The sequence below is a fragment of the Coturnix japonica genome, chromosome 3, assembly GCF_001577835.2.
Source record: "Coturnix japonica isolate 7356 chromosome 3, Coturnix japonica 2.1, whole genome shotgun sequence".
Taxonomy (NCBI): domain Eukaryota; kingdom Metazoa; phylum Chordata; class Aves; order Galliformes; family Phasianidae; genus Coturnix; species Coturnix japonica.
In genome coordinates, this window is record NC_029518.1 from 27,195,244 (window position 1) to 27,332,347 (window position 137,104).

The 137,104-nt window shown below is 55.0% G+C and overlaps 6 protein-coding genes across 17 annotated transcripts; 1 reads left to right on the plus strand and 5 right to left on the minus strand.

Moving 5' to 3' along the window:
• Positions 1-1,895: 1,895 nt before the first annotated feature.
• On the minus strand, positions 1,896-7,440 carry HSP90AB1 (heat shock protein 90 alpha family class B member 1). 3 transcript variants are annotated; one of them, XR_001553981.2, is made up of 13 exons: positions 7,308-7,440; positions 7,077-7,223; positions 6,730-6,936; positions 6,348-6,507; positions 6,064-6,197; positions 5,451-5,759; positions 5,168-5,333; positions 4,796-4,986; positions 4,399-4,546; positions 3,871-4,139; positions 3,633-3,744; positions 3,079-3,412; positions 1,896-2,426 (listed from the first exon to the last, which is right to left on the minus strand). XR_001553981.2 is itself a non-coding variant. In XM_015857715.2 (12 exons), exons 2-12 carry the CDS (start codon positions 7,221-7,223, stop codon positions 2,317-2,319), a joined length of 2,175 nt encoding a protein of 724 aa, XP_015713201.1. In that variant the 5' UTR covers positions 7,308-7,439; the 3' UTR covers positions 1,898-2,316.
• A 231-nt stretch (positions 7,441-7,671) lies between these two features.
• On the minus strand, positions 7,672-30,290 carry SLC29A1 (solute carrier family 29 member 1 (Augustine blood group)). 6 transcript variants are annotated; one of them, XM_015857718.1, is made up of 13 exons: positions 30,202-30,290; positions 14,111-14,191; positions 13,430-13,511; positions 13,046-13,221; positions 12,729-12,868; positions 12,447-12,581; positions 12,183-12,280; positions 11,722-11,812; positions 11,526-11,617; positions 11,294-11,402; positions 10,932-11,017; positions 8,545-8,744; positions 7,672-8,410 (listed from the first exon to the last, which is right to left on the minus strand). In XM_015857718.1, the coding sequence occupies exons 2-13, from the start codon at positions 14,137-14,139 to the stop codon at positions 8,299-8,301; spliced, it is 1,350 nt and encodes a 449-aa protein (XP_015713204.1). In that variant the 5' UTR covers positions 14,140-14,191; positions 30,202-30,290; the 3' UTR covers positions 7,672-8,298. The 6 variants fall into 6 exon arrangements, with proteins under 6 accessions (XP_015713204.1, XP_015713205.1, XP_015713207.1 ...); XM_015857719.2 differs by lacking the exon at positions 30,202-30,290 and adding an exon at positions 29,859-29,947; XM_015857721.2 differs by lacking the exon at positions 30,202-30,290 and adding an exon at positions 27,717-27,846.
• Positions 30,291-31,542: 1,252 nt separating this feature from the next.
• Positions 31,543-45,113, minus strand: LOC107311341. Its single transcript, XM_015857809.2, has 31 exons — positions 44,582-45,113; positions 43,783-43,890; positions 42,467-42,619; positions 41,932-42,063; positions 41,662-41,853; positions 41,501-41,584; positions 41,259-41,377; positions 41,037-41,151; positions 40,712-40,798; positions 40,405-40,520; positions 40,173-40,323; positions 39,870-39,961; positions 39,583-39,661; positions 39,352-39,474; positions 38,988-39,244; positions 38,743-38,866; positions 38,427-38,609; positions 38,065-38,220; positions 37,273-37,493; positions 36,798-36,975; positions 36,520-36,666; positions 36,003-36,353; positions 34,086-35,459; positions 33,929-34,009; positions 33,750-33,836; positions 33,559-33,650; positions 33,404-33,489; positions 33,197-33,263; positions 32,817-32,977; positions 32,228-32,377; positions 31,543-31,969 (listed from the first exon to the last, which is right to left on the minus strand). Exons 1-31 carry the CDS (start codon positions 44,993-44,995, stop codon positions 31,743-31,745), a joined length of 5,907 nt encoding a protein of 1,968 aa, XP_015713295.1. The 5' UTR covers positions 44,996-45,113; the 3' UTR covers positions 31,543-31,742.
• Positions 45,114-48,285: 3,172 nt separating this feature from the next.
• Positions 48,286-60,595, minus strand: CAPN11 (calpain 11). Of its 2 annotated transcripts, XM_015857688.2 has the most exons (22): positions 60,394-60,595; positions 58,221-58,503; positions 57,650-57,719; positions 56,362-56,480; positions 56,143-56,276; positions 55,869-56,037; positions 55,016-55,099; positions 54,845-54,930; positions 54,552-54,626; positions 53,457-53,617; positions 53,217-53,386; positions 53,008-53,019; positions 52,414-52,625; positions 52,217-52,256; positions 51,905-51,970; positions 51,587-51,644; positions 51,431-51,495; positions 50,622-50,690; positions 50,439-50,517; positions 49,879-49,995; positions 49,747-49,805; positions 48,901-49,536 (listed from the first exon to the last, which is right to left on the minus strand). In XM_015857688.2, exons 2-22 carry the CDS (start codon positions 58,464-58,466, stop codon positions 49,510-49,512), a joined length of 2,118 nt encoding a protein of 705 aa, XP_015713174.1. In that variant the 5' UTR covers positions 58,467-58,503; positions 60,394-60,595; the 3' UTR covers positions 48,901-49,509. The 2 variants fall into 2 exon arrangements, with proteins under 2 accessions (XP_015713175.1, XP_015713174.1); XM_015857689.1 differs by lacking the exon at positions 60,394-60,595 and having other exon boundaries at positions 48,286-49,536.
• A 600-nt stretch (positions 60,596-61,195) lies between these two features.
• On the minus strand, positions 61,196-97,267 carry TMEM63B (transmembrane protein 63B). Of its 3 annotated transcripts, none has more exons than XM_015857686.2 (24): positions 97,149-97,267; positions 77,958-78,156; positions 77,308-77,387; positions 75,678-75,716; positions 72,169-72,259; positions 71,372-71,409; positions 70,519-70,661; positions 70,239-70,290; positions 69,841-69,949; positions 69,540-69,610; positions 68,934-69,014; positions 68,663-68,786; positions 68,253-68,386; positions 67,964-68,101; positions 67,561-67,714; positions 67,127-67,233; positions 66,482-66,568; positions 65,283-65,348; positions 64,993-65,155; positions 64,744-64,849; positions 64,477-64,644; positions 64,244-64,359; positions 63,847-63,927; positions 61,196-63,321 (listed from the first exon to the last, which is right to left on the minus strand). In XM_015857686.2, the coding sequence occupies exons 2-24, from the start codon at positions 78,132-78,134 to the stop codon at positions 63,160-63,162; spliced, it is 2,487 nt and encodes an 828-aa protein (XP_015713172.1). In that variant the 5' UTR covers positions 78,135-78,156; positions 97,149-97,267; the 3' UTR covers positions 61,196-63,159. The 3 variants fall into 3 exon arrangements, with proteins under 3 accessions (XP_015713172.1, XP_015713171.1, XP_015713173.1); XM_015857685.2 differs by having other exon boundaries at positions 61,196-63,324; positions 97,149-97,266; XM_015857687.2 differs by lacking the exon at positions 75,678-75,716 and having other exon boundaries at positions 61,196-63,324; positions 97,149-97,266.
• MRPL14 (mitochondrial ribosomal protein L14) lies at positions 97,266-104,734 on the plus strand. Of its 2 annotated transcripts, none has more exons than XM_015857691.1 (3): positions 97,266-97,359; positions 102,263-102,356; positions 104,095-104,734. In XM_015857691.1, exons 2-3 carry the CDS (start codon positions 102,283-102,285, stop codon positions 104,459-104,461), a joined length of 441 nt encoding a protein of 146 aa, XP_015713177.1. In that variant the 5' UTR covers positions 97,266-97,359; positions 102,263-102,282; the 3' UTR covers positions 104,462-104,734. The 2 variants fall into 2 exon arrangements, with proteins under 2 accessions (XP_015713177.1, XP_015713176.1); XM_015857690.2 differs by lacking the exon at positions 97,266-97,359 and adding an exon at positions 99,566-99,743.
• Positions 104,735-137,104: the final 32,370 nt, after the last annotated feature.

Genomic DNA, 137,104 nt, shown 5'->3' on the forward strand with positions numbered 1-137,104 from the left:
TGCAAACTCCAGGAGGATGGAGCTGCAAACAGGGTAGGTGGATAGAGGTGATGCCATTGGTGGCCAGAGCCCCCACTGCTGTGGCAAGGCCTTGAAGGAGCCCAGCCATCATGGAGTGCATTTTGCACCAACACCAGCTCCACAAATCCTGTATAGGCCCCTGCTGCACAAGTGAGGTGTTGAAAAAAGCTTTCACCCTATACTTGTGCTCTCTGGGCCCAGCAAGATTTGGAGTCAACTGTAGAGCCTTGAGGTGAGGGTTACAGGAGAGGCTGATAAGGCACATTAACATTACCTCCTCTTAATTCTATTTCAGTGTCTTCTTCCCTTGCAGCAGCCTTCTGTTTCATTCTGCTCCTTCTTCCTCTTCCTGTTATAATTCTACCCCATCTTCCACCCTTGTAGCAGCTGCCTTCTGCCTTCCACTTCATTCCACTTCCACCTCTGCTTCTGTTTCCTTCCTCTTCTATTTTTGTTTCAGGTTCTACTTCTGGTTACACTTCTGCTTTGAGTTCCTCCTTGTTCCATTCCTTTCCATTTCTGCTTCCACTTAATACCACTTCGACTGCATTCTGCTTCCTCTGGCACCTCTATTTCATTCCACTTCTGCTTCCTTCCCTTTTGATCTCCCCTTCTGCTTCATTCTCTTTCCAGTTACACTTTAGTTTACTGTTTTGCTTTGTTCTGCTTCTCATTCCTTCTTAAACTTCTGGTTCCATTTCAACCTCTGATTCTTTCTGTCCTCATAGCCGCCATCTTCCACCCTTACAACAACATTCTGCCCTTCCATTTCTGATTCCTCCCACTGTCACTTCCATTTCTTTCCACTTCACTTTGCTTGTGCTTCCACTTCATCTTCCATTAACACTTCTGCATCTGGTTCCACTCCCCACCTGCTTGTCTCCTCCTGCTTCCGTTTCCACCATTGCAGTGCTGTGTCCTGCAATGCCTCAGTGTGCAGGCATGACTCCAGTTCCCACCAGAGCTGTGCTCTACACCCTTTTTCTCTTTTCAAGATAGATGCTGGCTGAAACATCCACTCCATTTTGTGCCTGTGGCTGCTGGCATGCCATTGAGTAGGACTTGATCTCCCTTTCCCCTGCCCAACCCGAGGCCAGCGTGGCAGAGGGTGACAAGCCTTACAGCTGAAGTTTGATGCAAAGAGCAGATGGCTCAGATGATGCCCCAAGCCTCTCAGTCATCCAAGAAACAGGTTAAAGCAAGGTGCTGCTAAGCCCAAAGGGCTGCAGAAGCTTTAAAACAGCAGGCTGGATGGCAGAGGAAAGGTGAAGTCTAGAGCAAAACCTGCAAAAGCAGTATGACATAAGAGCTAAACAGGCAGCTGAAGTCCCCAGCAGTTTCTCTCCCCCCACCCTCATCACAACTCTGCTGCAAGGGAACAAGCAGATGGCCCCTGCCGCTGCTCCTGCCCGGAGAGATGCTTTGATTAGACCAGCCAGCAGGAATACACACTCATATCCTGTTAGTTTACTCAGCTGTCAAGCACAGCTTGACAAGGTTTCTCTGCCAGCTGCAAGTCATGCAGCACTGCAGGCAGAGAGCTGGGGATCACCTCTCCTGCCCAGCAGGTCCTTTCTCACCTACCCTCTCTGTGCTGTCAAAGCAGGGAAGTAGCAAAGGTGAGCTAAAGCACAGCACCTCCTGCAAGTGATACTCCAGGTTCATATAACCCCCGCTTATACATGGCAGGAGATAACAGTCCCAAGCAGCTCACCAGTGCAATGAAGCGTGTCTGCAGGCAAAACAGGCCTGTCAGCCCTCTCAGCACTGCACAAGCTGGGCTCTGCATAACTCTACCTCTGGAACTGAGCATCCTCACCTTCCACTTTCTGAGCACCACCAGCCTCAAGCATGAAACACAACAGAACCATTGATGTAAACCTTGTTCTTTTGACACTTTTATTTCAGTAGAACAAAACATCAGGAAAATCAATGAAAAGTAACCAAGCCAAACAAAATACAGTCCTACTCTGGGGGGCTGGAGAGAGGAGGACTCACCTCAGCTGAGCACAGGAGATCCCATGGGGCGTGAGAAAGACTGACCCCTCCACAAATCCATTCCTCATTAGATGATGTTACACAAGTAGAAATGCACACAGTAGATGTGCCTAGGGCTGCCTGACTTGCTCATTACTGACAAACAGGGAGTCCTGTCTCCATTCCCCACTACAAAAAAGGAAAAATAAAAACAGAAGACACCACTAAGGAGCCAGCAGCAGCTGGTGGGACCAGAGACCCCTCTTCTAAACAGCCATGAGACTGGACAGAGGCAGGAGATGGAAGAGACTTCCTTCCTTAGTCCACCTCTTCCATGCGGGATGTGTCTTCATCTCCCTCCAGGGGTGGGATTTCATCAGAAGGAGCCGTGTTGGACTCTTCTGTGATCACCTCATCTTCATCAATACCTAGGAGAGAAAAGGGAAAGAAATGAAGCTTCCAAGAGACACCTGACTCCCACAGTCCCACAATAAAGGCTGGCTCCAGTCAGGACCCCAAGCAAGAGCACCCAGGAAACATGCCAAGCCACAGCACTCCCTGATTGACATTTCTGCCTAAAAACACAGTTTGAGACAAGCCTAAATGTAAGCAAGCTCTTATGAACAGATGGGCCCCTCTTTCCCGTGGTAGACTTCTGACATTTACTAATAGAACATCAGTGATGTCACCTGGGCAGCCTGGTGTTGACCATAAGGCCAGGACAACCTTGCTTAAGATTTCCACTTGCCCCCAGCCTCCTTACACACCCAGCTACTTCTGCATATCACAGCAGCACTGCTCATTTACTGGCCTTCCTCTCATGTCCCAGCTATACATCCTTTGCTGCACAGGCTACAGGAAACTATTCTGCCCGCTTCTGCCAAGGCACCTCACCCCTTCCTACTAACTTCTGTAGGAAGCTCCAGCTCAGACACCTTGGGCACCTATATGGTGTCGAGCCAGGAGCAAAGGTGAGAAGGGGCCATAGGTCTGCACCTCTGCAGATACTTGACAGGTGATTTCACAGCAGGTTAAGGAAATCTCGCCTCACCCAGGACCTTCTCCAGTAGCTTCACATACCAAGCCCCAATTTGATCATCCTGTAGATGCGGTTGGAGTGGGTCTGAGGATCTTCCAGGGAGAAGCCGGAGGACAGCAGAGCAGTCTCAAAGAGTAGAACCACCAGGTCTTTGACAGCTTTGTCATTCTTGTCAGCATCAGCCTTCTGACGGAGCGTTTCCACAATCGGGTGGTCAGGGTTGATTTCCAAGTGTTTCTTCGCCATCATGTAGCCCATGGTAGAGTTGTCACGCAGTGCCTGAGCCTTCATGATGCGCTCCATGTTTGCTGTCCAACCATACGTGCTGGTGACGATGCAGCAGGGAGATGAGACCAACCGGTTTGAGACAGTTACCTGACAAAGTAGCCAAGAGTTAGAAGAGCAAGGCTCCCAGTATACCCAAGAACAGACCCAGCCCCAACACACAACACCCCATCATGTAATCATCCCAGGTTCACCTGGGGACAGCCCAAAGCAAACAGGGATCCTTCAAAACAGCTCCAAAATTGCTTGACAGAACAGTTTGGAAAGCTCAGGCAGCACCTTCGGTACCCGCTACATTTCCCACACTTACCGTCTCCCATCAATGCACGTATTTGGGTCAGTGCCCCTCGCCTGCAGCCTGGCTGCTTAGAGCAAGATGGTGCAGTGCATGCTGGGACCTTCAGTCTCCTTTAGCGGCTCCTCTGCAGGAGATGAGGGAGATGAGAGGCATGCATTGAGCTGGGACCCCTGTCTGCATCGCGGAGGGGCCCAGCCCTCCTCCCACCAGCCCAGGACGCAGCCCTGGCTGAGCTCCTCAGCCATCTCACCTTCTCCACTTTCTTGTCCAAGATTTCCTTCATGAGTTTGCAAAGAGTCTCAAACTTGGCTTTGCTCTCCTCCATCTTCTTTTTCTCCTCCTCATCCTCAGGTAGCTCCAGTCCCTCCTTAGTAACTGACACAAGGGTCTTCCCATCAAACTCCTTGAGCTGCTGCACGCAGTATTCATCGATAGGCTCTGTCATGTACACCACCTCGAAGCCACGCTTCCGCACACGCTCCACAAAGGCTGAGTTGGCGACCTGTTCCTTGCTCTCCCCTGTGTTTATGGGTTTAGAAGCAAAATGTCATAAAGATTTAGGAGCTGCTTACAGCAAAGTAAAAAACACCAGTCTCTCAGAGCCCCTGATGTGAAGTTGGCTGCAGCTATGGCTCTGGGCCTGGTATCCCTCCCCCAGCACCTAGAAATGGTCTCTTTCAGTAGGGAGAGCCTGCTAAAGGCAGCAAGACTTGCCTGGAAGAATTTAAAGCTGGTAGACAGATCATGTACCTCATCAGCAGAGAGAGATCTGGCTCACCTGTGATGTAGTAGATACTCTTCTGCGACTCCTTCATACGGGACACATACTCTGCAAGTGAAGTCATCTCATCACCTGACTGAGATGTGTGGTAGCGCAGCAGCTCTGAAAGGCGCTTTCGGTTTGTTGAGTCCTCATGGATGCCCAGCTGGGGAGCAGAAAACACATGCATGTGGACTCCAGGATGGAACTTAAGTACACTTGGCTATCCCCAAGACACAACTAGCTCCTAACCACAAGAGTCCAACTGCCTACAGAGGCGCTCTAAGGCACTTTTGAAACCCACCTCAAGCCCAACACCCTCATAAAGAATATGTGGTGCTGGAACAAGCCTGTTCCTAAGGAGATGGATCACAGGTCCCTCCCTCCTCCAAGTGCAGTACGTCCAAGCCCTCACCTTCAGATTCTTGGAAAAGGCCTCATAGAACTTCTTGTAGTTCTCCTTGTCCTCTGCCAACTCACTGAAGAGCTCCAAGCACTTTTTGACAATGTTTTTGCGGATCACCTTGAGGATTTTGCTCTGCTGCAACATCTCACGAGATATGTTCAGAGGTAAATCTTCTGAGTCTACAACGCCTCGGATGAAGTCTAAATAAGGGAAATAGAAATGACATTAAGATCTCTGGACTTCATTACAGTAGAAAGGTTAAGACACAGACTGCTATCAGCCCACTGCAATTGGCAATTGCCAGCCACTGGGCACTGGGAGCAACGCACAGGCTGGGGGGTCCCAGCTCAGTCTGGGAGGCTGAGACAGGGGGGCTCTTACTCAGGTATTCAGGAATGAGCTCATCGCAGCTGTCCATAATGAAGACACGCCTCACATAAAGCTTAATATTGTTCTTCTTCTTCTTGTTCTCGAAAAGGTCAAAAGGAGCACGGCGTGGGATGAAGAGCAGGGCCCTGAACTCCAGCTGCCCTTCCACGGAGAAGTGCTGTAGGGCAAGGAATGAGAAAAGAGCTGCCATTGTCTGAACCTTATAAGCTTTCCTACAAGCACCTGCACTGGGCAGGCTGAACTGCTGCTCCTCAGCACTAGGGCTGAGACCCACCTTGACCGCCAGATGATCCTCCCAGTCATTGGTGAGGCTTTTGTAGAACTCGCCATACTCCTCTTGGGTGATGTCATCAGGGTTGCGGGTCCAAATAGGTTTGGTCTTGTTCAGCTCCTCCTGGTCAATGTATTTCTCCTTAATTTTCTTGGTCTTTTTCTTCTTGCCTTTGTCTCCCTCCTCCTCCTCATCAGAGCCCACATCCTCAATTTTTGGTTTCTCCTCATCCTTGGACTCTTCCTCTTCTTTCTCAGCTTTCTCCTCCTCTGCCTCATCATCACTGATCTCTTTCTCACGCTCCTTCTCCACCTGTGGATAAAGGGACAAGAATCAGGGCCATAAGCCTTGTTTTAGCCCCAAACAACCGCTACCAGAACATCTTTATTCTCTGGACAAGCAAAAAGGGCATCCTCCCTCTATAGCTAATTCAGATGGCATTCAGCAGCACAGATCAAAGACTGAACACATGTCTAAATATCAACTACATTTGCCTCTAATCAATTTCCTCTGGCCACAGAAGACAGTAGCCGTTCTTCTCTCATATCCTCCTCTCAATACTTCTCACCCCTCCCTCCAGCTTTCCCAAGGGTCCCCCCTCACTTCTCTCACATACATAAAGGGTGATGGGGTATCCAATGAACTGGGAGTGCTTCTTCACCACCTCCTTGACACGCCTCTCCTCCAAATACTCTGTCTGGTCCTCCTTCAAATACAGGATCACTTTGGTGCCCCGTCCAATGGGCTCACCTATAGCGTGAGATGACAAAGGTGTGGGTGTATAGAAGGGCAATGTACAAGGGGACCAGCTCTGGGAATATAACTAACTTGACAGCACAACGTTAAGAAGGATTTAAAGGATTGCAGAGATAGATACAGCTGGTTTTGTGCCATACGTACCACGGTCAGTCCGGACAGTGAAGGAGCCCCCAGCTGATGACTCCCAAGCATACTGCTCGTCATCGTTGTGCTTGGTAATGACAACTACCTTCTCAGCCACCAGGTAGGCAGAGTAGAAACCCACACCAAACTGCCCAATCATGGAGATGTCTGCACCTGCCTGTGAGGGTGGAAGGAAAGTAAGGACACAGGAAGCGTTTGTAATGGCTTCAATCAGCAGAGAGCTGGGTCAGCACACACAGATAAAGGCACAAGTGCCGACAAGCAGCCAGCCCTGCCCTCAGCACCTCCCTGCTGCGGAAACGTGTTGGGGTGGCCCAGCAGCTCCCACAGCAAAGAAGACAGCAGGGCTGGAGGCCCCAAAGCAGCCAAACCGACCCACCTGCAAAGCCTCCATGAAGGCTTTGGTGCCCGATTTGGCGATGGTGCCCAGGTTATTGATGAGATCAGCCTTGGTCATCCCGATCCCGGTGTCCAACAAGGTGAGCGTGCGTTCCCGCGGGTTGGGCACGATGTCTATCTTGAGGTCCTTGCCGCTGTCCAGCTTGGATGGCTCGGTCAGGCTCTCATAGCGGATCTTATCCAGCGCCTACAGGAGACAACGGGAGCCGCTCGCTGCCGCCCCCTGCCCGCCGGCCGCCGCCGAGCACCACGTGCCTCACCCCGCTGCTCCCAGGGCACCCCCAGGGCCGCCCCAGCCCCCTCGCCCCCCCCAGCGCTGGGGCTCACGTCGGAGGCGTTGGAGATGAGCTCCCGCAGGAAGATCTCCTTGTTGGAATAGAACGTGTTGATGATCAGCGACATGAGCTGAGCGATCTCCGCCTGGAAGGCGAACGTCTCCACCTCCTCCTCTCCATGCTGCACTTCCTCGGGCATCTGCAAGGCAAACCCACGCCGTGTGTAGCAGGGACACAGCGATAACAGCCCACAGCACCAGCCCCGACCCCCCGCCCGCCGTACCTCCGCGCCTGCAGCCGGGTGGTGCTAAAAAGAGCCCGCAACCCCCTTTCGGCTCCTTTATATAGGCACGCTGCGCCCCGCCCAACCCGCCGGCTCCTTCCGCCTTAAAGCGGCCCTGCAGACCGCCGCAACCCGCTGCGGTGATGTCTGCAGGCCGCGCGGTGGGCCCATCCCCGCCCCCCTTTAACGGCGGCGGCCCGCGGAGGAGCACAGCGTAGGCGGGGTGAGAGCGCTGCGTTCCAGAGAGTTCCACACGACCCCGGCGGTGGTCGCGTCAGGACGGACAGTTCTACCCTATGGCAGCAGGCGGCGCTGCGGGCATTACTGAGAACGGGCTCTTTGCACACAGTGATGGACACGGACACACGTTTCAATCTTTTTATAGAAAAAAAAAAAGGCAACTGTACAGATTTACACGGGGCGGGGGGCAAACAGGGGCAGGCCGGGCCTGCGAGCTGCCGCCCGCCTCCTGCAGGCCAAGGAGGGCAGCGAACAAAGGCAGAACGGGTTATGAGGGGGGGCAGGGGAAGCAAAGGGGGCAGAGCTCTGCTGAGCCACGGGGGGACATGGGCGTCTAATGCCCTTCAGACCCTGCGGCACAGGATGAAGGGCAGGTGGGGCAGTAACACTGGATACCAGCCTGCAGCTCTGCCTGGCGGAGAGGAGGAGGCTCGCGATGGCTTTTGGCCTTGAGCTGGGGAGCTTATGCATCACTGGAGGCAGGTGGACCTCAGTCAGGTGCCGGGAGTCTTACACACAGCGTGGGGAAAGCAAAGGCACGTAGGCCTGAAGGCATCACGCAGCCGGGCATGGCAGGAGTCACGCCGACCCTGGAAGAGTGGAACCGTCCCTGGATGGAACGTCTGCTGTGGCAGTGCGATTTGGCAGGGGCAGGAGTGAGGTGTTATCACCCCACAGCACGGAGGCGTCCAGGGTGTCGGAGGTGGATGCGGAGCCATCTCGGTGTTCCTGCACCCTCTGAGTGCCTCTGCTAGATGAGAATTTGGAACAGGAAGGAGATGGCAGCTCCCAGGGCCAAGCCCAGCGTCAGGAAAAAGGCCATGACTGCTCCAGCCGTCTCTGCTTCATGGGCAAGTACTTTCCTATGAGAGAAACAGGCATCAGACTTGTCCTCAGCAACCCCTCCCTGATCCCCATGCAGCCCACCCGGATGCCCACCCTGATGCCAGGGCTGGCCTTGGGCTGCCACCCATCCACATCCCCAGAGCTTACTCACTTGGGCCCGAAGCACATGCAAAGACTGGCCAGGTAGCCGTTGGAGATGGAGAAGAAGATCATGAAGATGATGTACCAGGCATCGTGAGAGAATATGACAGGCAGGTGGCTTCGGGGTTGCACATTGCACAGCATGAAAAGGGGGATGAAGATGACTCGTAAGACCACCATCACCGGCAAGAGGTAGCTGTCTTTCCCGGGCTAGGAGAGAAACACAGGGTATAAATGAGAAGTAGATGTTCCCCATCCTCTAGCATGCCAGCAAGGGCTACAAAGAGGCTGTCCCTTCTGCATTGCAGCCATAGGGGAGGCAGGAGGTAAAGATGATGAGAGACTTTTTCTGCTGCAACAAACTCCAACATCACCAAGTGATGCAAGGGGTGGATGAGGGCAGCTCCTGAGCCCCTCTGTGCAAGGCTCCCAGACCCAGAGCTCCTGCCTGCCATCCTCTGGCTCTCACTGTCCTGCTCCTGCAGGCTCCTGCACGCAGCCCCAAGGTTTCTCCTTACATCAGTAACAGCTACTTGAGGCTGAGAGTGCTCTTCCCACTGCTTTCCCAGTCCTGGTTGTACTCATTAGTCTGTCACTCTCTCCTCAAGCTAGATGTTCACCCAGAGGAGAACATGCAGTTATTGTGCTCTCATCCCCCTAAGTGAGAGGAAAACCAACAGGGACTGATAGATTTATTGGCATAGCTGTGAGTGGAAACACTCCCTCCCCAGGATGAAAAGATGGATAAGTTCAATACTGCTTGTTCTTTCCCTACCTCTCTGGGCTTCATCAGCCTGGAAAGCACCTGCTTTCCAGCTGCTGCTCTGCTGGGGCTGGGTGCAGGACTCGTGGTGAGGAGGTCAGCGTGCAGAGGAAATGGACGGACCACCAGTCCCACCACAGCTGGCCACTGCCCTGAAATCCCGTCCTTAGCTGTCTTGGAGAGCAGCAGTACCAGAGCCAAAATACAGAGCTGGGTCTGGGATCAACTGCTAAGCCCTTTCTCCAAACAACAGGGAGTGAGGACAGCCCCGTGCACACACACGCAACCTCTTCCTGCTGCAAACCATTGCACAGGCCAAGGCCAACTGAGGTAAATCCCCTCTGGCACCCCAAGGCCTGCAAACTGGGCTTAAAACAGCTCTCCAACCTCCCACGCCATCCCCCAGCCAAGTGGGGCGAGATCCAGCAATCTGGGAAAGGGATTGTGCTTGGACTCTTTTGGATGGTGCTGGGAAAGGCACGGATCAAATTATGGGCTCCCCAAATCCCAACACAGTTTTTGGATGCAGAAAGATGGGACAAAGCAAGAGGCACCATCCCCATGCTGTCATGTAGCTAGGATGAAGGCTGGTACAAGATGTGCCTGGCTCTCTCCTGAGTCCCCTCAGAGAGGAAACGATGACAAGACCCTGGGGTCTGGAGTCAGAGGAAGCCCCCAGCAGCCTCGGAGGTGGCAGCCCTCCCTTGGTTCATGAACACATGGCAAAGATGATGCCAGCTGTTGTGTCTCTGGGCAAACCAGTGAGAGCAGCAAGATGTTTTCCTTGCAGGGCCCCAACCAGGGAAATGAGGCACAAACCACACCACAGTCAGACTTTCCACCCAGTGCTGTTTTGGAAATGTCTCCTGCTGGGTCATCGCACCACTGGGGTTGTGGCCTGGACACCAGTCAAGGCAGCTTGCAGCCAAGGTTGGGGGAAGCCAGCAGCCATGGCCACGGGCGAAGCAGCTCTAGGCAGCAGGGCAGCCCAGCACAGCCGGGCCGGACAGACCCTGCATTGCATGCTGCTGTGAGAAGCTTCTCTAAACAAACAGCCTGAACAATACAGGGGAAACAGCACTTGGGGGGGTGGGCAAAGGGGCAGGAAGAGACACAGACAGACCCCTTCCTCACTTACTGCCATCATGACTCCCACCACTCAGCCCAGGGCACAGCGAGATGAGAGAAAGGGACCTGGGCATGGGAGGGGACAGTCATGACCTGCATGGTGTGGTTCTGCTCTGCTGCCAGGACAACGATTTTTAAAGCAGCTGTGTACTGTGCGGAGGCCAGAGGTTTTATTTCAAGCTGCCCTGTCTTTCACCCTCTTTCGCTGCCGCCATCCTGCCTGGCTGTTTGCATAGCTGGAGTGAAGGTTTGTTTACAGAGGCTGAAACAGAGGAGGCAGCTTCATCCAAGCCATGCTGAAAGAAGGCTGGGAGGAGAACAGGACGATACTGTGGCTTTCTGCTCTAACCCTTTTCATTAACCATCTAACTCTCTGCTTAGAACTTAAAGCCAGAGCTCGAGTCAGTTCTGCGCCCACTTCCTTCTTCAAGCCATGGATGGCAGCCCCAGTGAGAACAGTGGCCAAAGGGCATGGGAATGGAGAGTGCTCCCTGCCCCCAGCTTACCCATGTGAAGAGGGCAGTAAGACTCCGTCCCGTCCAGTCAAACACATTAAAGATCAGGAAGCAGGAGACAGGGATGAAGTAGAGATCTGCAGGAGGGGAAGAAGGTCAGTGACAAGCCCAGGGTGCCCTGGGCCATCCAACTGACTACACAGAGACTCTCCTTCAAGTCTAGGGTCCTCCTAGTTTCCCACTAAGAGCTGGAATGGTCTCCCAGCCAGACTGGTGTCTGCATCCAAACCTTCATGCATAACGATCTCCCCTTTCCCTCAGGCACCCCTATTACTTCAAGCCCCACCTTCTTTCCTCCCATTTAGCTTGTTTCCAGTTTCCTCCTAGCCCACCCCACACCTGGCCTCACTTACCCCATTTGCTTTCCTTTCCGAGGCTAGTAGACACCTTAGCTGTGATAGAAGGAAAGACTCCAATGGTGACGGTGAAGACCAAGCAGACAGACATAGCCATGACCCAGAGCTAGGGAGATAAAAGAAAGAGGCTGGTACCAAACACAGGGTAAGAGACCACTGGTCTCCTCTCCCCATGCCTTCCTGCACCTGGCAGAAGGAGAAGCACAGGGGGTGCTGCCAACTCACAGACCTTCTTAAAAATGGAGATGACCGAGGGCTTCTCATCCGGGTTGTGGACAGGGATGATCTTTGTGTTATTCTGCTCCACTCCATTGGGCTCATCTGCAGGGAAAGACAAACACAGGGCATAACAGAGCCCACAAAGCAGGGATCTAATTTAGTCCCATCTCATTCTTCCTCTCAGCACTTCTTCCTCAGCCCCTCACCTTTCTTAATCAGGTCTCTCTTGGTCTCCAGCTCTGCATTGTATACACTGTATTCTGTCTTGTCCTTCATGGAGTAGTACCGGAAGAAATCCTATAGAGACACAGGCACAGAGAACTCAGTCAAGTGTGAAGAAGGCTGCCTGGGATCTGGCACCTGAGACTGTGCTGATAATGGCATACGGTGCAAGATGGACCAAGTATTCCTTCCACTTGTGTCTGATATTGATGCTGCTTCTGCTCATTCAGGGGCCCATTTCCACATTATCCTAAGGATACCACAGGTATCTGAGGCGAGAAGTACCACAGAGAGCTCCTTTGGGACACTGGGTGTCCTACCCTGACCCAGGAGGTGGAGGCTGGCAGAAGCTATGGCTGGGGTGCTATCAGGCCAAGATTCTCATGCTGGGATGTGCAAAGGTCTCAGGTCCTCACTCTCCTCCCCACTAAAAGTAAGATCTTACCATGCGAGGTAGAAGGATGTAGGAGAAGATGGCCAGCACAATTGCCACACAAGCCGTAGTGAAGTAACCAATGTAGCTCTCTGGTTGCTGAGCACCAACTGGGAGCACAGGGAAAGAGGAGACAAAGAGGAAAAGGAGGAGAATGAAGAGGAGCAAGAGGAGTGAGGCTCTGCTGCCATCTCCCACACCAAGAGGGTCCAGCATGACACTGCTGTCCCTTGCTGACAGTGATGTACTGTCACCTGCGTGGTAGGTACTACTTACTGCTGATACTGATTATCATCGCCAAAGCAGCGAAGATGCCTGCCAAGCCCTGCCCACTCATGATGGGAGCTGTGTAGCTGGCAGGCAGGAGCCCTGCCAGTCCAAAGAGGCTGCCCTGCAACATGGCACCGAAGGCTGCAAAGGGAAAGATAAGCAGAGATGAGAAACCGAAGGTGAGGATGGGCTGCACCTCTGTGGGGAATCGGTGTTACAGCCCTGTAGGACCAGGGGGGGTCCCCCATCTCCTCTTTCCCTTGAGCTCTTCCCCAAAGCCTTACTCACAGTTGATGAAGACAATGCTGACCATGGTGAAGACAAAAAAGGGAAGAGGATCCATGGTGACCTTCACCATAATGGCAGTGATTAAGAATACCAGCCCAATGGCCACCAGGCTGCCCGAAATGCGGATCTGTTGGGGAATCCTGCAAGAGAAGGTGGTGTGGGTGAGGAAAGCCCAGCACCCAGAGGTCTGCAAAGTTCTCTCGCAGCAGTCGCAGCCAAACCACAGCACAGGAGAACCAAGTTTTGCCTTTGGACTGAATGGTTTGGCACAGTATTGAGTCAGGATGTGGTAAGGACAAGGATAGGGCAGGGCTCACCGCTGATGGATGAAGGAGTTGAGGCAGGTGAAGATGAGGAGGGGCACCATGGAGCAGAGAGTCATGAAGTTGTCAAACATGGACTGCAGGTAGGAGAGTTCTGAGACAGTGCCCACACTGGTCTGGTTTGAGAGGCGGCTTGTGTTCTGTGGGTCTGCCAGGCGGTCGATGAAATACTGCAAGGAAAGGAACCAGGTGGAGCTGAGGTGCTGCGAGGCCTCCTCCAAGACAGGTGACCTTTAACACCTCTCCAGCCCCACACCCAGCCCAGGACCCCTCCCGCCACCTCAGTACTACGTGTCCCACCCAAATCACCCACACTACTGCCTCCTGCCAGGTGCTCAGAGGTGGCACGGGATGATCAGTGCAAGGGCAAGCCCTCACCTGCCTGGCAGTCATGAAGAAATTCCATGGCAGCAGAGTTCCCAGGCCGAGGATGAAGAAGATCAACCAGACAGCCTTGTACCTGCAAAGGGGGCAGAGAAGTGTGAAGTAGGATGACAGGCAGGGCAAGGGACAGGCATCACTTCTGGCTGTTGCCAAGCCCACTGTGGAAGGCCCCAGCAAAGAAGGGAGGATGAAATTCACAATTTGGCATCATCTGTGGGTCCAGTGCTCTTAATAAACAGACGAGATTCTTGATAAAGGACGGCACAAAACATTTGTTCCCCTGTCTCTGGCCTGGGCTCCTTTGAGTGGACATGGCCAAGGGAGGGTTTCCAGGAAGCTGTGAAGGACATGCTCCCTGCATATGGCACCCAGCCACACAGCGACCCTTGCCAGAGCTGGGAGGGAGCCCCACCAGCCAGGAACAGCGGGGCCATGTCTCAACGTTGGGGACTGTTTACAGCCCATTTGCTTTGGAAAAATTGATAGAGCATCTTAGGGAATGGATTTCACAGGCAGAGATGGAGTAGCTGCTCCCTGCCCGGCCAGAGAGCACACATCCATAGGGCTGGCAGTGAGACTTGGGGCTCAATGCCCCCAGGTGCTGAGCCCCACGTTATCCCAGATCTCCCAGTATCTTGCATGTGTCCCCACGCCCACCCCACAGCCTGGCATTACCTATCCTGCGGTCCATCTCTTGTTGTCATCTTGTATGGCAAGGGTCAGCACGGGTCCCAGCAAGTCTCGTGGCAGCTCTGTCTGGAAAGCAAACAGGGCCTTATGAGGGAATGAGGCCAGGCAGGGGCAACACTGCTTTTAACCTGATGGCACGGTTGGCTCCATGGGACTACGCGGCGTCAGGAAACAGCAATAGCATTGCTCAGCAGCTTGGGAGACCTGTGGCTCAGAGCCTTTAGCTGAGGGGTTGTGACACAGAGCTTTACGCCGCTGCTCAGGGGATGCCAAGCCTGTCCTGCCAAAGGGAAACCTGCCCCCGTGACATGCCCGTGCTGCTGCACTCCAGCCACCTGCCACTCCACTGCAGGCTCTGAAGGGATTTGTGAGCCTGTGGCTCTGCCCTCAATCCTCAGGCTGTGAGCGAAGCATATACGCAATGGGCTGTGTCCTTCCCCCCTGCCCTCCCCATGTCCTTGGGGGGTACGGAGGAACAAAGGACACGTTTTATCCAGTGGTCTCTCAGGCCAGAACCACACAAACCCTTCTTTTCCACCGACTCCTTCCCTGGGGCTCTAGCAGCCCTTCCTAGGAAAGCCAAGGGCACCCCGGGCACTGCTCTCCCCCTCTCAGCACCCCCCTGCTCTAGGCCTGCTCCCTGCTGCCACTCAGCACTGCTTTCCCCATAGGTGGCCACCCTACAGACACAGCCCTGGGGCCCCTGAGCCAGACCCCATCCGTTGGCCCCCTCCCTACCCCTCAGGCATATCAGAATCAGCCCCCCCACACACACACAGAAGCCACAGGCCTGCCTTGTCGTTTTCCCTTCAGGATGGCGCAGCGTGGGGCATTCATCCACTTCTCCCAGCAATTGCAGCAGGGCTCCACGTGCTCAACCCCCCGTGTCCTGCCGGCCGTGCCCCCCCCCAGCTGCCTGCTCGGCCTCCCTCCTCTCCTGTGCGGCTGTGGGCTGCAGCATCCCTGCCTGCCAGCAGCTGCCTGCCTGCCAGGTAGTGCGGCCGTGGGGGCCGGCAGAAAGCAGCATGCTGGGATCTGTAGTTCAAGCAAGGCTCAGCCCACATTAAAGGCAACGGAGGAGCCACTGTGCTTCCAGCCACGGCTCACGTCCTTCACATCAACCGCCTTGCTGAGGAAGGTGGTGAGGGGTAGTGCAGTCCTGCAGGCTGTGCGTGGCAGCAGAGCCTGCCTGCAGCCCCAGTAGCCCGATGCAGCACGGCTCCCTGTCTTCCCATGTAGGGTAAGACAGCTCCCTTTTGCCCTCGTGAGCTACCGATGCTTACAGAGAAAATGCAGCAAAATCCCCTCCTGAAAATCCCCTCCTGGCCGCCTGCCAGCGTCCCTGCAGGCAGGAGGCAGCTCGCTCCCTGGCACTGGATTAGTAGGGGGGGCTGCGAGCATGGCTGTCATCCCCAAAGGAAGAAATACAAGGGTCACTTGTCCCTGAGAAACAGGTGGGGAGCCCCAGTGCACCCTGCGGCCTTCAGCAGGCTGCCCCTCACCCACACGAGGCCCCAGCCCTACTCCCAGAGCAGCTCTCAGCTTCCCTGGGGTCACAGTGATGTCCAGAGCCACGTGCCCTTGGCAGCATCTGCAGAGGAGGAGGCAGAGGAGAGGTGTCAGGTACCACAGCAGGCAGGCAGCCAGCAGCATGCATCCTGTGACAGTGCTGGAGCAGCAGGCAGGGGCCACAGGGACAGAACTAGGGTTTAAGGAGTGCTTCCCTGGTGCTGCCTTCCCCACTGCCTCCTGCTTCCGTCCTGCATCAGCAGCCCAGCCTCCTTGGCGGCAATGCCCGGCCGCAGCCTCCTGCCAGCTTTGTTTGTTTTCTGTCTCACTTTGCTAAGTGCCTTCTAATTTTTTTCCACAAAGAGACAATCCCTGCCAAGGGGCACGCGGGTCAGCGCTCATTACGGCAGGAAACACGTCCAGCTGCCAGCTCTTACAAACAACACTACAGTAAACATAAAAGGTCAAACAAACCAACACAAGCAACAGGTGGCAATGGTGCTCCAACCAGGTGAGAGCGGCTCTACGATCACAAACCCAGAGCAACCCTATGATAACAGACTAAGGATGGCGCTCAGTGCATCCCCAGCCCCTCCAAGGACCTCAGCCATCCGCCCTGCCCCGAGGGCATGGGAAAGGAGGAGCAGTTCAGGGCCTCCCCATGTGGACATCCGTTCACTCCCAGCACGGAGCAGTTCATCCCATCTCCTTGGAAGCGAGGTGTGAGCGGAAGGAGCAAGATAAAGAGTAGGAACTGCCAAGCAAACAGCAGCTGTCCCCTTTGACCACGTTCAAACAATGGAGGGCCTGACTGTAATTGCCCGTTTACTCAGCACAAAGGCACATGCTGGGTGACACCTACTGTTGGGCCAATGCCTGAGAACCCACGGCGGACAGACACGGTGCAAAACGCCCAACCTCTGCAGAAAAACTGGCACTGCAGGACAGCCACACCTGCAGGCAGCGGTTTGTCACACAGCTCTGGAGATTTCCCTTCTCACGCATTGCCCTTCCACAGCAAAGCAGTTCCATGGTGGTGGTAGGGATGCGACGCGTCTCCTCCAGCTTGTTAAAGCAAAGTCCTTCCTGCCACTTTTGCCATCCCTGGCAAAGGGGCTACAGGCAGGCGAGCTGCTGCTCGAGCCAGATGCCTCCCCAGCCTTACAGCCCATTCTGGGGCCAGCAGGGTTTACCTGCAGGCAGGGAGCAAGCCTGACACACATGCTCAAGTCGCATGAAACCCTGGTGGCTGGGACTCAGCTTTGAGATTCCACTTCCAGACAGATCCCCTCATACACCCATAATGAATGCCTGCTTTCTAACACACCAACTTGAGCCTTTGAGAGTTTCCTCATCGACCAATTAATGGTAACACCCAGGCTCCCCTACCTTGCTCTGGCCGTGCCAGTCTGGTCTCTTTATTTGTAGTCACCATCCCACACGCCTCCACCCCCGGCCGTGAGCACGCCTGCTGCCTTTCCCAACAGGCAGAGCTGCATGGCTGCATGTCTCAATGAGGCACCAGGACCAACTCAAGGTGGGGGCCATACCCTGCAGCAAACCAGAGCCCAATGGAGGGCTAAAGTCAGTGCTGACTATGTATGAGTGTGGCACAGGCACATGGATAACAACCCCCTGACTGCTCTCCATCTCCCAGCAGTTCCGCTCCTCAGCATGTTCTATGTTTTATAACCCACAGAAGGTTTCACTTCATGAGATTTTCTACTTCCTTTGCAATCTGGGAGCCCTATGGACAAAAAATCCCCCATGGCACAGCACCGCTACAGGCAGCTCGCTAGCTCCTGCTCTTCATTCAGATTGGACACGCATCGGACCCCTTTTCCATGCCAGCCATGACTCTCCAGGCGCGGATCCCAGCCACCCTACATCATGTTTTCCAAACAGAGAAATTCTAGCTCACTTAGTCATAGGGAAACAGCTCTGCGCCTTTGATCCTCCTTGCTGTTTTTCTCCAAATCTTTCCCCACGCTCCCAGACCCTTTTGGAGATGGTGGGGCTGCAATAGGAGCAGTGGACTGGGGCGATGGCACAAGGCTCTCCTGCTTTGTTTCTGCTTCGTCACTCACAAGGAGGGACAGAGGCTCCTTTTCAGGGAGTCGATGAGTTTTTCTGACCCTGGCTGCCCACAGAGCTATCTGAAATAACACCAGGTCTTGCTGCAAGTGGCCAGCTCAGGGCATAATCCTGTCTGCAGATTTGGGACGATTGCTTTCCCTCTCCTATCATTCGATATTTATCTAAACTGAATTTCATCCTCCTGCTGTCGTAACGCTTCTCTGTGCTCTCTGTAGCTGGCATTTGTCCCCATGAACCTGAGTAATTCGATAGCATCAGGCAAACTCTGTCAGCTCATTGCTCATTCCCTTTTCCAGGTCACTCATGACTGCTGAAAAAGCATGGGACTAAACGCAGCAATCTCCTTCCACCGCAGAAACTGACCACTTACTCCTACGCCCTGCTTCCTGTTTTTCACCAGCGTTCAAGCCATGCGAAGACCTTCCCTCCCTAAAACCTGGGCCAAAAGACCTGAACGCATTTTGCAAAGCCATGTGCCCAGGAGCTTGCTGAGCTGCTGCGGGCAGGCAACACAAACAGCACCACCAGCTTGTTTTTCCCTGAAGTTCTTACCAGCTTTTCTTAGAAACCAGCGTCACGTTCTCCCCCTCCTGTTCCCCTTTGCATCACAAGGCAGAAAGTACTTCTGCAGCCCCACCAAGGGCCGTGCATGGTGCGCAATGGTTACCCCTCAGCACCTCCCAGAGAAGCATCCCAGATCCAGACACCATGTCGGCCAGGAGCTCGCTTCACCCTGCCCCCTCCGCCTGCAGGGAGAAGGGAAGGCTGCTCTCCCTGTGCCTGCAGCCTGGGATCCCCACAGCCTCCCCACCAAGCAGGAGGTATGTTGGATGTCCCTGCTGCCAGCACACAGGGCCGTTATCTCTGCTGCCGGGTGCCACATGGAGATGGGGGGGCATCCAGCCCTGCAGTATGTTTTGAGCCACACGCAGCAACTGGCTGCAGTCCCTTATCAGGGCTGCCCAAGGAGCCCCAAGCTCCAAGTCCCAGGGGCCTCTGGCAGGTACAGCCACTCAGGCACGTGCGTAAACCAAGCCGGAAAGGAGGGCTCTTCTCACACCCTCCATTTATGTGTTTAATTTGACAGGCAAAGCACGCTCTGTCCTCAGCGTGGCAATTACACCCCTGTGACATGCCTGGCGTCAGGTCACTCACCTGGCATCAGCAGCACCTCGGTGACAGCATGCATGTTCACTGCTGCCCATAAATTCCTCCTCCCGGCAGCAGCTCCCCATGACCACAGAGTCCCCACCTCCCTGCTCTGGATGCCAAGCGCATTTCCAGCCCCGCCACAGAGCTGGCTGAATGCAGAGAGCGGCATGAGGCAAACAGGAGGAAGGAGGTCCCAGCGGCGCAGCCCTGCTGGAGAGCACACACCTGACCCTTTAGCACACCCCAATGCCTGCTCATCAGCCACTGAACCCCTCTAGCAGCCAAGCAACCCCACAACAGTGATGGGTGCTGCTGCTTATCATTCCAGCAAGAGCAGCTCCCCAAAGCCGGGTCAGCAACTGTCCCCCCATAGGCCAGGGTGGGAGCTTTAATGCCACAATAAGACACTTACCAGGAAGGCAGGGTGGGCCTTGCCCGTGGATTCTGCTAGTTCCAGGGCTCTGGTAAAGCCCCGCAGAGCTCTGAGAAGGCGTTGGCTCCAAGGGCAGCGCTTTGGAGATGGGAGTGGAGATAGAGGGCCTGGGGGGGAAGGAGTTGGAAGGCACCACGTCATTTCTGCGCAGGGAGAGGGAGCTCCCAGATAGAGCCGATGTCAGAGAGGCAGAGATAAGCCGCTCTCAGGAGAACATCTGCATGCAGGAACTGGTAGGTCCCTTCCAGACAGCACCCCCGCACATCAGGATGGGGCCAAGGCCTTGAAGGCTTTCTGCAGCTCTGCTCAGGGGGGGGACACAGAGAAGGCAGAGGCATAAAGCAGCACTGGTTTCTCAACGCCTTCCCTGGGGCACACTAGCGAGACAAGGGCTGGCACCAGCATCTCCCAGTGGAGAAGGCCACTCACTCCCCAACACGGCTCCACTGTGCCTTGTGGAAGGCTTGGGAAGAGGTCGTGGTTTTCCAGGGTTGGGTCAGAAAAATGAGATGAATAAAGCCCTTTTCTCCCCAGGGTGGAGAAAGGAATTTGCTCAGGGCTCCATTCAATGTATCTGCGGAAACCAGCACAGAAAGAGCATAGGCTATGGAGAACCATCTCTGGGGTTCCCAGGCAGCCCTCAGTTCTCAGAGAGGTTGCATGGGTGGGGAGGGAAGGGGAAATGGAGGCAAGGGCCCCACAGAGCTCCTGCCACACAACCACAGCATTAGGAAGAAGAGCTGGTGCAGTGGGCACATTGTCCCACATCATCTCCTGTCTCTTCTGCAGCCAACAACCCCATGGGCTCAGAGGGAATACTGGGGCAAAGGGGCCATCCCAGGGTCATGGCAGGAAAAGGCACAATGGGAGGAAGCTGGGTTTCCGCTCCCCAATCAAGAAAACCCAGTGGGACCCCTGGGGAGAAGGGCAGGACACCGTTAATGTAAAAATCAGCTGGGAGCAGAAGGTGCAGCCCCCAGGTAGGAGTGGGTCCTCCTTGCTGTGCTCAGTGCAGCAGTGACACAGACCATGACCACCAGGGCAGCCACCAAGGAGGGCAGAGCTGCCCTGGGTGCACCACTGTACAGCTACCTCCCTGTGGGTCATGCTTGGACCTGCTCCATGGGCATCCCTGGAGCAAAGGGGAGAGCCAGGGGAGGAAGCATGTGGCAACAGGGGGTGAGGCAAACACCTGTGGCCAGACAGGTCTGGAGATAAGGGCGAAGGCCAGGCACTAAACCCAGACAGGCTGGGTCAGGAGAGAGCCCCAGGGCTGGGGAATGAGGAGGGTGAGGTGAGCTCCTCCACACAGCTCCTCCTGGGGCTGGAGGGCTACGTCCACCAGCAAGACCACAAGCAGGGCTCAGGAGGCGGCCTGGCCTTGGGCAGCCTGCAGAGTGCTGGGACGGGAAGGAGATAGGCTCCCTTCCTTGCTGCAGGACAGAAATACACGTACTATTTTGGGTGCCCTGGAGCCAGCTCCAGGACACGTGCCCTGGCTGACCGCTGCGTTCAGCATCCGATGCCTGCAGCCCTGCTGGAAATGGGATGCCAGGCAGGAAAGCAGGTTTGGGCAGCCGCTGCGGCCCACGCAATGCTGCTGCCAGCTACCAGGGATTGGCTCAACTTCATAGGGCCTTGCACACCCTGAGCCATCCTCAGCTGCTCACTGCGGCCATTTTGTGATGGACGGGGACACGGCGGTGACACAGCCATCTTCATGAGAGCGAGGGCAATGTGCAGCCAGAGCATCGCTGGCTCAAGGCGGACACATCCTCTGGAGGAAATAAGTCAGAGAATTAACCTCCCACTCGGTTGTGGGACAGGAAAGCCTTTCATGCCAGTGGGGCAGGGCAGGATGGCAGGCAGCTCCCTCCCACCTCTGCCCAAATCCCAGAAAAGCAGCACCTCGGGCTCTCTCCCACGAGCAGCAGGAATAAACACGGCCACAAGACAGGGACGGGCAGGGCACAGCCCCTCTGGTTGCCACCACATCCCTGCAGGCAGCCACCACCCAGTACACCGCAGCCTGGCTGCACCACGAGCATCCTCGGGGGCACCATGCCCAGCCTGTGGCCAGCCCTGATGTTGCTCATGCAGGAACATTGCTTAGAGAGAAATACATTACCGCAGACAGAATGTTATGTCTGGTGCTGGCTCACAGGGCTGTGCCCGCCTCTGAGCCTCCCTGGTGCTAATGTGGGGAGCAGGAGAGGGAGGGTGAGGGCAGCTGTGAGACCCACTGCTGGGAAGGCCTGTGAGTGTGTATGAAGGTGGGAAGGAGCTGCATGGGAGGGTGGGTTGCTTCCTAACAGCTCAGCTGAGCTGCAGCTGGAGCACAGCCTCCCACAGCTGTGGGTAACGCTGCCCTTCTCGGAAGAATGGCGCAAGGAACCAACCAACGCAACATCTACAAGCACTGCACAACACCTGCAGGGCCCAACTGTCTCAGACTGCACAGCCCTCGGCACAGCGCAGCTCTGCACTCCCACAGCCCTGAGTTCCTAGCTGCAATCATCACCCGTTCCCCCCCAGAAACCCTCAGGCCAAGCTGCCCATCCCCAAAGCCCTCACTGCATTCATGCAATAGCAGAAGTTGTTTGCAGGGTACTGCAGCCCTGCCACACTGAGCGCTGTGTACCAGCTCCACCTCAGCCTACCTGCACCCACTGCCCCGCTCCTCGCCACGTGCCTCCCCTCGAGGTTCCAGGGGCAGCTTGCTGAGTGCATTTCCAGCTGTTGATGCCAGCACTGGAAACTTCACAGCAAGGCGCTTTCCCATCAGGCAAGTCTTAAAGGAAATGAACTACAACAAATCCCAGCGGCGGCACTGATGGAAAGGCAAAACTGCAGCAATCAGCCCGGCTTCCTGCTGGCTGCTTCGCCGTGACCCAGCGGGCAGTGAGATTGCCTGCTCAGCATTGAGCTAGCGGCTGCTCCCTGCCCTGCACAGCAGCAGCAGGGACAGCAACAGGCTGATACAGATGTCAGTGGGCACAGCTCGGTGCTGGGAGCGCTCAGGAAGATGTGCAGAGGTCGGTGGAGTTTGCACTTTGGGGTCAGATTGAATTAGCAACAAAAGCAAGCAAACACTGCTCTGCTGACAGTAAGAGCGGTTCCCCTAACAGTTCCCAAGGCCTCGGCTTTTATGCTGGATTAGAAATAACCGAGGTGACCATTCACCCCAGCAAAGCACCAGAGGGTGCTTGCCAGCCTCCCGTTGCCCTCTCACTGCATGGCCACTGTGAGCCCTGTCCCAGCCCAGGAACCCAGCAGAAGAGGGCAGTAAGGTTTGCAGCCATGGGTAAGCAGGTGCCCTGTGCTCAGCACCCTGGTTTCCTCCCAGCCCACAGGAAGGTCACAGAAGGGCAGAAACAAAACCTGTGGCTTAGCTTCAAAGAGGAGGAGGCCCATTAACAACATCTCACCCTGAGATAATGAGAGCGGGGATGCCACCATGGGGAAATGATGCCAGCGGTTAATCATGCAGTGCAGGGAGGAACAACGGCTGAAGGATGGAAGTGTCCTTCTACCCCACGAGCCAGGTCCATTTGCTGGGCCAGGATGCAGTAAGGTTTGTTCTCATCTCCCTCCCTCCTCGCTCTGGGTGCCCATCACAGCCCTCCAGCGTTATCTCAGTGAGCTGAGAGCAAGCCAACCTGGGAGCAAGAGGCAGCAGCGGTGCTCAGGAGAATGCAGATACAATGTGCGTGTTGCTGCTGTACCAGACTGCTCTCAGACAGCTGCACAACTGGAGAGAAAAGCACCCCGTGCCATCACAGCCTGGGTAAGCTCTGCAGACTGAAGCAGATCCAAAGGAGCACAAGGCAGGCCAGCAGCCTACAGGAGCTGAGAGCGGAAACTCTGCCGCCGGGCCGGGATGCTCCGCTGCAGAGGAGTGGGATTTCCCGTGGCGGCATCCACAGAAGTCCCCTCAATTGTGTCTAATCACCACAGGCAACTGCGGGGCACCCCAGCTGCTTCCTGCTTCACAGCAGCGAGGAAGCGCATCCAGCTGTGGCCAACAGCTGCACGAACCCCTCCTGCTGCCCCCAGCCCTGGGAATGCGCGGCGCTGAAGGATACAGGCTCGTTTGTGTGAGATCCCACAGCCTTCGGGCTCAGCCCCCGCCTCTTCCCACAGCACCGCAGCTCGGCAGCCCGTCTCCGAGACCGGGGAGTAGCCGCGGAGGTGGGAGGACAGGACAGCAGGGCAGGAGCACACGGGGCTCTCTGTGCTCCTGGACCAGCCGCGGTGAACACAGCCGGTTCGCTCAGGCACACGCACTCGCTGGCTCCTCCCGCTGCACTCAGCCAGCAGCGAGCATCGAGCATCGAGCATCTCCGCCGGCAGCACCTGGGCAACTCCGCTCGGGGCTGCCGGACCGGGAAGCAGCGTATGTGGGGGGGGAGGTGGAGGAGGAAGGATGTTAGCACGTGGAGCCCAGCGGCACGTGGCCCCGGACGCGGCTCCCGCAGCTCGGGGCTCCCCCCGACAGCCGTGCGGCCGGACGGGCTCGGCTCCGCAGCGCACCCGGGGCCCGGCCCGGCGGCGGAACGCGGGGCGCACCCACAGCACCCGCTGCGCGAACCGCGCTTTGCTCCGCGGAGAACCACGGAACTACGGCAGGGAACGCGGCGCGAACCTACGGCGCGAACCTACGGGTGGGCCGAAGTGCCGAGCATCCCTCGCGGCCGCTCTCCCCGTTCCCCCCCCTCCGCCTCTCAGGGCCGAGTCCCCGCCGCCCCGGCCCGCTGCAGCTCCCCGCCCGCTCGGAGCAGTCTCCTCCTCCCCGTTTTGCCGCCTTCCGCGCCGGGCGGGGGCCGGGCCGGGCGCCGCCGTCAGCGCCACGCGGTGCCCGCTCCGCCGGAGCTCCGTCGGCCCCGAGCGCGGACACGGGACGCGGTCAGCCCCGTCGTGCAGCCCGTCCCCCGGCACCCACCTGCAGCTGCAGCGCTCCGCTCGGTGCCGCCGTTCGGCCGAGCCGCTCCTCCGCGCCGCCCGGCCCTCCCCGTGGGCCCGCCCGCTGCCGGCCCTGCCCCTTCGCACCGCCCCCGGAGGCCCGCGGGACACCCCCCGGCTGGGGCCGACACGGCGAGCGGGGTGCGGCGGAGCCGTCGGGTTTTGCGCCGCCGGGCGGAGAGATGACGCCGAGCGGCTGCCCCGTGTCCGAAGCGGCGTCCGGCATCGGCTCCGGACCGCTTTACCCTACTTGCCCGCAGCCCATAGTAATCGATAGGTGTACGGACCTTCTTCGCCGTCGTTCGAAGCCTATCGTTTTGCTTAAGTGCCAAGGTACATCGTCACAGAGGGTACTTTGTACGAACACCTATCGACGTTACACGTCTCAGGTGCGGCGTTTCGGAGCACCGCCGCTCCCAGCGCTCCCATCTCCCGCCCCACCGCGCAGCCTCGGGCAGGGACCGCAGCTCGGGAGCTCGCTCCCAATGTTTGCTGCATTCACAAACAGCACGTTCCCTGCAGGCAGCCGTCGGCTCGGGTTAGAAATTAACATAGGAAATTAGCCGCCGCCGAGCGTTCCTGCGGATTCCCCACAAACTCTCGGCACGACGCATCTCCCCTCTGAACCGCAGCCAAACTCCGCGCTTTCATTTCAAACCAGCCCCGCAAAACACCCCCGTGTGAGCAGAAGTCCTCGCAGACAACAGGCAGCGGAGTCTCCCTCCGGAGGTGCCCGCACCCACCGCCCGGTGCCACACATCGGCCATCTGCCGCAGCTCTGTTCCTACACCACACCCCGAGCGGGATAACAGGGCAGGAGCTGCTGTGCACCGAGAGATCCCTATCAGACCAAATTAAATTTAAAAGCTCCCATCTGCAATTAAAGCTCCTGCGGCGACTCGCAGCCAATGACACGTCCCTGCCCGCGGCTGCCTTTCCCGGCCGGCTTTCCTCAGCAGCCCCGCTCAAGAAGGTGCTGCTCGGGGGCAGCTGCAGGCACAGTCCCACCCTCCTCTCCCTGCGCCCCCCACCAGCAAAGTCAAGGGAAAAACATGAGTGAGAGAAATGCATAGAGAAATGCATAGAAGGGGAAAATTGCATAGAATGCATAGAAGGGGAAAAAAGTGAAGCAGAAGCTGCAGTGGCACTGCTTTGGGATGCCCAGAGTCACCCCTCCAGCTCTGAGATCTGCTGCACTGCTGCCTATGGGGCTCTGTGGGATCTGGGGGGGCCTTCATGCCCGGCTCATGCTGGCAAAACAAGTGAACATCTAAGCATCAATAAGGCGTTATTTATAGACTCCTATCTGAGCTAAAAGCTATGGGAATCAATGCCCTGCAGCTGAGGGCTTCCAGGACCTGGTGGTGATAAAGTTCTCGGATGCTGTCAGGAGGAGATAGAATCACATTTTCTCTTAACCCGATTTTCCATTACATCTCTGCAGGAGGAGCAGTGGGTGCAGCTCACCCCAGGCCGCCAGCAGCAGCGTGCACAGCTCTTACCACCACCAACGTGATGGATCACATGTTGCCTAGTTCCCTGCTCTGCCCCTCACCACATTCCCAGGGCTTTGGCTCAGGGCTGCAGGAGAGCACCCATAACAGCCAGCCTTGGGCTCAGGGATGTCCCAGGACACAGCGCTGTCACCCGGCTTCTCATCTCAGAGGGAGGCTGCAGCCTCCAGGTGCGCAGACCCATCCGCAGCAGTGATGTGCCCCAACGTGTGGCCTTGGGGAAGAACAAGGGAGATGCCTCCTTCCATGAAGGGCTGTGCTGAACAAACCCGCTCGGACCAAAGCACACCCAGCTGCAGGGCTGCGCTGCCTTGCTCCATCCTGGCTGGGTGCGGTGCCTGTGCAGAGCGCTGCTCCCGAGCTACTCTGGCGTTGCCAAGCTCACACAATAACTCAGCTCCCAGGAGAAGCCAACAGCTGAGGAAAGCGTTCCTGCCCCAGGCCAGGCACAGCTGGTGCCTCACCCAGCAGCCAGTACCAGCACCACCTCAACTGCACCACATGGGAGCACAAAGCAATGCAGAGAGGGGTCAGGCTCACAGCACTCCCTTCTCCATGGAGCAGCGTGCTGCCAAAGCGCTGCTGCTGTTGGAGCAGAGGGAAGGCAGGCAGCAGAGCTTCTCCCTTAGAGAACATGGGATTACACCGGTGCTGCTCGTTTGGGGGAGTTTTCCTTCCCAAAGCTCAGCTGTGTACCACAAACAGACCAACACCGTCACCTGGAGCCCAGTTTGCATGCTGTGCCCACAACTGGTTTCCAACGGGAGAATAAACAGGAGAAGCGCTCCCCTTTGAGATGTGCCTGCTGCCAAGCATTGCACAAAGCTGCCTTTTTGTTTTTGGCTTGTAGCAACTCCCTCCTTCCACTGAAGTGACCAAATCCAAGCAGGGAGGCAAACAAACAAACAGCTGCTTTTGAAGGCGAGAGCGAAACGTGAGGTTTTTTCCAGGCTGTGGTAATGCATCACATGAGCTGGAGAAGTGTTCTTTGTGCCTCCTGGGTAAAATGTGTTTTAGAACCTGAGGAGCTGGTTACTATTTGTATGCACTCCACGTCCCAAGGAGCCTTTCCACTTGGCACCCACGCTGTGCGCTCCCCCAGAGCTGTGCAGGCACTCTGCAGCCATACGTTCCTTAACCCACCCCCTCCTCCTGCAGGATGCCATCTCCTTTCCCCTTCATTTGCCACAGACAAGAAGCTGAGGTAGTGCAAGGACACAGACTGTGGGTAGCAGGGAGTGGGGAGCTGCACACCATCCTGCACCCATCCCACATCCATGCTTCCATCCCAAATCCAGTGCCCAACACAGGGCCGTGCCACAGCCTCCCGGTGAGGACTGGATGACGGGCTGCTTTGGCTCTGGGCTGCCTGGCACAGCAGCTGTGGGCACAGAGCTTGTTGCAGAAGCGAGAGCAGCCCCAGCCACCTGTATTGCCTGCAGCCTGTTAGCAGGAGGCAGGGCCATCAAATGCAGCAGGCATGTCGGGGACACCTCCGGGCCCCCCGGGCACACATGGCTGGTTTGCTCTGCCCTCTGCTCAGCGGGGATGGGAGGAACCAGCTCCTATCCTGGGTCAGACCAGCTGGCAGCACTGCATGAGCTCGCAGCCAGCCGTGAGGCTGTACCCAGAGAGCAGAGAGGCAGCGGGATTAACAGGCAGAGCAGGAGCAGGGTGGAAGCAGATTAACGGCTATATCCGGTTCTGCACACGTGTGACAGGGCAGTAGAGCAGAGCGGCGAAGGGAGAAGGAGCGTGTTAATCGGTCACAAGGAGGAAAACCCCACAGGCGACTGGAAATCAGTTACACCACAACTGACCACAGCAGCCCTGGAGGTCCCCAGCCCACTGCTGAACTCAGTGCAGGCTGCCTTCACCAGTCCCTTAGGGACAGGGCACTCCTGTGGCTGCCTGGGATGCTCACCTGTGTGCCACGGTCCTGTCCTACACTGTGGACTCTGGCTGTGCTGTCAGCACTGGCAGGGGGCTGAGCTGTCTGTCCCACTGCATCTTCCCACCGCTGGACCTGTGGGATGTGCAGGCAGTGCTGCTGAAATGGGGCCGTGGGGGCCTTTCCACTCCAGCAAGCACAAACAAACCCCATTGTCTGCTGGCTCAGCAAGGGGCCTGGGCGCCTGTGGGGCTCCAGCCTCATCTGTCAGCCTGAGGGGAGGCCCAGGGTGCCCACAAGGCAGGGCAGCACTGCAGAAATGTGGCGATGCTCCCCATCAGTGCAGGCTGAGGGCACAAACCCTCTGCCAAAGCCATTGTCCAGGGTCTCCCTTGCTGCCGCCTCCTGGATGCAGCCCTTCCCTCAGCAGTTCCTCCATCTCCATTCCATTTCCACACCCCTGCTCCCCTCTACAGCTCTGCTGCCCCTTTGCTCCCTCTGACAAGCATTTACTGCCTAATGGCAGCTATTAAACAGAGCCACAGGGCAGCTGGTTACTGAGTGACAGGCCAGCAGTCACCACACTGCAGGAACGGCATTGTTTTCTTTTCCAATGCAGGCATCTTCCACCTGTGATGGGCTGGGGTGAGACCTTGGGAAATAGGGAACAACACACAGTGTGAGCTCCTGGTTACACAAGTTAACCCCCATGAGATGCTCCAAAGCATTGGGAAACCACAGCCCCGGGGCAGCAGAGCGCCCTGTCCCATGCGGCCATATCCCAAGTGTTCTTGGCAGCAGCGTGGCCATACAAACCCACAGTGGGTGGCCCATTGCTGTGGTGCCCAGCATCACATCCAACCCTTGGTGGCAGCGCCAACATGCCCTGAAGGAGCAGAGCTGCTCACCCACCATGGGGTTCTGGGGGGCAGCACCATGGGGATCACAGAGATGGCACCACAGGGACTGTGGCATGCAGTCACCTGCAGAGAAGCAGCTCTCGGGAGCTCTCGTAGCAGTGCCTGCCCCAGACTGAACCCAGGCTGCTGGCTGCTGGCTGCCGAGCAGGAATTCAGCTGTGTAAACGCCTGGCACGGCTGAGTGGATCCTGTTTGAAGAAGGAAGCCTGCCCTGTCATGCTTTCCCCTCCAGGCAGATCAGCGGTGGCTGAATGCTCCCAAACATCTCCTGGGGAGGTGTCCAGAGGGGCCCTTTCCCACAGCTCCAGCACACAGGCCATCCATTATTCCCCACACTGCCAGCAGAGCTCGCCTGCATTCCCAGGCCATAAGAAGGCCTCGGAGCCAACCAGCAGTGTGTTACAATGGGACATGAAAAGCAGTGTAAGCCATGGGCAGGCACAGGGCAAGCTGAGTGCCAAGGGAGGGGGGAAAGTCTACACTCCCAAACGCATATAAGAACGCATAGAGGAACGCGGCGCGGTGCTGCCGTCTGGTGGCCGCAGGCTCCAGCTCGGGGCCGGGAGCGGAGCGGCGGGGGCCGACTCGGCGCATCCGTCCTCGGCTGCTCGGGACTTGCGGGCGGTCTCCAGGGAAACAGGCTGCCCTTCCTACTAGAGTCCCAAACCCGGGCGATCCTTCTGACAGAACAGAAGGCGAGAGCGGCCCCCGCAACAGCACTGTCGGTTTGCCATGAAATCCTCCTTCCGAGGAGGAGCCGAGGGCACCGCCTGCCGCCTTTTCCAGTCCCTGCATCTCCAGGACCTCGCGTTTCGCTGCTGGTTTGCGGAGCCGCTGGGATGCGGCACCGGGGGCGATGGGATCCCCGCGGAAAGTCACGGCTCCCCCGAACGGCAGCTGCCCGCTGAGCCCTCGCACTCCGCCCTGCACGGGGTCGGGACACCGCGAGCTGCCGGCCCGCTGCCCCGGACATCGCACTCGGCACGGGGACAGCGCTCGGGGAGAACGGGAGAGGTGCCAGGGCTGCGGGAGGGCGCTGAGCGGTCAGCTCGCAAATGAAAGGGTCAGCGGTCGGGAGGACAAGGGGCAAAGGGAAGGGCTCCACGGTGCTCCCCGGGAGCGCACGGACACGCAGAACTGCCCCAGCGCAGCTCGAAGCACGCCGGGCCCCAGCACCCGTCGGGCAGCCCTTCACGCCGCAGCACCCCGACGCCTCGGTGCCACGGCACCCCGCCCCGGGGGCACGCGAGCTTACGTGGTCGTTCCGGGGCTGCAGGGCTGCGTCCCGCTGTTACCGGCCGACCCCGCGGTTATCGCCAGGTCCCGGCGCTGCCCCGCGCCAAGGACACGCGTTGCGGGCCGGCCCTCGGGTCGGCTGCGGCGTCCTTGCGGCAGCGGGGCCGCGGACCCGCCCGGCCCGGCTCGGGCCCGGAGCAGAGCGGCGCGGCGGGGCTCGCCGCGGGCCGGGAGCACCGTGACCTTGCGGCACAGCGCGGCTCCACGCGGGGTCTCACGGCCGGGTCCCTCCCCACTCCCCGGGGAACGCTGCGGGGCCGCCGCCCGCGCCCCTCCCCCCCGTCCCCCCGCCCCGGCGTTACCTCCGAGCTCAGGGATGATCCTCGTGCCGCGGCCCCCCCGCCGCTCTGTGCGCTCTGGCAGCGGGCAGCTCGGCGCGGCTCCCGGCGGCTCAGCAGGTGGAGGGTGGCTGCGAGCGGGCGCGGATTAGCGGGGGGAAGCGGCTTCTGCCATAGGAACGACGAGCGGCATTCGTCAGCGGGGCCCGGCGCCGGGGCGGGGGAGAGGGGAGAGCGGGCGGGGGGACGGCGCCCACTCCGCCATGTGCCGCGCGCCATGTGCCGCGGGGCCGGCTCTCCCCCTGCCAGCAGGTGCCACGGCCGGACCGGACCCGGCACATGGCGGCACTCGCTGCGGGCCGGCTGTGACACATGGACCGGGGGGGTAGGGGGGCTCCTCCGCCGGGACCCCCAGCAGCTCCGGACCGAGCCGGCACCTGGCGGGCTGCGCGCTGCGGCACCGCGCTGCATCGTGCCCAGTTCATCCTCGGCCCCGCGCCGCTCCTCTCTTCCCATTAAGGCAGCGCAGCGCGCACGGGCCGGGAGGAAAACAGGTGCCCGAGCCAAGAGCCGGAGCCAAGCGTGGGCCAAAGCCTCGGCGCCTCCCGCCTCCTCGCAGCCCCACGAAGCCCCCGCCGGGCCACGGCCGCCCCTCGCCGAGCCCGGCCCCAGCCGCGGGGACGGAGCGGGGCGCTGCGGTGGGGAAGCGGCTCCCCCCGCCGTGCGGAGCTGGGCGGCAGCCAGCACGGCTATTTTAAGCCCCGTCCTGCGCCTGCGGACGAGAGCCTGAGCCGCGGATCCCGCTCGGGCTCCCGGCCCCGGCAACTTCCCCTTTTTGGCCAGCGCTGGCGCACAGCAGTATCTGCACGAGCCGCTTCTTCCTCTTCCTCACAGCCAGGAACCGAAGGCTGGAGCCAGCACGGCCCAGGCAGCAGCTGCCCTGCCCAGCAGCTGCGGGAGCAGCCCGGGTGTCCGTGCGATGAGCCGAGCTGGGGCACACCACGGGACCCAGTTCCTCGGGGGGTGCCAGGCACCGAGCCCAGCCCTGACAGCCGCTTCACAGAATCAATCACAGAATGACCCGGGTTGGAAGGGACCTCAAGGATCATGTAGTTCCAACCCCCCTGCCTGGCAGGGCCACCAAACATACACCTTTACAAGATCAGGTTGCCCAGGGCCCCGTCCAACCTGGTCTTGAACACCTCCAAGGACGGGGCATCCACAGCCTCCCTGGGCAGCCTGTTCCAGGGCCTAACCACTCTCCTAGTAAAGAACATCCCTCTAACATTCCCCAGCAGGCACCGCCACCCTCCTTGGCGAGGCCCCAGAGCCCCGCTGCAGGCTGCATGAAGAAGCTCCCAGACCAAATGTCTATCGGTTTTTTAATAAAAACAACCCTCCCACCCATTCCTGTACTGCGTGTGGGGAGCACCCTGTGCCACTAAGGGAAGCCGGGGTGCAGTGCAGCTTCCCCCCAGGGAGGGGGCGAGCGGTGTGAGCTGGTGCTGAGAGCAGACATGGTGCGAGGAGGGCACCTGAGAGGAGGAGAACGGACAGGCTGCAGGTCACTCCTTCTTCCCAAAGAACTTCTTGAAGACAGATTTGTTCTTGGGGCGAGGGATCTTCTCCGCTAGCACGTCCTGTGGGCTCCCCGGCCGGGCCACGAAGGAGTGGCAGCGTGCCCTGGGCATGGCTGCTGCTTGCTCACTGATGTACAGCGTGACCGAGTAGCTGCTTCCAGCCTCCGGCGGCTCCTGGGGCACGGCCACGGGCACGATCTTCTGGTAGGTGGCTGTGGGAGGGAGCAGTGAGCGGGGATGGGGATACCAGCTGGGGCAGGTGACTGCAGGACAAGGGCACTGGTGCCATCTCCTGGCAGTGACAGCCAAGCCAGCACCTACCCCCAGAGCTTCGGCCTGGTTCAAGGTGCAGAAGATGCCTCCTGGTGGGACAGGTGACCCACCCCACCACCTCTGCCACTCCAACCAATGCCTATGGGTGGGATGGGGACTGCTGGGCAGGGCTGCCCCACACGTGTGCACTGCCATACCTGATGTGAAGGAGTAGGATCTCCGCTTGTTGGCCACCAGCCCGTAGTCATCGTCTGGGCAGCTGTTGTCCCACAGCCCAGGGGACATCCTGGGTGACCACTGCTGTTCCCTGGACCCAGCTGCATGGCTGGCGGCCCCACAGACATCCTCTGAAGCAGAAAAAAGACACGTTGGGGGAGCAAGACACCTGGGAGATGCACACTCAAGTGGAAACATGCTCTATAAGAGCGAGTTGCCTTGACTCAAATGCAAGACACCGACACAACACTGTGACACAAGCCAAGGCACCTCAGGACAACCTGGTACCACCCCCAAAGAGCACAGAGAAACCCACTGGTATCCCCAGGCAGGGAACTGTTCCTTCTCATCCCCATTCCTTGGCAAGAGACCCTGGGACTCCTCACCCACTCCCCACCGCCTTCCAGCCTGATCTGCAGACTACAGCTTCCTCCAGGGCTGTTCCCTTCACAGCCCTCAGAGCTGCGCAGAGGAGGCAGGGGGCGCTGCGTGCAGGGCTGTATGTGGGCAACAAGTGGGGGAGACTCTATGGGCCCTGGATGTAGGAGACCATCAAGGTAAGGAAGTCACCTGCTGCCACTGTCCCATCGGATGGGCCATCTTGGGTGCCCAGCGGCTGTTGCAGACGGGTGTTGGAGCGGGGCAGCACCACGATCTCCGGGCTCTTGGCAGTCATGGCCTGGTGGTGTCCCTGCAGGTGGGGGCTCCCGGGGCTGGGCACCTTGTTGAACCTGGAAAGGAGCAGAGATGTACCAGGTAGGCTTGATGGAGCTCAAAGCTTCTATGGAAGGGCCAAGGGGAAGAAGCAGCTAGTACCCACTGACCCAAAGTGCCTAATGGCACACTACTGCCATGGTGTGGGTTGCCAGATGCAGTGAGCGGAGAGCAGCACCCACCATCAAGCACAGCGCAGAGCCGCCCCAGGAGTTGGCTGGCCCCTGGCTACTCACCCCCCAGCAGCCCTGGGGCTCTCGATGCACTGTGTCGCTGCCTGAAAGTAATCCACTTCAGGGAAACCTGGTGAGCAGCAAACAGCACGTTGGGGCACAGAGGCACTAATCAGCAGCCAGGGATGCACTCTGGCTGTCCCCATCCTGCCAGCTCCAAGGGCTGTAGGCAGGGTGCCTGCTCCTCATGCCCACCCAGGGGCCACTCACCTGAGTTCTGCTGCAGCTTGGAGACCCATTCATCCATGAGGGGCTGGGAGGGGGCCCTCAGGAGATACTCGGAGCCATCCCGCAGCCTGGGAGAGGAGAATAAGTCAACAGCAAGACCAGCACGCCTTGCAGATGGATGCCATCTCTGTACTCACTGCAGCCTAAAGCAGTTGGTCTTCTTCATATACTCGGTGTCTGGTGTGCAGATGGCTCCGGAGAGGTTCAGGGGAAGGGCCACCACAGAGCTCTGCACCACAGGGAGGGCAGCAGCAGAGGTGAGACATGCAGCATTCAGTTCCCTGAGTGGGGAAAGGTTCCCCCCTCTCCACAGCCCACAGCACTGTACCTTGATGCTGTCTCTGCGGTCCTGGTAGAAGCACAGCGTCTGCCTCATCAGCACGGCATGGAAGAGGCCCCAGGTACGGCAGCTCGCCTGTAGGATGCGGGTGGGGATGGCTGTGATGTGGAGTGGCTGCTCACCCCACAGCCTCAAGCCCCAGCACCCCACTCCTAAAGCAGCCATACCTTTCTGCCGCCCGCCTGCAGCACGTGCTTCCTTTCCAGCGTCCCCTCCATCATCTGGAACTCCACTCTCCCAGGGGCAGCCTGCAAGCAGATCAGAGCAGCACCTGGTGAAGCTGTGCTGGCTCAGCCCAGGGCAGATTCCCAGCCCAGCACTGACCTTGCTGCCCTCTCTCTCATCTTCCCGCTGCCTGTGTCGATCCCACACGCTGGGGCTGTCCAAGGGGGCTGTGGACGATGGCTCTTCCAAGCATGGGGTGACCCCATGGCTCTTCTCCGCAGGCGGGCTGTGCAGGAGCTGGGCGGCACTGGGCAGGGTGAACTTGGCCACCAGCACGTTGTTGGCTGCTGAGAGGATGAGGGGCCCGCCAGAGGTGTCGGAGCTGGGGGGGCTGCATGCTGTGTGGCTGGGTGCCCGCCGCTCACCCGCCCCATCCCAGATGGCCTGCAGCTCCTCCTCCTCCTCCTCAAACTGCCCGTGGGGAGGGTGACACACCTTGGATCCCAGCGCCGGGCTGGGGGGCTGCGGGGGGCCCAGTGCCCACTCAAAGACAGAGAGCTGGGTGGGGGCAGCAGGGGAAGTACAGGCAGCGCTGAGGACTGCTCCTGCCCTGCCCGCGGTACCGGTGGGGGATGGCCCTGGTTCCAGCCGAGCAGCTTCGCGATGCCTGGTCCCGCTGCCAGGGCTGCCATCCCGGTACGAGCGGGTGGCCAACATGTCCCACTCCCGGCTGCTGACATGGGCTGGCCGGCTTGGCCTAGAGTCCAGGATTCCCTCACCAGCACTGCTGGGTTGCCGCGGGCTGCCGTGCTCCTCCAGGCTCCAGGCCTTGTGACGGCCATAGCTGGGGTTGAAGCTCACCTCTTCAAACCACGTTCCTTGCTCGCCCTTAGGAGTCTTCCCCAGATCTTGACTCTGTCCCCCCGTGCCCTCCTCCTGCTGCCTGGCCTTGCAGCTGGGCTGCCAGAGCTGCACTCCCGTGCCCTGCCTCTCCTCCCGTGCTGATGCGTCCCGGAGGCACCCCAGGTCCTTGGGCAGCTCCAGGCTCAGCACGGAGCCCAGAGCAAGCTGGGGACACGTGGGTTTCGACCCTGGGGAGATGCAACGGGGCTGGGGGTGCCTGGGGGCCGCCCCGCACTCAGCATCTATGTCCCGTACCAGGGGGTTCTTCACGTAGAGCAGCAGCTCCCCGAGAGGGGGGCTGGGGGCTGCCCCCGCCGCCTTCCTGCGGCCACACTTGAGAGGCCATGTGTTGGTGGGGCCACGTCGCTCCTCAGGTGGGGGCTGCAGGGAGCTGGAGCCCATGATGCCCTGCAGTGTCAGCAGCCGTGCCTGCTCAGCCCTCGCCCGCTCCCTCCGCTGCAGGCTGTTGAAGAGGGACCCAGCCCCAGCTTTGGGCAGGGTGTGTGAAGATGGTGATGTACCAGTGCTGGGTGCTGGTGGGCGGCAGGATGCGGCAGGTGGTCGCTTTGCTGGCTGCGGTGTGCTGGAACTCTTCCTGGCTTTCTCCCCATAGCTCTCCTCCTGTGGTGCCTGTGGACACAAAGGAGCAGGCGGGTGAGGGCTGTGCTCCCAAAACACTTGCACAGCGCTGGGCACAGCACATTGTAGGCAGCAGCTCGGCCTGGAGGAGCTGTGGCACAGCAGGGCAGCATAGACCTAGAGCGGGTGGGTTCACACCATGCAGCCACTGCCCCACATGCAGCCTTCCCGGGCTGTTACCTCTTCCAGCAGCTGGTGAGGCAGCTTTCTCTTTCGCTTTAAACTACCCCAAGTGTTTCCTAAAAGCCCCTGGCAACGCTTCCAAAGGGTTTTAGAGCCCGAGGATTTAGTGGCAGGGAGCTGAGCAGCAGGAGAAAGATAGAGAGAGGTGAGGGAAGTGCGAGGTGAGGAGCTTTAGCCAAGGGAGTGCAGACAAGCGGGTGGCACAAGCTCGTCCTCAGCCCTTGGGAATCACTCAGAATGCAGCAGACTTAGGCCTGGGGACAACCCAACCAGGTGCTGCCATGGGAGACACCCTATGAGCCCCCGGCACAGCTCCCCATGGTCCTGCACTTATGGTGCAGCCCCACGTACCGTCCTTGGAGCCTCCTCAATCTGCACCTTCTTCTTCTCACCCTTCTTGCTGATGCTTAGGATCAAGTTGACAGTTCCTCCCAGCCCACTGGGGCCCCGTGGTGGCAGCAGCAGCGTAGAGGTCTCAGAGGAATCCCAGGCCAGAGCCTCTTCAGGGGGTCCCAAGTTGCTAAGTTCCCCCCAGCTCTCCTCCCCTCTCAGTGGCATGTCTGAGACAGGCAATGCTGGAAGGGAGCCCGCTGCTCCCACCAGCACCTGTGGCTCTGGACCTGGCACAGGTGTGGGGAGGGAGCAGAGTGTGATCCTGTCTTGGCTGAGGATGCTCTCCTGAGCACACGGGGCACACTGCTCCTGGGGATTAAATGGAAAGAGACGGTAGAGTAAAGGTTGCTCTGTTTCAAGACAATCCTCCCCTTGTCCTGCCTGAAGCACCAGGTGTCCCAGGCCATGACACATTCATCATCTATTTCTGTGCCACCGGCTCCACCCAGAGCTCTCAGTGCAGCTGGGTGCTCACCTGTCCAGCAGGGGATGCTCTCAAGGGGCTCTCTGGATCCTTCCTGTCCTCCTGCTTGTTCCCAGTGTCCCGCTGATGCCTCTGCGCTCGCCAGCGCACCAGCACCCAGCCCAGCATGCTCTGCAGCTCCTCCAGGCGCTCTTGGATCTGTGAGGATGGAAAGGAGGCTCTGGGTGGCTTGCAGGGACCCTGTACCATTCACCAGGCTCCGTGCCCACAGCCTGCTCTCTCCTCCGGGTCTGCTCCAGCAGGATGCTGAGAGGCTGCCCACCACTTACCATTGCACTCAAGTTGTGCTCCTCAGCCACCAGCTGCTGCCCTGCAGCTGCCAGCTTCTCAAACTCCTTCAGCTTCCCCTCGATTTTCCTTTCCAGCTCCTCACACTGGGGCTCCAGGAGACCATGGCTGCTTGGGCTCTCTGAGAAGATCTGAGCCCGCGTGTCCTCTGTCCAGGAGCTGAGGGCACAGGAAGAATAGGCTAAGGTACAGACCAGCTCAGCCCTAGGGAAGCCATTCCTGACCTGTCCTCATCTCCTAGCGGATGTGGTTTCTAATCATATAAAGTATCCCAAAAGCTGCCGGTGGCTGTTCCTCAGCTGAGCTGAGTGACATGAGATCTTATAAATGATGTCTTGGCCCCTGACTCTGGTTCCAGTACTGCTTACATACATGTCAGCATCCCCAACTCTGGCAACATCAGACAGTCAGCACCACTGCCACAAAGGTAACCCCCAGCAGCTCACTGCCACTTACATCATGGCCAAGTAATCCCTGAAGAAGTGCCGCAGCTGACCAGCCTGCTGCACGTGGGCACGGGTCTCCTGCAGCAGCTCCTGCAGCTCTGCCCACAGCTGCAGCGTGCGCTGCGCCTCCCGGCCAATGGGGCACAGATGTGCAGGGCAGAGCTCTTGCAAGCGGGAAGCTTTCTTCTCCAGCTCCTCCAGCTTCCCCTGCAGGCCCTCTGACACCTCACGCTGGAGACCAGAGAGAAAAAGTGATTTAGGATGTTTAGCGTGACATAGTAATGAACTCCCAACTCGTAGCCTCAGCACGAGATCCACTTTACGTGCTGGTTAGAATGCACCCAACCCATCCCATTTCCCACTGCACAAAAAGGCTGGGGCAGTGCTACTCTCTGCAGCCAGGATGGGCTCTCCTGCACCTTGTGATGCAGGGATGGAGAGGAGCACATCAGCAGGGATGTGGGGGCTCTCTTAGGGCATGGAGAGAGCGATGCTGCATCGAGAGGATGAGCAAAGCAAAGGGCTGCGGCTACCCTGCATGCCTGCCTGAGTCACCTCCCCACTGACAGAAAGATGAGCGAGGCACTGGCAGCCGGGTGCTGGCACATGGGAGCTGACGTAAGTGCTCTCCCTTCCCTGGCCCGAGCTGGGCTCTGCTGGAAAATTCCAGCCTGGACACTGCAGTGTGCCAAGGTTGACGACACCTGGGCCCCCAGAGGCCAGCACCTCCCCAGGATGGCCTCATCCAGCCCCGACACCTCTCCACCAGGCACTCAGTTGGCCACGGTGCTCTCAGGCTCACCTCCATGTCCTGCTGCCGGCTCTGCAGGCCCTGCAGACCCGGGAGGTCCTTCTCACTTTTCACTGTAGTGAAACTCTTCTCTGCTTGGGCAGTGTCATGAGCCAGGGCCTTGGCTTCGCAACAAAGGGCCTCCAGGCGTGGGGACACCTCTGCCACCTGGGTGGGCAGGAGGAGGGAGATGAGCCCCAGTGCAGCTGTAGCAGCACAGGAGGGATGGGAATACCCTCCTGTTACAACACTGATCCCATCTGTGCCCCACAGGAACGAGTCAAGGTGCACTCCCCATCCCAACTAGGTGGTACATCCAGCTGTGGGTGGACAATGTGGGTGGCACCCCTCAGCCCTCGCGTCCCGTCTCCTACCAGGCGCTCCAGGCTTTCCGTCTCCGCTGCCACCTCCACAACCCGCTCACGCTCCTTCACCGCACTGTTCAGCATCTCCACAGCCTCCTGCAGCTCTCCCAAAGGACTGCTCACCTCGCTGTCTTCAGCCTGGGCCGAGAGCAGGGGAAAAGCCCTCTGCAAGCCATGATGCCTGCTCCCTGGCTGAAGCCAAGAGACACTGGGTGTGAGTGAAGTGGGGAGTTACCCTCTAAGCAGCCAGGCTGGAGAGGGGCCCCCTAGGGTCTCCCTGCCTGTCACAGACCAACCCTTGGGCTGGTCCATCCTCACTGCTCACCGCCGCAGGTCCCTGCCGGTTCCGTGACTCCTCCTCTTGCAGGTTCTGCAGGAACTCAGACAGCACCAAGGAGTCTCGCAGGTCAGCAGCTCGGCGCCGCAGTGCTGACTGTACTCGTGCCAGCCTATAGGGACACGTGTCTGACATGGGGGACAGGACCCTCTGCAGCTCCTCAGGTAGAGCTTCCATCTGCCTCCTTACCCACCCTGAGACCAGGGAGGACACAGCCCACCCTTGCTACTCACTTCTCCTCCACCATCTCCACCTTCCTCTGCATCTTCCTTGCTCCCTCGTGTTCCACAGATGTCTCGCTCGCTGCCTCCTCTCGCAGTGCCTGGAGCTTGAGGCTGCACAGCATGAGCTGCCTCTCCAGCCGGTCTGTCCCCTCCAGGTCCCGGCGCAGCTCTGTGGGACTTCGCATAGGGGCTGGCTCTGAGAGCGACCCGGCCACAGCTTGCAGCCATCGTTCAGCACGGTCCAGCTCCCCCACCAGCCTCAGTGCCTGTGGGGACAGCAGGGAGGTAGGAACAGCCCCACCACTGGCTTTGAGACACCCAGGGGTACAGAGAGCCCTGCCATGGGTCCCAACATACAGGCGATGCTGCTCACCTTATCGATTTCCTGCAGCACTGCACCATTCTCCTGGTGCTTCTTCTGCAGGTCCTCCCACAGCTCACCCAGCTCCCGCAGCATGGCCTCTACCTGCGGGCTGCCCACTGCCTCCTGCCCCTCCTGGAGGGGAAACAGCGGTCAGGACAGCCCTGTCCAGTGACCCCCTGCTGCCCCGTGCCAGATGGGGCTCAGCCCCAGTGCTGGAGCTGTGATCCAGCATTGCCCTACCTGGCAGGCATCCTGCACCTGGGCTGCCATTGGCCGTGTGCCCTGCTCTGCTTCTGCCTCTGCAGGGATTCTCTTCTTCCTGCAGGGAAAGGGCAGTCAAGCATGGGAAACCCCCTCCTTCAGGCTTCACTGGGAATGAAGGGTTTGGGACTGCCACGGGGTCCCCCGCAACCCAAGCACATTTGTGCCCCCTATGGAGGAACTTTAGATGCAAGCGACAAGCTGGGTCCTAGGAGGTGCCCCTCTGTTCCCATTCCACTGTCGACAGGTACCTCCCAAGCCCATACCTCTTGCTGTCCCCTCCTGCTGCTGCAGGTCTGGGGCTGCTCCTTTCGCCTTGCACGTGCTCCACCATCTTCCTCGCCATGTCCTTCTGCACCTACGGCACAAAAGGACCCATACCTCCTTTGCCCAGCCCAAAGTGTGCTTAGCTTTGTATGATTGAGGGGCTCATTGCTATGGCTCTCTGTATCCCAACCCTGGCTGAGTGACAGGGTTTGGCCAACAACCAAATTCCCACAGGCTTGTTTGTCTCCCTGCTGCAGAGCCCTGGAGATGCTGGGGCAGCGGGGCTCAATTGCCATGCTCACCGTGACACCAGGACCTCTCTTCTGTCTGTCTCCTGTGTTTTTCCCCTCTGACTCCTGGACACTAACACGTCCACAAGGCTCAGTGATCACAGCCACAGCTTCACTCCCTGGGAAACTACTTGCTGGAGCCAGTGCCAGAGCCTTCTCATTCCTGGAAAGGAGCAGAGTGCAGCGTAGTATTGAGGGCACAAGATGGACTGAAGCTCAGAGAGCAAGGTGGGAGCTGCGCTACCTCAGTGCCCGCTGGAGCTGGGCCCAGTTCTCTTTCACATCTCGGTGCTTGGCAGTGACACGAGCTGCCAGGCTGGGCTGCAGGCTGAGCAACTGGGACACAGTCACATCCAGCATCTGGAGGACAAGGAGCAGGCAGGGAGCAGTGGCAGGACTGCTGAGGGATGTGGTGGCTGTTTGTCTCCCCGCTGTCCCCCAGGGCATCTTCCCCATGCAATATGCCATGGGTGCCAGAGCTGACCTGGAAAGACACGTGAACCCATCTGCCAGGATGCTACCCAGGCTTGGAGGATGAATGCTGCACTTACCATCACTTGGCTGGCTATGTCCCTGACATCCTGATCCCGGCCTATCTCAGCTTCCCCTTGCTTCCCCACACTGCAGACACTCCTCCACTGCAAGAAGAAGCTACAGTCAGTGGTGAGAGAGGGACAGGACCTGCTGACATGTCAAACATATGTTGACCAGTAAAGCTGTGCTTGCTGTGCTGGACTCTCATCCCACACTGAGCTCTGTTCCCCAGATCCCTGAACTCAGCACGGCAGCCTTCACACAGGGCATGAGAACGGGGTGCACCCCACCCAACTTCATTCTGCACGGGGCTGTGTGGTCCTGGGGTTCGAGTGCCAGTACCTTGGCATGGATTGCATCCAGCAGGGCATCCGCTTGCTGCAGGAAGGCAGCAACATCCAGGGCCATCTGCAGAGCCTCGTGGTGCTCCTTCAAGGTCCCCTGCAGCCGCAGCCACCTGCACAGATGGGAAGGCAGAGGTGAAGGGTGACCTGTACCACGGAGCTGGCTGCACCAGCAGGAATTCCAACTGTGCCCTGCACAGCCCATGCTGTCTCTGCTCACATCTTATTGAGGTGCTTGCGCCGGGTAGAGATGCTCCTGCTCTCACTTTTGCCTTGTTTCTCTAGCTTCTGGGCTAGGCTATTAAGCTCCTCATGCAGGCTCTGGAACTGCTGCTCCTCCTGCACACGTAGAGACAGAAAGAAGAGACAGAGGTGTGAGGCTTCATTTGCAGGCTGGAAGGGGGAGATGGAGTGGGTTGAGAGGCTGAGCTCTCCCAAAATCAACCCCCATCAGTCTCCCACCTGCTTCAAGTCGAGGATGCGGCGGGTGAGCTGAATCTTGTCCGGGCTCTCCTGCAGGAGGGCTGCCAGGGAGGGCTTCTCCTCCTGGGACAGGGGAGGCTGTGAGCAGGTGGGGACACAGCCAGTGTCCCACCCCAGGGCATGCTGCCCACAGCCCGCACCTTGCTCCGTATCCAGGCCTCCAGCCGCTCTGCCTTTCTGCCGAAGTCCTGCAGGCTGCGCAGCCCGCCCAGGGCCCGGCTCTGGTTGGCAGCTGTCTGTTTCAGGAGCTGCCACTGTTCCTGCAGGGCCAGCAGCTGCCTCCGTACTGCATCAGTGCCGGGACTCGGCCCACACATCAGCTGCTCACCCATCTGCAGGGCCACAGTCAGCACCAGGGGCCGCCGGTGCTGTGCCCCACTGTGAGAGCTTGGGGTTGGTGGGGAGCTCACCTGGTTGAGCTTTATCAACGTGTTCTCAAAGTCCTTCATCTCTCTCTGCAGGGTCTGAGCTGCCTGTACCCAGTCCTGGAGGTCACAGCCATCCTTCAGGTCCCGCAGTTTGCCTCGCACCCAGCCTTCTGCCTGCAGCACAGGAAGAGCCGTGTGTGTGTGGATGCCTCTAACAGAGCACATGGACTCAACCCACCCTGGCACAACGGGGCAGGATGGCAAGGAGCCGCCTTCCCTGCCTGCTCCGTCCCAACGGGAGCAGCTCCTCGCCCCCACTTCCTCCCTGCTGCCCATTCCCATGCTGCTGGGGAGGGAACAGATGAGGAGGAAGGCGGGAAGGCGCCCGCACACGTGGGGAGGAAGCAGGGCCCGCTGCGGGCTGACCCCCTCTCCCGGGGCTGACAGCCAGGCGGAGGCGGCCAAGCATGATCTCACGCCGCAACAATGGCTCCGCTCGAGGCTGCTGCGCAGCTCTTCCCTCCCCACCGCCCGCATGGAGGGCAGCCGGCCCCAACCCACACCCTGCCAGGCTCACCTGCAGCACCTCCCGGTTGAATTGGGCCAGTGGGGGGCTCGGCTCGGGCACGAATGGGGGTCCCACAGCAATCTGCCCACTGCTTCTTGCTGCCACCAGCTCCTTGCTCCTGGGGCTCTCCCTGTGGGGTGCTGCTGGGGGGGCTCCCGCCAGCTGGAAAGCAAAGGGGGGTCAGAGTGCTGCCCCATGGCCCCGCACACCGCCTCCAGGACATGCACGTGGTTTGGAAGCCTGGCTCAGCTCCGTGGGCCTGCCTCAGCCCTCTGTTCACCGCCTCAACAACATGTTTGAAGTCCTGTCGGCCCATTCCCAGGCCTGGGTCCCAGGCACCACACTCACTGCTCCTCCAGCACACACAGTGCACGTGCCCACAGCATGGTGGCACCCCAGGGGTGCTCCTGAGTCACCCCATGGAGGATGGAAGGGCACAAAGCGACCCAAGGAGACCCCTGCTCCAGGAGAAGGGAGAAGCGCGGCCTCTCCCTGGGGCCCGGCGCTGACGAAACACTCTGTCAAGGCTCCAGCTCCGCCGGGGGCCATGGCGAAGGTCAGCCAGCACGAGGGGCTGGCCCCACTCCAAGCACGGCCCTGGGCCCAGCTGCACGGAGCTGGGGGGAGCACAGCCACCCGGAGCTCATTCCCAGCATGGCGGCTGGGCCACACCGCTCCCAGGGAAGGTGCTACCCCCAGCCCTGTCACAGCTGAGCACCACGGGAAGCACCAGGCCACCCCAAGCTGGAGCTGATTTCACTTCATGCCAGGTCTGGCCACTCCAGCCTCCAGCTCACCCCATGCATGGAGGAGATGCGAGGCCCTCCGCCCCACAGCTGGCTGCTCAGGTAGCACAGGGCAGCGGTCCCCTCCAAGGATCCAGTGACAGCACGCCTGCCCGCTGGCACCTCATGGGAGTGAGGTTCAAGGCAGGGCAGTGGCTGCAGGCTCCCTAAGCACTGTGGCATGTGCTGCCCTGCTGATGACATGGGAGCTGCATTTCAAAGCCTTTCTGCCTAACCACAAGTACTACAGAAGTACTTTCTTTTTCTCTCTCCCTCTCTCTTTTGTGTTTTGTTTTCAATAGCAGCACAGATTCTCAGGCCCTCCTGCAGCTCTGATATCTTCAGCCTCTGGACACAGCAGCAACCCATAACCCACTGCCTCTAGGGGCCACAAACCCAGAGCCAGCCCCACTGTGCCCACTGGCCCCATGCACGTCCCCGAGGTTCCCTCTGCCTCATTTCTGAGCAGACTCCTCGGCAGCAAACCCACAGCTCTGCCTGTCAGCCCCAAACCATGCACTCGACGCTCCGGATACGTACCATACCAAAAGGGGAACCTCTGTCCATGGGTGAGCAGAAACCAGCGGAGCGGGGGCTGCCAGCCTCATGCTTCTCATCCTCAGCATCCACATCCTTCCTGAGAAAGACCTAGAGGAAGGTCAGGCAGGTTCCCATCAGCATCCCAGCGGTCACGGCACCTGGTTCCAGCCGCTCCTTGCCCAGGCAGGTGCCCCCCGCATCCCCGCGGGGCCGACCCCCGCTCTCAGCCGCACACCGAGCCGAGCACACGGCGCTGCCTTATATGAGCGCGGGGAGAACCTCGGCCGCTGCCCGGAGCTGTACGCGTGCCGGAGGGAGCGGCGCGGCTCCGCCTGGCCTTTATTGGCAATGCAGAGCGCGGCTGGCAGGGCGCTGCGCGGCTCCTCCGGCGCTGTCCGGCCGCGGTCGCACCGCAGCGGGATCCCCGTTCCCGCACGCGGGGGTCACGGCGCCGCCGGGCCGGGGCGCGGAGGGCGGCCGACAGGCTCCGTCCCGCTCCCGGCGGGGGCAGCGGCCTCGTCCCGGCCTCCGTGAGTCACTTCCCTTCTCCCGGCCTCGGTTTCCCCTCTGGTCAAAGCGGGGGGGGGCGAGTTCCCGGCTCCCCGCACGCGGCCGCATCCCGAGGGCCGAGCCCCGCTCCTTCCGCAGCCCCGGCGACAGCCCCGAGCCCAGCCGCCCCGCGTCCCCGAGCCCTAAGAACCGCGGCAGGGCCCGGCAGCCGGCACGGCAGCCCCGGGACAAGCCGCAGCTCCGGGACCCGGCGCCGCGCCCGCGGGGCTGGACTCGGGGCACGCTTTACCTTGACGTGTGCCGTCCCCGCTCCGCTGTTGTTGTTGTTGTGGTTCCTCTCGCCGCCGGCCCGGGCGCGGTCCCGCGGTGCCCCCGCGTCCCCCCCGTGCCAGTTGGACAGCGTGATCCTCTTGATGGAGCGCGCCAGGGCGCCGCGGCTCACCCTGTCCTCCTCGCCGCCCCCTCCCGGGCCGGTGCCGGTGCCGGTGCCGCGGGGCTGCTCGCGGGGTCCGGCCCGCGCCTGGGCCAGGTACAGGGAGATGCGCTGCTCCAGGCCGGCACGGAGCCCGCGGCGGCCGTCCAGCGCGGAGGCGAGGGCGATGCCGGGGCAGGGGTCGGCGGAGAACTCGGCGGCGCACTTGGGCACGGAGAGCTTGGTGCTGATGGTGAAGGGCTGCACCTTCCTGGCCGTGCTGCCCGACATCGTCCCGCCGCCCGCCGCCGGAGAGAGGCTCCGGGACGGGCGGGCGGCCGGGGAGGAGCCCGGTCCCGCGGCGGCGGCGCGGCTCCCCCTCTCTCCGTTCCCGGCCGGCTCCTTCCCCGGCGCGGGCGCGGCGGTGCCGGGGCGGGCGGCGCGGCGACGGGGCCGCCCCTTCCCGCGGGGGCTGTCAGCGGGGCGGCCCCGCGGCGGGGGGCGGCGGCGCGGGGGGCGGTGGCGCGGCGGCCATGGCCGGGACGGGCTCTGCCTCCGGCCGCTCCGCCGGCCCCTCCGCCCCCGCCGGGGCGCGTCCCCTCCTCCGGGCCGGGCCCTCCTCCCGCGGCGTGCGGGGCAGGGCGAGGCGAGGCGAGGCGGTCGGGGAGCCCTCGGGAAGGGCGGCCTCAGGCGTCCGCCTTCTTGTGCAGGTTGAGGATGCAGAGCAGGCAGGTGAGCAGCGCCTGGCGGCTCTCCCGGGAGCGCAGCCGGCGCCCCAGACGGCGGAGCGGCGGCAGGAGGCGCTTGCGGGCCAGCTGCAGCAGGCGGGAGAGCAGCGAGAGCAGCAGCGGGGCGGCCAGCGGCACGGCGGGCATCGCGGACACCGCCGAGCTCCGGAGGCGGCGGACCCGGGCACAGCGGCGCCGGGACGGGAGCGGGTGGGAGCTGGGACGCAGCGCTGGGGCCGCCCCCTCTCGGCCGCTCTCGGCGCCCTGAGGGTCCCTCCTTTGGAGGAGCCCGTCCCGTTCAGCCCTACGTGCGCCGCGGCCGCCCCGAATGGCAGTGCCCCCCGAATGGTACGGGCGTCCGGGCGGCGACGAACGCCAATAATACCGAAAAGCAGCTGCCCGTTTAAATGCCCCCTCCTCCTACACGCCTTCTGTAAGCGATACGGCCCCGACACATCTGTTGGTGGCGGTGCGGGGAAGGAGGGGGCGAGGGTGGACCGACACCTGCCCTAGGCGCGGTGCGTGCTGCGGGATGGCGCTGGCTCTGCACTGAGGCTCCTGAGGGCATAAAATACTCCTCTGTGTCACTCTGTGCTGCCGAGTGCCACGCAAGGGACGGGAGTGTACACACATGGGGCAGGGAAACACCGAGTGATGGGGATGCCGGTGGGGAAGGGGTTCAGCTAGGGGTTTCTATTGGGTTCAGCTGCACAACGGGCCCGCAGGCTGGGGGAGTGTGGGCAGGAAGGCCTGTCGTACATGTCGGTGCCCCTCCGCTTCCTCCTGCATCCAACCTTTGTTGTGCTCCCGGTGGCTGTCTGACCACGTTTCCTCCCCTTGTTCCCCTCCAAAGCCCTGCCAGGAGCTTGCTCTTGGCTCCTGCTTGAGCAGAACTTTGGAACATAAACAAAGGACTGAAAGCCCCCACTCACTTTCCCCATCTTGGCTCACTTGCGCAAGCTGCCCTTCATCCTGAGAGCCCGTTCGGGTGGCCCAGCCGAGGTGACCTTTCCCAGCCCGCAGATCCCTCCTGGGGAGCTGGGGATGGATGAGGGAAAGGGCCAGCCATGCCTCAGTGCGGAGCTGCCACGTGCCTTGGTCAGAAATGGCTCTGGGAGCTGAGGGACATTGATGATGTCAGCCTCGAGACCAGCCTCATATCAGCCGTAGGACCAGCCTCCCACAGCCTTTGCTTCTGCTTGGGCTGGGGGTTCTCATTCTGTGCTGCCTCCAACCTTGTGGTAAAGGAGAGGCTTTGTGCCTCCTTAGCAGTGAATGTGTCCCCTTTTATTGGGGAGGCAGTACACAGACTGGAATGAGGCTCTGGGCTTTGCTGCTCTAACCCTGGGTGAGTCATTTCCTCTCTCTGTGCCTCGATTTCCCCTGTAGGCACCAATTGTGATGAATGAGAATGGAGATCTTATTCCCCACGGAGCTTTACCTATTGCCCCAGGAGAAAGGAAGGCACCGGCCAAGCACAGAGGTGATGCAGTGCCTGCCTGGGGGCACTCTGTTGGGCCTCAGGTGGGGAATGGAAAATCCTTTGTGAACAACAGGGCTGCAGTGTGCACCTGCTGCAGAACCTGCTCTATCCTGGGGCACAAGTGGAGAGCAGCAGGAGCAGTGGCTGCACTGTCACATCCCATGTCCCCTGTCTTTGCACAGTGCTCTGCTGCCAGCTTTGGGGACAGAGCCTCAGGATCCAAGGAGCCCAGCATGGCTGCCAGCTGTGCTGACCAGGAGGGCCCTCGGGAACACTCATGACAGTGGAGTGTGGCTCGGCGCAGGAGGAATGCCGGCCATTTCTGCTGGGGTGGGAGGCGAGCTCTATAAATAGCTTGTTTAACTCACTGCGTCCAGGCCCTGAAAGGCTCCAGCTCGCATGCATTCCCCTTTTCCTTGTGCTGTTGAAAAAGGCCAAATCCTGCAGCAGCCGGGTAGCACCCACAGCCCTGCCCATGGGTCCCCTTGCTTGGGGACAGATCTACGTTGTCCCTTGGGATCACCAAAGACGTGCTGGCTTTCTGGGGAGCCTCTCCCCACCCAGTGCTGGCTTCAGGATGCTGCCGGCACCCAGCTGCTGGTGTAGGGGTGCAGGAAGGGGGCTGCCCCCCCCAGCCCTCTTCTCACACAAAGGTCGCTTGTACCCTCAGGCCTGGCATTCCTGCTGCTGAGGGATGGGGCATCCAAGGGGGAGATGGAGCCTGAGTACAGCTGCCAGGGCAGCTGCTGAGGACAGCCACAGCCCGCACACAGCCAGGCTGGGGAGGACAGACACTAGCAGCTGGAGAGACACAGGAGACCCCCAGGCAGGCAGACACTCCAAGAAGGCAGGGGATGGGATGCCATGGCAGCAGCAGAGGGCCAAGCCAGGCCGCTCCCTGTGGCATTTGCTGGCAGCTGGGAACCCCCACCTGCTGACCCCCTGCAGATTGTGGGCTGCCAGCTGCTGGGGCCGGCAGGGAGAGGAACCACCAGCTGCTGTCTGGAGGGGGCACCTGTCACCATAGAGCCAAGCGGGAGTGTGCCCTACAATGGAGCCTTGTGTGCACCATGGGGCTTGCAGCTGGGACAGTGCTGACAGCTCCCATACTACCCAAAAAGGAAGGCTGGGCCCAGCCACACCCAGGCCAAGCTAAGCTGTGCTAGTGGGGCACAACTACCCACTTTCCACAGGCCCTGAGCCCCCACGCACCAAGATCCCTCCAGAGCAGCCCCTTACCTCACACAGGGCCTTCTGCCCCTGCACACTGGCTGTGCCGGGACCCAGCCACCCTCCGTCCCATGCTGGGGACTACCACCAGCTAAGACCGGGACCCCCTGTTGTATAAATCATTACCAGCTGAGCCCCTGTCCAACAGAGCTAGGTTTATTGCCCCGAGCACAAAGAGAGGAAGCGAGCCTGCCAGGAGGGCAGGAGTGGTTATTGCTGCAAGCACGGCCTCTGGAGACCTGGGCCTGGGAGCAGCTAAGGGCCTGCCTGCCTTGGTTGGGCCTTTGCCCACTGCCATGCTGGAGCCACCCCATCATCCACAGGAACAAACAGGGCTGAGGAGTGTGGAGAAGTGCAAATACATTGGCACAGGAGCACATCTGTGCTGAGTGAAGGAGCCTGAGGGCTGTAGAGATCATTACAATGTGAAAGGAGGGGGTGAAGAGGAAAACAGACAACTGTGTACTAGAGAAATGCCTCCCAGCCATCAGCGCTCCTCCTTGGCCCAGCTCCACCTGGCAGCAGGAAGGGAGGCTAGGACAGCCCTGGGGTAAAGGCTGTAGTGGTGTGGCTGTGTGTGCATAGGATGAGAGGAGCACGGTGGGATGTGTTACAGTGGCATGTGGCAGGACAGTGCTTAAATGATAGGCTGTAGCCATACGGTGGGACAAAGTGGGGCAGAGAGTGAGGGGTGGGAGGAAGAGTTTGAAGGCCACGCAGAAAGAGTTTGCAGCAGAAGGTATTGAACACCAGTGTCCTGACCAGCTGCAGCTCCACGCTTTGGTCATGTTTAGTGCTGATGAGTGCAAGGCAATAGCATTAAGAGTGTGCACCTTCTCACCCTGGCTCCCCATGAATCAGCTGCCCTGCCTAAGCAAGGCAGCATCTGCTGATGCTCCCTGGGACTTGTAGCACATGCCACATGGGATGAGACAGAACTGGAGCAAGCAAAACACATCCTCCTCCTCTTCCCCCCCACAGCTCCCACCTCTCCCCAGGTGGACAGCCCCTACCCTGCTCCTGTGCTTGCCTCTAAGCAGCTGCCCCAAAGCTAGGTGCAGTGACCTACAGACTCCCCATGCTGCTTGCCCTCCTTCTCTTCTGGGGTGGGACAAGAGGAGGAGAAGCTTGGAAAGCAAGCCCAGCCCAGAAAAAGAGAAGGGCAGCCCCTGCCTGCCTTGACCCCTGCAAAATGCTCCGTGGGTGAGGGTGGAGCGAGGCGTGCTGAGAGGCAGGGTTGGTGGCTCAGCGTAGGATGGAGCAAGAGGAGGGAGATTATCCTGTGTCCATGGACCCAGAGGGAGGCACTTGGAGGTGGCCTGGCCTGCCGGAGTGTCCTAGTCACAGCGTATCTGTCCTGGCTCCTAGCCGCACATTGTCAGCAGCAGCCACTGCGGAGAAGGAGAGAGAATGAGCAGGGGCTGGTGCATGCAAACCCAAAGTCCCTCTGAGAACAAGACCTGACAAAGCTCCCTTTTGCATCTCTCAATCTTTTACACCTATAGGGCCGGAGGGCACTCTACCACCCACCCCAGGTGTCCCATCCACTTTAGTATCTTCTCCCCTTATCTCCACCCCACCTCACTGCACCGAGCTCTCACCTCAGCGATGTTCATGACGGCGGTGCCAGTGCCGTCAGGATCCATGCTGCGGAAGAACCCTGCAGGGCACAAGGGCAAGATGAGCAACACGTTCCTCTGTCCCTGCCCTCCCCAGCCTGGAGCAGCACTCACTGAACATCGTCTCCAGCTTCACCAGGCAGCAGACAAAGTTGTCAAAGTCCACACCCGACTCAGCATCTGCATAACGGGCAACCACCACCTGATGCAGCTTGTTATTCAGCTTGAAACCTGAAAGGCAGAGAGTACTCAGCACCCACAAGAAGTGGGAGAAGATGCAACTATCAGAGTTCATGGTCTCACTGGAAAGGGCCTACACCCCACCCAAGGAAGGGCACTGAGTCCAGCCTTGGTAGGAGTAAGAGATGCTCGCCCTGGAGCTATAGCCCATTGCCAAATGAATGTTAGCTCATTGACCCGACTTTGCCAGGGTGGGACCTCACAGGTGAGATGAGGATGGCTGGGACAACCCTGTGTGTATCCTGGGCTCTGAGGGTGCCAGCAGCAAGCAAGGATTGGTTGGAGAGAACCCAGCTTAGACATGGGCCTCATCTCATGACAGATTGGCTCAAAGCTCACAATGTAGGCTGGTTCCACAGTTCTCCACCTACTCGGGATAGGGCTCCTACAGCTTTCCTCCACCCTCAGCCCAGCCCCATCCTCTCCAGACTTACCAGCTGACTCTAGAGCCATGCGCATCTCGTATGAGCTCATGGTGCCTGATTTATCCAGGTCATACTGGCGGAAGATTGTCTGCAAAAAACATCACAGAGGATGTGAATGGCAGGCCCTTCCTGCAGCTTGGTCATTCCCCTGCCCCAGAAGGGTGCCATCCCTTGCATCCCTCTCCTCCTTACCAGCCAGCTGCGGATCTTGTTCCATAGGATCTGGAATTCCACCAGCCCCAGGCGGGCGCTGCCATCTTTCTGGACAGCAGAGGGTTAAGGAGAAGGCAGCCAGAAAAAGGGTGGAGTAGCAGAGCAGGCAGAGAGTGGCAAAGCAATCAGACCCTGGGTACCTTGAGTGAGAAGAAGCATTTCAGCCAGGCCAGTTCTTTTTCAAGTTCCCTCCCCATCCTGCAGCACAGGCAAGATCAGAGCCCGCAGGCCAAAAGGGAAAGTTCAGTGCTTAAAGCAGCTGCTGTGCAGCTCCCAAGGAACATCCAACTTTGGCTTAGTGCTGCCATGCAGCAAACAGGATGCTAGGACATATCTGGAAAAGAGCTCAGAGCAACTTCTCTGTGTTTGCCTGACCCCTCCAATTGCACATCCTTGTGCAAGCAGGAGCACAGCCCATGGCTCCTGTTACATGTTTACACCTCTCATCCTCAACCATAGGATGGTTTTGGGGGAAAGAACCCCAGCAACACTCTTACCCCACCGAGAATGCTTTAAGCCTGCGTGGTCTCACAGCATGCCGTGCTAGGGTGAAGTGTGGGTGCTGGCTGCTGTGTGTACCCACAGGAAATTGAAATACTGCACACTTGCTGCTGGCTGCCATCCCGCAGCACCCTCAGTGCAGCCACAAAGACCCTTTCTGCCCTTTTCCCAGTTACACAGCCTTGGCACAACTAGACAGTCAAGCCCTAGTTCCCACGGAGAAGTGTCCTGGCTGCCAGGCTGAGTGCCAGGAATGCCAGCCGCTGCCCACAGTGCCAAGAGGATACATCCATCAGGTTGACCATGTTACGGCAGGAGTCCAGACTGAACCCATCCGTCTTCAGATCTTTGTCTGAGGAGGAATGAGGAGGGGGATCATGTGCATCAAAGCACAACCTGCTGAACCTGCCTGGGTTACAGGGGAAGAGGGGAAAAGCACTCACGTCTAGCAATCACTCTGTTCAGAATCGTCTTGAGCTCAAAGACGCTGATTTCCATGTCCTGCAGTAGGAGCAGAGTTAGTAGAACCTCTTGCCTCCCCCCACCCCTGGGGGTAGCTGAGCTGAATTTCAGCATTTACTGGTGTGCAGGGCTGGGGTGAAGCACGCTATGGGCTGGAGCTTGCTGATGGAAGAGATGGGCCCCTCGGAAGTTGTGAGAGCCCCCACAGAGCCCCTTGTTCTGTGCAGCTCTGATGGCCAGCGGTCTGATCCCCTTTCTACACTCTCGACTTGCCATAGGCTTGGCAAAACTGTACCCACCTCCCCTGCCAGCTGCTGGAACATGTTCTTGAAGCCATCCTCAATGTCATCCTCGGTTATTTCCTCCTGAGGCCAGAAAGAGAGATTAGTAATCAAAGCCAGGTACTGTTCTGCCTCAGAGGTTCAACAAATACCTGAGCCTCTGGGTGAGAAGTTCCTCCTCCCACCTTTACTCCTTCTCATGTCCCCACCATTGAGATCCTTGCAGCCAGTCTCTGCCACAGTGCCATCCCAAGCCCACACAGCCACCTCCTGCCCATGGCTCCCACTCCTCAGCCCCAGACTCAGCTAAAGGAGACTGGTGGCTCCTACCTCATCTGCCAGGTCTGCCGAGATCTCTTCATCCAGCTCCCTGGGGGCAGAAAAGGGGAGGGGAGGGCACACACGGTGATGGAGGGCAGTGGAATCTGCTCCAGCACTCACCAACACATGTGATGGCCTGGGCCAACACATTCCCTAACTAGGCAAGGGGCTGGGACTTGGCAGAAGGCTTTATGGTGAAGACTCACGCTGTGTCCGACTGCTTCTCGGTAAAGACCCGCAGGATGAAGTCGGCCTCCTTGTGCGGCTCAAAGGTGGAGGGCACAACGATGTACTCGCCAGGGGGCAGCCGGATCTGGTTGCTCACTTCCCTCAAGTTGATGAAGGTTTCAGAGCGTGCCCGGGACTGGTTTCGCAGGAAGAAGTCCTTCTTCAAGTGCACATTCTGGCTGCCCTGGGCCTGAGGAACACACACTGTTGTGGGGAACAGCCCAACAAGAAGGGAATCCATAAGGAACAGTGGGACCAAGCAAGTGCAGTGGGGCAGGACATCCTCAGCCCTCAGCCCAAGCAGCTCTGCTGGAACAGGTGCCTGGTCCCACTGCACCCCTGCCCAGTGGCTGCCTGTGGAAGAGCCCTAGTTGTCCTTCCTAGGAAGGACCATCCCTCCCACACAGAGGTACTCAGCACCCTTTAGCACCCCAACCGTTGCCAGTCTGGTGGAAATCCCACGCCACGGGGCACAGGCAAGCACACATGCCTGTGGGTCTGCATCAACCCATTCCTGCCCACTCCTGTGCTCCCCTCCAAGAGGCAGATGGGTCTGGTGGCTCAGCACGTACCTCCTCAGGAACCTGCAGGGAAGAGAGAAGGAAAATGAGAGTGCCATTACTGGGGTTCTCTCTCCTATGGCAGATGGAGGGGGTGATGCTGACCCCCAGAATGGCCAAATCAGGTGGGAAAGGATTCCCTCAGGACAAGGATGCCAGGTCCACATGGGATTGGCAGGGCTAAGCTAGTCTGAAGGAAGCAGCACTGGGGTTGGGGTTACCTCGTAGACAGCGAAGCCGATTGTATGCATGTCGCCCCCTACTCGCCGCTCCCTCCTACGGTGCTTCTGCATCAGGGCCACCAAGAAGCTGCAGGCCACCTCGTCATCCCCAGGGTCATCATCCTCTTCCAGCAGCTTGATCTTAAACTGGGGATTGATCCAGAATGTGGCTGGAGGAGGAAGACATGGATGATACACCTGACTGAATCACATCACCAAGAGTGGAGATGCGGGAGGTACCTGGGTTGTTCCTGCAGCCCCCAGCAGTGCTCCCTCGGCGCCATGTGCCCTCGAACACCTGTGTGTGCCACCTGCTGAGCTCATCTTTGGTGAGGGCGTCGGGGGTTAGGTTGCAGATCTCCAGCCTGGAGAACTCCCTCATGAAGTCCCGAAAAGACATCCTGTGGGAAAGCAGGCAAAGGTTAAGGCCAAGACATGGCTGAGGAGTGAAAGCAGCTCTGGACTCAGCCCCAGCTGTCTCTTCTAGGTGGAGAGAGATGGAAATCATCCCAAAGCCCCTTCTCATGGCAGCGAGCTGAATGCTAGATGTCCTGTTGCGGAACAGGACTCATATGAACCAGGATGTCTCTAGTGCGGTTGGCACCCACCACCTCTTTCACCCTAAGTCTTGAGGAATGGGATGGGGCACTGGGGGCACAAAAGCCAGGACTACTGGCAAGCAGCCTGTCTAGGTGACACAAGCTGAACAGCTTCAGCCTGCCTACCACAGTGTGTGACAGGGATCAGAGCAAAGGGCTCCTTTTGTTCAATCTCCCATCTCCAGTGGAGGCCAGCAATAGTGGCAGAGGGAGCAGATAAGAGCAGCATCACCCCAACATCCAGCAACACAAGACCTGCACTTGAGGCTCACTCAGACCATCAGTGTTAATAGCCACCCAGGATCCGGACTCATCAATCACACTTTGAACTTACAAAACACCCCTGCAGTGCAGAGTCCCACAGGCTTCCAACATCTGCCTAAGCTGCTGTTCTCTGGTGACCCCTTTGTTCTGGTGGTTTTAGAAGAAAAGAAAAAGCTTCTTCCTGCTCACTCTGCATTTCCAGTTCCTTCTCAAGTACTTAGGTTCCCCTTTCAACTACTTGACAACACCACATAGCTGTGGCCCAGCCACCACCCTTTGGTGAAGATCCCTTACCTAATATTCAACCTATTAACTAGATCAGATAAGAAAATGTTACCAGGCTTTCTAGCAATGGAACAGCTAATAAAGGTAGGTCTTGTGTTCTGGGACAACTGCAGGTTCCCTTTCAGGCTCCCCTGCTCATTCCCAAACTGGATGCTGAAGAAGAGCAGCACTTTGCTCTGGCACTCACCAGAACTCTCCATCCTCCATCTTCAGTTGCAGCTCTTCTCTGTCACTGGGATCAATGTTGTCCCACTCAGGAGAGCTGGAATAGGCAGAGGAAAACAATTAGAGGAGAAATACTCAAGGTGAGCTACGATGTTTCCAGTGCTATGCAGTTTGGAGTTGGCCCTCAAAAGACTCATTCCCTGTTGTGAAGGATACAGTATGCTGTGAACTTCTACTTAGCAGCGCTGTGCAAGAGCTGTCCCAACTGTTTCATTAGCAGTGCCAGCAGCTCACTGAAGTCCCACCTGAACTTACCCATCACTCCAGGCTCCAGTCCACTCCACCTGACCCCAGGGGTTTCTGATACGGACGAGCTGTTCCTGCTGACCCCGGTAGTTCACCTGCCAGCCATCAAATGCAGAAAGTCAAACCCACACCACAGGCCTCAGCATTTTAGCTCTATACAGTCTTATGTACCCAACTCACATCTTTGAAGGCTGTGACAGAATAGGCATGGCCCTTCACCAGTTTCTTGAAGGTCACTGCTTCCATATCAAAGGCACTTGTGATCTGAAAAGAACATGCAAACCTCAGGTGTATGATTCATGTAGTTCTATTCCCCTACCTCTTCTTAGAGGAGGCTGAGACATTGCAAGGACAATGACCCTTTTTTTCGCAATGCTCCAGTCAGGAGCACTGAAGATTCATCGTGAAACCACTCAAACTTCAAAAAGTAAAACATTGTTTTGTGCTTCTTAAAACACAGCATTGTCACCAGGAGCACAGAGGTAGTGTCCTCATTAGCTACAAAACAGCTTACACATCAGTCTTAGCGATACACACACACTGCTGGGAGTGACAGTCTCTTTAGCAGTAGTATACCCCAGCCACACATTCAATGCAGGCAGTAGCTAACCCTGTTGCGTTTATTACTACTCCAACTTGCCAATCCAACAGGTACTGCTGTCAGTGGTGACAGAGAGGGTGCACACTGTTGTTTGTAGCTAAGAGGGAGAAGATGGAAGTGCCCAGCTCAGCTAACATGCAGATGCTGATACAGGATGCAGCCAGAGCTCTATGCAGAGCCTTGTTCAGCAGCCTGGCTTCAGATGGATGTTTCCCATTGCATCTAAACAAGACCATTCCAAGTCACTAAGGTACAGCCCCGTGCCCTTCAGCTGTCACACTGGTTCTCAGAAAGAGGCGAAAGAAGTTCCCTCCCATCCAGAGTCCCAGCAAAATGACCACTTTGTGTTTGGAGGAGGGCTGTGAGGCCTCACTTTGGGCACCACTGGAGAAGACATCCATAATTCACTATGAAGAGCAGTGTGATACTTACATCAATGGAGCAGCCCAGCAAGGACCCCCTCTCCAGTGCCTTGCGGATGATGTGGCCCATGTTGCGCGGTGCCCGCTTGAGGTCATACATCTCTGCTACGCCGCCAGTGAAATCCTCAAAGCCCTCAGTGGTGCTGCCCCCTGAGAGTGACTCGTAGCAGCCATTCAGCCTGAGCACCAGGCAGTGAGAGGGAGATAAGAGGTGATGAGGGCACAGTGCACTGCTGCTCCACCCCACCCCCCAGCAACTTTGTGCCCACAGTGGTGGGACTCACTTGGCGTAGGCCTTCTCCAGCAGAGCACTCCAGAACTCTGTGCACTCTGCTGAATGCACAAACAGGAGCTCCCCATCCTTGGTAGGCAGCAGGTCGTCCACCACCACGTCCACCCACTCACCAAACTGCCAGATCTGAGGGGAAGAAGGGGTGAGCAGGACATCCCTGAGGGATGTCCCCAACCCACCAGCTGTGCAGAGCCAGGAGTTCCCAGCCTACCTGGAAGTGGAAGATGCCAGCGTAGTCCTCCTGGAAGCTCTGCCCGTGGGGCACCACACGGTGCAGGAGTTCCTCGTTGAGAGTGAGGGAGCCAATGGCAGCCAGCAGCCAGCAGTCACCTGGAGAGGGAGAAACAGCTTAGCCAGCGGTGGTGATGGGTGCAGGGCCGAGCAGAAGCCCTTAGCATGCTCTCCCTCTGAACCAGGTGCTGCATCACAAGGGCAGCCTGCAGGAGGTGGCATTCTGTCCTGTGCGGCGCCCTGCACTGGGCTCCAAAAACAAGTGGAGAACCTGTGGAGAGGTCCATACCCCTTGCTCCTAGCCCATGCAGTATAATGGCAGGTGCCTGGACAGAAGCATTGGCTCAGGGCAGAGAAGGAACAATCCTCTGTGACCTGCTGTCTGCATCCAGGCCACCATGACAGCACCAGCAGCTCCTCCTGCAGTCATTTACCTGGAGCCTCCTGAGCACTCCATGTATCTCAGGACAGTGACTTTTGTAATGCAATTACACTTTGCATTTTAATAAGTTTCCCATTGTTTTCAGTCACCAAGCAAGAGGATTAATGCTGGTGCCTTGGCTTCAAGTTCCAAGCAATAACACTGCAATTCTCCTTCCAAGTGCTATTAACTGTAAGTGCTGCTCTGTGCCAGCACTGCTTTTTCCATTCTTTGCCTTGGTTCTCCTTCCTCTTCTTTTAAATCCTGTCATACATTAGCCTGGAGCCTGTATAACTTGTGCTGGGCTGTGGTTGACAAACCTTGCCTTCCTAATGACCAATGGAGAATCACCACAGTGCCCCAGGCTGTTAACACGCTCCAGTTACCACCACAGTCCTGAAACCAGTCTGCTCTGTTAAGGTGCACAACATTCTCACCTTGATCCAGGTCAGAAAACACTGCTGATGGCAGCCAGATCTGGTTTTGGAGATCACTGACTCGCAGTTCCCAGCCTTGCCAGCCTTCCCCACCCACTAACACTGCTCTCCTTATCTCAGTACCTGTGCTTCTCCATTTTTATGAGGCCTTAGCCTACATCTACCAGGAGTCAGTATCCCCTGCTGCCTTACAGCTTCTACCACCCTACACGAGGAGGGAGCTTTGAGTACAGGGATGGTTGTGCATAGGCTGGCAAGAAAACACACCGTGAGGGCCTGCAGAGAGATGCTGTGAAACCCATCCACTCAGCACCTTCTCTACACAAATTGCTCTTCTCCAAGCACACTGACCCTCCCCAGCTGCTGCTGCTCTCCAGACTGAAGTTTGGGGACAGGACTCCAGCACTTACCCAGAGCTCCCTGGCAGATATCTGTCCGGGTTGCACCACCAACAATGAACTGAGGGTCATCCACTAATTCCTGCATAAAGAGAGAATCAAGCATTGGATCTCAGCAGGACCTGTGCCCATCGCAGTTCTGACTCAGGAGAATGGGAGAATCATCCCTGAGATGCACCCCACCTGCCCTCTGCCATGGAAAACTGCTCACATCAATGCCATCACAGGAAGGCAAGACCTTCTTTAGCAGCAAATGGCTAGATGAGCATTGCCCCTGCACTCATGGCACCAATGGATACACAACCCAGTCACTGTGGGTGTCACACCTATGCTGGGACATGCAGAAGCAATGGCACAACTCTCCCATTGTAAAGCCCAACACGTGCTGCCTAGAGGAAGAATGGCATGCTAGACACAATGCTCTCTGAGTGCTCAGTGAGCGTTATTCCTCTGGGGAACGAGCAATGAAACACACTTTAAAGGAAGTTTAAGCACAGTAAGATGCAAACTGAAGCCAAACTGCAGCTTGGCACACCACATTAATGCAGAAACTGCAGGCGAGGGACACAAACCCAGCACTTACCGATGGACGCTTCCACTCTACGCCCCGTGTCTTGCTGGAGTGTGGCCCCAGCTCCTTGAAGCCAAGGGCAGTAGGACCAGCTGGGAACTGGGGGTCCCTGAAGAGGGCACCGCTTTCAATGCACGCTTGCTTGAGGGCCTCATAGTCCTGGTTGAGGTACTTGACAGCGTTGTTGTGCTCGCCAACCCCCTCTGCTCTCAGGCGGTCCCTCTGCAGCCGGGCAGCGATCCCTCCAAAGGGCATCATAGCTGGGTACTGGCACCGCTACCTCCTCCTCTGTGTCCTGCAATGAAATGGGCACTGTGAGGCTGCGGCATCCCTGGGATGGGAAGACACACTGTGAGGATGTGAGGCTGGGAAGGCCTCCCCCAGGCCCCGTGCCCGGTGCAGACAGAGGTGCCTTTTTGCTCAGAAGCTGGCCATGGCCTCCAGCCCAGCCGTCACGCTCCCATGCCTTCAGGGAGGCTCAATGAGCAGAGCCACTTTGACAGCAGGCTGGAAAGAAATAGCGTGCTAACTGCTGTGAGGAGCCTCCCCGTCCCCTCTGCACACGAGAGCTGAGAGCAGAGGAATTCCAAGCACTTTCTACCTCTGAAAATCACTTCTTCCAGCTCTATGCCTTGTCCCTAAACCTCTTTGCAGGGACAGCTTTCTGGTCACCGAGACCTTCCCTATCCGACTTTCCTGATGAGCATAAGCAGCTGCGGGGCTGCTTCTCTGCTACACAGCCACCCATGGCTGCCCAAGCACTGAGTCAACAGGACGGGAAGGGAGGAGCTCTCCGGGGAGCAGAGGCAGCTCTATCTGTGGGGCGCTGGGAAGGAAGAGGTGTGACAGCCCTTCCCCAGAGCACAGGGTGACTTGACTCAGGCTCAAGAGCAGGACTGTGCAGCCTGTCTGGCCCAGCTCCTGCTCGTAAAGCCAAACACCCCAGAGGTTTGACAGCACAAAGCAGCAGAACAACCCTTGGGTGAATGACCCATCTGCTCTCACCCTGCCAGAGCCAGCAACACCCAAGAGAAGCGTTGGGGATGGCAATGCCAGCCTGCTGCTTGCCCAGCAACCTGGCTATGGAAAGTCCCCTGTACCAAAGTGGTGCAGTAGCCATGGGAAGGCAAGTAGCACAAAACAGAGTGCAGGCTCATGGAGCACAGACATGGCTGCTAATCCCAAGGCCTGTCCTCCTCAGCATTCCAGAAGGAACATCTGCTCCACTCTACCACCCCTATCCCAAAGGCAGTCTCAGTCCCTCATCTTTCCTCCTCAACAGCTCCGAACCAATGGCACAGCCACTCTGTTGACTCCTGCTTGGTAACCAGGACGCTGACAGCAAGGTGTGTGTTACCTCAAGACCAGAGGGGTGATTCCTCCCGACTGCTGCCCAGCAGGGCTGCACAACAAGGAACCCAAGCACTGCACCCAGCTCCCGCCTGGCACGGAGGGGAATCCTCCTCCCTGCAACCTTCCCTTACGGTCCAGCCCCAGGCAGGGCTGCAGCAGAGCCGTGCACAGCCGGGCTGTGTCACCAGGCCAGTTATTCTTAGTGCTGTTACTCAGAGCACTCGGGCAGGCTGTGCTGGGTGGCAGGCGGGGGTCACACAAGCGCAGGGCATGGGAATGCATCGCAGACCGCAGGGTGGGACAGGAGCTGTGTGGGTCATGGTGTGATGGCAGGGGGTTTCCCCACAGAGATGCTGATGGATGCTGTGGGCACACAGCGGGCAGGAGGAGGTGTACAGCCAAGCAGAGCACAGCCAGGCTGCAGCACGGCTTTCCATAGGGTGCTACCTACAACTGCAGTAGGACGCAGCGCTGGCGGCACCCCGGTCTCCCCAGGTGGGAGCACTGCACAAGCAGAGCCTCGGCCGGCACCGCCCGCAATCTGTGCAGGCCTCCAGCCGCTCTACATGGGGACGGGTGGGCCCGGCGCCGCTCTGTCCGCACCCCGAGCCCCGCAGCCCGAGGGGATGTGGCCGCAATGAGGCCCGGCCCGCAGGCCTCAGCTCCGCACCCCGGGGCAGGGCGGCTCCCACGCGGCCGGGATACCGCGCCCCGGAGCCCCGCAGCGGAACGGGACCAGACGGGACCAGACGGGACGGGTCCCCCGGGTCCTCCCGCCGCGGGCCCACCGCGCTGAGAAGGGAGGGAGGGCAGGGCAGGGCCGGACACTCACCGTTCTCCCGGCGCGGAAGCCGCCGCCGCCCTGCCCGGCTCGGCGCAGCGGAGGAGGAGTTAGTGCGGGCAGGATGTGCGGGCGGCCCGCGGGCAGGGGGAGCCGCGGGCCGTTAAAGGCGCAGCAGCCGATGGGATCAGCCCGCTGCTCCCCGCTGCTCCCAGCTCTCCGAGCCGCCCCGCCGTGACTCAGCGTGCCGCTATGTGGGGCGGTGCCGCCCGCAGCGCCGGGCTGTGCTGCTACCTGCTGCCCGGCACTGCACGCTGCGCTCCCAACGGCGGCTCTGTGCCCCGAGGCTCCCGGCTTCTGTCGGTGCCCTGACGGCACTCGCAGCTCCGGCCGTGCCCCCTCTCTGATCCTGACCCCACTTTATCTCCTCTCCGTGGCCTTTTAAGCCGTTTTCAATGCTCCCATGTAATCCTTCCGCGGAGGCCGCCCTCCCCTCCCCGCCGTACCCACAGGAACGCGGCAGCAGGTGCTGCACTCGCTCTCGCCTCCCGTACCCCCCTGTGCATTCCTGTACTGCCCCTGCCCGGTGTGCGGCATTCCTACCGCAGCAATGAGGGCTGTTAGTGCCCAGGTGAAAGGGAGCGGGGTGCTGAGGTCAGAGCTGGGCCAGCCCTCACCTTGCTGCAGGCAGCAGCCGCTTACACAACTCAATCAGGGCATTTGGCCAGGCCAGGCCCAAGGCTTCCTTAGGAACAGCCCTGCTGCTGCGGCACGCCTTGCAGGCAGCAGAGGCAGCCCCCTGCTGCAGCCCCCCTCCCACTGCCACACAAAGACAGACTACAACAACAACAGCTTTTTTTTTTTCCTTTTTGTTTTGTTTCCCCCTTCTTTTGTACACAAATATATACAGGGTATTATACACATCTCTACACAGACAGTGCCAAACCCAACCCAGCCCTCCGCGAGCCGCATCCCAACAGCAGGGCCGGAGCACCCAGCCAGCCCCCAGCCTGCATCCTGGGGTAGGGACATGGACACAGACCTCCAATCCACCTCGTTGAGCCTGTTCCTGCAGGAGACTGGTTACAAGTACCGTGCCTCTCCCCACTTGTGTGTGCTCTATATTTACCCCTCCAGGACCCACAATTCTTCACCTCCGCCCCCCATTTCCTCTGGGCTTGGGGTCCTATAGAGAGGTGCAGAGGAAAGGCAGCTCCATCCTTCACACAGCAGCCCTGAAGAGTGGGATCCGCTCCTCTAAAGGAGAGCAAGAGGGAGAAAAGCCAGCGCCAGTGATCACCTTTCTCCACAGCAGAATGCTTCAGTTGTTCAGGTCCATAAAGTGCTTTGAGCTCCAGGGCCTGTGTTGGTGATTGGAAAGGTAAATGACTGTCCCTTCCTCCTGGTTTTGAAGGACCCCAGGAGGGCGGCTGGGTCCAGCTCCAGAAACCAGAGCACACCCACAATGGGTAGAAGGAAGGGAGCAGTATCAGCAATGAGCACCAATGAGGATGGTGGCAGGGGGTTGAGGGAAATAAATATAGCTCGGTAGCAGGGAGATTCATTATTTTTCCTTTACATTTTACACAAGGGGAGGGGGAAAGCAATTAAGGGCCACTGATGCTAACCAGAAACCTCCTCACAAGAACCTCCAAGCAGGGAAGCGCTAGAGGTTCCAGTCTGCCTCTCCTGCCTGCACTCAGCTTCAGACAGTCCAGGCCCCTCTCCCAGTCCTTCCTGCCCCCACCCAGGACATGGCTATCACTAGGGAGGGGCCAAAGGCAGAGGCAAGGAAGGAAGAGCCCTGGGCAGGTGAAGCAGCCCAACGCTGCACAGTGCTGAGGCCGCTATGGTCCAGACCCCTTTCTACCCTCTCCATAGCACCCAGCGGCTCCCCAGTACAGCCCCCCCTGTGCCTAGCCTTGCTCTGCAGACACAGGGCAGCAGAGAAGGCTGCAGTACCACACAGAGGTCAGGTTGATTTGTGTTTGAAAGAGAAGGAAAATGTGCAAAAAAATGCCACTTAAAATGATGCTGCAACCCCCCCACCTGCGCACCTGGGGGAGGAGGGGGATGCACTTGTGGGGAGAGGCTGCCCGCGCCTCCTGCCTGTGAGAAAACGCTCTGCACCCCCCACCCAGTGAGGGGCTGCTCTGTGCTGCTCTCCTGGGTTCAACCTGTCTCCCTGGCCCAACACATGGGGAGAAGAGCGGGACATCACTCTCACCCCCTAGCGCCCCAGGATGTCGCACCCAGGGGATGCCAGAGTGAGGACATGGGAGAAGGGAAGGCAGCACTACTTGGGCACGTGGCACAAAGCCACCCCATCTTCCAATACACTGATTAAAGCTTTTTGTTCATCATCTTCCTGTAAATCTAATAAATTAGTGTTTGAGTTCCTTGCCAGGAGGACAGGGGATAGAGGGAGCAGCTGAGGAAACACTAGAGGTGCCCCTTGGCCTGAGACCCCTCCATAAAGCACCCAGCCTCCCTCCACTCCTGAGGTGCTGGCAGGGTCACCACCTCCTTCCTCCTCAGCCCCTAGGGGTTTACAGTCTGGGTACATGTAACAAAGGTAGTGAGTGAGGAGCAAGCCCGCAGAGGGGCCAGGCAGCGCAGCAGTGGAGGCAGGGAAATGGAGAGCTGGCAGCAGGGCCCCTGCCCTCACTGAAGGTAGTGGCCCTGGGGGTGGGTGAGGGTAGCAGCTGGCCCCCTCAGCTCTGCGCTCCCTTGGCTTTCTCTCTCCCGGTCACAGTGGGCGCAGCCTGCCCCGCTCCTGGGACTCCAGCCCTCCCTCCTGCCCTCCCTCTGCAGTCCCTACTGGCGGATCTCATTCTCTATCAGGCTGTCCTCACACGACTGGAAATCCGTGTCATTCATGCCATCAGTAGTGATGAGCTCCTCATCCTGGGATCCCTGCTCCTCTGACTCAGTTGCTTCACCCTCTGGGGAGGAGTCCTGCAGCACTTGAGCGATGTACTTCTGAAAGAGCAGGGGTGGGGGGGAGCGGGTGGAAAGAAACACTTGTAAGTCTGCTGAGCTTCCTATGGGATTAAGTAGAACTCAAGGGATGAAGCACCGTTCAGGGAAAAGGTTGGGTTTGGAACATGCCGGGAGGGTTTCACCCCCAGATTACATGGCAAGAAGGTGGGCAGCATCACAGAGTCTAAAGATTCTGAGTAAGAAGGGAGACCAGCCCAGATGGATTCATTGCCCTAGCCAAGAGAGAGGCAGAAAGTACATGTACAGCATTCAAGGAGAAGGAAATGAGTGCATGTGGGGGAGTTACAGTTCATATGTAACGCAATTCATCATCCAATATAGGTGAGGAGCACAGAGCCCAACACTTGCTTCCTACCCTCATTGAAAGGCTTTGGGTACTGCCTCAGAAAGGCAAGGAGCAAGGTATTTGGGCAAGAAGGAAAGACTTGCAAGTACTACTTCCTCTTTCTTAAACATAGGCAGGGAGCAGAACAGGGCATGGACATGGAGGTGGGGACTCACAGCGGATTTGGGAGCTGGCAGGTTGGTGGCAGGTCTCCCGTTCTGCCTGCTTTCTGTGGCATCCACCTCTGTGTGCTCGATCTGGAGACGAAAAGCAGAAATGCAGAGAATGCCAGGGTGACACAGCTGCAGGAGCTGCATCCCAGTGAGGCTGTTCCCAAATTCTCTGTGGGTACGGGAACAGCATACACATGGCAATGATGGCATACAGCTCCAGACTGCCTTGGGAACTTTCCCCCATGGAGCTGACACTCTGCCAAGGAACAGGCAGGGACATCTTTCCCTCTGCCCTGTCTCTCCCACACTGCCCTAAATCCCCCTATATTTCACTGCTTAGCTATACTCCCAAGGGAAGGGCTCCCTTCCCCTTGAGCCTCTGCCCAGCGTCCCACCTCACCTTGTAGTTGTGAGCACTGAGGTATTTGAAGTGCCCGAAGCAGACGTGACATAGGCAGATCACAATGGTGATCACGAGAACCACAAAAGTGAACATGGAAGTTGGGGCCAAGAACCCTGGGATGAAGAGAAACCAATGTTAGGGTGCCAAAGCCCAACAGACGGTGTGGTGCCGCTAAGAGGAGGCAGCCAGGGGAAATGCTCAGCCAAGACACTTCCCAGCCTAGCATTTACCTGCACGCATGGTAGAGAAGAAGAGAAGCCAGAAGAGGCATAGGATGGGGGCTGCCACTACTTGGTTCACAGCACCTGAATGGATCTTCTTGTCCAGTTTGGCAGGCAGGTATGCATAGTACAGATTGTACCTGTCCACCAGGTGTTTGAGCAGCATATACATGAGCCCTGAGGGAGAGTTATTAGGAAAGGGCATTGACCTCTTTTCCAAGTGCTTCTGGACAAGAGCAAATATTCCCTGTGCGAGGGCAAAGGGTTGTCACTCACCAAAGGGGACAATGATGGGGCAGGTGATGCTGTAGGTCATGACGACAGTGAATACACACATCATCCACGCGTAAGCAGCCCCAAACTGGAACTCATAGGCCTGGTGCTGCAGGGGAGAACAGAGACCTGTCTGTTTTTACGCTGAGCAGGATATATCTTGCACTTGGCAAGCCCCCGAATGCACAGCCCCCACTGCAGCACCTTCAGCCCTGGGTGCAGGCCATTATCCTCCCCAGCACCACCACTTACCCGCTTGACGTTCCTCCGTTCAGCGGCTGAGCGGGCCAGGCAAAGGCGAATCATGTACATGAGCAAGCCGGGGATGCGCAGCAGGTCCATGGCATTCCCAATGAAAGCAGAGGCGATAACATAGTTGACAAAGAAGGCCCCGTTGTCTGGCAGGAACACACACCTGGGAAGGCGCAATGAGAGCAGATTGCAGGAGATGCTCCCACAGCATAGAAAGGACCAAGACCTGGGTACCACCTTTGGATGATCCCCCACCATTAACAAGGGTTTTTCTTCCCTGCTCCACTTACTCAAATCGCACTGCAGCTTCAGCGAGGAATTTTTTGTCAAACAGCCAGCGGAAAAACACATCCAAGCTGTGGTGAAGGGGGTGAGAAGAAAAGAACAGTCAGAAGCAGCTTATCCAGACATAGACATGCAAATATATGGAAACAGCTCTCAAAAGACCCATAGCTTTGACCATAGACCTCATTGTTCCTTCTTGGGATATGTCATGGGAAATTATGTAAATCAGACACTGGGAAAAACACTACTGCATCCTTAAAGGGATCTAAAGCTTTCCATTCTCATGCATGTTCTTCTCCTTTTGCCCTGATCCTATCGCTATTTTCCTTTCCTCTGCTTGGGTGAAACAACCCTGCAAGGAAGGGGTGATAGACCACAGGGGAAACTACTCAGGTACACTATAACCTCAAGAAGAGAGATAAAAAGTAATTCATTTCTCTCCAGTTCTACACTGTTTTGACATAAAACTGTACAATCTCATGGCACCTCCAGAGCCATGATTCTGATAGACTACAGAGCACCACATGCAGCAGTGGGATGGATTCTGTCCTCAAAAGGAAGTGTTGACATGCTTGTTGGTACACAGCTGAAATGTAACCTTCTGAGAGCATTCACCTGCTTAAGTCACAGAGTTATAAACAACAAGACATTTTAAATCTGGCTGGGAAACCTCACCCTAGTCACCCACTAGGATGGCAGACCATTTTCTGCTGCTGTTAAAAGACTGTCTGTCCCCTATTGGAACTGGCCGATTTAGTCACTGAGGAGCTGTATCCTGAATTTATGGGGTTTAGACTGCCCACCCTACAATCCATAAAGAAGCTCCTATCAGAGTTGACCCTTCCATCATCCTGCTTCTATCTCCCAGATTTCTCTCTCACACAGTTTTTGTTTTGTTCTTGTTCAGTACTGAGCCTATGCTGATGTCTGGCAGCTGATGTCCCACAGGGCATTTCTATAGCCTCTGCAGGAAGATTTGGGGCTCACATCCAGCAGGATTAGCATTCCTGCAGCCTACAAATAGGAAGACCACCCAGCAATGCAGTACAGCCTACTTGCTTCTGGCTGAAGTGGGGGGAATTCACTAGCTTTGTATAGAAATAGGGAGAACAAGGAAGTGCTGCAGGAAAACCACCGAAGGTGTAACTCAACCACCCCCACACCCCAGGTCTCTGTGCTTGCTTGCCCTCCCCTCCATGCTTACCTGCTCAAGCCCAGTGAGGGCAGCAGCAAGACCATGAAGATGAGGAATGTGTAACACTTGTGCATGGTGGTCCTGTTCTCTCCAGATCTGGGGGCAGAGAGAAAGCCATTAACATTGTCATCTCACCAGCACAGGGTACTGCCATGTGCCAGAGACTGAGAGCTACCTGTGTGTGCCCTGCCTGGCCACAGGAAAAAGGCTATGGCAGGGTGCTGACAGAGGCAACAATGATAGAAAGCAGAAGCTAGGTGAAAAGGCAGGTGATTTTTTCTTTTGGGGGGCAGGGGAGGGGAGGAGAGGAAGGGAGAAAGAATAAGCTACCTTCAGTAATCTGCAGCTGCCAGAAGGACTTCCCTTGCTACTAGCATTTCTCAAAGGCACTGGCCCCAGCTCCTCTCACTTTTCCTCTTCTTGCACAAGTATATCACTCTTTGCTCAGTATAAGCCCATGCTGCACAACACTACCCAGCTAACGGCTGGCAGAGCTGTCCACAGCAGACCCCAAGGTGACCAAAAGGTGCCACATAACACCACACTCAAGTGAAAACAGCAAGCCAAGCAAGAGGAGCTGGTCACAGCTTTGCACTAGTGAGAAGTATCGTGATGCCAGGCAACAAGCCAGGAACAGGCACTGGTTGTTCCTACCTGGTCCAATGCGCTTCAAAAAAGGCAGAGTAATACACAATGGTGGGCAGCAGAGCAGAGAAGCACCACAGCAGCAGAGTCGGAAAGAACTGAGTGATGATGGGGTTCTACAACAAGACAGAGAAGAGACTGTGTTACACATGATGCAGCAGCACTTATGCTTATCACAGGTGCTGCATTTACTGATGCAGAGTTTCCAATGCCAGTTGCTACAATGCAGCTCAGCTCAGCCACTCTTAGCACCCCTAGACTGGAGGAGCTTGGGGGGCACATGACATGCAACCCTCTCCTGAACAACCTCTCCTTTGCTCTTGGCCTGCCAGGACTTGGGGTATGCTGACAGATTCTCTTGCTACTCACTCCCTTTCAAGGGCTTTTGTGCCTTGGGATGGCTTCAGTGCTACCCACTGTGCACCCCACCCTGAAGGCCTTACATTGAGGTACTCCACAGGCTTGGTGACATTGAACTTGTCCATAGTGGTGATGATGATTGCAGGGGTGGTGAGGAAAAAAAGGAGGATGAAGAGGACCACATTAATCACCAGGCAGCGGATCCACCAAATGAAGCCCCGGATGGAGAGATGTTCCCTGGGAATATGAAAGAAAAAGGGCATCAAAACCATTCACAGCAAACATCATACTCACACAATATAGCCAGGCCTGAGCCAAGGGAGCCTGGGGAATAAATCTAAGGCTTTCCCCCTCCAAGTTGGATCAGATCTCTAGCTCAGCCAGACTATCCTTCAGCAAGACCACCACCACCCTCAGTTATCACACTGTGAGGGTCCATTCTCTCTTTTTATCTCCACAGACCTGCTGAGCCCCACTTCTGCTCACCAGTAAATGTTTTGTGGGTCAGGAGCATAACTGACAGTCCAGTTGGAAACATGCAGAGATTCACTGCAGGAGGAGGCCCTGGGCTCCCCACGACATGCACAGCCCTGGCATTTGCAAGCGTTGAAGTCTTTGAGGATTCTGGAGAAGAAGAGAAAAAGGGAGATGCTGTGACAGAGGGCCATAGCAGGAACTAGCTGATGTGGATGTCTTGGGGCTGGGATTTCTCTTTTAAAGTAGAGTTGTGAGATGCCACCATCCTGGGAAGGACAGGATCTCTTGCAGTACTCACATGGCTGTGATAGTCTCATTATGAAAGGTGACAAAGGCCATCCCCAGAGGCTTCTCATTCACCTTCTCCTTCTCCCGCTTGTAGTCATCTTTGAGTTTCTCCTCCAGTTTGGTGTAGTACTCAATGGCTTCCACCTGGGCAGAGGGACAGGCATCAGAGCAGAGACCTGGGGACCTCACCCCTTAGAGCTGCCACAGAAGCACAGTGGGGAGACAGCAGGCAGTCAAGACAACCCAGGCTAAGCTGTGGGGCAGCAGCTCTGTGGCCGAGTGCCAGGAGAGCCATGATACACTCCTGGTCCCAGACTGGGTGGCTGGCAGGACCCCAGTATGCTGCAAGTCAGCGTGGGCAGCACAGGGACCCAGTGCCCACAGTACCCCTCCACCCAGCGCCTCCAGCTCTCCTCACACCTCCTCACAGCCCCTGATGACACAGCAGCACAGGTGGCCACAGGGCTTGGGATTGATCATAGATGGGGTGTTCTCCTTGCTCTGCAGGTTGGTAAAGTAGATCCGTCCACGCTCAGCTTTCTTCCTGAAGCAGGAGAGGGGAAGAGAAAGAAAGGTGTCTCAGAAAACCTCCATGGAACCAGATTTGAAGAAGTGGATGAGAAGATCTCACACCTCCATCCACCCTTCTATTGACACCCCAGCTTTCTATCCCCAGCCACGTGCTGGTTACCTCTCAGCATCGAGAAACATCAGCCGAGCCACATCATAACAAGGACGTGCTTCGAGCACAGTGCAGTTGGCATAGGCCTCTCTGTGAATGGAAAACAGCCGCTTGTCATACATGGCTTCGACTCCCTTCTCTATAGTGCTTCTAAACACTACCCTCACTGTTTTTACTCAGGTTCCAATGGAAGACAATAACTTCTTGTTGTTTTGATTTTGGTTAAAAAGAAAAATATACTCTTCTACAAAGAGCACAACCAACAGAGAAGTAACAGCACAGCATCCTGGTGTTACTGCTGGAGTGCCTCCTGCATCTCAATTCTATGAGCTTGACAGCTTTTTCATGATGTGCCCTATCCCGCCATGTACCATGCTGACCTCCCTATGGCTCTGTAAAAGATAGCTTGGCATGTCCCAACACATTGCACATTGAGATAAAAATTCACACAGGAAAATAGCAAAGTCCCCAAAGTAAGAGTGTTCATTGATTTTGATCAGCTTCTGTCCCAGGACTTTCAACTCATTATTGCTGTTCCGGGCAACATCAGCACCACTCCACTAAAAACATTCCTGTTACAGAGCAGCCTTTAATTAAGAAAACAGTGAGACTCACTCAAAATGCTTCTTGATCTTTTCTGGCTCAGCATATTTTGAAATCCCATTGATGAAGAGAGTACGCTTCACCTGAAAGGAAGAACGTGAAGATAGATATGGATGGTATAAAAGATCAGACTGAAGTAAAAAAACAAACAAAAACCCTAACCAGGTGGCATCAAGACCAGCTGCTTCAGAGACCTGCCTTCAGCCAGGCAGAACAAGGAAGACAAACCACAACATTCCCAAACTGCTATGGGAAAGGGAGTGCTTGGCACCCTCTCCCACCCTCTCACTCGGTGAGTTCAGACCCCACTCACCAAGTCATCCTCTTTGTAGCGCATCTTGGAGGTGTGCCGGCGCATGCTGTACACCGTCAGCAGCAGGTACAGGAAGGCAAAGGATGTGTGCAGCCACAGCAGATTATTCCTGACACAAGAGAGAGAAGTGCTTAAAGCCAGCATGAGGTTGCCATTACAACTCAGATCTCTCAGGGACCCCTTCTCCAAAGGCTCTAGGGCCTTGAGCGGTGTAATTCACACAGCATACACATGCCCTGCCAACAACCTCCAGGAGCTCAACGTGGAAACAGAAACAGGGGTAGCAGCCTTTTGTGGAGGGCAGAAACACAACCTTCAAGGAGGTTGCAGCAGATGAATGTCTAGAAGACACATCCTGAGAGTCACAGTAAATCCAACCCACTTCCATCCACACTTACCCAGAATTCAGGTTAGCGATCGTTGTCCTCCCAAAGCTGTATGCATTGTTTTCTGGGGAGAAAGAAGCAGACACAGATACATTCAGTTATACCGATGGGCTGTGGTGTGGTACAGCAGGAACCTCACCTACAAAGCACCCCGAAACCCACGCTTCTCGGGACAATCCTCTGGATACTCCGTTCCCAAAATGGGACAGGAGTCAGCTTTATCTATGTTACTCCCTGGTGGGCTGAGGCCTGTCACTGGAAGCAGCTCCTCCACCTGGCTCCCTGCCCTTACCTAGCAGGTCCCCTGAGAAGTTGACAGGCAAGATGACAGCCACGGAGAGCACACCCACAGCCACCAGCAGCCCGATGATGTGCCTCTGGAAGGACAGGTAGTGCACCGCGTCACCTCCACACTTGTCTCGGATCTCGTCATCCCTGCCGGGGAAAGAAAGGAAATCAGGCAATCTTTTCCAGAGCTGGAGGGAATGCAGAAAAGCACAGGGTGATGGCTGCCCATGCAGTTGGTTTGAATGTACACAGCAGCCCTGGAACACACCCAACAGAACTGCAGCCATGCCCTGGGCACTGACTCCAGCATCTGGCCATGAACCAGCTCAGGCAGAAACCTATATGTGCAAAGCTTGCTGCAGCCCTGCTCCACACACCCTGCCTTCTGCCACCAGGAACAGGCAGCTGGGCCCACACACACCCACACCTAACAACCACCCCTGCATGCCCTGATCCCAGAAATGCTTAAGAGGCCACTCCCGAGTGCTATCCAGCTGGCAGCATCTCCCTGCCTCCTTCAGTCCACCCTTCACAGCCAGAAGCCTTCCTTACACAACAGTGCCCCTAGCAGGAACCACAGGGAAAAGAGCATTCCTGTAGTGTTTCTGAGATAGGACTGGGGACAGGGGAGAAGTGGGTTGAGTCATCTCTATCACAAACTGCGTGACCTTAGTTTTGGCTCTGTCACAACTTGTATCATCCTTGCCTTTGCTTTTCCCCTCCATACAGCCTGCTGCAGCCCCTTCTCTAAAATGCAAAAAAGGACGGTGACTTCACATTGCTGCATTGTTGTCCCAGTGCCCCACACTGCCCTTCTTCCTCATGCAGTCCCCCTCTGCTGATCCTGGGGCACTTACTTTATTCTGAAGATGGCTGTCAACCAGGAGCAGAAACCCTGTGCAGAAAGAAGACAGGAAGGTCTCACGTCAATGTGTGCTCCCATATTCTTGCTCCCTCCTCCAAAGGCTTGGGTGACCAGGTTGGCATCCATGAACCCCAACATATATGACTGAGGACTAGGAGCCCAGACCATAAGCAGCTACCAAAATGTGCAAAGCTGCAGAAAGGCCTAGTTGGAGGAGGTGACAATGCTACTGCATAGGGCACAACTCTGCCACATGGCTGTCCCCCACCAGCAGGTAGCTGGGCCTCCCCAGGAAGCTGTGGGCTCCTGGTTAGCATAAGAACTCTCAACAGCTAAGGGATGCCCTGAAAATTAATCACACAGGCCTCGCACAGTGGTACTGAAACCTCCATCCTGAACAGGAGCTCTGCAGGGACTTGAAGAGCAGAGCAGGCCAAGCCAGTACTTCTCAAAGTACTTCTCCACTCTAATGGAGGCAATACTTCCCAGGAACCTCACACCCTACTGAGCTGCACCTGCCCTTTAGAGAGGACTGCAACAGTAGGCTGCTTACAAGACAGACACCCATCAAACAAAGTAGACTGTACAGCTACTGGTTTAAGAGCACAATCAGAAGCCAAGCAGTACTGTGTTGCCTTGGGCTCTGTATCATACCCTCAGACTATAATGTGTAGAACCTGAGGCTCCGGAATGGGCAAGCTGTCCTACTTCTGAAGAGCACTTGGTTCTCACAAGCTGTGGCCTCCCAGCTGCCCGCAGGCAAGGAGTTTGCCTCTGTCAGCTACTCACATTGTCCCTCTGGTCGAAGTCCACAGAGCTGGAGACGGAGGTGAGGCGCTCGTAGCGGTCGTGGTTGTCAGAGTGCAGGGCGGAGGCTACGCTAAAATGACAAATGTTGAGGGAGAAAGTTAAAAGGTGAAAGGAGGCAGCTCAGCCAGGAACCAAGAGCACCCAGAAGGCCAGCAGTTAATTCAGTTTGCCCCAGGTGAGACGGAGACGAACAAGCCTCAAAGAGCAGAGGGCAGCAGTAAGCAGAGATCCCTCCTTGGGCAACACTGCACAGACAGCACCCAGAGCCTGCTCCCAAGCACGGGGCTGGGCTCTGGCAGCCTCTAGGGGCTTATGGATGCTGAACCCTCTGTGCTCCTTCCCTGAAGGGCACATAAAACCCTACGAGGAAGAGCTGGCAGCAGCTGCCACAGAGGAGAGATCAAGACTCTTTAGTGCAGAGTTTAAAGAGGAAAGAGGAGTTGTGAAGGAGACAGTACTACAAGTGGGGTGCTCAGTTGAGGGCTTGTCCTCCCTTTTGCACCACAACTACAGAGATGAGCACAGAGGTGAGAGTTAAAGGTACCAAGAGGCATAAAGCAGCTCCCAAGCTACCAGGGAGAGAGCTCTGGAGAGGGCCTGGCAGCATCTTCTCATCCCAGGGGCACCCCTGCTTACCCAGTCCTGCAGACCTTAGCTGTGTCAGGGAGGAGGAAGGATGGGAGCCTGGTGGACCCACATCACCACTATATACCAGTGCCTCAGTGAGAGGAAACCCAGGAAAAGAAAGACAGTGCTGGCACCATCTGTGTGCTGACTGAAGCCTGGCTGAGCCCAGCTGCTCACTCATGGCTGGGCCTGCTGTCTGCCTGGGAGTCACCAGAGCGGGGGCAGGGAAGCGGACAGGAACAAATGTCTGTAAGGCTGAAGAGCAAGAAGCAAATATCCCTGACCACGGCACTCCAGATATAGGCAGGGACCTTAATGAAGAACTGGCAGCACTAGCAGCATCCAAGGCAGATAATAGTCCTCAGAATGAATGGTGGTGAAGTGTAGGCAGGCAAAGAAGATAAAATGAATGGTCCAGATACCTAAATAAAATAGCACTTGTAAGATGACAAGATGACATCAGGCTGGAACCTTGGAGGTATAACAAGAGATATGGCTAAAAGTAAAGCAAACAATAAAAACGGTCTCTCTGTAACGAGTACAGGTGAAAGAAGGATCAGATGGACAAGGATCCAGAGAAGAAACAGATGAGAAACACAGACTAGAGACAAGTGGTGACACTCCACTAGCAAACAAACGAAGACCTTTGTGACCCTTCTGAAGGGAAAAAGATGGTACATGTGGCCTCCCTCAGAGCAGAGCAGCACCTGCTGAGTTTCTAGCAGGAAGCAACACCCAGAGGAAAACAGAGATTAACTGAAGGTCATAGGACTAAGGGAGCAGCTCTTCAGCTGGATGAAGGGAGAGGGTGAATTTCTGCTGCCTGCAGCCCTGAGGAGACGCCAGTGTGATGATGCTGTGTGCTTCTGGCTCCTTGGTACTGGGAAAAAAGACAACGGGGCAACACTAGAGGGAATAGCTATAAAGAGTGCTACGTTATTAGATCAGACTAACAGCTCCATGCAGGATGGACCATACCTGGGGATGTACATGACCAGCAGTGTTGAGAAGACAGGGTGCCAAGCCTTTCCAAGGATGGGAGAATGGAGAGGGAGCTGCAGGGGGGATACCTGCATCTAGTTGGAGGCTCTCTAAAGCCAAGCACTGTTAAAGTGAGTGGAAAGAGGCAATGCTACCCCAAACTGAGAGGAAATTAAGGTGGGACCCAAGGAGCCTTCTCCATGCCTGCTGCTAGAGAAGAGGTGGGACTGGATTTGAGACACTACCAACCCCAGGCTCCAGGAGAGGAGGTTGCCAGGCAGTCGTACAGACAATTTGTTGTGGTGCAATGCATGAGCTCACTGTGTGGATAGCAAGCCCTGAAGGGCTCTCCATCATTACTCTTACACACCGAGGTGGGAATGGGTTGCCACCTCCTCTTGGCACAGACTGAGTCACTAAGAGGGCGGATGGCTACCTCTGTTTGCACTGGCAAATGTCAGGATGGGGGTGCTTGCTGGCTTTCAGACAAAGGGACAGATTAAAGAGGTTGTGCTCCTGCACATTCAATGACTGGCAGTGCCAGGCTGTATGTGAGTCTCTAATGCACTACATGCCAATGCACCTCTGCATGGAGGATGGCTAGATAGCAATTTGCTACTAGATTTAGAAAAGCACTGACCAGGATGAGGTTTCCTCACTGAGCTCCACAAGCTTTTGGAAACTTCTGCCTACCAAAACCAATACAGCTCAAGTGCTTGGATGGGAGCAGAGAGATTCAGCAAGTCCAGATGAGTAATGGGAAGAGGAAGATGCAGAGCCCTCGAGAGAGATGAGCACTCGTGAGGATAACAGATGGACTCCACCGAAAAGCTGCTCCAGAGCCTCAGAGCACGACAGCTCTGCTACTCCTCCTTAGTGGAGCACTAAGTGTGAGCAAGGCATTCCCTCTGTGCTATCTACCACAGCTACCACCACCTTTGCTTTCGCAGCCAAGATTGCTCTGCCCTTTGAAGCTAAGGAGCAGTCACAAAAATAGGAGGACCTCTGTGCCCTCTTGAGACAGTAGCAGGCCACTGCTTTGCACGTGATGAAGTGATCTGTGCAGGCTCTGCTGGCTGATTGTGCAGCATGTCATTCGGAATATTGACAAGGCAATGGAATGGTTTTTTACTTGGGTGTAAAAGGAGCAAGAAAGAGAGAAGAACATGGAGGAGAGATCTGTGACAGTGCTCAGCTGGCAGCCAGCTGTCTTCACCCTGCAGACAAAGCCAGGCCAAGGTGCTGGAAGATGCTCTTAGCCACACTGAGACAGGAAAGTCTCTTCCTATATGGGAAAGAGAGAAGGGACAAAGATGATGACTTGCTGAGCACCCTACCAGCCTGGAGTAGGTGGTAAGGAATAAGGTCCAATGCTTGCTCTTGTCCTGGCAGCCACACGGGGGTGAATACAAAAGAAAAGCCTGGTGATGACCTTCATGCAACTGCCATGAGAAAAGCCCTTGGGGCTCACCAGCATGAGGGATGGGCAAAGAAAAGGCAGCTGCCCTCTGTCTGGGGCGACCCTAGGTAGCCACAGGCTCATGTTTCTTTCCCAGTATTCACAGTGGGATAGCAGGACACAGGCGGGTACAGCAGGGTACATGATATGGCACTATTTGCCTCAACTAGCAGCTCCTTGGCACTAATGCACACAGGGAATATTTAAGGGATGTGAGGGGAAAACCACAGTGCACCCAGCTGTGGGAGGTGGCTGACACACAGGGGGCGAGGTGGGGGGAGAAAAGAGCACAAATCCACCAAGAGACAAATCCAAGCCCTGAACTCCCAGCCACTTAGATTAGTTCAGAAGCAAGAGAGAAAACTGCAAAAAGAAACAGAGAGACAGAGAGAGTAAACAAGACCCTGAAAAAACAACATACTATTCCCGCTCCTCTCGTTCCGTCTGCCATCGTCGACGCCTGGGGGCACAGAAACAGAAAAGGAGAGATTACAACCAGGGGAGCAGGCGCCAGGTCCCCTCCATCACAGGGCTCCATGTGGTCCTGAAGAAGAGAAACCTGCTGGTGGTGAGGCTGGAGGATACCTTTCCTGCAGAGCTCAGTGCTGCCCCGAGCCACTGCAACTCACAGACTGCCAAGAGCCACTCACCTGCTCTCTGTGCTTCCTTCACCCAGCTTCTGTCTCTCTCCTCCCCATCCCATGCAGCCAAAATGCATCTGTCCTGGGTCAAACATTCCAGCCCCATAAAATGCTCAACGTGCCCCATGGATGGGCCAAGCAGTAGGAGCACAAAGAGACAGACAGATGCAGCAGCAAGAGCTCCTCCTGCAGATCCCAGACTAGCTGGCATTACTTGTACTAAGCTTATCTGAATTGGTATTGCCAAGGGGATCAAGCAGGCTGGAGCTCAGTCCCATTCTAACCTTTTGGTGACAGGAGCTATTGGAACTGATCAAGCCGAAGCAGAACCAACCAACAGCTTTAATCCACACTGCCTCCACTGGCATGTGACAAAATACAACACACACACAGTAAACCACCTCTACACACTGCATAGCACAGAGCAAGACTCTGCACAACCCCCCAGCTCCACCAAGGGGAGTTACTCATTCAGCACTGGAAGAAATCAACTGTGCTTCCTGCTGTTTACAGCAAAAATGGGAACAGCAAGGCATGCTCCTGGAAGGAATCACATACAGCTGCCTTCAATGTAGGATCCCCGTTGCCTGACTTGCTAGAAGACATGACTGGATGTATCCCCTCTGCCTCCCTCGCTCTGTTCCCACAGTCTGTGCAGCCTTATCCTATCGTGCTCTGCTCTCAGGCTCATCACAGGTCTTGTAAAGCAGAGCATGGCAGCAACAAGTGGTAGCTCTCACTCTTTCCTCTGCAAAAAAAGCAAACAAACAGCTGGTGACCCAACACTTCCATCAGCCAGGGGAAAATGAGCTGCATGGGATGAACTCAGCATTTGCACTCACTTTTCAAGTTCCACTACTGCCTGGACAGGTCCCTGTTCCAGCCTCACATGTGTCACATGCTCACCTTGCCAGCCAGGCATGCCAGCCGTCCCTGATACAGCCCATCCTGCTTCAGATTTATGAGCAAGTTTGGCACCCAGAAATGCAACCTGCCACTTCTAAGTGCCCTTCAAAAGAGCTACATCCTGCAAAGCCACCTTCAGAGGCCTAAAGATCATCATGGCAGCCCTCACCCCTTCTGCGACCTCTTTTCCCTCCTCCCTCACCTCTGCCCGCTGTTCCTCAGGTCATTTCAGCCCCTGTACAGTTCTGTAAGCACAGGGACCAAAGGTGACATTGTAGCTTTAGCTCCTGGAGCCCAGCAGAGACTGCTCCCTGTACTGGTAGGAGAATGCTGTAACAAAAAAAGCTGGTAAGCAGGGACTTTCCCTGTTTCTGGAGCTCAGCGGATACAAGCTGCATGCCTTCCTCTCTTCTCCTGCCTCTGGCACACACCATGGGATTCATCCCTTCTGCAAGGAAAGGTACTGCTTACGCTGTTTTTTCCCTGCCTCTCTGCCATGCTTACCTGTCAGCATCCGTCACCAGGGCCAGGCGTCCATAGTCCCAGGCAACTTTACGCAAAATTGAGAAAACAAACAACAATGCCTGGAAGAGAGCAGAGAAACAGTTGTGAGACACGGCATTACTCAGCTCTGCTTGCAGAGGGAGGGAGGGGACAGACTGCTCAGCTAACAGCACACTGAGGCTGTGGGACAGCACAAGTCATCAGGGCTGAATAATCAGGCTGTCTAGGTGGCTAGAGGCAGAATGAGGTCCAGGATGCAACACACAGCAGTGAAGTTGGTCACAGGATCAAGAATTCCTCATATCCCGAGGAGATAAGGTTATGACTACAACGTCCATGGTCCCATGGTTACCAAGGATCAAGCAAAACCTTTGGGTAGGTAAGTGAAGGAAGAGTTTTGGGACATGGGACTGACCTAACCTGACCTGTGTCCTCCCAGAAAATTGGCAACCCCCTTCCACAGGCTCAGTGCAGTGGTGCTAGAATTAAGCCAAGGCTCAGAGTGGTTAAGGGACATGATTGAGGCCACAGAATCCGCCAGCAATAAAGTCAGGAATGGAAGCTGGGATTCTCACTTCTGACCAGATCATAGTTCTCCCTTCATGACTAATTAGCTGGGAAGGTGCCAAAACAGCCATAGGCAAACTTACAAGAAAGCACATGAAATCAAGGGCTAAGACGGTGGGCACCCCGCCGAAGGGCAGCCCCTGCAGCACTGTGCTGCGGATGCGGGCACTGTAGCAGTAGTCCTTGGTGCTGTTGCTGCATGTGGAGGCTTTGCAGGAGGCCCCTCCTGAGCCCAGGGTGGCGATTACGTAGGGAAGCATCTCTACAGCTTCATCGTCTTCCCTGGGGGTAGAAAGAAAGGCCTGGTTAGTGCATGCCAGCTGGTTAATAGCATTGCCCCATTAGAGTTCAGATCACTCTCAGCCATCATCTTGGGTTCTCCTGTGTTCTTCCTCTGAAAACCATGCAAAGAAACCTGGAGAGCTTTCAAGGGTGCTGGAAAAGCTCATGAGGTCCCGTCATTTAGGACTCACAGACTACCTTCTTTTCCCAAAGGTGCAGCATCTCAGGAAAGAGTGAATGCATGAGGTGACATTAAGTCACGTCTGGATGATGAAAACAAACTGCTACGGGACAGTTGCTGCATCACGATCCCACAATTTCCTCTGTCTGGCTGCATGCCAGTAGCTTTATTAGGCTGAATCACCGCTCGCAGCTCACTGTGTGCCTCAGCTCCCAGGGCCCCACCAGAGAATGCTCCCACCCCTGCCTGCTTTCTCTCCTCTGACTTGGAAGTATTATGCAGAGGGCAGAGAGGAAACTGAGGATCCACTTTTTAGCTGGCCAAATGTCTTCCCCCCTCCCCCCGGGGAGCTGCTCCTCCTGCACAGAGCAGCTCAACGAGCACCACAGAGAGGATCATATCAGCACGGTCAAGAGTGAATTGAGCACAACTGGGATGCCCTGGAAGGAAGGGATCAACAGAAACATGATCGCTCTGTGGATCAGCAGAGAGGAAACCCTATCAACTGCGGAAGGACTGTAGCTACCCCAGTGGGTTATTTGCCCCAAGCATCAACAAGCCACCCTGCTGCCTTGTGCTGGCCTGCTGTTGCAGCGAGGCCACCACCAGCAGCCCTGCCTTCCTAATGCCACAGGAGATGGTGACATTAACAGAGAGGCCACAAGTGCATCCTGGCAATCTCCTGCCTCGCTGCAGTGATTTATCAGTGTCATAACACAGTGCTGGCTGGTTAATGACCACCACGCAGCTCACTGCAGTGCCCAGAGAGCCCTAATCAGCTCAGCTGGGCAGACATATCACAACAAGCAAATCCCATCCTGCATACAGGCCCTGGGGGACATTGACCCCACAGGAAAAGCCACTGAGCAGTTCTTTAAGAGATTCACAGGCACAGAGCTGGAGTGAGGCTGCCAGGAGCTGCAAAAGGGAACGGAAAAACAGCAGGAAGCCAAGCCATGAGGTCGCAGCTGGCAACTAGCTGGGGACTGGCCAGCAGGATTCACCCCAGCTGAACCTGAGAGGGACTCAGGAGCAGGGAACGCGTGACAGCAGCTGGCAGGAAGAGAAGGGACAGCAAGAGACACAGGGGCCCACCATCAACAACACCATCAAGCTGCCTTCCCAACAGCATCATCACCAGGCCAGGACTTGTTACAGGGAAGCCACAGGCTTGGGAGCAGGAAGGGCTGTGCCCCTCTGAAGTGCCAGTCTAGAGGGTTCACTGCAAAAAGAAATGCTCCTAATTCCCCTTTTGGAGAATCTTGAAAACTTCTAGGTCTTAAGGGGTGCAGCAACAAGTTCCAGATACTAGCAGCATTGAGTGAAAGACTGCACTATCCCACTGCAACTCCATTCCTCGTGTTACTGCAAAGGCACTGAACAAAAGCCATTGCTGTCTGTAGGCCTATGATACCCATAACAAAGCTCCCCCCTCCTGCTTCCCATCACAGAATCACAGATTCGTAGGGGTTGGAAGGGACCTCCAGAGACCATCGAGTCCAACCCCATCCTCCTACTTTGTCACACTGCAAATTGCTCATCCAACTCTGGTTTCTGGACCCTTGGCCAGTCTGTTATACCTTGTCCAATGGAGGGCTCTGTTTGCTGCCTTTTATGGGTGATTTCAGAGGTTTTTTAAGCATCCAAGCAAATGACAGAAGCTGGCTGAGTATCTATCAACCTATCAGCTATTATTGCAGAGAAGTACTGAAGGACTTGCAGCAGATGAGAAAAGTATGATCTTCTGCAGAGACCAAACCATTCACTTAATTCCTGAATATTTTATAGCTCCATTTCCTCCCTTCTGAAAGAAATGAGGCTCATATGCTCACACTGTCCGTGACTCCATTATTTATACAAGCCATTACACATTCAAGACAAACTTAGCAATCCTGTGGGTAACATAAGCCACATTTCAGAGAAATAGGTAGCAAATATATACTTTTTTTTCCACCCCCTAAGTCCTAGACGATGGACTGGAAGAGACCAGAAATGAACCTTCCTAATCTGTCCAGTACCCCAGTCAGAATATCCCATAGTGGAAAAGCTGAGGCAAACACCCAAAACTTAAACTGCTTTTAAGCTTAAAGGGATGCCTAGAATCTCTCTTTCCACTGGCACCTTTCTTACTGTCATTTTGGGGTGACATTACAACACTCCACCATAAATGCTTCTTGGTCTCCCCTTCTTCAGAGGATGCTGCCCTCAGATGCAGAGGATCTAAGGTTAAATAAATGAGTTGGCTGAATCTTGAAAGAGGCAAAGGACAGTTTGAAGCCAACCTTGGCATGGTCCTGGGACAATGACCTCTTTGAGGGCATTAGCGTCATCCCTTTGTGCCCATTCTTAATGCTCTATCACAACCTTCAGGCAGGGGATTACTGTGAGGGCTGGGGTGCTGAAGGCCAGCAGCAGAGCCTGACCCTTTCTGAGCAGTCAGCAGGACATCAGATGAGGCCCCATTCAACCCCACAGTCTTCCCCTTCTGCCTGAAACGTTTAATGCTGACTTCCCCAGAACTGCAAGGCCAGCACAGAGAGCCTTGCCAAAGGTATTTTTGCCTCTTATTCAGCAATATGCACATCCACTCTCTTCCCTCCATGCAGCAGAAAAGAGGAGGAGGAACAGAGGTCCCCCTGCCTCCCTCATCCCCTGCTGCATGCAGAGCTGCAGGAGAGCACTTGCTTGTCAGTACTCTGGGCAGCCTCTGCAGCCAGCAGGACACTCACTGGGGACCTGCTGCCCCACAGCAAAGAGCAGAGCTGCAGGGCAGAGGCACGGATGTGGGCGAGCTCTACCAGCCGCGCCACTGATGTCAGCCAGACGCAAGGAGGTGGCCTGAGAAACGTCTGCAAGGAAATATAAATCAATACACAGTATGCCTGTACATGCAGCCAGAAAGACGTAAGCGCGCCGGTGACATCTGTTTGTTCCTTCACCGGTAAATTTTAATAACCCTGTTGGTAATTAGAGGAGAGAGACTGGCAGAACTGTACCTGTTTATGGCAACAAGACAGCCTCCTAACGGGCTGGGAGCACAGAGACAAGCGACAAGCAGCTAGGTACCTGCAGCCCCAGGGGCAGGGCACTGCAGATTCAGATATACAAAGGTGAGAGATCCTTCTCTCCAGCTTCCAGTGGACAGGATAAGTGGCCTCGCAGCAGAAACAAGGGGCAGATAGCTTTCCGACTGCAGGGGGGTGCTCTGCCTCCTCAGTCAACACACAGCTCCCCATACACTTCACCTTCTCTGTAAGCTGGCCAAGCAGCCTCCCAGCAGCTGCTGGGCATCCAAAGCTTTCATCTGGCAGGCTCTGATTCTTCAAAGGAAAATCCAGGTCAAAGCAAAAGCCCTGGGTACAAAGTTCTTCCAGCTGGCTCTGCATCAGGCCTCAAATATCTGCTAGCAAAAGGCATCATATCTTTCTTCTGTGTATCAGCACCAGCCACCAACACTAGCAGGTCACGGTCATGACCAACTCCTGGCTCCATGCTGTTCTGCGGCTGCCTGCATATCATCAATGGTGCATGTCCTGCTGCTCAGCAAGCCCTGGTCCTGCAGCCAGCACAACTGTAACCATTGCTGGTCACACCAGCAGCACACCATGCTGTGAGAGGGTGTCTGGCAGGGATGGACAGGGATTGTGACGTCAAAGAAGCTTCGTATCCATGAGAAACAAAAGCCCAACGTTCTCCTAGAGGCAACTGAGACCCTCCAGCTTCCTAATCCTGCTGGAGGGTGATCCTGAAGGGACACAGGTGTCTTAGAGGTTCCCACTTCTTTCCTGGGGCTCAGTACTGCACAGCTCCTGTGTAGGAATAACCATCCTGTAGGCTGGGCCATCAGCATCAGGGAAATCTTCAAACCATTCTCTTTCCACAGCTTCACCTGGACAGTCCTCTCTTGCCTAGGTTGAATAACCCCTCTTCTTTCCTGCAGGCTGTTTTCTCACTCATGACTCTGAGTACAACTTCCATGAAGTTCAGGGAACAAATCCATAAAGTTCAGGGAACCAATCCATCTCACAACTCCGGCCCTTTCAAGATGTTCTCTTAGTCTCTGTGTTTTTTCTCCCACACCACATATTGCCACCCTCCCAGTCTGAGTTTTCAACAAGGAACCAATCAGTGCAGACACGGCACCTGGCACTTCTGGACTGCTAAGCTTATGAGAGGCCTCCAGCTTCATCCTATTAAGCCTCCTGATGACTTTACAATCTGTACTCGGCCTCCTGACACATTACAAGTCTCCATTTGTAGGATGCCATCCATGTGTCTCACACTAGTCCATGCCAAGGGCCCATCTCTCCCTCTGCCATTGGGACAGATTCCACACCAGCCACGTTTCCACCTGCAATCTAGCAATCGCTCTCAGCCTGCGCAGCAGTGCCATGGCCAATCTGATTCACATTACATTCTGTGCATTAGATTTCATGAGTCACCAAATCAAACACTTTAGTTCCAAATATATCTACCTGTCATTTCCCCTTCAAGCTCCCAGGCTATAAATCTATCAGAAAGAACCCAAGTTTGTCTGCCAGCACACACTTTATAAACAAATACTGCTTACTGTTTGGCCTCCCTTGCTTCCTGCAAGCATATGTTGACAGTGATACAGCAAACACAGCACATTTAGTGGCAAGACTGATGTGGTATTATGCCTCGTGCTGTATATTTTGTGGAGCTGTGGCCACATGGTAACAAAGCCCTGGCTGGGAACTCCTGGTGCTGTGGTTATACACATGAAGCCCAGAAAACAGCACTTTGGGTGGATTCCTCACCTACCACCCAGCATCCCAACAGCAGCAACTCCACCCATTCCCAGGGGATGTTCACTAAAGCCAAGGATGGAGACTCCATCATCCCCCTATACCACTAGTTTTCAGCTTCTGGTGTATGGATCTCAGCAGCACATTGGCAGTTCCACTAGGATTGTCTTCTGCGTCACCTCTTGCATACGTCTTGTCAGCACTTACACTGCTGCTCAAGGTCTACCTGCAAAGCTCTAATGGCCTGTTCCAGGCGGGCTGTGCCAAAATACATTCTTTAGGTGAGAACGACTACTTACTGAGAACCTTCATTGCACGAGCATCACATTGGGCTTTGAGCACCATTAAGCAGAACTGTTCAGGCGCATCACATCAGGCTTGGCTCAAACACTGACCAATCTCCCCCCTGGTCCCTTACATGCTTTGGATTTTAACACATTACCCTCAATTTAAGTGACCAAAAGCCATCCTGTCAGTTTCACACAAGCACACACTTTTAGAAGCCCTGCATCTCTTCCAGCTCTCACCCCCTTTGTCTATCACCAAGCTCTCCTCACCTTGGAGCTTCTTTTTTATCTCTAATGTTAATCCTCTTGTGCACAGGGGAGTATTAACACGTCTGCCTTCCCTCATGTCCTGTATCTGTCCTTCACCAGGCTTCTCAGGCTGGGCATTCTTATCCACACCCATCTTTTCTTCCTGAATGCAGAATCTCTCTGTCACAGAACCAGGTTTCTGAGCTAGTCTCTCAAGGTCACATTGACTGTTTCCTCCTCCTCACTTCTGCATGACAGGAATCTTTACTTTTTTTTTGCAGCAGAGCTCAAAATACACAGGAATTTCATCAGCTGGGCATGATTACAAGCCCTTACCTACACAGCACGATTAGCACTTCCCACTAAGGAAACCCTTAGCGATGCATACAACCAAGAGATGGCAAGCAACATCTCAGTTGTCAAAGCTGCATCCCCCCAGGGACTGGCAGGACATCCTGCTGCATCAGCCCTGGGAGCATCCCTGCTTCCTCCTCCACAGCATGTAAGTTGCTCACTCAGAGGTTACTGGGGTAAGTTCCATTCAGTCCTTCCACTGCAAGCATTTGACAACATGACACTGGACAGGCACAGAACTGAGGTTGTTCTCTTGGATGGTGTTGCAGAAAAGCCCCATCCTTGTGCCTTGAGCAGCTGGTCCACAGAGACCCAAGAAAACCAGAACCCTGCATCAATTTAGGAACCATTGCAGAAGGGTGCATGCGGGCTGCTTAGAGCAACAGCTCTGGAAACACTTGGTAGCACTGGAAAAAAACAAAACACAAACCCTTCTTTCTTTGGAACTAATGGGAAAGGGCCACCAGCCCAGCTCTCAGCCAGCAGGAAACACATGGGAAGCAAAACCAGGAAAAGCCTATGGGGAAATCCCTTCCCTTGTAAACACAGCAGGGCGAACATCTGTATGGGCAAGAAGTCAGGATGCCACATGAGCTGCAGCAGAAAGCACAAGTTCTCCATGTTGGTGGGAACATCTGCTGCAGGCTCTGTCATCTGTACCCTTCCTACAACTAGTAAGGCTGATCCTTTTGTATGGTCCTTACAGAGACCACTGCTCTGAACACTGGCTGGCTGGGAATTGTCTCACCTTTCCCTCACCTTCCTTACTGTGTTACTAAAGTAGCGCTTGTGTAACAGAATTGGTTACAAAGAATCCACAGAACCTGGAAGCCACAGAGGCCAACACAACCACAGCGATGTGGCAAGCAGAGTAAGTCCTCTTCCTGGCTACGGGCTGTGAGAAGGGATTCAGTAGCCAGAGCAGAGGAGGAAAGAAGTCTATCATTCCTCAACAACAGCCAACATCAGCAAAGGGCTAAACGGCTCTCACAGCAAGAGGTCAGGATGCAGCCAGCAAGCCAGGACAGCTAGGGAAGAACATCTAGGAACCAGCGTCCTGCATCCACTGGGGAAAGAGTGACAGGAGCTAGAGCTCCAGCAACAGCAGTACAGAGGAAGGACTGCACACAGAGCTGACACAGCATCCAGCAGAACCACAAGCAGCACGGTGACCTTGGCCATGATAGCATGCAACTTGGAAAACTGTGATACTGAAAAAGCACAGGCTTTAAAGCACATCAACCCCCCCCTCTAAGCACCCAGTCCTAGCAGCTATTGGCTTCCAATAGTGAAGACAAGTAAGTTGCCCAGCCTGTGAGAGACCAATTTCAAGCTCCTGCTGGGAGTTGAATAGAGAAGGTCATAGCATGAGATGGATATTAAACACAGCTTTGAGACTCACTGTCTCAGAGCAATTCTGCACAATGCTATGGATAGAAAACCGCAGGACCCCACTCGGTGCATTATAGAGCTGGAAGATGCTGCAGTCCCTCTTCTACAGGATGCTTGTTCTGACGCTGTCAAAGAAATCTGCTCCAGAGACAGGGAACTGCTCCTGAATAATCCGCACTTGCTGGGCAGAACAAAAGTAGAACACCTCTTTTTGAATTCTTGAGGTAGGTCTGACCTTCTTGGGCAAGGGTCTGCGGCCAGGAGTATGCACACAAACCAGGCAGGGGATGCAGGGCCTGTGGCCAGCCACCAGTCTTTGTGAGATGCTGAGTGGGCTGTTCTTTTCCCTGGTCCCTCTCTACTCTCCAGTCTTGGCAAGATGAGCTGAGCCATGCTTGGGAACACAGGGAACAAAGCACTGGTTGGGCACTGGGCACAGAGATGAGGGTGGCCAGCCAAGCCAGAGAACTCAGAAGAAGTACTTCAAGGCAAGCAGCCCGGCTCCCAGGCCCACAAATAAAGGTAGGCAAGATGAAACGGCTACTTAAGACTTGAAGGAGGGCAATCCTTGTTTAATCTAGAGCCCCACCTCAATGGTAGGATAAACAAAGAAATGGAACTTTAATTGGGCAAAGCCACTCTGAGTCACTGTTTACATGGAGCACAGCTCCACAAAAGCTAGTATCAAACCTATGGAAGTCCAAGGAGTTGCAGTTGGTAACAAGGGTTCTTCCCCCAGCCCTTGCTTGTGCTAAGAACACTGAAATCCCAACTTGACCTGAACATCACACCTGCAGCATCACCGCATCCATCAGACACTGCACGCTGAGGGCTACCAGAGGTGATATTAGGAAGGGCACTCCAGCCTATGTGGGTCAGCATCACACAGGAGAACAAACACTGGGCATCTGCCAGGCCTTGAAGAAAGCAACACCATAACCTAAAGCAATGGCCCTGACTTCAGTAACAGAATAATTCCTAGCACAAGCAGAAGCAAAAATCTGCTGAGAGTTTAAATCTTGGTCACTACGAGTCAGTGGGCACAACGACCCATTGCATGTTCTGACAGGATTCCACCTTTCCCTCCCAAAGCACTCCCTCACACTGTGCTTCCACTGACTGTTTTCCCTTGGCACTAGAAACAAATGTGTCTGCAATGATGGCTGGGACCCTTATGCCCTGAGACAGGAGGGGCAGTACACCCAAATCAAAAGGGGCTAGTGGACCCCGAAGACCACTAGGGCACTGCCACAGTCAGCAAAACTGTTCTTTATTCATTTATGTGCTGAAGACTATGAACACACTGTTCCATATCTTGTTTCTGGATCAGACAACATACTATATGTGCTACACAGAATGACAAATCACCTGTTAGAGCTGCAGCTGAGGCCTCCAATGCAACACGACAGAACAGCAAACAATTCCTCCAGAACTTTCCTTATAGGAGCAAAGTTTGGCCTTCACAAACATATCACAGAGGCAGGAGTATAAAAGCAATTAACAGATTACAGCATTCAAAGATTGATTACTAATTAATAACCCAGATGAGCTTCTCCCAACACAGATCTTAGCCTTGGCAGCTGTATGGGCTCAATGTCTCTTAAGATGTTTCTCCAAAGATCTTCACACAAAAGAAACAACCCCTGCTCAGGAAAGCTCCCAAGTACATACTTATCTTGAAATACTCTCACTGAAGTACTTGGAACTTAAGCATATGGGGTAAATTTAAGTGTTTGCCTAAAGAGGGACAGACTCAAGCTGTGCGCTCTGGTTCAAGTACCTGATGTTTCCCAGGACCACTCACTGACCCTTGGCTACGTGTACTGGTTGTCAGCCCAGCCTCAGTTGAGCAACTTGGGGTATAAAAGCTGAGCCAGAATTTACCTTTGATGGCAAGAAATAAGGTCCAGTGGCACAGTTTGCAGCTACAACTGTCACAAGCTGCCTTTGCATCCGTACCCTGAGATGTCAGAAGAGCTCTCCTTTGGTCACGTTGGAGCCAATCACCAACAAACTCATCCTGTCTCCCTAGCTTAGCATCTCATTTCCCACTCGCCCTCAGCACAGCAGCCTCCCACAGCGTAGAGTGTCTAGAGTGTCTAGAGTGGAAGACGATAGTTTTATTATTATTGTTTTTAATAAACACAGAAGTTTGACAAGCATCAACTCTCATATGATGAAGTTCAGTTTACACCGTTTAAAATCAACAAACATTCAAACTGCTTAGCTGTTTCATTTTCAAATACCAGAACACAATTGCACCCGGTTGCCAGACTTTCTATGCATCATCAACAACGTTAGGGCTTATCAGGCTCTCAGCAAACACTACCGCACGCAACAAACACAGCCTTCATGTCACACACTAGTCAGTCTACTTCGCGAGTGTCTTTTGCCTGGCTCTTCCAGTGCAGCCCAGCAGCTGAGAGAGGCCACCCTGATACCCCAGCACTGGGTTTACCTGTTTGAAACCAGCACCTGGATGTGGAAAAGTACAAGGATGCAGGAGGGCAGCACCTCCTTCAGCCCTCCTGCACAGCCGCCTGCTGTCTGCTTGCCCATTTACACTGGAGGCCTGTCGTCATGATCTGGCCACAGCCCTGAAAGCAAGCAGGAAGGCTGGAATTTCTCCCCTGGCAGCCTGCCCTCCTCTGATGCCACCTGACTGGCATCCCGATCAAAGCCTCCGAGGAATCCTGAGTGTGGAAGTCAGGGCCACATCGGTCACCAGGCACAGGGATTGACAGCAGGGTGACAGGGGGCAACAAAGGGACCAAGATAACACTGTGGGGTTCCTTGTTGCACAGACACCCTGAAGTTGGCTGTTACTTTCCGTGGATCATCAGAAATCCACAACCTCTTCAATTCATACTTCAGCGTTTGCTCTGAAATGGCACACACGTGACACCTGTGTGACTGGGCAGAGAAGACAGAGCTCACTCGATTCCCCAGGCTCTATGAAAGCCAGCCAAGCTCATGGCAGCCAGGCCCAGGTCCCACAATGCCCGTGCTCAACAGTGAGCAGAACTCCTCCCAGTATAGCATCAGATGTCTATTTATAACACGCTGTTTACCAACACCGAGTGCTCCAGCAGTGGAGGCAGAGGACCAGATGAGTCAAGAGAGTATGAGCACTCTAGATAGTTGAACCTTCCTCCCGTTATGGGAAGATGACTTAGAGCCTGGTGCTGTAGGATGGCTCATCACACACAGCTCCCTCACCAACAGACAACGGATTCAAGAGTACACTCAGCACTTTTTAATAACAGATACCTAAACTCTGGGCAGATCTTCCTGAGAAAGGGAGAGAATGCTGTTGATCAGATGCACCGAACAAGAACAGGCCACCACCCTATGCCCTGGAAGCAGGGTGTCAAAGAAAAGATTTAACACAGGGCCCCTGAAAGCCTCCTGACAGATTGCGTGATGTTTTTCCAGCAGCTTGGTGGCTGATGTAACACTGTGACAGGGAGTTCAGGCAGTGCCCAACTCCTGTGGAGATAGTGGCCCTGCCAGTTGGTGGGTGCCTGGCAAGCACATGGGAACATGGCCCTCAGCTGCCACTCCACCTGCCTCCTACAGGGCCACCCATCACATCGACTCATTGCCCCTGGGCATCAAGCAAGGACACTCGACTGCTCTCAGCTGTCGGGAGAGACAAGCATAAGACAGTTTGGGCTCAAAGAAGGAAGGATTAAGGAGCCCAGGCCCACAGGATGCCTGTTTGGAACTAGGCACCTGTACAACAAAAGGCAAGAGAAGAGTATTTCCCAGGGTATATTAAATTATGCAGGCTTCCTGTGGTGTCCAAGGCATACCCTGCCAGGCAGCGAGAAACAGACCCTGCAGCAATGTTACTGAGCTGAACACCCATATGGTGGCAGATCAGTCTTGAAGCCCATCCAGGCAGAACAACCAGTGCCAGCTCCTGGCTCCTCCTAAAGCCACCATCGCATTTTCCATTCCTTCCTTCTAGATGAGCCCATCTGTCTCTCTGTGCCAGGTTCATTTTTAGAACCTCATATTTTCCTCTCCTTCTTGGAGAAAGTTATTGCTTTCCTGTTTTCAGACACTCAGCACACCTTCCATACCACTAAACTGGTAATGGACCTCCTGGCTCCATTCCCCTTTGACATTTCCTGCTCCCATCTTCTATGCCATTGCACTTACCAGCTTCAAACAGTTTGAAGAGGACATGCACTTACATTAAGAGGCTCGGATCAATTTCTGAGTTTTCACTTCTAACAGGCACAGGGAAGGTTGTCCAGTGGTCCCACCAGAAAGCCTCAGACGTGGCTCAATGTGTATCCAATCATAGCTTGGAGGCCAGAGGCCCGGCTGGACCATACAATTAGTGACAGAACCACAAGACATCATCAAATGTAGATCCTAGGGATTGCTGATCATCTGCAGAACAAGAGTTCCTAGAAGTTCTGCTCATTCTCACATCCCATACCTTTGACAACACTTCTCATTGCTGATCAACCTTCAGCTTGTACCTGACATGCAGGATGATGTAAAGGAGTGCTCCAACACATCACTTGGGTGCTGGATCTCTACCACAAGAGGGGCTTGTTAGGGAAAACATGTCTAGATACCTGTTGGCAAGCAGGCCTGTGCCCTGGCCCACCCACTCCTCCCACAACAAGCACTCACAAATTCGCCCCCATGATCACCATCCAGCTCATCTCCTCCCACCCACAGCCATCTCTGCTGCCTTAAATCAGAGGCATGCTGCTGATACACCCCACACCTCATCTTCTGCCTGACAGAGAGGAAAATTCCCATGCAAGCCCTCCCAGGGAGGCCAAATCATTAACTCACTGGAGCAGCTTGCTGTCTGCATATCCAGGAGAGCAGCACCATGCACTATCAAGTTCTGTCCTTGCTAGTTCAGTCTTCAATCCAAGACCAATGCTCAGGCTTGTCAGGACAGGGTACATTCCCTGCTCTCAAGGGATGGGGTTGTGGTATGGCAGCCTGGTCTGGTGGTTGGTGACACTGCACATAGCAGGGGGGTTGAAACCAGATGATCATTGCGGTCCTTTTCAACTCAGGCCATTCTATACCAGGTAGAGCCCCAGAAGCATCTCTTCTCCACAAATGACTTTTTTTCCCCTCTCTCTCAAGGAGTAAGAAAGAAGAAACAAAATACGCTTGTCCTGAAGGGCTCTGAAATTCATCCCGCCCAAGGCTCCCACAGGCAAAATGGGACATGAACACTCATGAACCTGTACGTGGGGATACAGAGCAGGAATAACGAGGCCAGCATTGGCACAGGGGTAAAAGGTGTAGAAGTTGTTTTGGTGTTATTCCAAAACTCTGCTTGGAGCTACCAGAGCCAGCTCCGTAAAGAGACAGTGCAACCAGCAGTGCAGGATGGCATCTAGGCAGCAACAACTCCAGAAATGCTCTGGAAGCCTGGGAGGCAATGACAGATTGATAGGGGTGATTGGGCAGGCCAAAAACATGGGTGGGGGGAGAGGGGAAGACAGGCTCAGAGGGAAAGCAGGCAGGCACACTTGCTGTGGATCAGACAGGCTCACAGTACTCTATAACTTTTTGTGACTAGGCTGGGTGTTTCCAGACAGATCAGTCACACAAACACTGTGGAAACTCTCTAGAACTGGACACTTCCACTGCTTTAACTGCCTGTTCCGTTCTCTTCCCTGTCTGAGCTTTTGGACCAAGCCTGCCCCAGGCACCTTCCAGCATGGTCTCAGACGCAGAGGCAAAGTCCCCAGTGATAAACATGTCTGCACAGGCAAAAGTCTATTGATGGGTGTGCAGTTATACCGGCAAAACAGCTTCTAGGTGTTTTGAGGTGGTGGAAGAAAGCAAACTGAGAAGCTGGAGCATTTTTGCCAAAATAATGTATCAGTAGAGCAACCAAAGGAGGCAGTCCCACACCTCAAGCCAGCCAGAAGCCTGTAAGTGTTTTGAAGGAGGCACCTAATGCACCCACAGGCACGACCCAGATGAAACATCACCACCACCAGAAATATTTTCATGCCTTCATCCATTGCAGAGGTGCACCCTATGCCCATCACAGCTGCTTCTCCATTTATCTCTCCTTGAGCAACTCTGGCTATAGGAGACGCTTCCCAGAACAAACACAAACACCTACTGAGGTTATTTCCTGCACACCCAAATTCTGCTCTCATCCAAATGGAATAACACTTGAGAAAAAAGAAGTACATGAAGCAGTGACATGCTGGGGGAGGGGGGGATTTTCCCCAATATGCTTCAAAGCATTTATTTCCCCTGACTTGCAGCAACAGTCAAGAGTTATCTACTCATTAGCTTTGAAGTTCCCCTTATCAAAGACGAGAATAAAAGATGAAGACATGAGAGTGCAAGATGCCGTGAGCTCTAGGCAGCAGGGATTTACACAGGATACATCCTCATCAAGCAAACTGGATCATCTTTATTTTTAACAGCATTACAGCGTTAGTGGGTGAAAGGGAAGTCGCGGATGTAGCGAGATTTTAGCAAGCCATCTGCTGCAGCATCTCATCCCATCTCCCTCTCAAGGTTTGTTCATTGGGCTATGGCAGAAACATTGCCTCTCAGACTGGAAGCTGACTTAGTGAATCTCAATACAGGAACAGCCACAGGTGATGGCTATGTGGCCCTGAAGGTGATCACAGTCCAGCATTTTCCTTGCTATCCTTTACAGCCTGGCATCGCTACCCTTCCAAGCTAATGACACACAGTCATAAGACGTGTTATGCTTATGTGGGATAACCAAGTCCCACCTTAATCTCTTCCTTGATTAGATAAACAGATTGATCTCCTTATGTTTCTCACCATCTCCAGCTCTGATTATTGTGTAGCTCTCTTCAATTTTTGAACATTCTTTTCTGAGCACAGACCCTGGATTTAGATAAGAGTATTTTAGTATCAGTCTCCTGAGCACCTCCTGTAGAATTCGTATTCCCATGGCTACTCATTGCTTCCTCTACAGGTAACAAATATCTCACGTAAACTAAGAAGGCCCCTTCCACCCTGGTAGCTACTGGTGAGATTCACCTATTTGCCAGTTTGTTATAAAAAAGTAAAACAAACAAACACTAAATCAAAACCCAAGACAGATACAAAAACCTCACAGACCTTCAAAATAGCTTCTTCTGCTTTGCCATCTCCATTGACAGTGACTCCACCACTACAGATGAAATGACTTCCCACCCCATCCTCAAAGACTACAGCCAACTACAGTCTTCTAGCAGTACACTGCTGTACATTATTGAGGAAGCTCCCTCTTCCATTTTTTCTTCCTCAGGCTAACTCAGTCCTAGTTCTTTGCATCTTGCCTCCCACACCATATCTCTAAAGACCTTAATTATTCCTGTTGCACTGCTGGACACTCTTCTTGTTCGTGCACATCCTTCCAAGGATCTGAGCCTATTCCACCAGTAATCCCTCATTTATGTCAGGGACAGCAGTAATTATTTCCTGCACCTTAGAGGTGACACTCCCAACACAGCCTGGCACAAGGCTTGCGTTGTGTGTGTCTCCTCCCCAGCAAAGAGCCAACTCATCCAACTCACATAACCTGGTTACACCAACGTTTTCCCCCAGCCCTGCCTCTGCCCTAGGCAGGGTCTCCTATCAACCCACACTTTCAATGCAGCTCTTCAACCAGTCATGCATCCAGCTGAGGGATGTTTCACATCTCCCACCCTTTCCCCATTTGCTTATGAGGCTGACACGTGGGTCAGTGACACAGGCTGACTCAAGCCAGGATCTATCACATCCATCGCCCCCACTCAGCCGCTAGGCGAGCCATCCTTCTAGGCAAGGGAACTGACTGATGTGATGCAGTATGTTCCAGGCAAAAATGCACTGGTGGCTTTTTAAATATTCTCTTAGCACAACAGACACTAGCTGCTCAGTCTAAATAAACTGGGATAAATAGCTATCTGGTTGTAGCCCTACTCCTTCTCTCTATACACTAAGGTACCAAACCCTCTGCTAGGTGTTCTTTAGCACAGCTGCTCACCACACAAAAATTGCTCTAGCTCATTAAGTACCCAGGTGAATTTCATAAGGCTTCATCCACTTGATCATATCTAATTGACTTAAACAGTCATCACCTGTTTTTACTTCACTTGTGCTTGGATTCACTTTTTAAAATTAACTCCTCTTAAATCCCTTATCACCCCTGACCTTCTGTTCCAGGTGAAGACAGAGTTCCCACTTAATGTCACCTTTCATTTGCTCTTCTCCACTCAGCCAGTTCTTTGTCCAACAGCACTGATCCTCCCTGCTGCAGCCAGTCTTCACATTGATTTGTGTCCAGCACAAAGTTCCTTCCTCCAGATTCACAACATTGCAACTCACGTCAAGTGAACTGCCTTTCTACACTGAGTAACAATGAACCCCTGGGCAGTTACTGCAGTTTAACAGGCACACAGTAATTTGTTAGCAGGTCTATGCCTCAAGTATAGAGAGGAGCCCAGCCAAACCAAATCACCAGCCTGAACACACAGTCACCCTGGAGAAGATGTCAGCCTCACCAGCAACACCTGAGAGCCTTCAGAGCCCAGTGGTTCACAAAGAGCTGAGGGATGCATCTCTTAAGATCTTCCCTACACCCATGGCACTAGATTTATTACCAAGTCAGAAGCAAATACCCTCCACAGCCCTGCAGTACTACAAGGCTCTGCTTGACCTTCAAGCAGGAGATACCAGATGATGATGACTACCTCAAGCATGAGGTGAGACCTGCAGCCATCTATGTTTCCACAAAGTAACAGACAGTACTAAGATTGTCTCATTCTCTGGCTTTGAAGGGACCAGGAACAGAGCCTACTAACAGCCCCTATTTAATTTATGAAAGCACCAAGTAAAAGCTAGAACTCCACTGGCTGCCACCCAGAGCTGAGGTCTGCAAGGAATTTAGCAGGAGCACCTCCAGAGGAAGGAGCAGAAGCACACATCAGAATAGGACAAGAAAAACAAGGCAGTGAAAGCTCACAGTGCCTTCTCCAGGCATGGATAAAGAGGGACTCTTTGGTGGCTGCTGGGTTTTAGATGCTGAGGAATCACCTGCAGAAGACAGCAAGTATAGTCAGACATGAGCCCTGCCTGCAGCCATTGCCTCCTAGTGCTGATAGGACACCTTAGCTTGGGAGATGTTGAGAGCTCTGACAGGAGGATCCCCACCTTGCCAGCACCAAGCCTCTACAAACCCGGCCCTGAGAGAGCACTAGTATCCTGTGGAGGCAGAGCAGGGAGATGGGCAGGCAAACAGCACTGACATGGGATGCCCTGTCCCTGAAGGTGTTCAGGGCTAGGTTGGACTGGGCCCTTAGCAGTCTGTTCTAGTATTAGATATGGAGACTGGTGACCCTGCCTACAGCAGGGGGGTTGGAGCTTGATGATCCTCAAGGTCCCTTGCAACCCAAGCCTTTCTATGATTCTACGACATGCAGGAGCAGCAGGGAGAATGGAAGCATTTGCAGCACTGTTGAGCTATCGCATTCACTTAGAGAGAGCCTAGCAAAAAGGAGCAAACGCTGCAGAGACGCACAGAGGAAATCATTCACATCTCACCATTTGTAAGGGAGCTTCTGCCTGCTGCAGCTGATCTGTATCTGGAGCAGAGGGCAGACGCCCAGCTCCAGGCCGGGAGAGCAGAGCAAGGAGGCAGTGCCAACCACAGGCCTGCAGCCTGACAGAAAAGCCATTTCACACTGCAAGCCTCTGCTTCACAGGCCTGGCACCAGCAACACGAATCTTGCCCTCTCTCTCTTGCACTGTGTGTACTCACACATAAGAAAATAATTCCTGGATTTTTATTCACTCGTATTTATCAGGAATCCATCCATCACAGAGCACAAGGTACCAGGGCTACCCCAGCCAGCAAGCAAACCTACAGGCCCGGGGCTGCACCAACAGCACCAGGGGTCCCCACTGGAGCTCACAATGTGCCAGCACAAAAAAGAACGATGAAAACTGCTGCTTGCAGTGGCTGCAGCCAACACACTGCCCAGGGATGAACACAGAACCATGCCTGCAGACAAGCACTTGCTTTCTGCCCTCCCAGCTCCAGCAAGGCCCCGGGGGAGCTGGGAGGAGCGGGAGGCACTGCTCTGACACCAGACAAAGGGCCTTCCTCTGAGTCACGCAGCATCCCCACGGACACAGCCCAGCCGCTCCCTTCCCTGCTCCCTTCTCTGCCGCCTCCGCCATCCAGCCAGACCCGGCACCGCGTGGTCGGGTTGGGGCAAGGCACCTCCGTGTCCCTTCCAGGGCTGGGCTGTTGAAGGGCAGCACAACACCCGGTGCCATGGGGAAAGGCTACTCCGGCTTTGGTTGCCATAGGGATGGAGATGCAGCCCAGCACAGGAAGGAAACGTAGACTCACCCGAGGGCAGGTGCCGATGGGAGGAGAGAGGGGCTTTGGGCCCGAAAGGGATGTGTGGCCCCTCTCCTTTGCTCCCACCCCCTGGAAAGCAGCTGTTAATTAAAGAAGGCCTTAACAGACCTGGAAACGATCACGTTCTCCAAATATCCCCATTCTCACACTTCATCTCTGCACTAAAAAAGCCCCGGGGAAGCTGCAGTCCCCAGCGAGCCTCACCATCATCCCTGCCTCCATCACCAGAGCACAGCACCCGCTGATGCTTTGATATGCAAATCCGCCATCGGATCCCTACACCGTGCTGCCTGCAGGCAGCACAGCACCCCACACAGGGGCCTCCTTTGGCCAAGAGCAGAACCAGCCCCTCATAAACCCCATCGCAAGCACGGGCACTAATGGAAGGGATGCACACCGAGATCAAAACCACTATGCCAAAGGTGCAGCAGGCAGCGTGGGCAGCTGGCAGGGCCCCACTTGGTGCCCTTGGCTCACTGAAAGCACAACTAGAAGACAGGAAAGACGGGCTGATGGTGCACAGGCTTCTGCTGCAGGTCTCACACTCACCGAGATGTTCTTCACACCCTTGTTCTTAGAAAGAAACATGTCTTATTTTACTGCATACACATTTATCAGAAGAAAGCACGTTCCCAGCCCATTTTCTTGCTTCATGACTGAGGATACCGTGAAAGCCCAAGGAAGGAGACAACAGCAGCACACAGCCCAGCACCTTCCTTTGGCTGCCTCAACCTCTGACCCCGAGATGCTTCAGGACAGTGACACCGTGCTCTGGTCAAAGGAGAAGAAACCGGAGCATTGCAAGGCTCAGAGCAACGCTCCCGAGAGGAAAACCGACACCCTCCGAACACACAGCAGCCTCAGTTCCTCCCAAGGTTACGGAACGGATGGAAATAGAGCGAACCTGGGGCAACCAAGCACAGCCCTGAGCACAAGCAGGGCCCGTTCCCAGCCCCATCTCCCTCACGCTGCTTCCACGCCCAGCTGAGGGCTGTAGGTGGGCCCATAAGGACCGCAAAAGAGCCCGGCACGAAAAGGGCCCTCCCAGGCGAACACCAGCTAATCGCAGTCAATAGGATCCACGTCCTTAGAGCACGGCTATTATCTCTGACGGGCACAGAGCCCTCCCGCAGTGGGTACACGGGGGGCTATAAGGGGGTGCGGCCGCAGCCCGTGCCCGCGGAGCTTTGTCCCACGTACGGGCGGGGCACACGCAGGGCCGTCCCGAAGGCACCGCAGCCGCCGTGGGCTTCTCCCCGCTCCAAGATGGCAGCCCCCCGCCCCAGCCGGCCTCGCCGCCCTCCTTCCTTCCCTCCCCCCTTCCCCGAGCCGTTCCCGACAGCGTCACCGCCCCCAGCCCGCGATGCCGCACCGCTTACCCGGCGTCAGGCGCGGACGGGCTCCCGAATCGCTGCCGCTTTGTGCCGCCCCGCCGGGCGCTGCGGTTCGGCACGGAACGATCGGCTCGGCTCGGAGCGGGGCGCGGCCTCGGCTGGGCGTAGCTTCGGCACCGCACCGCGCTGGGCGGGGCGTGCGGGCGGCGCGCCGTGCATGCGTAGTGCCGGCTGGAGGAGGGCCGCGGGGTCTGAGGTGTGCGCCGGGAGTGGGGGGGTCGGTGGGCTCCGGGGGACGTGGGGTGCGGTGGGATGGGTGGGGGCAGTGGGTGGTGGGCGTGCGGGAGCAGCTGCTCTGTGCCTGTCGGTGCTGGAGGTCGCTGATCCTTAGGCCTTATGTGCGGGCCTGGCTGCGGCCTGCTGCGGATGCCGCCTTTGCTGACCCTCGTGAGCCTGGGAGGGGGGCAATACAGGGGCTGCATTAGGCTCCTATGGCTATGAGTAGTCACACGGAGCGGTGGGAGCGGGATTCCTGTGCCCTGACAGCTGCACCATGGGCCAGGTAGTGCGGCGTGGCGTGGGGGATAGGGAAGTTGTGTGTGTGTGTGTGTGTGCGGGCTGGGATCTGCTGCTCACCCACCAATACGTTCCTTTGGAGCAGTTCCCTTCAGTTTGAAGGGAGCCACTATCGTTCATCGCAGCTGCCCTAGGTCAGTGCTTCCTGATTTCTTTGATGGCTTTTTTTAATGGTTGAGCCGCTGCACTCCACCTTCTCCTTGCTTGGCTCCTCTTCCCTGCTGCATCACTTCAGTGCTTTCTGGTTGGTGATCACACCTTGTTGGTTGGGACTTGGTCACCCAGGTTAGGGCTGCAAACAGGATGTGGGCTTGTGGCTTGATGTCTGTGGGCCTGTTCTGAGACCTCAGTGCTTTTAGAAGTAGTAGAGATGCAACCAAAAGGAGATAGTAGCAGTGAGTTATAGGACTGCAAGTTGTCCTTTCAATTTATACGTGACTCCAAAAGACCCTAACAAGGCAAGGTTTTGACTTCATCCCCACAGACCACATCAGTGCTGCTGGGACCCTCCTTTGACCTTAGGAAATTCTTTTTGGCTTAATTTCCTGATGGTTGCCCAAGGAGGTTGTGGATGCCCCATCCCTGGAGGCATTCAAGGCCAGGCTGGATGTGGCTCTGGGCAGCCTGGACTGGTTGGTTGGTGACCCTGCACATAGCACAGGGGTTGAAACTACATGATCACCGTGGTCCTTTTCAACCCAGGCCATTCTGTGATACACCAGGAACAATCCATTGTTGCTTTAGTACAGCACTGTGAATATGCACATATGTAATGGATTAGTGTGCTTGGATACTGGAACAGATGTAAGTACCTTATAGCTGGGACTTCTGGATGTTTAAGATAACTAAAGTAAGTTTTCCATTAAAGGTATTGAGCTCTTCTTATCTGCTTTTCCTGATGGCGCGAATGAGGTTAATGTGTTTCACTGGAGAGCTGTTAGCAGATGTACCTGCAGTGAGTTGCTGTTGGTAACTCGGATCAATAAATATCCTGTTTATTAATAGCTAATCCTATTCATAAATGGAATTCATGAAGACTTAATTCCTCTTTGTGAATTTGGCCTTTCTGCCTGTCATTAGTGCAAAACCAATTATGGCTTGGTAATGGGTATCTTGTGTATTTTTAACCCACCCGAGCCCTTAATCACATTGTTTCCTCTACAAGGATGGCCACGAATGGGTCGACCCTACAACTTTCTGCTGCTTCTTGCAGTGCACCCTGGCAGAAGTTAAATAAATAAACCCACAGTACCTGAGTAGGGGTTTAGGTATTTGCATTACACATATTGTCTTGGATTTATTTCTAACAAGACTCCTTTGTTAGTACTGTGTGTCCTGACATGGGTTTAAAGCATGTAATTCTGCCTTCTTTATCTGGAGGATGTCCTTGCTTCATATCAGCCCCCTGGGGTGGTTTACTTGTGTGTCTGCATGTGTTTTATGCAACGTATATGTCGCCCGCTTCTGTTATCTGGGATGGAATGTTCCAGGATTCCTCCATTCAAAAAGCACTCTAACCTGTTGTAAATACAAATCACTTCTTTATTCTTCTGGGGAAGCGGTGAAGGTAGTAGCTTTAATATGGCACTTGAAAATGGCGCGGTGGGTAAATAACTACCAGGGGCGTGAAACTGGTGAAGAGTCCCTTTGTGGTTTGGTTTTTGAACTTGATGTCAGTCTCGTTGCGCTGGATGTGGTAATGCTGAAGGGTCCTTGAGATGAGAAGGGAGTGTTTGCCGTAACAGGTTATTGCGTGTTCAGACTGACTCAGTGAAGTAGAAATTGGGTCACCCCAGTGAGTATTTGATTCGCAGACTTCTCCCACTCTGCAGAATCTGAACTCAAGTCTGAAACCTGTGTGAATTTTTAACTGGTTTGTGGAGCAGGATGAAGCCAAGTGCCTCGAAGATTTCAAGAAGTTGAGTCTTTCCAGCCATGAGATAGAGCCGCTGCTAGAACTGAGGTGCTGTTTAATTCTACTCTTACCTAGTATAGAACAACTTGGAAGTTAATCCTCCTTGAGCAGAGAGTTGGACTAGATGACCTCCAGAAGTCTCCTCCAAGGTAATTCCTTGATCAAGAGCATATTAGTGACTAAATGCAAAGCAGTGGTGCTATTTTTCCTGTCTAGGTTACGACGGGGTGCACTCCTCCGCCAGCTGGGCAATGCCAACATCAGACTGCCTAGGAGTTCCTGCACGTGTGCTCATGCTTGATGGTTATGGGGATACTCTTGCCATGTGTCTCTGAGCAGTGAAGTTGGATAAGAGACCACAATCAGAGATCCGCCTTTAGGAGCATAGCCAGGTCATGTGCGTTCCCCAAGCATGTGTTAAGCACAGCCTTCTTCAGAAGGTGTGAGACAACATCAGATCTGGAAAGGAGAGGGCTTTCATCTCAGTAATAGCGTTCAGCCTTTGGCACCAGCACTGAGTGCTGGTCCAGCACTGAATGACTTCTCTGCCCTTGCAAGTTTGGTTTGGCCTTAGCTCCTCTGCAGAGGGCAAAACAAAGATCAGGTGCCTGTTCCCAGCCATGGAGGGAATGAGGTAGAACTGGGCCAGGCTGAGGAGTGCTTGAACCAGACCCAAAGGGTCAGCTGTTTCTGGAAGGGAAGCTAAGTTGTTTGAAGAATTAGGGGTATGATTCATTGTTCAGAAACCCACTTGCACCCTTCCTTGCATGCTGGGCTTCGTGCCACAGAAGCATTCTTCCTTCTGCCCTGAACCTTCTTGCACATTGCAAATATTCTGTTTACTCAATTCCGAACAGGATGCTGCATTCCAAGTAATCAATCAGTCAGAGTTTCTTAGTTTATGACACATCTTAATATACTGAGGAATAATTCCTAGCAGTGAAGGGATACTGAGTCATGTGGAAAAATAAACAGTCCTCGGACACTTTGAACTGTTGATGCTTCACTCAGAAGTTTTGTAACTTCCAAAACTTCACTGCTGCCACAGGGTAGAAATGAGAGGTGACTCCTACTGAGACTAAGTAGTGAGTTCAGAGTTTAGACAGCACTCTGGGGCTCTGACACATGGCCTTGAGCACGCTGAGCTGGTTGTGGTGTTACTGTCCCTCTGACAGTGGGCAGAGCATATTCCTGTCCCTGCTCTGCAGCCCAGGCTCCAGAGCCAGCGGGACTCTTTCAACCCTACATAGCTGTGGAGCCAACTGTGGACTCCCTGAAACATACCTCTTGGAGACAGTAGAGAGGCCGACTCAGCAGTGCTGCTAGTTCAGCTCTTCTGCTGGGCTCTGAGGCCTTGCTGTGCTGCTGGAGGAGACAGGAGCACTCTTGCACCCTGGGTTTGAGTTTTGCACTGGGAAACAGTACACCCATGTGCAGAACAGGACATGGGCATTCCTCCCTGCTGGCACAGGGTGTAGGATTACAACAAGGGAGTTAAGCTGAAGCTGTGTAGCAATCCTAGCAGCAAGGCCAGGTAATCAGGCCTTGATAGCCGGTGACACTGTAAATACTGCAGGGCCTTGTTTTTGTTAGGCTTGCATATTTAGGCAAGGCACTGTTGCAAAAATACAGCCTCTCTGGGGTCCTGTTTTAGTGTGGGAGTGGTAGCGGTGAGCTCAGAACGGATACCCTGAGTCATCTGGAGGCTTCATCTTTTACCCAACAGAAATGTGGCTTTGTTATCGACTAAATGTAAGCATTGATTATAGCTTTTATTTGTTCCAAACCTGCTTGGATGACAGCTGAAATGGTTTGTCTCATATTGGAGGATACATGCTTCACTCAGGGAGTGCTGCTGCAGAACTGCTGTGGTACAGATTTCTGCTGCTTCTCATCCTGTTGTCAGCAGTGCTTGCTCTCTAGGACAGCTGCAAGGTCTAGGTGAGCATTGTCACACACCAAGCTGCAGTCAGAGAGAAGTCTTAGTTCTTTGTGAGCTGGCCTGAAACAGGGTGGCATCCGGATCCTTGCTGCTCCCTCCTCATGTTTGGATGTGCTGCCACTGCTGCCTGGATCATTGTTCCTAATCCACATCTGGCAAAGTGAGCTGGGACCAGATAAGCTGTTGTGATTGACTCAGCAGGCTTGTCCTGATTGGTTTTACAGAATGGGGTTAGGGAACAACTAGGGATGCAGTTAGGGAAGAGGGTGTGTTCATCTCAGAGGTTAGCCTTGTAACCCGGTTGTGCTGTGGTCAGGGTAGTGTTTTGCTTGGTGTTGAGCAAGCACTGTGAAGGCACGGGAAGCTTTTCCTTCTGGGCAGCTGTAACAAAGCAAGATTGGTAGAGGTGACCAATGTTTGTTTGTTGTTATACGGTTCACAGTGCGCAGAAAAGGCTTTAACCTTGTGCACAGAAGACTGCAGCTTGGGGATACTGAACTCAGCTTTATAGTAGAAGCATCTGAATTATATTCTCTATTGAATTCAGGCAGGGGATCTTGCTGTGCTTTGTAGCATGCTGGAGATGCTGTTAGAATTCTTTATGCTGTGAATTACAAATGTATAAAGAGTTGCTGAGACTCTTGTGTGTGACTGCCATAAGAAAAAGGAAGTGAAAAAAGTTCTCTACTATGACCAGAGTTCATAAATCTCTTTTTTCTCACACAGGGCAGCTTACCAGAATCCAGATGGCTCTCCTGCACAGGCGACTGGGATTTTCCTTAACCCATCTGAGCAACGCAGTCATCCAGCGACACTTCAGGTGATTTTCAAATCCTGCTTTTGGTTTTATTTTCTTGGTTGGAAGAGATGCTTCGAAGCAAATCAAGCATAAGATATAGTAATGCTAATTAAAAAATAATATTGTAAGAAAAGTATCATAGATGTCATAGATTGCAAAGTGAACCCAAACAGATGCGGGTTCCTGGCAGTCAGAACATGATCTAAACTCTGCAGACATTCCACATGCTCTAAATTTTCCATTTGAGTTTTAACATGAGCTCTTTGCTCATCCACACGAGTCTCCTCATTTTTATTTTGCCTCAATTTTACTCTTAGGGGGGCACTGATCTTGAGCTTGGAGGAAGTGGTGCTTGAACCATCTCTCTTGGCTCCCTTACCTTCTACTGCTCTTACCTACAGGATACCTCCAACTAGATCTTTGCAGAGATCAGAGTTGGCTCTCCTGAAGTCCAGGACTTCAGGCCTTCAGACCAGAATCCTGGTTATTGCCCTGTTTCTTCCATATAAGATCCTGTGCACTATCTCATAGGCTCTGCAGCCAAGGCTGACTTCAGCCTTCACATCCCGAACCTTGTTTGTAAGAACAAGGTCCAGCAGCACACCTCTTCTTGTTGGCTCCTCCACCACATATTTAAAGGATATGTGCTGACAGTGAGAAGGAGGTGAAGACCCTGAGGTGAGAAGTACTGCTGCTGGAAGGCAAGTCAGCGACCTGATCTGGGAAATCATTCCTGTGTGATGATCCTGCTTTTGGATGTGGGGGCTTCTACCATGAGACTGTGTCAGAAATGAGAAGAAAAGCCCACCTTGTGCAGTTACCTTGACTAGCAGTAATCAGGCAGTCACACATTTGTAGTTGTCAATTTGCTACTGCTGCTTTCTAGACTTTGTCCAGCCTAGATTTCACCTTTCTCCCTTTGACAATACTCTTCCTTTCCAGCTTCCGCTGTTCTGCCTTCTCTGTTGTGCAACCATAACCTGGCAGGCAGAGGATGGAGTGACATAAAAGAAGAGCCATTCCTGAAAGGGAAGTTAAATACTCAGCGTATCCCTGCTGCTCCCATGTGTATTCAAAGTCAGATCTACTAATTTAGAACCATGCAGTGTATTCCTGTTATTTCTTACCCCTGATAATCCCACAGTGCAAGCAGACACAGAAGAGAATGCTTCTCTCTGGGTTCCTCCCACGTGGGGAGGAAGGTGATTCTAATTGGCGGCAGCTTAGCACAGCCACAGCAGGACCTCAGAGGTCTCATTGGGAGCAGAGTAAGATTGGTGAGAACACCTCATGGGCTTCACTCAAAAGGAGATTGGTCAGAAAATTGCTGAGGACTGTGTACAAGATTGAAAGAGCCTGACTTGAGCCTTAGCTTCCTGTAGGCTGTTTGTGGGAGAAGTAAGCACGTTTTTTGTTTTTTTTTTGCTTGTAAATTGAAGCTGAACTGAATCATCCACATTTGCTTTAAAGAAAAAAAGAAGGCAGTAAATGTAACTCTTCACTCCTTCTTTAAGTCGTGTTTCAGAGGAAAACGGTTGTCTTATGTTTGACATTTACTGAGGAGTGTGCGAAGCTCAAAGTAGCATCTGGCTTTCAAAGAACACTTTGAGTGCAGTGAATGTGTCATCCGTATGGTATGTATTTGTTGCTGGTGACTTCTGAGTGGTTTTGTAGTGACAAGATCCTGTGTTGGTTTTGCCCTCGCTACCCAAAGATTATTGGGGAGACGTGTCTCTCATTCTTTCCTGTCTCTTATCAGTGTCAGTGGAGCATGCCGAGCAATACAGAAACTTACTCGTGTGCGAGTGGTGGACAACAGTGCCTTGGGAAACGCACCTTACCATCGGCCACCAAAGTGTATCCACGTCTATAACAAGACTGGAGTTGGCAAAGTAGGAGATAAGATCCTTCTGGCTATCAAAGGAGAAAAGAAGAAGGCTTTGATTGTAGGACACAAGATGCCTGGTCCTCACATGACACCTAGGTTTGATTCCAACAACGTGGTTCTCATAGAAGACAATGGAAATCCATTAGGAACTAGAATAAAAACACCCATACCTTATATCCTGCGGCAGAGAGAAGGAGAGTTCTCCAAAGTTTTGGCCATTGCCCGCAACTTTGTATGAGAGCTAAGAGAGATTTCTGGCAATCCTGGTCGTATCCTTTCCTATAGTACCTATTGCTCAGTCCTTTTCTAGAAAAAGCTGGAACACGCAGAAGTTGAGGTTCATTAAGAATCTCTCTTCCTGTTTATGAAGTACAAACAGCTAATTTAAATACTGAAATGCCTTGTTTTTCTCCAGAAGAGAAAACAGCGTGTTTGGGATGTGGTCCTGTACACACACTGCTCTGATGGTGTTACTTTGGTCTTAGCTTATTAAAGAACATGAAAATCCTTACTGTTTTGTACTGCTTATGTTGTCTTCCCTATTTCTACTGCTCGTGGTTCTGCTGGAGGAAGATGGCAAAGCCCAGTCCCTGGCCTGGTAGTTCTGGGATGTACTAAATGGATCAATTTATAATAAAGTAGGAGAGGTGAGAGCAGTGTAATTATTGACGCCTTCAAGAAAAGCGTTAGTTTCTGCATCTTTGCCTCAGAAGGAAGACTTTAGGAGTGAATGGAATTGGGAAAACCTGATGGCCTACAACTTTGGTGGTGTGTGGTTGAACAGGTTATAGCGGAGCTGGGAAGGGAAGGAGAATGTGGTAGGTTTGGGACACAGCCTGTGCTCTCCACCTGATCAACCCCAGGAAATTAACTTCTATTCTCTCTGGACAGTACAAAGGTTGGGTTCAGGCTGAAAGTTCCACAGGAAGAAACACTGTTCCAAACAGCTTTTTGAGAGTGCATCAGAGAACCTAGGCTTGTCCATTAGCTATTGCTGATAGGTGGCATGTACTCATTAGTGAGGGCTCTGTATCCCTTTCTGCTCCATTACTCTAAGTAACATGGATTGGACAACAATTTGTGTTTAAAGTGAGCTTTAAGGAGCTGCAGTGTTCTCCTTAGTAGAACTTCCCTGTGAAAATAGAGGAACCTAAGCCTATGAACCAGTTCAATACAGACAAAACCCTCTTCTGCCTGCAGCATATTACTTGCTTATTGCTTTCCATGGGCCAAAAAAAGCTGGATTTGCTGCTCTAGACCCTCCCAGGCCCTTAACCGTTGCCAGTAAGCCCTTAGCTTGCCTGCTGGATGAAGCAGCACAGCAGGTGCCCAGCTGATGTCAGTCTTTCCAGTCTGTCTGAACACAGCTGCTTTCAAGGAGAGATTTCTTTGCTGGAAGGTGACGTTTATGTCACTTTGCTGGGTGGGTTAGTGAACAAACAGCACATTCTGGTTGCAGCAAGAAGCGTGGCTGGGTCCCCTCCTGTTGTTTCCTAGAAGGAGCTGCAATTGCTGGCCAAGCATCCCCTGGTGTGCACGCCGGCCACCTAGTGGCTCCTGCAGCTGTGGAGCTGTGAGGAGTGTTCTGCAGACTCAGGCATTGGAGACTTACCTCTGCAGTAGGAGTGTATCCCCTGAAGATAGAAGGATATGTATATATGTATATCCTTTTGAGAACAGAAAAGAAGATGTACTTCTGCTAACCCAAGGCTGACAAATAGCTTTCCACTGCTGCATTTGGTTTCTGTGTGAGGCCACCTGCATGTGGAAGAGGGGTCCAGTAAGTTCCAGGTAACCCAGTCTGTAACTCACTTGCAATCAAGTGGATTGGTTGGTCTTGCTTAGCAACAACTCCAGCCTTGGAGCAGTCCCCTGGTAGGACACAGGGACCTCTAAACTATTTCTGTTTTTCTTGTCCTGATCATAAGGGCTATGAGTTCCTCCTGGGATGCACGGACCCTGCTGTTCGGATATTAAATATTTCGTAGAATATTTGCTAATAACTTTGCAGCATTTTGCAGGGATAGAGGTCGTGGGGAGAGGGCACCAGAGGAAGCAGGCAAGACAATGGAGCAGACTTGAGATTAGAATGTGGAGAGACGCTTTATTTGTAAGTAAATTGATATGTGGAACTAAATCCTTAACCTCGGAGCTTAATAAGCAGACATGCAGACAGCTAAGCTCAGCACATCCCACTGAGCAGCTCCTGCAGTTTCTATGTGTCTTTTCCTGACAAGGAACGTGGCCTCAGCAGAAATCCCTGCTCTGGGATGCTACGTTTGCACTTGGCAAACTCCAGGCACTCACCAGGAGCAGCTTTTCACCAGGGTCTCCCCTTTGAGCAGTACCCACATGAAGGCCCTTGTCCTGTGGGACACCTGCCTGCATGGGCTTGTAAGTCTGCCCTATGCTCTGCGCTTAGGATGGAGTGAACCAGGTGATCTTCCAGCCCAAGCACTTTATGGAATTAACCTGGTTTCTCCTGGAGGTAGTGATTCTTGCAGGTCCTTTCCTTGAAGCAGGCTGGCTGGCTTTCCCTTCCCCTCTCCCCTGTTTACGTTTATTATTCTACCATTAAAATGATTTTTTTCTGTGGGAAAGTTTCCCAGCAGGGGATGGTGCCAAGGAGGAATTCTCTCAAATCCTGTGCAGCCTCTGGAGGAGCTGTGAGCTGCTGTGGACTTGGGTCAGATTCTGCTCCCACGAGGTGCCTGTACCCCTGGTGATGACCAGGACTTAGTGCCCAGATGTTCTTTAGTGGGAAAGTGGTCTCTTCCTTTGGGTGTTCTGTGAGGGCAGGGAGAAATGGCCAGTGCCCAGAAATGACATGGGGTAGGGCTGGCTGCTGGGGCCCAGGGCCAGACAGAGCAAGGCAAGCTCTGTGAGTTAGCTAGCCATGAGAAGGGGTGTCTCAAAAGGAAATGGGCGAGACAGATTATCACCAAGGGATGCTGCAGGGAGTTGATGGCTTCCATCTGCCCCGGAGCCAGCAGGGCAGGGGAACTGTGGGACCTTGAAAGGCAGCAGGGGACATTGCAGGCTGGGAGGGGGAACACAACGTATGTCAAAAGCAAGTTGCTGGGCTCATTTGCCAGCTCTTGTTTTCCCCCATAACATCACTTACTGCATGGAACTCATTGCTCCAGGACACCGGCAAGCATAACTGGTTAATAGAGCTCAAAATGAGCTTGAGCACTCACCTCTGTGGCAGCGAGGGTGACTGTTCAGCAGTAACAGCACACACGCCTTCCCCAAAGGGAGGTGATGTGCCTGGTCATTGTGGTGTAGTCGCTGCAAGCAGGCTGTCACCTGGGCTCCTGAAATACCAGCTGCTTTTGAAGGCAGCTCTAGGCTATAGAACTCTGTGCCCTAATGTGGTTCTATAAAAACAAACGTGAGCCCCAAGCTATGGGGCTGGGTACTGGAATGCTTCCCACAGCAAGCTGCAGGCTTTGGACCAAACATCCCCTGCTGGGCTGTGTCATTCCATGTCACTCCTCTTTTCCCATGTTATCTGCATCTTTCAGGTTTAAAGAATTAATTGCTCTAACTTGCTAGTCTTCACCAGTAGCAGAGAACTCACGGTTGTGAGCAGGAAATGAAGTGAGGAGGTGGTAGGATGGAAGATGTTATCTCAGCCCTTGCTTCCTGAGGTTTCTGCTTGGCTCTTGGTCCTCTTCCAGGAGGCCCTCGCCAGCCCTGGGCAACTCTATAGCTATGATTCCTTATGCTGGGGGCAACGAACAGCTGGTTTTACTGGCTTCCCTGTCCTGCCACTCTGCCCCTGATGTGCCTCACAGAGCAAGGTGAGCTGAGGACAAGGGGCCCTGGGGCATCAAGCCCAGACCCACCGTGGCACCTGAACATACAGGTGTCTGCTCAATGCAATCACAGCATCTCGCATTGTTTGCTGGAAAACTCAATGGTAAAATGCTCTGCTCGTGTGCTGGCAGGTAGTGTCTCGCATTTCTGAGGAAAGCTGAGTGAATCTTAAAAGACCTGTAAGAACTGGGACATGCAGAATTAATGGGCTGTGAAAATTTGGGAGGTTGGCCCTTGTACAACCTCCATCTCTAGCTGCTTGGGGTGGCTGGAGGGTAAGGGAGATCCCTGGGAGACCCTTGCTGCTCTGCCAGCTGGGAAAGGAGCTCTAGCAAGTCAAGAGCAAAGGGGCTGTGTATCCCGGGAGGCGCACACTGGGGTTTTAGGGCAGGTGTGGGCTGCTCTGATGCTGTGCAAAGGAAGTCGGGGTATCAGGCACTGTGCTCCTAGATAAGCCAGCTCTGTGCCATCAGCCTGGCTTGGCTCTGGGCACTGGGATGCAGTGTGGCTGCATCAAAACACCAAACCCCATCCGAAAGCTGTGCAGAAGGGTTAACAGCTCCCTCCTCCTGCTTCAGGGAGCTTTGTTCATCGGAGTATTAAATTCCACAGCTGTAAATAATCTGCAGCAGGAGAGATTATCGAGACCCTGGGAAGAAGCAGCTTTTATTAATAAGATCAGTTCTCCCTGCGCAGCATCACGTAGCTGCTCCCCACCCTTTCTTTGCTGTGCTGCACCTCGCCGTGCCTCCTGAGAGCAGGTGGGCAGCTCCCTGCCTCCATCCGTGCCATCCCCGGCCGAACTCTCCCACTCGATAAGAAGGCCCCGTTCCCTCTGGGCTTGCAGGGCACTGTCGGTGTTCCCATGGAGCAGAGTGCCCGTGGTGGAGCACCTCGTCCCGCTGCTTCTCTGGCAGAGCCGTCGGGCTCAGGGTTACCTCTGTACAGCCGTCAATCCCTCCGCGTCCCTCCCCGAGCTCGCTGCAAGGCGGCCGGCGGCCACACGGTGTCACCCCACGCCGCCCTTTCCGCTCCGGGAGGCGGCTGCTGCGGCCGTGGTTCGTCCCGTGGCGCCGTCCCGCGTGTCCCCGATCCCAGCACGGTGCCGTGTCACCGCACGGCCGGCATTGGGGACCCGCCGCCACCCGGTGCTGGGCACCCGCTGTGACCCCCGTGAGCTCGGGGCGGCTGTGGCTTTCGGAGCGTCCTAGTGGTGAGCGGGGAAGGGCTGTGCGCTTTGCAGGTGCTCTGTGGTTTCGGCGTTTGTTTTGCCACGGGGTGAGATGAGCTGCGTCGGTCCTCAGCTGATCTCGGCTGTGCCCTGCCCCGCGACGGGAACAAAGAGCAAGAGGCACCGGCAGGAGGGGAGCGCTGCAGCACGGCTGCCATTGCTCAGGGAGGAAGCCCTCGAGGAGGGGCGTGGGGAGAAGCTGGGCACAGGGGTGAAAAGAAGTGCTATAGGATATACCCCGAAGCAGAGGCACCAAGTGAAGCCATGGCTCTCCCTGCTCTGTGCCGTGTGGCTGTGCCAGGCGCAGAGCGGAACCCATTTTCCCACTGCCACTACACGGTGGAGGAGGGGGTTGTGGGAGGGAGGCAGGCTGGGAGGATGCATCAGGAGGTGACGTGTGATGGTGGAGCGAGCCGTGGCCCAGCCTTGCTCAGGTGCAGCTCTCCGTGCTGCGCCTCACGTACCAAGATGCTGTCTGTCCTCCAGCTATTTACTGCCAGCTCATTTTGCAAACGCTGCACTCACAGGATTTTTTTTTCCCTTCTCTCCCTCCCTCTCTTTCCCTTCCCTGCAGAGATGCTCACACAGTGCTCCCCATTCAGCCCCAGCAATGTGCTCTCCCACCTGCACGCACGCTGCACACGCTGCCCCACGTGCGGGCTGTCCTGCAGGGCCGCTCCATGCCCACCCCCTGCCCATTCTCCCCTGGCTTTAGGCCTGGTGCCAGGGAACAAAGAGCTCCATAGGCTTGGGGGCTGCTGGGGAGTAGAGGCTGCCAGCGAGTTCCAGCCCAGAGCTCCAGCCCTGCTGGGCTTCCCGCTGGGCTGTGGGGTCGCTGCCCTTTGGTGCCTGGGGATCACCATTGCCTAGGTGGGGAGCTGGGAGGGGGTGGTTGTGCTGGGAAAGCGGCTGCTGCCATGCTCATCTATCTGAGGGTCAGCTTGGCTGTAGGAGTGTTTCCCCCTGGGTGGGACCTATGGCTGAGGGCTGGCTTTCACCCTTTTCTTGGCCACCATGTGCTCTGAAAGCCTCAGGCCCTAATTAATGAAGCGCAGGGCTTTCATCTCCCCTATCTCCCCATCTCAACCGAGGACTGTGTTTGTACAGAGGTGTCTGGAAACACGAGCTGAGGGTTTCCTAGGGGTGGGAGGCTGCTGCTGGCTGCCCACTGCTTGTTGCTGGGGCTCACGGGGCTGAATGGAGGCCCCAAGCTGGCGCTAAGGGACAGGATCCCCTCTGTGTCACTGGAGGGTGCAGGGAGTGAGCTGGGGGGCCTCGGGGTGCCGGTGGGATGAAGGTTTGTGTGGGCTGGAGGGGCTGCCCGCAGGCCTAGCAGGGTGGTGGGGCGGCCTTTGCACGCTACGGTAGATGGCAGTGCCGCCCGGATTTTATGAATGGAGGAGGAGGAGGGGAGGCAGATGGATGCGGGGAGGTGGCGATGGAGCGGGGGGGAGGAATTTGCTGGCTGGGCTCCGGCCTCCACCTCCGTTCCCCCTCGCCCCTGAGCCAGGCGCCCTCCCCCAGCTATTAGCATAGGCCTGCCCGGGGTTTACATGTCAGACTGCACGTTGCAGCGGCCGGATCCAGCAGCCAGCAGCGCTGGCAGCCGCCCCGAGTCAGCTGCTTCCCAGCGAGGAGTGCGAGGAGCGGGAGGCAGCCGCAGGCCGCAGCCCTCCACCTTAAGGTGTCCTCGCCGAGATGCAGCCCTGCACCCGCTGCCTCCCACCCCGTGCCCTGGCATTGGGGGCCCGGCCACAGCCTGCTGGGACGGTGCTGGGGAGCAGCTCGACTGCCTGGCTTGGTGTGAGGGCTTGCGAGGTGCAGAGACTCAGGGCAGGAGCAGCAAATCCCTGAGCAGGAAGCTTTAGCATCAGCTCGTTGCTCCTGCCCTTGGTGGGGGCACATCCCGGTGTCCCTGAGACTGTGACATAGGAAAGGTCTTGCAGAGAGCCTTTGTTTGGGATGACCCAGGCTCTTGCCCTCACAGGGCCGGCCTGCCTCCAGGCACCACTGCTACACAGCTGCTGGGGGAAAGATGCAGAACACAGCCCAAGCCCCAGCTGTCTGTGGTGGCTGTAGGCCTGGGATACCACCCGCACCAGTTGGGCACCGGTTCCTGCCCAGGGCTCCCACATTTCCACCTGCCTGACCTACATTCTGCAGCGGGATGCTGGGTTTCTCATCGGCTCTTATCCAAACCAGTTGTGTAGCATTGCTGCCTCTGTGAGGTGTCACCCTTAAGGATCCCACACTCCAGCAGCACCCTAAATCCTGTGGGATCCTCTGCTTGCAGCATGGGCAACACGGGTATCATCAAACAGCGGGTGGCTGCAGTACCCCTTGCACGTCTGGCTCGAGCAAAAGAGAGAGCCGCTATTTGGCAGCTGCAGGTCTCCCATGCTCTGTGTTAGCTGAGCTCTGGGATGGTGCCTTGCTGGGGAGAGCTGACACTTGGTGGATATTTGTTTCCACATTAAAACCATCTAAATATTCAGAACCAGCTCCAGCTACCGCTGCAGGAAGGCAGCTCCAAGGTACAGAGCTCCCTGCCAAGCCTGCCTGCGGGGTGCTGCCCTACGGAGCTCTCTTCAGTGCTGGCAGCACACAGGGAGCTTGCATTGCTCCAGTGGCACCGAGCAGCTTCTTCCAGACCTCAGTCCATCCTTGGGAAGCGGTCAGGAAGGTTCGGGTCATGCACTTGCATGGGGCAGAGATGGAGGGGTTTTGGGAAGCGGGAACTGGGAGCACGCACTGCCCGGCACGTAGGACATCGTTGGGTAATGAAGGTGAGTGGTTGGCAGGGCTGATGCAACGAACTAATTAGGAATTTGCCATCACCGCAGCTGGACTCACCTGCCCTGTGTGCTGTTGCTGGGTGATTCTTGCTTTGTGTGACAGTCCCTCAGACCAGGAATAGCAGCCAGGGTGTCACATGCCCGCCCTGGCTCTCCCCCACTGCACTGCACAAGCGTGCTGCCAGCCACGCACACCAGCATCATGAGGCAGCGCTGGCTGCTGAGGAGGAACGTGTTGCTCCTCACTGGCCCTGGAGACAAGCGAGTGACACGTCTCCCAGTGTGCCAGCAGGAGCCCAGCAGACAGACCTCAGGAATGGGCAAGATGTACAGGGACCCCGTAGCCTGAGCTTGCCCCAATAGTGCACAATGCAGAGGACTTTCAGCACTGCTGAGTGGCTTTTGATACCTGTTGAGCTGGCAGGGCTGGCTGCTGGGCCTTAGGTGCCTCGATGCTCTGAGTATCCCAGCATCACTGGGGTTTTCCCAGGGGGAACCCATGTGGGGAGCCCATTGTTAGCGTGTCCCAAGGGCTGTGAGGGGACACAGTCTTACAGGGGACAGATTGGTGGCTGTGACAGAGGTGGGTCCTGTGGAAAACACACTGGGCACCAGATTGCTGCTTGAGGAGCCTAGGAAAGGTAAACACTGCAGCCCATAGGCAAGGAATTAACGTTGATATTTACAGAGCATTTGTTTAGGTTAAGCAACGTGGCACAGAGCTGCTCAGACCAGCTCCCTGCCGCACCGAGTGGCTGTGGTTCAGTGCTGCTGGTCCTGCTGGGTGGCTGACACTAACCGCAGCACTGCCACCTGCGTTGGGGACAGGCCAGGGATGTGTTGGTGGCACTGGGGGCCTGCAGCCTTCTGGGCACCGTCTACTGGCTCCAAAATGCAGAGTTCATCCCATGGCTGGGGAAGGCAGTGCCATGTTCATATGTACATAGAAAAAAAAGTCTATTTCCTAGAAGCCCATATAAACTGGAACCATCCCCTGATGAGGAGCGTTGAGTTAGGTTCCCCAGTGCAAAGAAGCAGCTGCCATAAAGAAAGAAAAATCCCATCCGGACCACCCACCGCCTGCAGAGCAGCCCTGGGGTGTGGGGTCCTGCAGGTGGGATGTTCGCTGCCTGCAAATACAGGGCTGGTTCCCCACAGCCACCCCAAACCCAGGGGAGCCACCTTAAGAGCTCTCCCTCCATAGGACCGAACGGGATACGCCAGGCGTTTCATATACCATATTCTATAGCCAAGGAAACCCTAACAAAGAGCCGTACGCTCTCACGTTTCGCTTCAGGCTTCTCCCTGCTGCAGCTGGGGCTGAGTTTTTAAATATCTTTGTGTCATTATTTCGTTCCTCTTTTGATTCGGCCATAGAGGGACAAGGAGATGCCAAACGAAAAGAATGGGCATTTAAGCAGAACTGGATTGAAGAGGCAGTGTGTGCTCAGAACAACAAGGCTTTTTACATTTCATATGATCTTATACATGGGCTCCATTCAGTATATTTCCCCTCTGTTTCATTTGAATGTACAGAATTAGCCATTCACATCCTCTGGAATTACGTCTCTCTCTCTCACATTTCCATGCGGCTCTGCCTCCATGTTCTTGGGGGCTGGGAGCAGTGCTGGCTCAGCTGGGAGGCGCGGGCTGAGGTCAGAGCCCGTGCTGCAGGCTGGGAACAGCTTTGTCTTTTTTTGGAAGGTGCCAGATTTGATGCTGGGTGACTGCGGTCGGGGAAATATACGAGTGTAACACAAATGTATGTGTGTGCCGGAGCATGCGTGCGCCTGGTTGTAGTTGAGGGGGGTCTTTTTTTTCATGTTAATCCTGCTGGATTTATGTCCTCGAATAGAAAGGAGAGCCTCGGGTTTCAAACACGGGTTGCGGTGGTTCGGGGCCGCATGCGTGGCCCTATCATCCTGCGTGTCTGCTTGCGGCGGCCGCCTCATTGTCTGCTTGCGGCGGGGCTATTGAAAACAAATATTTATTGTGCCATTTACCAAAGCTCTCCCCGGATGCTCCTACACATGTTGAAGAATTGGCTCTGAAGACTCAGAGAAACCGAGCTGGGGAGTCCCAGGATGAGAGCCAGCAGGGAGAGGTGCGTGTGGCTGGTCCTGCAGAGAGAGGGAGCGTCCTGCAGCGTGCGCTGCTGGACCTGGGGGTCCCAGCTGCCTTTAGGCTGCTCGTGGCCATCTGACCACATTGCAGAGCACAGCTGGCCCAGAGTAGTTTTGGCTCCTGTGCATCGTTCAGCCACAGCCCCCCCACTGAACCTGGTTATTTATACCTTTCCTGTGTGTGTTTAATTATAGCAGAACCTGGCAGCACCGCGGTGCTTAACGGTCTGCTGGCGTTTCCATTATGAGCCCAGACTGGAAGGATTATATAGCTGGAGCGTTTGAACCCAGTCTCAGACAGAGACTTGGCATCGGCTCCCAGTGCAAATAAAAAGGTTTTCAGTTGGCTGATGGCAGGTTTGAGAAGGGAACATTTTTCACATCCTTAGTCCCTTCCGTTTGCTTCAGCGGCGTCCCTCTGTTGTAACAGTTCTTGTTCATGATAAGGGCGGTGAGGCACAGGCATAGGTTGCCCAGAGAGGTGGTGGATGCCTTGTAGGCACTCAAGGTCAGGCTGGTCTGGGCTCTGAGCACCTGATGTAGCTGTAGGTGCCCCTGTTCAATGCAGGGGAGTTAGACCAGATGGCCTTGAGGGGGCCCTTCCAGCTCAAAACATTGTGATGACACCAGGCAGACCAAGAACAGGACCAAAAGCAAGGTGTTTTTATCCATGGGCGCCTTTGGTTCATCCATCGCAACCTGGCCACTGGGTGCTGCATGAGATGCCCCAGCTGCTGGTCCCCAGGTGCTGAGCTCTTTCACATCCCATAGGGCGTGGGATGGGACACACTCGCCTGCACCCCAGCTCTGCCAGAGTGGCAAGGAGCCAGCAGGGCTCCTGGCGGGATGGTCACCATGGGAACTTTGGGGACTGGGGACATTCACAGAGGGTTGTAAAACCTGCAGCTGACAGCAGAGGCTTTCTTCATTTCTTCCTCTGTGCGTGGCCTTGCTGTCCCCAAGTAGGCAGTCTGGCTCTGCGTGCACATACCTGGCACCAAGTGCTGGCCTGCTGTGTGGGAGCCCAGGGAACCTGTGCCCTGTCCATCCATCCTGGCCAAATGGAGCGCAGGGATGAGCTGCTGCAAATCTACTGGAGCTGTGCTACTTCTCTCAAAGTCTCAGCACACCTGTGCTCCTCTGCAGGTAGCCCTGCCCACCTCATGTGCCAGAGCCGTCCCCGTGTCCCTGCTGCAAGACACCCCTCAGCAAAGCAGCACGCTGGGAGCAGAACGGACCACTGCAGCTCCATTCTTCTGTGCTTCATGTTCCCTCGTTCCCACAGCAGATGAGTCATCTGCTGGCACCCGGCTGGAAGATGGGCAAGCCTCCCCCCGTGGCACTGACACAGCCTGGATGCCAACTCTTGGCTTTGCCTAGACATGGGCTGGGGAAGAGGAGATGCATTTCCTAGGGAAAAGCAGCAGGGTGTCCCCTTCGGGGGGACATATCTGTGATATGCAGATTTCCTCCCGTGCCTCATGTCAAAGAGATGTACTTGCAGATGTGATCTCATCCTGATGCCCCCAGCTGTAAGCCCTGATGCACCTTTTGGCTGTCACCTCTGCCTGCAATGTTGCCCATGACATCCTGGTCTTGCTTTCACTCTGTGCTGATGATGTTCAGCTGCCCAGGCTGGGACAAGAGAGCACATGGGTGCCAGGAAGGGCTGGGCTAGGGCACAGAGATCCACATTTCTGCCCTGGCAGTACTACTTAGCACCTGAGTGGGGAGATGTCAGGGCATTGAGCTGGGGAGTGCGATCAGGGCAGCACATGTGAAAGGGATTATATCAAAGCCTTGGCCGATGCGGCAGCAGCACAGGGTGAGCTTGGACTCAACCAGAGGCCTTCCCTGCTCCTCCTTTTGCCAAACTTCAGGTCCATGTGCCAGAAATATGCCACGTCAGGAGCTCTTCAAAAGAAAGGTCATCAGATTTCCCTGTAACAAAAGCAAGAGAAACCAAAGTATTTCTCCCTGACAATGTTCTTGGAAACGGATGAATCATTTTGGCCGAAATTATATATTTTACATCTATATTTGTGTAGATAGATCAGTGCTAGGCAGCCAACAATCTAGACAAAGCTCTGTTAAAGACAGTAAAGTATGGCCAAGTGGAAACCAGCTGAAAACCAGCACTTGGAATAGGAAGGGAAACCAAGTGAAGCTTATAGAGCTTGGGATGCACACATGGTCCTCATGGTTGGGAGGGGAGGGAGGAGAGCAGGGAGCCAGGCGGCATGGAGTCATGTGCTGGGAAATGCAGACGTTCTAAAAGAGGAGGACTGGAGGGTGGGTGGCTTTTGTGCTGGGGTGGAGGCATTAAAGAGGATGGAAGGAGCCTCAAGTCCCTGGTTAGCACCCCCTGGTGCAGCACCATGTGATGGGAGATGAGTGTGGACATCAGCACAGAGTCCCCTACACCTCTCTCTTCAGCATTATTGTGCTCTGGATGTTGGAAGTTCAGTGGCAAAGAAAGTCAAGCAGCCGATGCATGACCTGCTGTGGTTTTAAGGTGCTTTGGGTAGGGCAGTGGACACCACAAGACCAAGGCAGACTCACAGAAGTTAACGTAGTGCCACCAACATGTGTCAAGCAGCCTCTGAAGGTGGGAGCCATTGCCCATCCTTGGCTGTGGTGGCCAATAGGTGCCCAAAGCAGAGCCTCCTGCCAGCCACAGTCATCTGCTGATGTTCTCCGGCCGTAAGATGAGGGAGACCAGCGTGTGTGAGTCACTGGTCTCTGCTGGCCGCCATCCATGCGCTCCATTTGGTGCTGCTTTGTGTGTGTGAGAGCATGCTCCCTCTCCCAGCTGTGTGTGCTTGCCTGCCAGCTCGCCGCTGATTGCCTTTGCAGCTGTGCTGGTTTTCGCCTCTCTTCGAGCTCTGAGAGCCTTGTCCATGGATGAGGGGAAAAGAGGAGGAGGACAAGGAGGAGGGAGGGAAAATGAAAAGTGAATTAGTAAACCAGCAGAGTGAGAGATGCCCTATAGAAGAGGATGTCTGCTTCCAGAGCTGTTGATCCCCCAGGCATGTGGTGTGCTGTTGTCCCCACCACCAGCAAGCAGAAGACGTCATCTCCCCACACCTTCCTGAAGGTGAACACAGGTCCCTGCTGAAAGTCCCTCTGCTTGGCACAGAGCTGCTAGCTCCTCTGGGCACCACAGTGATTCCCAAGGCCTTGTCTCAGGGCTTTGCACTCAATGTGACCACTTCCTGGGGCTGCTTCTGCACTCTCCATGTGGTGAGGGAGGATACCTTCCCTGCACACGGATGGATGGGACCATCCTCAGTAGGCTCACAGCACGGCACCTTGCAGGGGAACAGTGAGATGTCCCAGCACCAGGAGGTGTTTGGAGGTAAGTTCTGCTCCCCACCTGCTCCCTTTGCAAAAGGTCAGGAATGGGATATCCAGGTTCCTGGAACATCCCGTAGACCACAGAGCCCCCAGAGGAGGCATGTCAGGAGCCGTTCATGAGCTTGAATGCCATCCTTCTCTCCACTGTGTTTCTGGGGATGTGGCACTGTCAGCCCACAGCTTTCCTCTATGTATCACACAGGACTTTACCAAGTGGCCTCAATCCCAGTGCATCCCAAAAAGTTTGCAGTGGGGTGGCATCCTCTGCATGGGGCTTTGCAAGGGTGAGTAGGACCAGGTGTTCTGGCTTTTGGACCAGCCCAAGCGGTATGGGATGAACTGCACACAACCTTGCATCTCTGCAATCAATAGATTTGTTGGGTGCATCACTTTGCATCTCTGCAACTTATGGTTCAAGGTTCCACAGCCTTCAGAATGTTCTCCCCCACTGAGGGCTTTCACAAGTGGTGTCTCTACAAGGGGCTGCTGTGATTTCCTGTTGTCTGGCCATGCTCATCCTGCCTTTTTCCCCAGCAGCAGCAGCAGCCCAGAGCCCCACTTTGCTCTATCGGCATGGGAGTGTGTCTAGAGGCTCTGAGGGCACCCACCTGCCGGACACCTGTGCAGATGAGATCAGGCAAGGCCCTGAGAACACAATTAGGCCAGGACAGAGCAGTAGTTTTCCAGCAAGGGACTGGATGGGCTGGAGCTTCCTGAGCGGATGCCCATTCAGGAAGGACCCTTTGTCCCCAGGTGTGCTTCTTGCCACCGGCTCAACCTGGTGCTCAGCCCATGGGCTTTCCCTGTGTTGCAGAGGCCAGGGGTGGTTGTGGCAGAGCTGCTCTAATTAAGGACTTTTCCTCTCGCTTGGGTGAAGAAGATAACTTGGTGGCACCTCCTGGCACAGGGCTGTCCTCACCATTCAGGCTGATGTGTGTGATGGGGCTGGCATATGGGTGGAGCGGTGATTGGGAGAAGGGTGCTGCATGTTACCAGAGGCTCCTTCCCCTGTTTGGAGGGGCAGGAGAGCTGTGTTGCCTCTATAGAACAAGGGGCCACAGCTGGCTTCTTGTCTCAGTAAGGAAGAGCAGTGTGGATGAGGAGCCCAAGGCCCAGTCCCATCTGTCCGTGGGGCACAGATGCTTGCTCTTGCCCCTCTCCTTGGCAGCCTGGCAGCAGGAAGCCCAGGCAGTATCCAGCCCGGCACTGTGCCAGGACAGCCTCCCTCTGTCGCTATTTCCCCTGCCACCTGCAGCTCCCTGTGTCCCCCTCCCACCATCCTGTCCCATCTCGTCCCCTGTGAGTGTGGGTGCTTTCCCCCCACAGGCTGCCACTGCCAGCAGCCCCTCCTCCCCACCTGGGAAACAGGCTCCCTTCTCTTCCCAGCCCGCTGCTGTGCAGACACCAAACTTTGCACGTAGCAAATGGAGGCGATTTCCTCCTTAGTGGTGGCACATGGAAAGTATTGAGCTGTTTGTGGGTTTTTTTTTCCCCTCCTTCTGTATTTTTTCCCCCTTTCCTAACCCAACAGGCTGTCAGCATGCCATTGGACACAGCGTTAGGGCTCCCACTCTTCTCTGCTTGTGTACATCTGCTCCTGGTCATCCTGCACGGTGCTGAATGTCAGGAAATGACTTAATCAGGGAGCGAGCAGGGCTGGGCTGACACAGCAGGGGCAGGAAGGGAGGGAGCAGGGAGAATTGGAGGGGATATGGGGGAATGGAGGGAAGGATGGGGCTTTTGGAGATCCCTTGTGCTGCTTCTCCCCCAGTGGGAACAGTGCACAGCAGTAGGATGGAGCTGAGGGAGGCGGAGCTGCACCCATGGCACTGAGAAGCTGGTGATAGGGTGACAGCTGGGAGTCTTCAGTGTCTCTCCCTTCCCATCTGGTTGGTGTCCCCAGGGTGGGTTTGCTCACAGAGGAGGCACAGGGATACTTCTTTATTCACATTTCCAATGGAACATTACCATTTAGTGGGTGGCCACCCTGCCCGTTTCTGGGGGTTGGAACTAGATGATCTTGGAGGTCCCCCAAGCCATTCTATGATTCTGTGATTCTTCCAGTAAGCAAGGAAGGTGAAATCACCCAGCAAGTACTGGAGAAGAGTCCTTTGCTTATCCTGAATGGTTAGGGGCCAGAACACAGCTATGTGTACTCTACATGTATTGATACATGAGCTGCCCATCAGCTGGTGGGACTGGGATGGCCAAGGGAACCTTCTTCTGGCTGGGATGAGAACCTCTCTGAATACCCAGCACTTGGTATTGTTTGCTCTGACAAGAACAGAGAAGGTTCAGGTTGAATGTTAGGAAAAAATTCTTCTCAGAAAGAGTGGTGAGGTAGTGGCACAGGCTACCCAAGGAGCTTAAAGGTCTCTTCCAACTGTAATGATTCTCCAAGCAGCACGGAGGGGCCAGGGGCTGTGCAATGTGCCAATGGCAAAGCCCCAAAGCTGCGTGTGCGTGTCAGACTCTTCTCTGGGAGAGGACGGCAGCTAGGTGGGTATAGTCCCCCTGCTGCAGTGGCCTTGCTTGCAGGAACCTGCAGTACGTGAGGGCTGGATCGGTGCTCTGGGGAGGAGGCTCTCCACCTGACTGCCTGCTGTTTGTCCTCTGGACCTTTTCCTTCCTCTCAGTAAGCGCCCATCTGAGTCATGTTGGAATCCCTTCCCTGCTGCTGCTCCAACAGCACATCGCACACAGGGATCGCAGTGTGCGTGCAGACTTTGTGTTTTGCCATCCCTCACAGTACGCTCCCTGCAAACCAGTGTCCTCCCACAAGCCCCCCTCCCTGGGATCGTTAGATTTCTTTCTTCCTTGGCATATTTTCCATCCAAGCCTGCTCTCTTGTCTCCCAAGATCTAAATACTCTCCGAGTTCTCCTTAAGACGCAAGCCCTTTTCTGAAAGCTGCAGCCCATCTCTGGATCAAGGTGCCATGTATTCAGGATCTAGCACAAAAGAAAGACACAAGCAGCACTCATACACAGTGGTGGCAGGGACTTGAATAGTTCAGACATGCAGATGCAGAACTGCTCCAGCAACCTGGGACAGGCTGATCTGAACACCGCCGATGGACTCGGCTCTTGGGGACCAATGGCAGAAGAGGCCACTGTGGGGTGATGGGAGATGCAGCCCATCAGGAGCCAGGGGAGGGCCCAGGAGCCAGGGCCATATGCTGCCCACCCACGCCATGCGGGAGGCGTGCTGGGAAGGCTGGGCTGGGGTCCCCCACCCCTCACCACCCACAGCTGCAGGTGCACAGTCCTATTTTGGCACCTGCATCCCAGCTCTGCTGTAAGTTTGGACCTGGGTCCTCCCAGCACACTTGCCCACACTGTCTGCATGCTCAGTAGCTACCATCCTGCTCCTGGAAGGAAATCGGCACCTGGGCATCCCCCAGCTCTTCTTGGCCCCCTGGCCGTTCCCCAGTTAGCCAGCAAGCTGCATCCCCAAGAGTCACCTGTCGGGAACTGGCACTATCTGGAAGCAGCTCCCAGATGTTTGAGCGGCAGCTGGACCCTCCTGCCTGGAAGCAGGAGGTGCTGGGCCATAGGGATGGGACTGTGCTGCCTGTGAGCCCTGGGCGAGGCTTAGTCAGAGCACTGCTGCCGTACGTGCAGCCTGGCACTGAGATGGGGTGTGAGCCTCCGTGAGAGGCAAGGAGGGAGGGCCATGATAAACCGGCCCTGGTAATTAATTCCCACTCCTGATTGCATGCTTGCTCTTCAAAATGTGAAGAGCCCTGGGCAGGGCTTGGTACAGCGTTCAACAGGCACCTTCTTTTATCTGAGCTACTTCATCAAATCTGTTAATTGTATCTATCTCGAGCCCTGGGCTTAGGGTGGAGGTTTCACATCAAACAGTGACTGCTTGTAGTGGCTCCTAGCTGGGCACTGGGCTCCACTCTGAGGCTGTGAGGAGGAGACCTCCCAGATGAGGATTTAATCTGCAAACACCCTCCTGGCCCTGCTGGGGGGCTGAAAAAGACTCAGACTGCTTCTGGCAGCTAAGCAAGAAAGGTGTTTCCCGTGCTGGTGACCTCTGAAGGATGTCAAAGAATCATTGAATCATAGAACTATTAAGTTTGGAAAGACCACTAAGATCATCTATTCCAAACACCAACCCATCACCACCATGCCCACTAGTTATGTCCCATGCTGCCACATCTACCCATGTCCCAGCCCTACTTGTGTCAGTCAGAATATAGCTACCTGAGGGTTGAAAACAAGTCACATTTGCATGGTTTTAAATTGTGAGCAAGTAATCTTTATAAAAATCTTATCTAGAAATCAAGAAGTGAGGATTATCCCAAAATAAATGGGCTTGGCACTGAAGTTCCTTGTTTGCCATTGACACGAGTGATCACTGACAATGATGACCCTCTTGCATAAGCTGGCTGTCAAGGCTCCCAGTCTGTCCTGTACATGCAGCTCATGAACTTCCACTGAATGGCCCAATTTCTCTTTCACGCAACCCTTTAAAAGCCTCTTTGCAGCCCTCCAGGCATCCCACCCTCTTGCTGGTTCCCCTTTTCACAACCCACTCCAGTCCATTTCCACAGCACTTTGCCCCAAGCCTCCCTTCAGAAGATCTTAGCTGGGGCCAGGGTGGGGATGCACTGGAAGACCATGGTAGCCAATTACAGGCTCCCTTCCTGCCTCGTAGCCTGGATGTGTAGCACTACCATGGTGGAGTCATCATCCCTGGAGGTGTTCAAGAACCGTGTGGATGTGGAACTGAGGGACGTGGTTAATGGGCATGGTGGAACCTTAGTGATACTATGACTGATTCAGACAAAGATGTGAGATGCTCCATCAGGGCCGTGGAAGAAACAGCTGTGATCTGCACATAGAAATGGCAGCAGGTCAGGGGCCCTCCTAAGGCTGCTCATGGCCAAAGACTCCAGACTAGTGGGCCAAGTCAGCCAGCATAGGCTCGCTTCTCTTGTCAAGAGTCTCTCAGAGACACGAGAAACAATAAACAGCTTTGCTGCCCTCAGTGTCTAGCACCTTTGGACAAACCTGGAGGGGCCATTTCTGACCAAATGCTGGTCCTGTAAGCTGAGCTCCTGAGTCTGGGTACTGCAGTGAGGAGGAGGTGTATAGGAAGCCTCTCCCAGGCAGGACCTGCCATCACACAGGAGCACTAGGAGGCGGTGAGGGGCCGTGTCATGATGGAGGTGATTGGGTACGTGAGGAGGAAGGTCTGCATCTGGCAAAGCTGTAACTGCTGGTTGTTGGGACTTCTCCTCTGGGACATGGGTACTGGTCCCATAGGCTCATAAATCACCTCTCATCTGGCCGGTGCTTGAATCACCCCGGAGGCACAGCAATACTCAATGCAATTTCATCGCTGCCCTTCTCAAGCAGGGGCTGCTCCCTTCCCCCAGCTGTCTGCCCACACTTGCTGAGGGAGCACCGAGCCCTTTAACTCCAATCACAAATCCTGGAAATGATTAGCGGGCTGTCATCACTCAGCCGCACCGGATATCGGGCACGGGGCATTTCCGTCCCCTGTAATTAATGGTGTGCAGGGCTGCCTGGCTCTGTGGCAGGCAGGGGAGATGCAAGTGAGTGGAGGGTGTCACGCCTCCCCCTCTCACCGCTCGGCTGGGAAAACCACTGGACCAAAAAGCGGGGCAAAGAATAAATTCATTCATGGCTAGAGGTAAGGACAAGGCGAAAGGGTTCACCGAGGAGTTGGGCCTCTCCTGTCTGGGAAAAGAAACAGAAAGCAGCCCTGGGAGGGGAGTCTAAGGCAGCCCCCTTCACTGATGCACAGCACTGCACTTTATGCATCCCACAGGGGCCTGGGAACTTGGTGGCCTGCTGGTCCCCTGTCCCTTTCTGGGTGCCCAGGGCAGCTGCCAGCTCCTGCCCGGTGGAGGGGGTGTCACCGAGCACCCCAGCCCTGCCTCATGCTCCAGCCTTTGTTCCCCCACTGCCTTCCCTGTTCCCAGGGTGCTTCCTGGTTCCCTGGCTGCCAGCTGCCTAGCGAGAGTGCTCCATGCCCCGCGTGAATGCCGTGCATCCATCCAGCAGCCTGCAGGCCCTCCACTCAAATGCTTCATTGTGCAGCTGGCCGGGCTACGTGAGCCTGGCTACGTGGAGGCTGCTCTGCTTTGAAGCTAACTCTTCCTTTTGAATCAACAGAGCTCAGTGGAGCAATTGTAAAATTTCCCCTCTTTGGCCAAACTCCTGATGTTAACAAAAACTCCCTGCTATGTAAACAGGCCAGATGCTGCAGGATGCTGTCTGCAAGCTCACATACCCTCTGTGTGCTGTGGGAGATGCTGGATCAGCATCTGTGGGCTCTCAGTGGGCAGAGGCTGCAAGTCCCCCAGCCAGTGTAGAGATACAGCCCCCTCATCCTATTGCTGCTGACCTAGTATGCGGCTTTCCCTTCTCTGTCATCTGGCCCTGCCGAAATCCTGGCTGAAACCATATCAAGCATGGCTGTAGTCACCTAAGGAAGAACGCATGAGGTTCCAGATGACTAGGAAGAAAAGGCAGATAGTCAGTACCTGGCCTCAAAGGAGTGGAAATGCAGCAAGTTGACTGTAGACCTGCTGGTCCCTGGAGGAGGCAAGCTCTTTGTAGGACTGACCATGACAGCAAGGTGACAAAGTAATAGTCAGTGCAGATCATCATTAGCCTGACAGCCTCCTACAACAGGGCTTTGAGGCTGTAGGGGATGAGGCTCTTGTGTCCTGGCTCTCATATGGTGAGCTGCTTGTCTGGTCTGCCTGGGTGTCGGGTTGGAAGAGGCGTATTACATTTGTTGCCAATGATTGGCCAAGTTGCAGCTGCAGGCCCTTTGGAGATCAGGATGGGAGTTCAAGGAGATTGTAACACTGATGGAATGGATATAAACAGGATGCAATTCAGTGAGAGCAAATGCAAACCCCAGCATTTAGAAGGATAATCCACTGTGTGCATATCCAGGGGGCAACAAGGCCTTCAGAAAAGGGCACGGGTGTAATTGCGGTGGTGGTTGTCATTACTGACTTGGCAGCACACAGATGTGAAAACAAATGCCTCTACTAGGGCATGTAAACAAAAGAGCCACGTATACCATCTATGCTGCAACCATTTGATTTCATGCAGCAGTGGGAAAGCCTCGTGATTTCTGGTTGTCTCCAGTTTTTGGCAATGCAGTTCGAGAGAGGTGTAAACTTCTTAGAGCCTGTGTAGGCAGCCTAGAAACCATGACCTATGAGTAAAGGTTGAAAGAACTATATTTGTTTAGTCTGCAAAGGAGAAAAGGGAAGGGAAATTGTAACAACGTTCAGATATGTAATGTGCCTAAAAATGGAACAGGATAGATTGTTCTCCATCTCCAGGAGACATAAGGTTAGACAGTAAGGCTTTCACCTCTTTAAGCCCATAGGAGCTGCCAGTACCTTCATACCATGTACCTTCTCTAGAAATTTCCAGACTCAAGGTGGTCAAAGGCTTCTAACACTGAAAGAATGGGGGCAACCAGAAAGGCTCGTTGCCTCACTCCTGTCTGCAAGCAGATGAGAATGCTTCCTGTATGGATTTCTCATTCTTTTCTGGCTGGTTATCAAGGGGATACTTAGAGAAGTGATGGATGAAGACTACCTTTTATTGTGGCTGAAATTAAACCACTAATCCAGGGTAAAATGCAAGTGTGAAACAAACATCATTCCCTGAATGAGCATTTGTGAAGGCGAGAGATGGAAGACACTTCATTAGGCCTTGCAGCAGGCCTTTAGGAGGAGAGCAAAATAAAGCTGGCAAGGAAAGGTAATAAGAGCTGTGCCAGCCTTCATCAGGACTTTGCTAAAGGCAGATCTGAGCTGCCTTCCTTTTCACACATACCTGGTGCCATAGCCTGTAGCTGCACATCTTGCACAAGGAATCTCCTCATGCCTTTGCAGTTCAGCCCGGCGTGAAGCACACAAACCACCCCCTTCAAACCCGAAAGCATCTCGAAGAGTGGCTCAAGCCAGCGCCTGTCTCTGCGTGGAGGATAAGCACGTTCACAGAGGCTGGGTGGAGGCTGGATTGAAAAACTAGGCCCTAAGCCTCGATGACACAGAAAAGCCAACTCGCAGTGCACATCAAGGGAGGCATTGGCAAGGAAAGGGCTAGCTGTTGCCTGGATTACAGCATTGAAGCAAGGGAGGTCTTTGTGGTGTAAAAAGCTGTCAAGAGCAGAGGAGGGTTGGAGTGGAGACATTCCCCACAGCTTTATAGGATTTTCAGAGGCCAGTGATCCATTTTCTGCTCCTCAATGATTTCACAGACCAGTGACCTCAGTGATCTCATGACCCTTTAATAAAGGATTGTTCCACACTCATCTCACTGTTATGGTGGGGGATCTAACTGAAGGGAATACCTTCCTCCAAGGCTTCACGTAGCAGGTCAAGGGTATTTGACAAGGCCATCCCAAAGAGAGTACAAAATCCCCTGTGCTCTGGAGGGAGAAGAAAAGGGTCACGTTGGAGAATGCAACATGGAAAGTACCTTCTCTGGCTGTCCTGCTCAGCCCCAGCAGTAAGTTCATTCCTACTGGGATGGAGAGGTACATCTGCTCACCCAGAAGCCCTCAGGACCAACAAACAGCTCCAGAAATTCCCAGCTTTCACTGGGAAAAAAAAGGATTCTGTCTACGCTGTTGATTTCTACCAGCCAGCACTGCTTTGCTGCTTGAGGGTGTGAAGTGGGGAGACCAGCTACAGCAGCCAAATGTCTCATAACATCTCATTTTGGTTCTGGCAAGCTTGTTTTAGGGGCTGAGCTTGGAGGAGTACCATGACCTCCTCTCCTCCATTCTTGACCGTGGCGTTTGAGAGAATGAGTCATACATTTTGCATTTGGAGCTCCTCGTCGTTCCAAGGGAAAAAGCCATGCTTCCGGCATCCCTTGGTGTGTGGGTTTCCACTCATCTGTCGATGGCCGGGCAACAAGCCATCCTCAGGACAAAATGGCTTCTCCTTCATTTCTTGTGCCATTAGTTTATCCCTTAGGATTTAACGAATTTCCTCCAAGACCTCCAAGTCTTTTGAACAGCCTGTCAGTGCGAAGAGAGCTCAGTGCCCAAAGATTTTGCTGTCAGTCCCTCAGCATACTGTGGCTGCTTATTTATATCCATGTGTGTTTCTGGCACATTGGAGAGGCTGTCTCTTCCTTTCTCTTGATTTCTGCAAGTTGACAACATGTGTGGCAGGAGTGGATTTGCTCCTTTGCTGCTGTAGCCATCTAGTTCCAGGCAGCAGTGGTGTGTCTGTCCCTGCAGATCATCAACTGGCACTATGAGCAGGGTATTCTTAGGAAGGGGTTAGGAAACCATATTCCCTCTTGTTTCCTGGTGGTGGAAACATTAGATGACTAAAAACCCCAAGGCAAGCCTGTCAGATCAGGCCTTCTTGATCTGAAGAAGTCAACTAAAACAGTGCAGGTTGTCACCAAGTGGTCCCTCACTTTGGGGACAACATAAACATATCTCCTTGTATGGTTAGCTGGCTTTCTCCTTGGCACAGACAAAACCCAGGAACTCTCCCCGGTCTCACAGGAGGTAGTAAACAAGCCCTGGACCTCATCCCTTGGCTCTGGGGCACACAGTTGCAAGGCTCCTCTGATCAGTGTGGGAGGAAGCGCCTCCACCCTCTTTATGGCTGCCCTGTAATGAGCCCCAGCTGTAAGCCTCTCCCTTCCATGCCTGGAAGCCCAGACTGGCCTTGCTGGGTGGGGCAGAGGCTGTTTAACCCATTCTCTGGATGGATGGATGGGTGGTTGGATGGACAGACAGATGGACAGGTGGATGGATGGATGGATGGATGCTCTGCCAGGTTGACCAACTGGGTTGCCAGAAAGCTGCCGAATAGGTGGCGGTGTTGGGAGGAATAGAAATGGTTCTGCTTGTTCCCCATTTGAAGGCACTCCAGGGAGCTGTCCCCAACCCCAGGGTTGTCCCCAGCACCTTCTCCATGGGGTGTTTCTGGCATTTTCAATCTGGGAAAATCCATGCTGTGAGCACACGGGTGTGTGGGATGTTGCGGGATGGTCTTTGTCTCCTGGCTGAGCATCCCGTCAGCACCTGGGATTTGGCTCTTTCTTTTAGGCAGTTTTTGTCCATTAGAGAAAATCCATGGAGGGGAACCATCCCCGTCTGGCTCTGGTGTCCAGGCGCAGGCGAGTGGCCAGACAGCCGCTGGTGTGATGCCTACGTAGCACCGCGCCATGGAGACGGGACAGGGGATTCCTGAGGTGACGGGGCTGCAGAGTGAGAATGGAGCGGCACAGGATGGTGAGAGGCTTTCTATACTCATATAGCTAATAGACTAATTAGCAGGGAGCTTGAAACTTGGCCGTGTTTGTTGTCAAATGCAGGCCTCTTTCCAAGCGGTGTTAACAGCCTTCCCTTTTCATTCCGGGCACATTGTACAGCCGGTGCTTTTCTGCCTCTTCACAGAGGATGCTTCATTTAGTAATGGATATGGACTGAATGGCTGTAGGTGACAAAAGGGTCAGGAGCGAGGGGTGACAAGGAGGGGGCTGAAGCTGGGGCTGGGAGAGCAGCGGGAGGCTGGGAGCGGGGATGAAGGGGGCACGTACCGGGCCATGTGTAACGTGGGAATGACAGGGGGCTGCAGGGTGCTGCGTGGCTGCCAGCAGAGGATGAAGGAAGTGGGTAAGCTGAATTCTCCAAGCACCTGGTGGTGGAGAGCAGAGCCTGTAGCAGAGAGTGCACTGCCTTGGCAAAGGTGTTCTCCAAGCCAAAGGTACGGCTCCCTTGCCATTTGCCCGCTTCTAATTAAGATGCCAATGTTTAAACGATCCCTTTGAAAATGGTCCTCTTTCACACGAGAGACAAAAGTTCACACGGGTGAAAGGCTCCGTGCACTGGCAGGACGCTGGCAGCGTGTGGGCAAGGGGTGGGCAAGCTTCCCTGCTGCTGGGCTGCCAATGCAAATCTGCCAGCACAGCTGAGCTGAGTCCAGGGAGAAGCGGGAGGGTTTCCGCTGGGTTCCCACAAGTGCCGAGCTGTGGCTGTGCCTGCCATCACGTCTGCCCACTGCCTTTGTAAGCGGCCTGGATAATGGTTATTCAGTGCCACAGGAGCGGGGAGTCTAGCCTCCATTGGGCCACCTTCCATCCGGACACCTGGCATGTTGGTTCCCTCTGGCCTCCTAACTAGCATGCTCCAAGCTCTCCAAACTGAACAGGGAACCTGGCTTCAGCTGGCAGAGCAGGGCTGGGGTGCTGGCAGCATGCTGCTGTCTGCCTTGCTCTTGTGGGACAGCACCAGTCCCTTCCCAACAAAATGGGGGTGGGTTGTGGGGAGGCTGGCAGCAGCCCACAGTAGTGCAACCTCCTGGAGGACACGTACCTGCTGTGGAGATACCTTACTGCTTCCTCCTGCTGCTTCCTGCAGCTTTGCAGGAGCCTGTGTGCAATCCAGGCCAGAAGCAGGGGAGATGCCTGCAAGCTTGGCTGCTCCTCAAGTGCTCCACAGTGCCTGGAACAAGGTATAATTGACACCTTCACCACACACTTTAAATACCGCCTCAGCCAAAGCACCTGCCAGCCACATACAAATATTATCTGGGTGTCATGGCAAATGTTGGGCTGAGGGCCGAGGGCTGGCCCAGCCTCCCCCCAAGCTCCACAAAGGCTGCTTGCCTGCGGCTGGCTCTCCTGCAGATGCTTGCAGTGACATGGCATCACTACTACTGTTTGCCTTGGATATGGGCCGAATGCTTCTGGAAAAGCAGTGTGGAAGGCTGGTAGTGCCAAGCGGGTGCAGTGTGCCTGCCGACACCGTGGCTCATGTCTCAGGTATGGCCAGGTGGAAATTCCCTCAAACCTCAGAAGCGTGATGGTGGTTAGGCAGCGGTATGACTCCATGACAGAAGCCATGCCTGAGAGTGTTTGACACATCCACACTCATACATGGGATCCTTGAAGCCAGTAAACACTTTGAAAAGCACATCCCCTCCTCCTGCTGCTGGAGGTGCAAGTAGGATTGGTTCCCATTAGCAGCAGACAGGAGACCTAACATCATATGTGCCATTTGAGCCCTCTTGTGCCCTGGCCCCTTGCAACCAGGATTTGGCCGCTGTCTGCAGACTGTCAGGTTTGCTTTTCTTGCAAATCTCAGGCTAGACAGCCCATGGACTGCCTGGGAGCTGGCCACTGTGTGTGGAGCCTGATGAGCCACCGAGACACTGTGGGTGTGCTCTCGTTCCTCAGCTGAGCTACAAGCGGAGCTGCTATGAGGCAGAGATAGCTATGCAGCCTGCGGTGCTGAACCTCAGCATTGACAAGCTCAAAGTCTCAAAATTTAGACCCTGGGCCTGAAGTTTTCCATGAACGTCAGCTTCTAGTCTGGAAAATCAGTTTGGAGACAGGGTCAGGTTTCCAGCTGAGAAGAAAGAATGATCTCACTAGCAAGCAGGTTAATTCCAGAGCGGCGTTTCCCTAATGAAGCACTCAGATGTTAAGCTCCCCAAAGCAGTGCTGGCAATGCATAGCAGGGCCAGGTTGTTTCCTGGTGTGCCAGCTCTGCTTCATCATTTCCTTCATTCTCTTGCCTCCTGTCAGTGCAGAGACCTGGCTGCTTCTGCATTTCCTGCTCCTTTCTATGTTTGCCTTTCTGGGTCTTGACATCTCCTCAGCTTTCCGGATGCTGGTAATTCTCACCCATTCATCTCCCTCTACACTCACGTGGCTACTTATTTGTTGCTCACTTGGGATCCAGACCTGGAGGCTGGGCAGCCGTGGAGGCAGCCCCTCTCCCAGGTAGTTCTCTGCTTAAACTATCCTGCAGTTACCTTTGAGCAACATCTTCCTTTCCAGTCCTTCTTACACCCCTTAACTCATCTCCTTTCTCCTCTCCCCTGTGTCCTGCTTGTTTCCTGCTGGGGACATGGAGGAGGCAGGGGTTCCTTGCCCTGAAGTCTGTGTCTGTAAAAGGGCATTCCACACTTTTTCTGTGTTTTCAGCAAGACCTGGCTTTCCTCATGTACCTTCAGGTGTAATGCTCCTAGTGGAGTTAAAGCTGAGTCATTTCCAGAGGCAGAAAGGCAGAACCAAACCTCCTGGGACCTTCACTTGGTGCAAGCACAGCAATTAGCCCCACATTTCTGCCATGTATGACGGTAAGCAGAAAACTGCCAGACAAACAGACCTTTGTATATCCATCCATTAGAAGCATGGCACTGAAGAACCCCTATGTCTGGCTTGCTCTTTTAGGCATGGGTTGCACGCAGAGGCCTGGGCTTTGCCTACCTACTCACAGTAGCTTCTTGAGTCAGGCTCAAGTTTGTCCTACTTCGCTGAGCATGGCGAAGGCAGGCCAGGGTAGGTGAAGGGCAAGCTATCTCCAGTCCAGCTTAGTCACATTTTATAGGTATTTACTTACACATCTGCTTCAAGAAACCTATATCACCTCTCACAAAGGAAATTATTATTTTGCTACACTGAATGTTTACACTACAAATGTGCCGCGTGTCTGTGGTTTGTTATGCTGTAGGGGTGAGGGGCAGGGGCAGAGTCAAGGCCTGGGCCAGGGCCAGGCCAACAAGGAGCGGTATGGACAGGAAGATGTCAGGAGCTGCTTTCATGCAGCGGTCATTGTGTGACAGGCCTATTTATATACTTAACACCCTTTAATGTCTTTGCCCTCTGACAGCTAGATGCTGCCCAGGGGCACTATCTGGGCCAAAAGATGGTGAACACAGGCGCCGGTAGCAGTGACACATGGCTGGCAGCCATCAGTATGAGGGGCTGTGGCAGTGGGAAATGCCTCAGAGCAGCGCGTGCTCCCCACCGCATGGAGAAACCTGGCTGCTGGCTTGGAGCAGCCGAGCTGCTACGTGCCTGCTGTCCAGTGCCTGACACGGCTGGGACTTTCCAACCCCAGCCGTGTCACCCACGTGTGTGTAACCATTACCGAAGCTGCTGACTCATGGGTTCAGCACACCTCCGGCTGTGAAACAGATGGAAACCTCGTTCGTTCGTCTTTGGGAGATGAGGAGAAGGAGATGAAGGTTTAGTTAACTCCTACCTGGCCCATGACATAATGCACAGAGGTGCGTGGGAACAAACCATATCTTAAAAAGTGCTCCACTGTGTCTGCTCTTTCTTTTCCACTGCCTTCCCTTCCCATTGTCTTTGCGTATTCCCTTGCCTCCCCTCTGGCTTTGATACAAATGAAGAAGGAAGTGTTCCTGAGCATGAAGTGTGCATTTGGGGTGAATGTGGGGAGGTGTCTGTGGGCAGGGGTGTAAGGACCTCTCTTTGCCCTGTGGACACCTCGAGAGCACGGGCACTGAGCACAGCCTGCATGTTGCTGGCACAGCCAGCCAGCAGCGTGCTCCTGAGCACGGCATCAGAGGAGGAGGCGCATGGCCTTGGGATGGTCACAGTTCCTCTTTTCTGAGCCGAAACCAGCAGGAGGGTTGGGGTGCCAGAAAAGCCTTCCAGCCCGCTGGGAAGCTCACAATCAACTCACACGGCCCTGGGGATGTGTCGGGCGGCACGTGCCACCCATGGCCAGCTGCAGTCTGCCACCACTGCTCTACTGCCAGCTGCTGGGCTGCTGGCTGGGGCACGCGGAGGAGCAGGCCTGCCTGCGGCCCGGCACGCACAGCCCTCGCACGCTGCAGGCCGCACGTAGGTGCCCGCAGCCCCCAGCACCCTGGCAGCAGCTCCCGGCTGCCCTCCTTGTCTGCCTGCCAGCCCACGTTCTCCACGCGCTTCCTCCCGCTCTCCTTTTTCTGTATTTTTTTTTCTTTTTCTGTATTTTTTTTTTTTTCTCCTCTCTCCCAGTCACTGTGCAGGGAGGGAGAAGGGGTGCGAGCAGCGAATGGGCAGCAAGAGGAGACAGGAGAAGGGGCGTCATCGGCCTGGAAAGCAGTGGGTGCTCACCCCACTGCCACAGTCACTTCCAGAGAAGTCACTTCCTTCCCTCCCCGGCTCTTTGTTTCTCCCCACAAAAGAGGAGAGGACAGTCTCCACAGCAGCTGCTGTGCCTCAGATTGCCTCTCAGTCCTGCTGCCCAGAGCAGAGAGTGCTGCTGAGTGCTAAGCCATCCCCTCCCTTCCTCTCCTGGGTCCCCCAGGGTACGGGTGGTGGCCCACAGGGCTGGTCTTCCTGGCTCTGGGCACTGAGGTAAGTGGCAAGCTCAGCAGGAGACTATGCAAAGCCTGGTGTTGGCTGGTATTGTGTCTTTCTTTATTCCTTTTCCTTACTTTCACTCTCAAAAAACCAACAACCCTGTCTTCTTGAGGTCTCTGGATGGGGACTCTGAACGCATCCCTCATCCAGGCAGGCTCCAGGCTCTCATGGTCACTGCTCTAGGTTTCCTGCTCATCATATAGTTCCTAGTTCCTCCCTGTTACTAAGAGGAAGAACCAAGGGCGTGACTTTTCCTTTGGACCCTTTCATGATGAATGTGCATGTCTGACCATGCCATGTGGCACAACCTTAACTCACCACAGCTACATCTGCTCACATCCCCATGCCCACAGTGAGATCTCTTGATGACAGTGTGGTCCCATGTCACAGTATCATATCATAGAATCATAGAATGATTTGGGTTGGAAGGGACCTTTATGATCATGTAGTACCAACCCGCTGCTCCAGGCAGGGACACCTCCCTCTAGACCAGGTTGCTCACAGCCCCATCCAGCCTGGCCTTGTGAACAGCTCCATGGAGGGGGCATCTGCAAACTCTGTGGGTAACCTGTTCCAATGCCTCATCACCCTCACAGTACATAAGTGCTTCTTAATACCCAGTCTAAACCTACCCTCTTCTAGTTCAAAGCCATTTCCCCTCATCCTCACAATACGTGCCAGCAGCCTCAGCACACAAAGTGACTTTCCATGAACACATCCTAACTCAGAAGATGGAGTGGTCATGTTTCCCCAGACAGATCTTCCCAAGCTGGCACAGCAGTTACGCACACACTGGCACTTGAGGGTACTGTTGGATATCATGATGTGTCTTCATTGTGGAGCAGCATTTCCCTTCCCTGCCTCGTGTTTCTCCTTTGGTTTTTGCTCTTTAATTCATTACCCCACTGAGCTCCTGCTTGCTATCTGCCACCCCTAAAGTTTTTACCCTAAGTTTCTACCCCCCTCTGCCTGCTTTGCTCATGCAGATTGTCACAGATGGCAATGAGCTCTCCCTAATTTTCTCCTAAGCATATGCAGATGGACCTTTGGTACCCTCACTGTTCTTTAATTCCAGAGAAATCTGTCCCCCTGAAGGACTGAAGAGCAAAATTATGCATGCTTTTCCAGCTTGGAGGATATCCAGCCAGCCCTGCCAGATTTGAAGGTGTTTTTCACCTTTCAATCCAATTTCTTCCTGGAAGAATAGCCACATCTTTCCTCTTTGCATCCAAAGCCTCAGTCAGGCCAGCACTGGCTTTCTTCTGTCATCATTCTTGGCCCTGCATATCTTTGACTCTCCAAAGTCATATTTGAATGTAGCAAATCTTCTCTCAGCTGTTTTGTGCTTTGTTAGCAAAAGGAAATCCCTGAATTTGCTGATGGCAACTCCTCTAGGACCTGTCTCCTGGTATCCCAAGGGCAGCACAGCCAGTGCCAATTGCTTTGTGTGGGCCATGCTCAGTAATGAGGCCAATCATTTGTTCTGCCTCTTGTGGATAGTTTTAATGGGACCAAGCACTGTCCCAGTGAGCTTCTTTTAAGGACAGACTTTCTTCTGCACAGTTAAGGCTCAAGGAGCCTATTATTAACCTGAAGTCCTGGTTGTTTGCTTTGCATTGCCATTTTAGTCTGTGTTGTCACTGTCTCTGGCACACAATTGCTGCACCCCTTCCACCTCCTTGAAGTTACTTTGAGCCTTCTTGCCCTACCAGATCACCTTTCCTGACCTTGAACCTCAGGGAAACCTCTCATAGCCTTTGTCCATCCACAGAGAAGAGGACATGTGTTGAGTTCAGTCAGCCTGCCCTAGTTACTTGTCCCATATTTCCAGTATGGAAATATGGCCTTGCTCTTCTCAAAGGACAGTGGCAGCAATGCAGCATGCCAGCAGCACGTGGACCATATAGCTGCACAGGCACCATTTGAATGCAAAGCTCCAGAGAACCACTCTTAGGTCAGGACAAATGTCACCATCCTAAAGGACAATAGCAGGACAAAGTGCGTAATTTGCCCACACCCAAGCAGCTGTGTCACCGCTGATAGCAGGAATGGATGAGAGGAGTTCTGCTAATAAAGATTAATTACAAAGCTGTGCCTGAGCTCAGACCGCCTGCTTAAAAGGTTGCTCTGCATGTGAACAAGAAGGCAGTGATGACCTTAGCGGGGCAAACCTCAGGGACTGCTGGAGACCAGCGGGTGCCAGGCAGAAGCAGAGACAAGCCTATGCCAGCCCATCTCCGCATAGAGGTGAAGCAGGCATCCAAAAATAGCCTGCCACCCCGATGCCAAGAGCAGCAAGCCTTTGATAAACAGAGTAAAAATAACCGCGGGAAAGACATTGCAGCTCCCTCCATTGGAGTCTGGTTTGTGTTGGAGCCCGTGTTTGCCTTCCCTGGCCCCTGCCAGCTCACATGGTGCCCGCTGCCGGCACATGCAGGCCCTGGCTGGCACGTGGGTGACCACGAGGGACCGGTGTGATGCTGGACTATATTTTGCTGCAGCAGCAAGGCTTTGGCTGAGAACGGAGAGGCAGCCAGCTGGAACGTGCCTGGACAGGGCTACAAGGTTCTCCTCATGCTGTGGCTACCTAGCTCCCTGCAGACACAAAGGGATGGCGTATGTGGGTGTCACATGCAGTGGGGAAAGGGCAGGGAGGTCTGCCATAGGAAAATGGAGCCAGGAGTGCTGCTGTGGCCCAGGGTATCCTGAAGAGCCCTTCCCACAAATGGGGGCAGTGGGGGATCTCTGCTTGATGTGCCTTTGCTCTGAGCCAGGACGCGGAAGGGCAGAGGAGAGGGGTCCTCTCTACTCCCCACGGAATGCAGCAGTGGGGAGCCTGAGGGGCAGCTCCTGGCTGCACTGAGAAAATAGCACTTCTAGAGAAGGTGGAACCTTATGTAAGATGGGATGAGTCCCCCAGGATGTTAGTTCCACATGGTGGGCCTCAAAGCTCTAATGGTTTCATTTGCAGCCTCACAAAGCAGCAGGGTTCATTGCTAGATGAAGGGACAACACTTATATTCCCCTCACCCCAATCCCACCATATGCACATCCCTGTGTCTAAGGGGCACAGGCCCTGCACAGTTCTCTGCCCTACTGGCCCAGCAAAGCTCCCTACAGAGAAGCAGGGAGCAGAGCCTGGAAAGACAAGAGTCCTACAAAGACAGAAAAAGCTGTGTTTTGGAAGGCTATTGTATTGCTCTTGTGGGTGGGGATAGCAGGAGGGAGGTGGGGCAAGGCAGGGGCCTGCCATCCTTCTCCAAGTGTAGTCACTCCGGCGCAGTAAGCCTTGGAGAGCCCTTGCTGTCCTGTTGCCAACAGGCAGGAGCCAATTAAGGGCAATTAGGGTGGAAGCGGAGAAGGCGCCCCTTTAGCAGCTGCCAAAGCGGCTGCTCCAAGCTCTGGCAGGGCTCCACACTGTAAGGTTACTGGAGTTCTCCCTCATATTGTCCTTGGAAGGGGTTCTTCAGAGCTGTCTGCACGGACTGCCGACAAGAAGGAGTGACCCTCTTTGATGTGTTCATGTAACGAGTCCCAGAACTTCTGCAGCATCTTCAACCACTCTTAACTGCCTAGGCCAGTTACCCCAAAACTTGAGGTCTCCCAGGCATAGAGATAGCCCTGGGGCACAGACATGGCCTTTGCCTCACACAGTGCCTCCTCCTTTGTGAAACAAGATGCAGCAAGCAAGGACAGGGAGCAGGAAGATGGAGTGCTAGCTGGCCTCCATCTAGGGGAGGATGAGTGTGCCCAGCCAGGATAGTGAGCTTGCTTACAGCCACATAGGCCGTGGCACTTCCCAGTGGCCCACATGCTCACCAACTTGATATGGATGACTTCAAAGCTTCCCTCCTATCTGCACGTACTGACAGTAGATGAAGCAGTGTGGAATATCAGCTGCTGAGCTTGCAGTGGCTTTGATGCTTATTTTGTCCCAGCCAGCATTTACAACCCCTTACCCCCCTTCTTTGGCCATCCCTTCCTCCCCTACAGCTCAGGAGCTGAGGAACAGCAGGAGAAGGGACAGCTCTGGTGTGTGTCATGAAGACGTCCTCTTGGCCTGCTGCAGTGATGCAGACTCGAATCCCTGCTCTGCAAGCCTGAGTATGAAGTGCCTCTGGGCAGCAGTGTCCTGCCAACATAGAGTTGCACCACGGTACAGAATTTTCTAATATGTGTTGCCCACAACACCCATCTCCCGTTTTCTTCTCTCTGTTCTGCTTTTGGACAACCCCTCTCCCTCCTCAAGGGTCACACCTTGTGGTACTTATTCTCAGGCTTTGCTGCTCCTGATGTCACCGTGCCCATCTTGCGTTGCTCTCCCCAGGCAGCGTGTAGCATGCTGCCCTGCTTTATTCTGGTTGCTGGAGGGCTGCAGCAGGGTGAAGCTCAAAGAGGAAAG

What these genes read in the sequence shown, in the direction of transcription:
- SLC29A1 (XM_015857718.1), bottom strand. Translation starts at nt 14,139, where the DNA reads ATGACAACAAGAGATGGACCGCAGGATAG. An exon ending in GATGATAATCAGTATCAGCA is followed by an intron (nt 12,281 to 12,446) that starts GTAAGTAGTACC and finishes CTGTGCTCCCAG; the next exon opens with TTGGTGCTCAGCAACCAGAG. An exon ending in ACATCCTTCTACCTCGCATG is followed by an intron (nt 11,813 to 12,182) that starts GTAAGATCTTAC and finishes GTGTCTCTATAG; the next exon opens with GATTTCTTCCGGTACTACTC.
- HSP90AB1 (XM_015857715.2), bottom strand. Translation starts at nt 7,223, where the DNA reads ATGCCCGAGGAAGTGCAGCATGGAGAGGAGGAGGTGGAGACGTTCGCC. An exon ending in CCTTCATGGAGGCTTTGCAG is followed by an intron (nt 6,508 to 6,729) that starts GTGGGTCGGTTT and finishes CCACCCTCACAG; the next exon opens with GCAGGTGCAGACATCTCCAT. An exon ending in GATACCCCATCACCCTTTAT is followed by an intron (nt 5,760 to 6,063) that starts GTATGTGAGAGA and finishes CTTTATCCACAG; the next exon opens with GTGGAGAAGGAGCGTGAGAA.
- TMEM63B (XM_015857685.2), bottom strand. Translation starts at nt 78,134, where the DNA reads ATGCTTCCCTACGTAATCGCCACCCTGGGCTCAGGAGGGGCCTCCTGC. An exon ending in ACTTCGACCAGAGGGACAAT is followed by an intron (nt 71,410 to 72,168) that starts GTGAGTAGCTGA and finishes CTTTCTGCACAG; the next exon opens with GGTTTCTGCTCCTGGTTGAC. An exon ending in CTTCTCTACCATGCGTGCAG is followed by an intron (nt 64,360 to 64,476) that starts GTAAATGCTAGG and finishes TCTTCATCCCAG; the next exon opens with GGTTCTTGGCCCCAACTTCC.
- CAPN11 (XM_015857689.1), bottom strand. Translation starts at nt 58,466, where the DNA reads ATGATGCCCTTTGGAGGGATCGCTGCCCGGCTGCAGAGGGACCGCCTG. An exon ending in TATCTGCCAGGGAGCTCTGG is followed by an intron (nt 56,481 to 57,649) that starts GTAAGTGCTGGA and finishes CTCCCTCTCCAG; the next exon opens with GTGACTGCTGGCTGCTGGCT. An exon ending in CATGGCTCTAGAGTCAGCTG is followed by an intron (nt 49,996 to 50,438) that starts GTAAGTCTGGAG and finishes TCTGCCTTTCAG; the next exon opens with GTTTCAAGCTGAATAACAAG.
- LOC107311341 (XM_015857809.2), bottom strand. Translation starts at nt 44,995, where the DNA reads ATGTCGGGCAGCACGGCCAGGAAGGTGCAGCCCTTCACCATCAGCACC. An exon ending in ACATAGCCAGCCAAGTGATG is followed by an intron (nt 40,521 to 40,711) that starts GTAAGTGCAGCA and finishes CTTGTCCTCCAG; the next exon opens with ATGCTGGATGTGACTGTGTC. An exon ending in CGATGGGACAGTGGCAGCAG is followed by an intron (nt 32,378 to 32,816) that starts GTGACTTCCTTA and finishes TTTCTGCTTCAG; the next exon opens with AGGATGTCTGTGGGGCCGCC.
- MRPL14 (XM_015857690.2), top strand. Translation starts at nt 99,719, where the DNA reads ATGACCTCCAGAAGTCTCCTCCAAG. An exon ending in CTCCAGAAGTCTCCTCCAAG is followed by an intron (nt 99,744 to 102,262) that starts GTAATTCCTTGA and finishes TTTCTCACACAG; the next exon opens with GGCAGCTTACCAGAATCCAG. An exon ending in GTCATCCAGCGACACTTCAG is followed by an intron (nt 102,357 to 104,094) that starts GTGATTTTCAAA and finishes GTCTCTTATCAG; the next exon opens with TGTCAGTGGAGCATGCCGAG.